The 115,438-nt window shown below is 42.6% G+C and overlaps 5 protein-coding genes across 7 annotated transcripts in view; 2 read left to right on the forward strand and 3 right to left on the reverse strand.

Annotated features, from left to right (window-relative positions):
• The first annotated feature begins 3,521 nt into the window (after positions 1 to 3,521).
• LOC103826768 (L-lactate dehydrogenase A chain) lies at positions 3,522 to 10,400 on the forward strand. 2 transcript variants are annotated; one of them, XM_009102212.4, is made up of 8 exons: positions 3,522 to 3,637; positions 5,130 to 5,261; positions 6,000 to 6,117; positions 6,845 to 7,018; positions 7,767 to 7,940; positions 8,744 to 8,861; positions 9,279 to 9,402; positions 9,578 to 10,400. In XM_009102212.4, exons 2-8 carry the CDS (start codon positions 5,139 to 5,141, stop codon positions 9,740 to 9,742), a joined length of 996 nt encoding a protein of 331 aa, XP_009100460.1. In that variant the 5' UTR covers positions 3,522 to 3,637; positions 5,130 to 5,138; the 3' UTR covers positions 9,743 to 10,400. The 2 variants fall into 2 exon arrangements, with proteins under 2 accessions (XP_009100460.1, XP_018763411.1); XM_018907866.3 differs by having other exon boundaries at positions 3,528 to 3,637; positions 5,133 to 5,261.
• A 353-nt stretch (positions 10,401 to 10,753) lies between these two features.
• Positions 10,754 to 29,920, reverse strand: TSG101 (tumor susceptibility 101). 2 transcript variants are annotated; one of them, XM_050975893.1, is made up of 10 exons: positions 29,758 to 29,920; positions 26,322 to 26,406; positions 23,879 to 23,944; positions 23,121 to 23,284; positions 21,647 to 21,773; positions 19,336 to 19,402; positions 17,656 to 17,747; positions 12,869 to 13,071; positions 11,683 to 11,922; positions 10,754 to 11,084 (listed from the first exon to the last, which is right to left on the reverse strand). In XM_050975893.1, exons 1-10 carry the CDS (start codon positions 29,797 to 29,799, stop codon positions 10,995 to 10,997), a joined length of 1,176 nt encoding a protein of 391 aa, XP_050831850.1. In that variant the 5' UTR covers positions 29,800 to 29,920; the 3' UTR covers positions 10,754 to 10,994. The 2 variants fall into 2 exon arrangements, with proteins under 2 accessions (XP_050831850.1, XP_050831849.1); XM_050975892.1 differs by having other exon boundaries at positions 17,656 to 17,750.
• Positions 29,921 to 30,131: 211 nt separating this feature from the next.
• UEVLD (UEV and lactate/malate dehyrogenase domains) lies at positions 30,132 to 38,534 on the reverse strand. Its single transcript, XM_050975894.1, is given in 8 exon segments — positions 30,132 to 31,819; positions 31,822 to 31,935; positions 34,339 to 34,512; positions 35,280 to 35,407; positions 37,087 to 37,235; positions 37,867 to 37,988; positions 38,422 to 38,444; positions 38,446 to 38,534. Coding segments are annotated over 8 exon segments (822 nt in total). The 5' UTR covers positions 38,520 to 38,534; the 3' UTR covers positions 30,132 to 31,781.
• Positions 38,535 to 46,944: 8,410 nt separating this feature from the next.
• Positions 46,945 to 65,686, reverse strand: SPTY2D1 (SPT2 chromatin protein domain containing 1). The gene is made up of 6 exons (XM_050975891.1): positions 65,538 to 65,686; positions 55,939 to 56,053; positions 52,887 to 54,509; positions 51,947 to 52,106; positions 51,742 to 51,819; positions 46,945 to 50,552 (listed from the first exon to the last, which is right to left on the reverse strand). The coding sequence occupies exons 1-6, from the start codon at positions 65,595 to 65,597 to the stop codon at positions 50,456 to 50,458; spliced, it is 2,133 nt and encodes a 710-aa protein (XP_050831848.1). The 5' UTR covers positions 65,598 to 65,686; the 3' UTR covers positions 46,945 to 50,455.
• Positions 65,687 to 96,343: 30,657 nt separating this feature from the next.
• Positions 96,344 to 115,438, forward strand: part of TMEM86A (transmembrane protein 86A) — a 26,247-nt gene continuing 7,152 nt past the window's right edge. The window contains exons 1-2 of the mRNA XM_030239906.2: positions 96,344 to 96,430; positions 112,039 to 112,303. Coding sequence (XP_030095766.1) covers positions 96,410 to 96,430; positions 112,039 to 112,303 — 286 coding nt within the window. The 5' untranslated portion in view covers positions 96,344 to 96,409. The remainder of the gene's footprint in view (positions 96,431 to 112,038; positions 112,304 to 115,438) is intronic.

The raw sequence follows: 115,438 nt of genomic DNA on the forward strand, positions 1-115,438 counted from the left end.
AATTAAATGTCACCTTGTAAACTCTCTTGTACACTAGCAAAATGGAGAGAAATTTATTAACATTTGTATTTTACTGAAAATAGAAAAATGTACACATTGAACTCACCTTGTTTAACTCTCTCTGGACTTTATTTTTGTGACAATGGTCTCATGGTATCTCATAGTTTGAAGGCAAACACGTTGTTTAATAAGAATGTGGCATTTGTTTCCATCTGTTATTACTCAGATCCTGATCAAATGCCACCCGAGGCCAGTGGAAAGGCTCTGCTTCTAAGTCCTAGAATGAAAATATTAATATTTCTACATTCAGCAACTTCCATTGCTTTATTATTCATGTTTAACCTGTGAAAACTAATAGGAAAAGGAGGGCAAGCAGGCTGAGGAAGGGTCAAGCTTCCCTGGAGAGATACTGTCACATTTCTGGCATTCCCATCACTCTATCAACACCACCTCCTGCCACCACGATAAAAGGCAGCAGTGGAGAAAGAACTGGAAGAATAAAACTTCTTATGTACACATGGGAGATAAGTCAACCCATCCCTACAATCAATCACTTACAGGAAATCAAAACAGAGCTGGCCTCCATCTTCCAAGTGCAAGAAAAATGCCTGTAATTTGCTCACCCTGTTCTGTTTGTGCAGTTCTGAGCCTTCTCTCATTGAAGCTCTCTGAGGCAGAAAATCAATGTCAATCATGCCAGATGACTGCTTTCCTCCTGAGCATCTACTGCTGATAATAAGATCACAAAGGCCACATAAAAGGGAATATTTGGCCATTGCAGCTGCCTTCTTGGTTCTGTAACTGAGATAAGTTAAAAGGTGAATGAGCGCTGGCATATTAAAAGCTGACTCTATTTCTTAATTAAAAAAAGGGTTCTAATCTGCTTATCATCATAACTGAGGACACACTGGGACCAAGATGGTCTTGAAACATCCCAGCTGGTTTTCTTTGGCCTGCTCTGCTAAAAGTAGGACCCCTGGTATCTGAATAGGCACCAAAGAGACAAGGACAACCTGATGCCTTATAGATAACAGCAATTCATTGGTTCTCTACTCAGTAACAAGCAACAGAAACACAAGCGAAGGCAAGTGAAGATATTACTGGAACTTACACCCTAAAAACCATGTCCAAGTTCATTCTGTCTGAGCCACAGCCTAAGAAGAATCTTACAATACCAATAGTCTTCTCTTGGGAGCTTTGGTCTCACTGTGAGTAGTAAAATACCACTTGCTTTACATTAGTTACCCATTTTAAAATGCTTATTATTCTATTCAGCCAGTATTGCCATAGAAGCTTCCTATCTTGCATTTAAACTCTTTAGAAGTAAAAGCTTTTCTAGGCAAAAAATATTTCTTATTGGTCTTAATTCCTGTCAAAAGTTCATTTTCTGTCCTGCCAGATGTCTGTAACTCAAACCTGGATGAGATGTTCAGTTCCATTCATATAGAGCCACTATAAATACAGATTCCTGGGATGCAGAACTAAATCTCCTAATCCATCCTTGAGGCTTCTGGCAGAACAAGATGCTCAGTGAACCCAGAATAATGCAGAATGACAGAACTATGTTTCCTTTTCACCCTGCATTCACGTGGCTTTGGGCAAACTCAGCATCTACCCACACTTCCCTTCCTCAGTGACCAGTCTTCTCTGAAATGGGACATCCCACAAGCATTGCTCCTTCCTCCAGCAGCAGCAAGGAACAGAGCACATCTAGTGCAAACAAAATATATATTTCTGTATAAATATGTATGTTTTACCTCCCTTGCTGGAAGTGGTGGTCTTTATAATAAGCAGAATTTTGTATTTTTCTGTCTTGTTTCATGCAAATCTATACAAATTCTGTGCTTCAAGATGTTTTCTCCCCAGTATTTTTTGTTTCTGTTATTTTGCCAATGAGCTGGCAAATAAATGGTGAGGCTTTGGGTTACCATTGCTGTCAGATCACCCCAGCAGAAGGGAATTATCACTGGGATGGTGTGTGACCAGGCATGCCACAGCAAGATAAGCACCTCAAAAGGAACTCAAGCACATCCTAGGAGCTTGGACAGATGTGGCCAAAAATCAGTTAGAGTCAGAATCCCAAAAGGAAACTAAACTCAAAGATTGTAAAGGTACCACAACTACAAGAATTTTTTTTAAAGGAAGAAAAAAATTGTTTACTGTAAAATTACTGTAAAAACAAGAATGAGAAAATAAAGACAACACAGCTACTCACTTGAGATTAAATTAATACTTACCTGATTTTCAGTAAGGATGAACATCATAATCCATGGGGTAAGGACAGGATGTCTAAGAGAAGAAGGAGAAAGCAGAAGTGGGTAAAAGAAAATAAATGGACACAACTCAAAGATGGTGAGCAAAACTCACTGAGTTTGCTGTTGTCCAGCTGGAGGAGCCAGGCATTCTCAATTCCAGAACCCTGGCATGCAAAAATCCAAAAGATTTTAAGTAAATTTGCCTACTTGAAGGCATTACCAGAGGACCAGAGAACAGCAGGTTCTAAGAAGTAAGCCATGGTGGAAGCAGTTTGGGCCTGTGATTTTGATGTCTGTGCAGTTCTTCAGAAAAACTTGCAAAGGAGAATCTAACTAAAAACATCTTATTCAATGAATAACGAAGGGATAAAAGGCAGCGTGGATTTACTAAAATCCAGTTTTGTAGAATGACCCACAAAATAGTATAGTATAAAATCGAAACTTCAGGCATTCAAGAAATAAACTTTCAAAAAAATAAACTTTTAAAATTGGTTTTGCTTTTTGTTGGGAGCCCGAGAAAGAAATAAGTGAATGGGAGAAGGATTTGGCTTTACTAACCAACCGCAGGGTGACAGGAAACTGACAGCCTGGTGTGACTGAAACTGACCAGCGCGAGTCCAGTCATGGAATTTCCACAATCAGGAAAACATTAGTGTTGTCTTTGAGGCATCGCCCTCTGACACTCTATGCAGCAGCCCCTCTCAGGAGAAAAAGCATTTAAATTGAGAAAGTGCCGCAGAACGTACATCCCAATGGCCAGGGAACGGCTTCTATGACCGGGAAGGGCTCAAAAGGTTTGGCTTATATAACCTAACACAACAAATGGGGGGGAATTGAATACGTAACTACAAGGAAAGGGGAAATAACCAAAAAGCACAAACATCTGTTGATTTAAATGGAAATTAGAAGCTGGTTTTCAGCCACCCGACAAGGGGCCCCATCCGGAACTATCGCCATAAACCCCTGAGGAGGAGCACAGGGCTGGCCGGCACTGCCCGGGCGGGAAACAAAGGCAGGAATGCCTTGAATTCCCACAAACTCCGCAGAGCGGGAGCGTTTGCTTTCACTCATCCCGGCTAACAGCAGAGAGAGCGACCTCTCCCCGGCCGAGGGCCCTCAGAGGAGCCCTGAGGGCACGCATAGCTCAGCTCAGCCCCGCCCCAGCTCCCCGGCGATCGCCTCCCTCCGCTTCTCCGCTCCATCTCCTTCCCGCTGCTCCTTCCCCCTCCTCCCTCTCCGTCTCTCCACCCCGACGTGTCGGCGGGCACGTCCCCACCGCCACAGCCCGCCCGCCGCACGTCAGCCGCCCGGGCCGTACTTAAGGCGGCGGCCGCCGCCTCCCCCGCCCCGCCGTCACCGCCGCGCTTGGGTGAGGACGCTCGGTAGGTGCGATCGCCGTGGAGGGCGGGGATGGGTGTGGGAGCCGGGGGTGCAGGAGCAGGGGGAGAGCGAGAAGGGGGATTGCAGGCGGTGCTGGACCTGCAAATCTCCGGGGGGACGCGGTGGAGCAAGCGGGGATAAATGGACAAAGTCCGCTCCACGCCGTCTGCTCTGCTGAGTCGCCCCGGCCGTGGTGGAATCTGCACAGCCCTGGAGTCCACTCACAACCCCCCATCGTCCCCTCCCTCCATCCTCTTGAGACTCCGTGGATTAGCTTGCTTCCCGTAATCGGTGCGTGCGGCCCCAGGGAGTGATCCTGCAAAGAGACCTGAGGATGGGCTTAGAGCTGCGTTTCAAATACAGCATTAGTGGACTACCTACCGCTCCCCTAACTTGTGTCTTTGAGGGGTATGGCACTCTTAAGAGGAAAAAAAAATAAAGTGTAACAGACGTGCCTGAGTGGGTGGCTCTGATCAGCCTTGAAGTGCTTATAGTGCCAAAGGGAGGGCTTGGCACGTGGAGAGTGCGCTGCATGGCCATGCTTCAGGAGGCTCCTGCACAGGAACACTGACTAGATTGGTTGGTTTTTCCTAAATATGGGCCCTGCTGGCTTCCTGGCCCTCCCCTCAGCCCCAAAATTTGCAGTTGTTACCCTCTTCTTGGCTTCTCATGCTCTGAACGAGTCGCTGCCTGTCCAACCATAAAGAGTCATGCGGTGTCTGTACTTGCATCCGTCTGTGCCGCTGCTCCTGCCCTGGGCTCCAGCGCAGCTCCCAGTGCAGCACCATTTCCTGGGAAAGCCTGGTGGTGGCTTCCGCGCAGAGACGGGGATGAATGCACAATCCTTCGTCATAGTTGTGCCATTTCTGCACTCCCTTGGCTCTCAGAACCCAACTAACCAGGATGCTGGGCAGCTGCAGCTAAAATGTGAGGGTGGGAGAGATAGTCTGGTAACACCAGACTCCAGCCATCTTAATTCAAAACTGCAGTTTCACTTCAAAACAAATTCATGAAGTTGACGTGGAGGCTTATGCTGCCCTAAGAAAGGGCTTGCCTAAGTGTTGCACAACTTGAGCCCTGGAAAGGCTTCAGGGCACATAATACCAGTTTTTCAGGGTGAGAGAATAGAGAGTGCCAGACTGTGCTCTGCTTAGAAGTACTAAAATGGCTTCCTGTACCTAAATGTAATATGGATGGCCATTTAGAACATTCTGCTCCTGCTGCTGGAGTGCCACCAGCTATGTAATATAATCAATGGCTCTCAGGCTGTATTTGAGGCAAAGCTAGGGTGAGCTTGAACAGAGGATTGTCACCAGTAATTCAGTTTTGCAATAATTTTGTGGCATACAGACAGTATTGCCAGACATTTTATTCATTTGTTTTGAATCCATTTTCTTATCATCCTGGAATAAAGTCAGTCTTGCTGGATATAAATATTTTGGTGTCAGTAAAAGCTCCAAAGCTTAGAGAAATTATCTGTTTCTTTGCTTTCAGCAGTACACCATGTCTCTCAAGGATCAGCTCATCCACACTGTCCACAAACAGGAGAGCCATGCTGAGAATAAGATCAGCGTGGTTGGCGTGGGTGCAGTGGGAATGGCCTGTGCCATCAGCATCCTCATGAAGGTAAGTATCAGGCTTGGGAGGAAGCACCAGAAGAACCCGAGACCTAAAAGAGAGGCAAAAAAAGTAGTCACCCTTATAAGATGAACTTCTGGTTATACAAACCTTTTTTGGGCCTGAAGTGAAGCAATAGTCTCCAAGCTATTGACAGAGAACAAATAGCTGCAGTTCTTGTAGATAAATGTTGCCTCAGGATCAGGCAGAATGTCCTTTATGTATCATTTTAAGAGCTACATTTACCTTTGTGGGACTTGCAGACTTCCTTCTAAGCAGGAATTCTCTTAACACTCTAAATACACAAAAAGATTGAGAACTGAGGATTTATTTTGAATTGAGCAGAGCAATGGAATGATTCTTTGCAGTGTGGTCTGGAAAAATTGGTCCTTGACACTCTGAATGACTTGTCTTCTGCCTTCAGTTATACTGAAAATGCTGTAGTTAACATCAGGCTTTTCTTGACTGTCAAATAGGTTGCATATGAATCCCTATTAAATTATTCTTTGTTATTGGCCTGCTTAATTGTACTCCTGTTTCATGCAGAATGTGGTTATGAAAAGTATAAAGGGAACTCAAGGAAGTGGATATCCCAGGAGACTAATTCAAGCACTCTGGGAAGAAGTGAAGTGTTAGAGACCAAAATTGTTTAAGTAGCTTTTAAAATAATTGTAACCTCATGGTTTGAAAACTGGGGGCTTTGCTGAAAGAGGCAGCAAACTCAGCACTGCTCTTGGTCTCTTGTAGGACTTGGCCGATGAACTCGCCCTTGTTGATGTCGTGGAGGACAAGCTCAGAGGAGAGATGCTGGATCTCCAGCATGGCAGCCTCTTCCTTAAAACTCCAAAGATCGTCTCTGGCAAAGGCAAGTAGCTGGCTCTCATGTGCCCATTGTTTCTAAATGGAGGTAGCCACTTCAGGTCTCACAAGGACAGCCAAATCTATCACTTAGCCTGTCACTCTTAATTGTTGGGGGAAAACCTCATGGATATAGTATTCAGCTGGCATTTTTAAATACACCTTCTTATGGCCAGTCCAGCTAAGAATTTTCTTTCATGGTTCACTACTCAGTACAGAATAATGGATTTCTTAAGTACTTGTGCACCTTTGAGAACTTTTTATTTCATGACCAATTAACCCCTGAACTCATTACTGCCTTATTCTGATAACTTTTAGTGGCAGCCTTGAGTAGGGCAAAGGCTTAACCAGCTCATACCTTAATTACAGCTCCTACAGGTAGTAAGTTATGAGGGCAGAGCCTTCTTCCTCTTCTACACAGCACTTAGTCTGAATGCTATCCCAACAGCTATCCCCAGACCCATTCGTGGCTGAGAAGCAAGGAGTATCACTGCCTGAAGCTGTGTTTTACAGTAGCATCATGCCTTAATGTTGTTGCAATGTTGTGGCAAGAGCCACTGTCATAAAATGAAATGCCATTTTCTATAGAGGCAAAGTCTACAGTAACAATTACCAGGGAATTGCTGCACCCTCAAACTTGAGAATTTGAGATCCCAGTACAGAACTGAAGTGAGAACTCCTGTTCTGAATCACGTGTAGTAGAGGTCATGTTTGACACAGCCTTTTGTCTGCAGATTACAGTGTGACTGCACACTCCAAGCTGGTCATTGTCACTGCTGGTGCCCGGCAGCAAGAAGGAGAGAGCCGCCTTAACCTGGTCCAGCGCAACGTGAATATCTTCAAATTCATCATTCCCAACGTCGTTAAATACAGTCCTGACTGCAAGCTGCTTATTGTCTCAAACCCAGGTTTGTCTTGTGCTGCCATAAGAGGATTTGGCTTAGAGAGTAGTCTTCCTTCAGTAAGGTGGCATTAGTGCACAGGCTTTTGGAAAATACCAGTACCTAAAGGGGCCTAAAAAAAAGGTGGCCTTTTTACAAGGGCATGTAGTGATAGGACATAGGGCAACTAGTCTAACTGGAAGAGGTAGCTCTAGATTAGCTATAAGGAAGAAATTCTCTATTATGAAGGTGGTGAGACATTGGAGCAGGTGGCCCAGGGAAGTTCTGCATGCCCCATTTCAGGAAATGGTCATGGCCAGGTTGGATGGAGCTTTGAGCAACCTGGTCTTGTGGAAGGTGTCCCTGTCCATGGCAGCAGGTTGGAATGAAATTATTTTAAACATTCCTTTCAACCCAAACCATTCTATGGTATCTGTATAGCAAAAAATGTCATCTTCCCTCTCCAGGCTCAGCAGTTTGGTCTTCTGAGAAATAAACTTGGGTTTTCAGACTGAGTGATCTTGAGCACAGTAGGGTCACTGATAATTGCATGCATAACAGAAAGGCAGAGCTGAGGGACTGTTCAAAATAGTCATTATGTTATATTAAACAGTCATTAGGTTAGCCCACTGCAGTGCCTGGCCATGGGCACTGCTTTGTGCTCTGTTCCTGAAACTAGCATGCAGGTAAAACACTTACAGATAAATGCAAGGTACCATCCTCATTATCAGTCTGCTCATGAGTGGCACTTGTTATGCCCCTGTTCTCCTCACAGTGGATATTTTGACCTATGTGGCCTGGAAGATCAGTGGCTTCCCCAAAAACCGTGTTATTGGGAGTGGCTGCAATCTGGACTCTGCCCGTTTCCGCCACCTCATGGGAGAAAGGCTGGGAATCCACCCCCTGAGCTGCCACGGATGGATCGTTGGAGAGCATGGAGATTCCAGTGGTAAGGGTGAAATCAGGCTGGCTGTTACACAGAACTCCCTGATGCTGTCTGCCAGGGACACCTCGAAAAGCTACAGCAAAACATTGCTGCAGAACCTTTGCACTACAGCACATTGAAAATGCAAGTTCTGATTTAAGTCATTTGCTGCACAGAGTAACCCTAGATGATCTATATTTGACCTGAATGACTGTGCTTGGAAAAGGTCGTTACTGTAACCTGAGCTGGCTCAACATTTCTAGGCTAGATTGTTCACGTAACTCCCAAAAAAGCCCAAACTGAAGCAGCAGGAGGATAAAGTTCTCTGCAAAGGCCTCTCAAAGATCTGCACCAGAACTACTGGCAGTCAGCTGCCATTCCTGGCATCTCTTAATCACTGTATATAGGAATTGCAGAGGCAAGTCTGGAGGACAGGAGAAAGCCCTTTTTCCTTATTTAACCTGTACTTTTTCAAGCAGCACTAGAGCTGTGCTGTCTGCTTCCTGACACCCACCAGAATGCACTTGGAATCAATGCACTTTGGGAAAACTTTGCAAAATGCAGTGACTGTCATTTTAGTTCATATTGCCCAGATATCTCACGTTAACAAAGGTCTATTCAAACTTTCTGACACCATATATAAATGTTGATGTGCTCCTAGGTTCTCAGGCTGCAATTTAGGTTGGCCTTATAGGTCATACTATATTTAAGATCATAGGTAAATTGTAAGTGATGTATTGCAGATTAATCCAGTTAGATCTCATGTTAACTGTTAATTGAAGAAGTACTGAAGATTGTGAGATAATTAATCTATGTGCATCTCTCAGTGCCTGTCTGGAGCGGAGTGAATGTTGCTGGTGTCTCTCTGAAGGCTCTTCATCCAGACTTGGGGACTGATGGAGACAAGGAACACTGGAAGGAAGTCCATAAGCAGGTTGTGGACAGGTAAAATACTGGTGTGGCTTTTTTACAAATTTCAACACAAGAACAAATCATGAAGAGTTGAAAAATCTCTGTTCTGCAGTAGCCGGATCTAGAATATCTCAGTAGCCCCAAATGTTAGGATGCAAACATAATGTAGCATGAAATAATATTTTAAGAAGCAAGGTAGTTAAATTTTCATGATTAGCAAACTTTAAAATAGGGAAGAGCTTAAACTTCTAGGCTCGCAGTATAATTGTGGGGACTAGTGTAAAATGCAAATAAAATTATTCACTGCTGAGTTCATTTTGGTCCTTCCAGAAAATCAGTGAAGCTTCTGATGCCTCCAAATTGATGGGAAAAATCCAAAAGCCTTTCTGACAAACTCAAAGCAGTTCAGTTGATGGTGCTTGTTCTTTAATGAGTGTTGTATCTCTGCAGTGCCTATGAAGTGATCAAACTGAAGGGGTACACATCCTGGGCTATTGGCCTTTCTGTGGGAGATCTAGCTGAAAGTATCATGAAGAATTTGAGAAGAGTGCACCCCATCTCTACCATTGTTAAGGTGAGCAGCCCCTTTTTCCTAATTTTTGTCTTATGGAGAATTATGTCTGGAATTCTGAAATACAGCAATCACCTTCTAGTTTAATTTCAATTAAATTTGGTTCCCTGATACGATATTCTATGAAACATACAGACATATATAAATTCCAGCCTAACAATCCTTATGTACCTTTCAGGGCTTGCATGGAATAAAAGAAGACGTCTTCCTAAGTGTTCCTTGTGTACTGGGCAGTAATGGCATCACTGATGTAGTAAAGATGATCCTAAAACCTGAGGAAGAGGACAAATTAAGGAAGAGTGCAGACACACTGTGGGCAATCCAGAAGGAACTACAGTTTTAAACCTGCCTGAGCAGTTTCTGGGTCTTAGCAGTTTAACGGGTTTAGTGGTTTGTCTTACGTTGCACTTTCCAAGTAAGTCAAATCTTTCAATGTATTATCTCAACTAGAACACACAGAAAGCTCAAATCTGAACAGTGGAGTTTCCTGAAGATAGCATTAGGAAACTAATCTAGGGTTTTCCCTGTTCACAGACACCCATGTTCTTAGCCAGAGCTAGATTACCTAGTCAGTCTTGTTCAGTGAAGTGGTATGACAAATCCAGCATTCAAAGCAGCACTGCCTAAAAAACCCTTTGCCTTTTCCTTATCTTGTTTCATGTTGGTTCAAAGGAATAAGGAGTAATTGCTACACAATGTGAAACCAAAGACATTTCTTGAAGTTAAAGGATTGTCAAGCCAATTGACCAACCTTCTCTGCCAGCTGAATTGCTTAAATATTTCACTGTTAATAGGTCCAAGTGTATTTTCCTAACACTGCTTTGGAAATTTTGTGGGTATTTTTTTCTTAGAGAACCTTATTTTTGTGTACTATATCAGTCTAGTTGTAAGTTCTGTCTCCAGAGCATGTTTAAAAAAATGTTAAGGTTTCTATGTGCAACAAGACAGTGACTGTCCAACTGTAGTACCAACTACAACACCAAATAAACCACAAACTGTTATTTCTGTCTCCTTGTTTTTCTTTGTCTCCACATGCAGTTCTACTTCCACACACCTAAATCAATTCTATTTTTCAAGTCACATCACCTGCATAATCATGTTATGTGTACAGCTGTGCTGGAGGCTTCAGGCAGTTATATATTTATGGTAGTCTCACACGGGTTTTTAAAATAAACTCCAACCTCTTCTGAGCCAGCAGGAACATGAAAAGCCTTAAGGCAAAGGCTCAGTCTTGAGCTATGCTGGTTATGGTGCTGAGACCAAGAACCTTTTGAGTTTTCAGTTTTTACTGGTTGTGAAAGCATGGTTAAGCTGACACTACATATTGGAAAAGAAAACGTCATACACAGCTCTGTAGAGGAAGAAAATATGCAACAAGTTTTATTCAGCGTTAAGTCCACCAGCACAAAGATTACAGGAGATAGAAAGTGCATTAATAAAAGCTAGTCTTTACCAAAAAGAAAATATATTATTGATTCAAAATATCTTACACTTGGATGATGTAATAACTTACTCTGGGCACCTACTGATTAAGAGAAAGATCAAGAGAATGGCTGCTTCACAAGGAAACCTAACTTCCCAGCTAGTCTGGGAATTCAGTAGAGATCACTGAGTCCAGCAGTCTTCCTTGCTTTCTGCATCAATGCCCTCAGCTGGAACTGCTTGCGAGACAGGAGACGTACATGCTGCAGACAGAAAAACAACAGCTGGCAATCATAAAGTTCTGATAAAAACTCAGCACTGCCATACACATGTACTCTGTGACCCAAATGGGATGTCAGGTTTTTGGAAACACTACATTCATTACTCTACTAAATGGCATTTTCTTGGCTTAAAATGACTGGCAGGTGGCTGCCAAATGCAATCTCAACAGTCTATTTGTTGCCATTTTTAATTATTAACTAATTCATTAAATTATAATACTAATAATTAATTATTAACTCCACACATATTCTTATCAAAGTAATAATATGCACTCCATAAGGTGCAATCAGACTAGTGCACTGCCTATGGGGCAGAGAATGATTCTTCTAACAGCAGATAAACAGAACTAGCAAGGTCTACACGAGAAGGAAACAACATGACTTTGTATCTATAATGCTTTCAAAATTGGTCTTTAAATTCTGAAATCACTTTCTAAAACTTATGCTTGAATGTATAAATATTCCTGTTCCTACAGGATGCTCTTCTGTGAAGAGATCATGAACATTAGTAAGCTGAACCAAAGAGTCCAAAGTAAACACATTGAAAATGCACCTCTTAAAAACATCCCAAGAAACCTACCTTTAAAAAGACATCTAAATCTATCACTCCACGTCTCAGTGCTTCCCCAAGGTAGAAAATGGTGTCTTCAATTGCATTTTCCTCTGCATATAAGTTCAGGATCTGCTTGTAAAGCGGTGCTGTAGGAATTATAACTTCATCTATGTCATTATTTTCTGACTGACTTTCCATTTTCTCTAAGGCAGAACTGAGCTCCTCATCCTTCTTTTTGAGAAGTTCAATGTTCTTGTCAACTTCAGCCTAAAAACAATTAAGATGTTTATCTTCTTGTGATACAATTGTCTAGATGAAAGACTTTGGACATACCACTTCATTCTGTACTTCTCTGCTTATCCTTACTACGATTTTTACAAAAGGAAGTTATCAATCTGTAGATTTCAGATTCTTTTAAAGAAGTAACATCTGCTTTAGATAATGTCAATCCATTATCCATTTATAACTGTAGAGAAGGCATGCCAACACTCCAAGTATTTCTAAGTTGCCTCATTAAAAAAGAAAAAATAACCATTTAAACTACCTTAAGATAGTAAAAAGAAAGCCAAAGTAATTATTTTCTTTAGAATGCAGTATTCCCCAGTACTCTAGTCCAATTAATAATTTCTAATGACTTTTTAAAACCACATCTGAACACTGAGCTGGATTCAGAAACTCTTCATCAATCACAAAATCTTTCTCCTGAGCAGTAGTGCAAGGAGCAGATGGACAAAGCAGAAGACGCCTTAAGGAAAAAATGTAGGAATTTCTGAGCATACTGTGAGTAGGAGAGACTACTGGGAAAGGAGAAGTTATACAAGGAGGCTGTGACCAGAATCAGTGTTCTCTGCACTAAGACACTGAACTGTTCTCCAGTACTGCTGTTACACATTATTATAAATAAACTGAGATGCAAATATTAAATAATCTCACACCACTAACATCTTTCACAGGAAGAATGGGGAAAAATAATACTGTTCCTCTACTACTGAGCAATGACATTTGTAAGACACATGCAGGACACTGCATCTCATGGTCACTGCTATTTCTGACTTGCTTCAGTCTGAGCACAAGCCCCCAGCTGCAAAAGAGAGAAAGCACAATGGACTGGAAGCTTTGTTTTTTTCTAGTATGATTAACAATTAATTCATTCCAAGCTTCTGTTCACTACTAGAAATACTCAGGTGGGGAGCAGAGGCTATTCTCAGCTTACCACTTCCTGATCCAGGCGAGTCACCATCTCTTCCAGTTTCTGGTGCCCCTTCTTCAGGTCCTCCTCTGTGCGTTTCAAGGCGTTGAGCTCGGCTTGTGCGCGATCCATCTCCTCCTTCATGCGCCACCTCAGCTTGTCGCTGACGGCCGAGATGAGGGAAGCGCGGATGGTGTCCTCGCTGATGGTGCCATCTCTGCTGGGTCCTGCACAAGGACGTTGTACAAGCTTAACTTTCATGCTGGGCTGCACTATAAAGCCAGCTGGGATAGCAAGTGGCCAAGCTGCTCTATGTACTTCAGCAGTGTGAGACACTAAAACAAGCTGCTCTCCATAATAATTTCCAGAAGCAGCAATGGGATCACAGTGAGACACACTAGGATGGACACAAGTATGCATCCATTCATTCACTTCACTATTCCCACATCCACACCCTTTTTGAATTTTAAAAATGAGGTGGCCATTTCCTCTGAAGTCCATAAATGTTACTAGTCCAAGACCTTTTAAAGAAGAACAAGAGTTAAGGGCAGGTTGTATTCAACCACAATTAATGTAACAGCTGGCTTGAGACAATGAATTTACCTCCTACAGGTAATAATTCAGGGTTTGTTGGTCTTTTTTGTTTTTAATTTTATTGCCTACCCTGGTAAGGAAAGTTTTAAACTAGGAAACACAAAGGGAGAGTTATAGACACCACCCATGCAGCTCAAGTGGGGATACTCCCAGGAAGGGCATGCAGCCCAGGTTCTCATGGGGAACCACCCTGACACCTGCTGGAGGGACAACAAGCCAGGAACACACAATCCAGGAGATTCCTGGAAAGCACTGACAATAACTTTCTGATACAGATGCAGCCAGGGAGGAAGGATGTGCTGCTGGACCTTGTAGAACTATCAAAGAACATCTGGTTGGAGATGTAAAGGTTGGGGTAGCCTTGGCTGCAGTGACCATGAGATCACGGAGTTCTGCATCCCACGAGTAGAAAGCAGGACAATGAATAAGATTGCAACCCTGGGCTTCATGAGAGCTAACTTTGGCCTCTTCACAGACCTTCTTGGAAGAATTCCATGGGAATTTACCATAGAGGGAAGAGAGGTCCAAGACAGCAGGTGAATATCCAAGGATCACTTCTTCCAGGCTCAAGAACAGTACATCCCTATGGGCAAGTGAGCAGAAGGGGCAGGAGACCTGAATGAGCTTTTGAAAATCAGCCTTTCAAGGATCATTTCAAGAGTCTGTCACTAACACACTTTTAAACAGAAAGGCAAGTACTTTGTGTCTGTCACAAGAAGTGCAATATGTCTCCAGACCAGGAAACTCAGAGTGCTCTAGCAAACGTGAAGTGGCTGCTGGTGATACTTATCACAAACCACTTCAGTTATTCTGTGGGAATAACTGGAGGGTCACAGTTTCCCCAGGTTTGTGCCTCACACCTTATAGATCAGTGAAATTTCAACTGCATTGTAACAACAAAGCAAGATTACAGCAGCTTTTGTGCCTAAACTTCACAACCGCTATGAATGAAACGCAGAGAGATTTGAAGCTCTGTAACTGCAAAGAAAATAAGCAAGCAGAATTTTTGCCAAAGTATCTTTTTATCCACAGACACAGCTATCAAAACCCTGAAGCTGTTACAGCATTATGCACATCACATTTACCAGTGCCCTAGATTTCAAAAAGAAAAAATATTCATCACTGCTCATGTGATTCTTATATAATTGAATACTTTTTTTTAACTTCTGCTATCAAAATAAGACTACATAAAATTGTATGTCTTCCCTATGCTTTTTACTCTGTTCCTGTCCACAAAACCTACACCAAGCCACATGGGTGGGAAAATAAAGCTATGCAAATGAATGACAGGAACTACAGGAAGAAGCACATCGTGCTAACTAATCCATCAAAGCCTTCTAAAATACAGAAAACATAAATTTTGATCATTACTAATGTCAGCACTTTGCATACCTGTAATTTGCACCAGAATATGTGTACTTTAAAAAAAAAAAAAAAAAAGGAAATTCCACTGAAAAAATAAAGAGATTGAATTATTACACAACTGGTGCAAAGAAAGCCTTAAGAAAATATAAAAGTCCCAACACATCAAACTGATTTACAGTTGTGGCCTAAAAATTCACTCTGTTGCCAGTCAACAAGATAACTTGCAAAATCTGGTGAACTCTTAGAGCCAGCAACAGAAGTTGTCAAATAGCACCATATACACAAACCCAGGAATCCATCATTGATGCTTCTTATGAAAAGGAGAAAAGAACAACAGCACTTTCTACACTGAGAAGTAAAACTTAAAACTATCTAGGACAGAGTTTATTCACTGTATAGGACTTCCTGGTTAAGGTAAGGCCTGATTTCCCTTCAAAAAACAGCATTAGCATGATCTTAGTTACTGTTTACTTTAAATAATTAATTACTCTAACACAAAGTCAGAATCAGCCAGAACCAGTATCAGTAAAACTTATGCTTACTTTCTTTTCCCCTGACATCCCTCACTCTGGGAGTTTTTATGCAAGGCTCACTTTAACAGTAAAGTAGGACAGAGGAAAAAAAAATATAAAATCACAATACACCTAACACAATACAAGTTCCCACAGAAATGCCACCAGGTAGGGTAGAGGTCTTTGAACATAAAAAGCATCATTTTAATACAGCTCAATCAATGTATCTTCTTACAGAGCATGAACCCATAGCATCTTCTGTCACTTCCATAATTAGCCCAGCTTGGAGAAGATTTCATGGCACATGGTCTTTAAATCAACAGAACTCTGAAACCTTTAACCTTTACTAGCAGAGTCTGGTTTCAGAAGTGACCTTACAGAATCATCAAACCAGTAACTGCACCAAAAAAGTAATTAATGGCAGATGACTGAACAGAAAGAAAAACTCTAAAGGATTTATTTGTAAAACCAGTGACGGTGAAAAACTTGAGCTACTTTGCATGAACATTTTCATTCTATTCAAACTAGGTTTGAACTAGGTTCACTACAGGAAACACCACCACCCACACAAAACTCTGCAGCTGTAACAACTGATATGCTCTTAAATAAACTATCCCAATAAACCACAGCCAAACAAACAAACTGTACAGAAAAGAAACATTTTCAGTTCAAAAGAAAAAAACAATACTGGACTGTAAAAAAACACCCAACAAAACAAACACAACAAAACCACCTCACAGTATTTTAAGTGTAGTGGATGATCAAAAAAGATTTGTTTGCATTTCATCTGGCACAAGAGATAAGCCATGTAAACCAGGTGTAAGGTTTTTACCTAGCTGCAGCAAATGAGTCAGTGTAATGTTAAATTGTCACTATGAAACCTGCATTACAACTTGGTATCACACATGATCTAACTCAGGGCTGGAAGAGTCTTCTATCTTTGCAGATACTGCACCTCTATTGATCTTCAGTGGGGTTGAAAAGAAGGGAAAAAATTAAATAGAATATATTTCTATTTTAAATTAACACTTGGATTTGTTTGAGAAGGACACTGCAGAAAGCCAAGTTTGCCCAGAAATGTTATCAGCTCCCTACAGGAGAGCCAGTGGAAACCATGAATTCTCCTGGACAGAAGTGCAGCCCCACAACACCAAGCACTGTTTGAGGTACTTGAGTGGGACAGCAGCTTCCTTGCACTGTGCATGGCAGACTCACATCATCTCAGACTGCAGGGCACCACTGAAGCAGCCAAGAACTTCCAGAAAATACTTTCTTAACTGAAAAGGCTGAAAGAAGCTGGACACAAAGGACAGGATCAGGCACAAGAAAAATACAACATACAACTTACTGCTGCTTTCAAATTCTGTAGTAACAGAACTCCTCAGATATTTTAGTAAGAGTAAAGTAGAAGCATCTCTCTTCCCTTGCCTTGTCCCCATGTATGTGAAGAAAAACCACAAAATACACACAGTTCTGGAAAGAAAAGACATTCTATGACTCTAACCCAGGCCATTCCATAAATAACTGAGTTCACACATTAGATGAAGAACCCATGGATGCACTTCTAAATTACAGGGCTTAAGAGTCTACAGTGGATTGCTAATGAACAACATCACAGCAGAATCTACACCCTCGCCATGAAACTGTGCCAAAGGGAGTATCAGCCAGCTGGAATCAGCCAGCTGCACCAGCTTCCCACTACACTAGGTGACATCTATCACTGGCTCCCAGTCTTCTACACATACACTGGCAGTGAGGGGCAGGGTGGAAAGCAGGGGCCAGAGAGCAGCAGACTGGGAAAAGACACAGGTCAACACCCTAAATGCTGATGCTGAAGGGAACAAAGGAGGAAGTGACAAGTAGAGATCAGTAAGAAGCAAAAGGGAAGAGGCTGGAGAAGAAACTCACTAACAATGAAGCTCATTCCAAACTGCTACTTTAGCAAGTTACTATTTTGGGAGGAAAGAAAGCATAAATAGAGTCCATTTGATGTTTAAATGATGATAAAGGTATTTTTCTAAACCATGAACAGAGCAATGCAGACAATCAAAAGTCACCTACAATTAAAAGGTAAGGAAAATCCCATGTAGTTACATGCAGTGCTCTTCAAAATATTCACAAAGCACACACAAAATATTGCATAAACCCAAAAATTTATCAAATTCCTGACTGAAGGTGAATAAAATGTATTTTTTTCTTCCTTTGAATAAATTTTAATTAAAGATCATTGCTTTGGAACTTCAGAGTAAGAGCAACATGTTCTTTTTTCCATTTCATTTATTTACATATCAGTTACAGAGAGAAGCTTTCCTTGAGAGAAGCCCTTTCCAAGGTACTCACCAACAGTGGTGACAGGAGGCTGAGAAGGGTAGTACTGCACACTAGTGGTTGCTGGAAAGGGAACACCACCTGGGTAAGGATAGTTTGGGAAGCTGCTTTGACAAAGAAAGATATGCTAATGTTATGCAACTATTAGGAAAATATCATCCATCTAGATTATCTTTCTTGCCACCATGTTAAACAGTCATTTGCATAATAAAAATGTTAAAATTGCAGGCATTTTTCCTGTTCACATTAACATCTTTCACAACTGGTATTTCTGGTATTAAGGTACCATTTTATCTGAAACCTTATCTAGTTATTGCCTGGTCAATATTTGGATAACAAATTCTCCTGAATCTCCTTGTTTTGCTATATGAAATGCCACAAGCATCCAAAACAAATTATTCTAGCTACAAACTCCCACACAACAATTTCAAACTAATATTTTTAATATGAGCACAGTTAAGAAGATGACTGATTAGGTGCTTTATGTAAACCTAAAAATGCTGTGCAAAATATGGTTGCAAGGTGAAAACTACTCCCCCAGAATTTTCAGTCCTGCTCTGATGTATAAAGAAAGCAAAAGTATTCATTTGCTCACTGAAACAATAATGAGATGACATGTGACAGTCTACACCACCTTTCTAAAATACAATTGCTGTCACCTAAAACAAGGACACAAATTAGTCAGCACTCGACTGACAAACACCAGCATGTAGCAGAGTATTAATTATAGTAATAATTAAACAAAGCATTCCAAAAAAAGCCACAAAATATAAAATAAACATGTTCTGTCTCTCTTCAGGTAACTGCAAATTTAATAGTTCTTAAAACCTTCCCATTAATTCATAAATTATAAATTTTAAAACAGTTCTTCTATTACTTTTGTACAACCATGAGGAGCACTTTAAACAAACACATTTAGGAGGAAAAAACATGTTGTAAGAACTTAAAAAAAATACACTCCACCCCCCACCAATCCTCACAAGTTTTGCCATTTAAAATTTTTTAAAAAATAAACATGCTTCATAGGCTCCTTCATATTACACCAAAATCTCATATGCTCCTACCACAAAATCAGGACATGAGGATATCACTAATAAAAACAATAATTATGATATAAAAAATATAAATACACACTAGGAGGCAGTAGTCAACATCTCACTATTTACTAACACAGATCTGCAAGTCTTCTGGAAATGCTTTATTCCTAACTATTATAAAGAAAGAAATCCTGGTTAATATTAATAAAAAGCTTTTGAAGTAACTTTGTGTTCTTCAAATCCCCTTAGATTACTCCAAGTCCACATTTATGCTGGAGTCAAAGTTTGTATTAACTCAGCAAAATGTTTTTCAATTTTTGAGATGCTAATAAAATCCTGACTTTTAGGGGCACATTTCTTTCTATGTCACATAATATATAAATATATAAAAATATATGAGTGAAGAAAGATAACAGCTGGGAGTCAGGTAATTTCAAAATCTATTTATCACACCCATATATATTTTATTTGAAGCAACTAAGAATGCTAGACCTTCCTCCAATTTTGGCTACTGACAAGAATTCAGCCCTCACTTTTAACAAACCCTGCTAACATGAATACAACAGATACACCATAAGAAAATACAATTATGATTAGACACTATTCAGTGAAATTCTCCATCAGAAAAATGATGATAGTTTAAAGGGGTTCTTACCTTGGGTTTGGAGTGCTTGATGCTGGATAGGGAGATATTCCACCTGGAATTCCTGGCACATAGGAAGCTAAATAAAACAAGAATTTTGTTTACATTTTTTACATTACATTTTGTTTACATTTGTTTACATTTTTTACATTTCAGAAGTTAAAATCCTCAATGTAAAGAAGTTCTTCCTCATATATAAAAATAATCTTATTGTTATATGGATTTTTTTTTCTTAATAATTTCTTTAAACTAACTACTGCATGGATAAAAGTAGGTATTGATTTAAAAATGCACAACAAATAGGTGTACTAAGAAAAAAAAAAAGAATCTGCAGCTAGGGTACCCTAAAACATGGTATTTAAGATGACCCACCTGAAGAGCTGTCTCCATTTTTTATGTAATAGCTGAAAAAAGAATTTAACCTTTCTAGCCAATGATGTCTTCCCACTCAATAACAAGTGCATAATTTAAGTAGCTTCAAAGTAGTTGATTGGCTGTTTCATGATTCAACCATGTCTTTAGTGAGTAATTTCTGCTGTTTAGAAGTTGTATTTAATTTTTTTAAAATAATTTAAAAATTTTAAAATATTTATAAATATAAATGTCTAAATAGTCTTAGCAAGTTTAAGATTTTTCTTGAGAAGCTGACACAATTATGTTTTGGACATACTTATCCCACATTTCTAGCAATTTTAGAAATATTTCCTCAAATAACTCTTTTTTTTTTTTAAAGAGCTATTAAGAGTGGAGATATTCCCACTCTTTAATGCTTTCAAATGATTAAAATTTTTGTCAAAGGACTTTATTTCTTCTTAAACAATGTATATATAATGTGAAGAAACCCAAACCCTAAATGTCTGTAAAATAAGCAAAGTCTGATGACACTAGTAAAACTAAGTAGCTATTAGTAATTTCAAAACCCTGAAGCACTTTCACTAGAATTACTTCAGCTCTGAAGTAATTCACAGTACTTCAGCTCAATTGAATTGAAAACAGTAATTCAAAGCACTTCAGCTTTGAGTGACTACAAGAGCAATCAAATGTGGCTCATTGCAGGTTTGTCCTTAAGGCACAAGTCACAACCTGCTAAAACTACACTTACACTGACCCCCACTGTTCCTGGAAAATCAGGACAACCCAACCCTCTGCTGCTTTCACAAGCAGGGTAGCCACAGACAAGCTGGAAAGTCCCAAAGACCTGCTTTTAGTCAATTATTCCTAATGGTCCCAGTTATGTTTGCTACACATTTTCCCACAGGTTCAGAGCCTAAAACCTTGCTGAAAATGGGTTCTGCTGGAAATGGCAATGAACAGCACTTCAGCTTTTCAAAAATAACACTGTGATCAAGCAAAAGCCATATTTCAATAGAAAATGGACACAGCCTTAAAAATCTGGCAAAAATAAATAACCCTAAATAAAGCTACTGTACCATTAAATTCATGTGGCACTGTTATAACCTTATTAAATAAACAATCTCCAGCTAAACTGCTCCCCCTTCCCTACTGTCCCAGTCTTTGACTTGAGGTCTATGCTACTATTTTTTTGGCTTTTTCCCACCTAATACAGAATCTCCTCCTGGAAGAATTTCTAGGATTTTCTGCTTCCCACTTCTTCTTTTTCCCCCACCTACCCATCCTCAGTCTTTAAAATAAGATGCCTCCAGAGGTTCAAATAAATAAATAATTTTCAAAGTCTTGAGGATTTTTGCAAGAAAATAAGAATGGGTACCAAGTTGGAACACCAGCTTAACAGAGAACAAAGAATAAAACAATCACAAGGTAGTTTTTTTTTAATAGTCAGCCAGCAATTTGTAAAAAAAAGAAAAACAAACCTGACACACAGGAGTGTAGGCATATGAAACAAGCTGTGGGTATGCTTGTGCTTATGAAATCAATGGTTGCAGGATACTTACAAGATGGGCTTGTATCCTTAGAATGAAAATAACTGAGATACAAAGCTATTTGAATAATCACTTTATAAGTCTGTCTTGAAATGTTGAAAGGACACTGGTTGTTTTGAGGGTGTTTGAGAGTGTTCTGGTTTTGTCTGGGTTTTGCTGTGGTTATAATACAAACTTGATTTTTCCCTTCTAAAACCCAAAGGCTCACATGAATTCTTAGACTCACAGAACCTTTTTACTTGGAAAAGACCTTTAAGATCATTGAGTCCAACAAGGTAAAGTGAAGTAACTTCACAGCCCAGGTGAATTCATTAGTCAGCAATATAAAAAGTAAAATGCATTATTTGTAGGCAAACTGTGAAGGGCAACAATCCCTTTGAAATATGAAGATGATTATTAAAGGAGTAGTGATGAGCACTTACTGGTTGGTGGGCCTGTTGCCTGGTAAGGGGGGTAGCTGGAGGAAGCAGTAGGACGAGAAAACACTGGAGGTTCCTCTCCAAACACAACAATCATGACCTGGATCAGCTCCAACAAGTCTGACTGGGGCTGGGAGGGAAAGCAAATCACAAGTTGTTCATTTTGCTAAAAGACAGTTTAACTGACTGTAGCAGCAATAGGATGCCATTCCATCAGCTCTCAAAGGCATTCCTTTTATTTGTGGGTTTAAATGTTCTTAAAATGTGTATCTCTCATATGTATATATATGTGCATAATTAACTTCCTTTCTGGATTCTATTACACATACCAAACCCAGTCAGCTTGTACTCAAAACCATACAGCAAAACACAGCCAGAAAAAACTGGGTAATACAAGGTTCCACATCAACTGCAGGACAAGAAATGACTGGGTATAAATATCCAATGATGAATTATAATAATATTTTAAAAATTAAATCCATGACCCAACATGAAAAATATAGAGATCCCAAGTTTTTTAGACATTTCAATTTCATACATCACAGCTTTTGCACTGATTCAGAATGTGTCAACAGAAAAAATATTCTAACTCACTAAGGAGTGGCACAAACCTCCTTGAAATACAGTTAAAACAGGCCTCTCTGTTTATAACTACTCAATATAGGCATGATTTCATTTTGCCAAAATAAGAACAAGCATCATGAATGCAGCACCAGATAAAATACCCCAATACAGAGTTTACTTAGCTCTATAATCCACTTACTTATTTTTTACCAGCCTCTCAAACTGAAAGAGTTCTGTATCAGCTGTACCTTAGACGATCCTCTTGCTGTGTTCAACACCTGACCTGGGCAGTCTTTTTCCACTATTACTGTGCAAGCACTGAACTACCACACACCCAGTCTTAGTAAATGCAGTCCTGTTAATCACTTTATACAGAACCATGCATCTTGTATCATTTTTCTAGTCTTGTCAACACAGTTCAGCTTCTTTACAAGTCCATGTTTTGGCTAAAACTGCTATGAGGCCTGCACTGCTCAATGCCTCTATTTACTGGTAAAGCAAATATATCCATTTACATGAGGCTCCAGGAATGTCTGCATAAAGAAGCCCAAGCCAAGACTTGTAAAAGTCCATTTTAGTCACAGAGATGTTTTAAGTAAATTTATAATTTCCCTGCTGTAAATATTCTTATCTCACAAATCTTCACATCACTCTCTTGCCAGGGGAGAGGACACCTTGTGCTGCATTGTTTAATCAGGCAAGCTATAACTGAAGATACAATTAATTACATTAAATAACCAGAACACAGAATGCAACATCCTGAACTTTAGGACATTCCACAAAATACAGTTGACTTAATTTTAAAAATGGTTTAAGATCTCTAACAAAGACTATGGTTTTTATTAAAAATGATAGAACTTTCTTGAGGAATGCAGAATGAGCAGTTTGAGAACTTTAAGTTCCCTATACTTACATATTTCCACTCATGCAGGTAGGGAAGGTATATCTTTCCATTTGCATCAACATGCTTCCCAGTTTTTATTGTCATGGAGCTAGTGGGTTTAACAAAACAAATTGGGGGGTTGAAAGGGTAGGTGTCCAGCAGCCACAAGCAAATTGGGATATTGTATGTGTTACCTAGAAAAGATATTTTGAAAGATTTTAGAAGCTGTCTCAATTCTTCAACTGTCCTCCTGTATTCAGATTTATTAAAAACTCCTAAACCCAGTAAATTCAACTTCTAACAAAGTTAGAAGCCGAGACAAAATTTACTAATAACATTCAATGAACAGGTAACACTATGGCCACAAACTCAACATTTTCAGAACAATTTACAGAATTTGATTGACAATCATCATTCACCACTAATACACAGCCTCCTTAGTTCTATAATGCAACATTATAAGACTCTAAATTTGAATTATCATTAGCTGCAGCAATAAATGGTTTGTAACCCTCAATTCAACTGACAAGCCTGAAAAAACGTGCAGTGCTGAAAGAAAAAAGATGCTACAAAGCTGTAAATGACTGAAGAAGCAATGGTCAGCATTCCAATTTTATCCTGCAGCAAAAATGGAGAGCAATTTCTTTGAAATATTTTACTTTGGACAAGTAAAGGATTTCAAGAAAAGAATGATCAAAGAAGTAGTGAAGTTGAATTAGGACAAATCCAAGTTTTTAATGCAATTTGGGAAAATAATGGGGATGATAATAATTATAATACATGCATACCTCTGTAAGGCACAGGAATGGTTCCACTAAGGCTCATCAACTCCCTGGATGAACCATCATTAAAAACTGAAAGAGAACAAACAGTATTTTTAAAACAAACATACTGGTTATGTTAATCTCAGTTCAGGTTATTCCCCATCTATCTATTGGCATAAGTTTTCACAAGTTAGACACATATAAACTCAGCCTGAAAGGTTCAGCTCTTGCTTTATGGATTAGCAGATGACTGTTTACAGTCAGGCAACTCTTTATGAATAACACACTTCTGAGAAATGAATGATTAATCATTGTCAAACGACCTTCTCTACAAATAAAACTCTTTCCTCATTCAGTGACCAAATAAAATGATGGAACCTTGCAAAATCCAAGCAATGCAAATTGCTGCAAAGATAATCTGAACTAAAACTTGATTTAAAAAACAACTGTTATCTGAGGTTTATTAAAGAATTCCCTATGCCAAAAAACAGGTCAGCAAGAATACTGAAAATTCCTGGGCCACAGGCATCTATTACAAAATCAGTAAAGGTAATTTAACCAAACAGTAACACACTGAAGAGGAAGAAAAAGTGCTTGAGTCTGACAAATATTAGTCACAAACTGCACAAGAACTCTGACCTAAATTTACTGAGTTGCTGTATTTAGTTTCCTCATACTTTTAATCCAGTTATTCTCAGCTGAATGAATCAGCTTCTGTTGAAGAAGCTTTTATCTTCTGAATTCCTACTGATAGTTTCTAGACATAATTCAAATGTAGGTTACTGTGCACAGTTATTGTGGTGCTGATGTTCTGCAAAGGCAGGTAGAACATATTGGGATGTCAGTGGGGGTATGTATTTCATTAATAATATGAACTTGAAAACTGTCTCATCAGCATGTAATTGTCAGATTATGCTCTTCTCTGACTTAGAGATGGGGCACCTGAGAGGCATTTTAAAATCTTTTATTCCATTTTTAGTCTCATGAGAAGGGTGAGACAATACAGATGTTATAATTTTCACCATCACAATTAGAAGGTAACTATTTCCTAATTACATTACACTATAAGTGTTTCTTGTCCTATCAGCTTTTGCTATACCATGCTGTAAATGTCTTAAACCAATCATCTAAAATTACCCCTCCTGGGTCCTACTACAATGTATCTTGCATAGTTCTATTTCCTCAAAAGTATCTAGTCTTATTTGCAAGGCCATCCTTTGAAACTTATTTCTAGTTCCATGCATTTCTAAGTCAGCAGTTCTTATCTCAAAGTTTGCATACAGATGCATACTATCTGAGCCTTCTGTCAGGCTTTGAGAATGCTCTACAAATCCATTTCCCACATTTCCCCCTCTCCTTTGAATGGAAAAAAATTTCTTTGATGGCTTTGTTCATTGTTTGTCATGTAGAGTGAAGGACACAAGAACTCTCCCCAAATCCCTTTCCCACATGTAATCACTTTCTTGCAGCTGATGTCACTGCTACAAATAATATCGATTATCTGTAAGTGATTCTGTGCTTAGCCTCTTCCAGGCAGCTTAAAGAGCATTAGGGAACACAAATGGCTACAGCTCAAGGATAACTGGAATTGTGATCACCATCTTATGCAAACATGTGCAGCTATTCCAGCCACAGTCCTTTCACTCCTGCTTTGTTTTTTCAGTCACTGCATGAATTTTTATTTCTGTGACAGCTGCTGGCTTGCAGCTACTCAAGTTAAAACTAATTCACCTTTTACCTGTCCATGTCCCTTCTTAATATTTCTCAATTCAGATACACAACTTAAAAAGCAGAAGACTTTAAAATTTTTGATGATGTATTAATAATATAAATTAGATCACAAAGGAATCCCACAGGTAACAGTTAAAAAAAGGTGACCATAAGGCTGACCTCAGCACCTATGCTGGCTCACTGTATGCTGTGAAACCCTAGATATCATCTTCCTTTGACACACTTAACTTAGATACTTTAAAACAGCTAACAAACAGTGATTATCATTGATAATTTACATTATAAAACTCTCATGCCAATTTTCTGTATACTTGGCTCTGTTTTCTTCATACCCTTAAGGACTACCACAGTGATTTTAAATGAAGCATTTCTTCATTGATTTCCAGTTCTTCCTACACAGAATTTTAAAAATGTCTTTATATGGCAGCAAAGCTGAATTTGTAAGATACCAGCAATCTCAGGACACCAACTGATGACATCAGTGAGTGATTAACTAAAAGTTAAGCTGTGAAAAACGTGACACTTCTTGGCACATTAAATAGTTATTTTCTAAAGTAATCCTACTATATTACTGAGTCTGTGCTTTTAAAAAGTGTTGATGTCAGAGACAAAAAAGAGAAACTCAAGTTATGTTTTCTGGTGTTAATCTTCTTCCCCCTCCCCCCCAAAAAAACTACCAAAGACACCTAACACATCAACAATTCACCAGAAAAAAATTTCTCATGCACAGACTAACCATATGAATCCATGACAGGTTTGAGGTCCTTGTACTGAGTAATAACACTGGTTGTCTCCTGTATGGTCAGGTCTCTATACTTGTACTGGAAAACAAAAGAGAAAGAAAATACTTCAGAAGCTAAATTTTTAGTATAATTTAATTCATTTTTTTTATTTTACCCAACAGACAGCATTTATGAGAGTTTACATCTATACATGGACATTCTTCTTCACTCTTAGTTTGGAATAACAATTTATTTGTCCACACTCCTTAACCACTGCCTGTATAACCCACTGAACTTTAACAAGATGTTAAGTCTTAACAAGGGTGTAAGCATCAACTGATTTGGGAAAGAGCTATTGCATTTCTTTCATGTTCTACCACAACCAAGTGTATCTGAGAAATATGAATGAATCTTTAAAAAAAAGAAAAATCATCTCCAAATGAATACAGTGATGTTTTGAACATTCCTGACAAACAGCTATTGAGGATATGAACCACACAGATCTATTTCATAGCACTTTTCAAAGCAACACCATATTTATCAATCAGTGATTAGCATTTACATGTATTTTGTCAGCTAGAAAGCAGATATATCAAGGCACAATATTGCCAGCAATAATACTGGTTTTGCCACTGTCTTTTTATCAGGAGCAGGGAGTAACAGCATGGATGCCCTGTAAACCACAGATACACCACTGCAGAATTCACCAGTCTCAGAGCCATAACCCACAGACAGCAGAGAGGCTCCTGGGCAACAGAGAGCTGGTTCACCACACAGTGCAGCCCTTTAGCCTTGCTGTCATTTCTCCTGATAATTACTATTGAAAAGAAAAGCCAGCAATGTGATCCCCTGACAATTTTTTCATTCTAATACAATTTTAAAAAATTTCAATCTTCGGATGTCTTCAGGAACACAGCCAGCAACCTTTCACTGAACCATGGTAGGAAGACAGAGGGCCCAGCACAATGAAATGTCTGACATCCAAAGCACACAAATGTTAACAACATCTGAACAAATTAATTCAGACATCATCCAAGAGCAAACTGTGGTGCCACAGCTAAAGGTCACCTTGGCCCTGACAAACACTCATGAGTTGTGAAGCTTAGAAATTAACTCTTCTTCCTGTCACCTCCAGAGACTGACAAGGATGCTCCTCTGGGGCATGACAACTTGGATTTACTGAGCAGAGATGAACCCACCATGCCACCTCAGTCTAGAGGAAGCACCAGCACCTCGGGTGATGCTGTGACTGCTCTACCTCAAATGACCAAGGACAAAACAGCCACACGTCTGTCTGCAAAGTGCTGGTCTGTGGGACAGAAAGCAACCCCTCCAGCAGGGATTCCTGTGTGCAGCACCAGCACAGAGGTCAGTCAGCCCCTGGATGCTGTTTTGGTGGGAGTGCTGCAGCAAAGCATCTCAGCCTCCTATGTAAAACTGGTGCAGGATTGGGAGTGTGCAGCAGGGCTTGACAGAGCAACAACTTTGTTAATATTTGAATACATTCCTCCATCCCTCCCTCTCTCCCCAGCACCTGGCAGAAGCAGGAACAGGCATTGCCTGGACATGGAGGAATTTTCACATACACCAGCCAGAGACTGGCAGCACATACCCACACCACTGCAGGTGCCACTACAGGACAAATGACAGCTGGTCATCAGCTACTTTTAAAAGGCAGGGCCTTCTCATAGGAACAAACCTTATGGTTCAGGATAGAGCCTCAACAAGATTGGCATAATCACTGTTAAAAAGAGAGCAGGATTCTGCTAACAGAAGCTCCAAAAAAGCACAAGGATTATAGAATGGTATGGGTTGGAAGCAACCTCAAAGATGATCTTGTTCCCAGCCCAAGGCGGGGAACCTTCCACTATCCCAGGCTGCTCAGAGCCCCTTCCAGCCTGGCCTTGAACACTGCCAGGGATGGGACATCACAGCTTCTCCAGGCAGCCTGTGACAGTGCCTAGCCACCCTGGCAGTAAAGAAGTAAGCAGAGTCAGGCTTTACTTCCACTTTTGGCACAAGCATCTCAAGTGAGTTGAGTCAAGAACTGATAAAACAGTGTCTGCCTGCTCAGCAGGCACTCTGTGAATCTGGCACACCATGGGGCTGATGAACCACAAATTTGGTTATTGGGGGCGCTTTCAAAAATTAGGCACAACACCTGAACATTAAGCAAGCATTTTCATATCCCTATTAAAACAAAGAAAGATAATAGTCTTACAAACTGTTTTTACACTGAGTGATGATTACTTAGTACAGTTGTATAATTCCAGCTACTGGCACAAGCAAAATTAAATGTTAATTTCAGCTGTTAATTTCCGTACTTAGATTGATTTCCAATAAATGTCAAAATCTCTTTGGAAAATATAAGATCCTAGTGGTTTCTACAAAGGTAACTAAAACTGATTGATTTGAATTCTTAATTTCTGGACTCCTTTTTCCTCCTCCATTCTCAGATTGCAAATACATTCCCCTCATTTTACATACCAGGAAAGAGATCACAGAAAGATGAAGCTTTTCAAGATCTGGCAGCAGGTAAATACATGAAGTTAAATTAAGTGCTTAGGTTCCCCCAAAGTAGGATCAAGCTTTTGTTATCTCACACACTGAACTATCCAATATGTGAAATACCACTAAACTTCCTTGTCTAGAACAGAAAGTGCAACTATTTTTTAAAAACAAATATAATGAAATAGCATCTTCATTTTCATCACCTACAGAAAGTCAGACAGGAGTATAAATTTTACAAGTGTGGGGGAACAAGGACAATGGACTACCTTAAATTCTATTTCTTCTATGGAATTGCAGTAATTAACTTAGCAAAGACAGGTGTGTACAAATACACAAACGATCTCATTTGCTGACACTGACTAGGTATTCAACACTCATTTTCAGACGGATAAAAAAATCTGCTTACGACTCCATGCAGATGAACGTGCCTTTGGTTTTGATCGGATTCTCAACCATTGTACTTCAGTCCAAAACGCTACACCTATGATTAAATGCTGCCAAAAATTTTCCAAAATCCCCCCAACAAAGCCGTAACTCGCCCTACGTGCCAGCCTTAGGGGTTTTCATTCCGAGCAGCTGGACAAAGCCCAGTTTGCAGTGAGGAGTGGCTCGGCATGATTCAGTGGTTAATGATTTGCCTTCCAGGAGATTTCCCCGTTGCCTTACACAGGGGCAATCACCAAACCCACCCCAGCCCATCCGTGATGCTGAGCTCGCCTCGCCCCTCCCTCACCGGGGAGCTCAAGCGCCGTGTGCCCCGCACGGCCCCGCCGGTGCCTGGCACTGGCCCTGGCCCTGTCCCAGCCCAGCCCCGCAGCTGGGCACGACCATTTTAGCCTCGCTGCCGTTCCTCCCTTCCCGACCCAACTCCCCGGAGCCTCCCGGGCGCTGGGCCCCGCTGCCGCCCGCGGGCCGAGCCCTGCTGGGCCGCGCCTGTACCTTGGTGAGCATCTTCTTGAGCTGGCTCTCGGACACCGCCATGGCGGCCGCCCCTCGCTGCCGGTGTCGGTGCCGCGCTGGTCCCGGTGCCGCCGGCCCGGCCCTACATAAACACAGGAAGCGGCCGCGCGCCCGCTTCCGGCGGCGGCGCCGCTGCCGCGCGTCAGGGGGCGGGCACCGAGCGGGCCCGGGCCGGGCGGGGCCGAGCCGAGCGGGGCCGGGCGGGCACCGAGCGGGGCCGAGCCGAGCTGGCACCGAGCGGGCACCGAGCGGGGTCTCGGGGCAACGGGGCCGGAGCGGCGCCGAGCACGGCGGGCGGAATCATCGCGGAATACGACACCCATAACATCAGATTAATGCCCAAAACACGCCTGTAGGAGCTGTCAGCATTTTAATATTAAAGTTATTACATGAGCACCAAGCTAAATAAACAATAGCTTGAGTATTCGCGTGAAAAGGAACGCTCAACAGATGAGAAACACCACCATGAAAAAGAATGTAAAACCTTAAATTCTCAGGTTTTTTTTTTTTTTTTTTTTTTTTTTTTCAAAGTAAGGGAAAAAACCAAACCCTAAAGTGCGGATTTTAAAAAATATAGCAGCAAAGTTGGTTACCTGCAGCCATCACTAATTTTGCCCCGTCATTTGCCACTACAGTGGACATTTGGGTATTAAAAAAAAATAAAGGTCTGAATTACTGAAAGTTTTTTTTTTTTTCTATGTTCAATCCAGTTCTGAGATCAATATATACTCTGAGCTCCCTGCATGTATGGCTCTTTGTGAGATGGAACTGGAAGGCACAAAGGATCAGCTCTTTTGCTCTGCCACACATACTACTTTTGCTCAGAAATTTCCAGCAATATTTGGAAAATTTCCAACAATATCTGGTAAATTTCCAAGCAGCCACCCCTCAAAGTGTAAACGTGGAATGACATTCCTAAGCTGCACACAGCAGGAGTGGAGCCCAAGTCCCCTGTGCCTGCCCCGTGATGCTGAGGTATAACCAGGAGTAACACAGTCTTTCACCAGCAGTAAATAAAGAGGTTAGAACCTAAAACCCCTTCAATCTCAAAACAATCTGGTTTTTACCTAAAAATCCATATCCTTCTTTTTGTTCCCATCCTTGGTCTCCAGGGAAGAGGGTTACAGGTTCTGTTGCCTTCTCCTGAGGCTGATGTAAAGCTCCCAGCCAGCTTTGGTTTGACATCTGAATGTACAGATACCTCTGAGCTGTTTAACTGCTGGGTTTTATCTTTTATTTTTGTTTGAAGCCCAGCTCCTGCTCCTCCCATTCAGGAAGAGCCCCTGTTCCAGTGCTGCATGTGTGTCCTGAGAACTGCAGGTGCCTCAGTGCTCTGAATGTCCTCACAAAACAAAAGCGAGTCACAATTGGAGTATTTCAGACATGATAAAGTGTGAACAGAAACCCATAGCTAATAGTTCAGGTTTAAAGGATACTGTGAACACCATATTCCCCTTAGGAAATAGGAAAATACCAGGAGTCTTCTTGACATAAGAAGATCTACAGCCACAGAAGATGGAGCTATGGAATTGCATCCCCAGTGCCTGTGGAGCTGGAGTGTGACTGTGCCCTAAACAAGCCTCAGACACAGCATTTAAAAGCCATGAGGGTGGGTTCAAGTGGGCTGTGCTTGATGGAGCTTCTGCAGAGCTGGGTAAGCCCCTCTCTTTTGCCTCCTAAAGAGGTGCAAAAAGCTAAGAATAATCCAAAATCAGGCTATAAATGGCAGCCAAAACCCACAGGCAAGTGCCACTTGAATTTAGGTAAAATATTCTTGTGTGTTACCTGCCTCATTTTGGCTACCAAAAGTGCCCTATACAAATTAAAAATTGCCATCCAGTGCAGTATTAAATTATTTAAACCTGAACTGAGAAAGCACTTTTGGAAAGTAAAGTAACAAAGCTTCCTGTTTTTTACAGAAATCCATCTGTATGAAGCAGCCTCTTCTGCCTTGCAGATCTCCAGCTTCAGTGAGCAGACACAGAGGCTTCCCTTGTGCTTCCTTAGAGTTTCAGCTGCTGCTGAAGGTCATCAATTGAGCCTGCAGTTTCTCTTGCACCAGTGGGTCTTCCTCCAGTCTGACCATTTCAATCACTCCACTGGTTCCAAGAATGCATGGGAGGCTTAAGAACACTTCACTGTTTATATTGAACACCCCTGAAGCAGCACACAAAGAATGCTGTCACACACACAGTTACTTATTTCTGCTGCAACTACACAAAAACGTACAATTACACCAAATGACTTGATTATTTTAGTTAAGCAAGGATATTCCAACATGTGGCATGTTTGGATAGATCAAATTCTATTAATTTTAGATACTGTACAGTGGGTTACTGTATAGAAACTGTAAAATATTACCATGCAGATAAAAATTTGGGAAGCATGCCACTATTGGAGAATTTTTCCAAGACAGGTAGATAGATGTTTATAATGCAGACAAAGTTTATTCCACTGAACACCATTTCTTAGCTAGAACAAGCAGGGACACTTCATAGTACAGTGTCAGTTATTTTAGGACTGAACAAAATAAATTAAATAATGCAGTCTAAGAACAGTGAAACATTTCTCAAATATTGATCCCATACAGATTCTGCAAAAGAATTTATCAAACTTATATCCCTATAATTCAGGTTTACATTGTAGATTGTGTTTATTTTTGTAATCTGGGACATTTTACATTCTATAGATACTTTAGGAGACATGTGACTCCTCTGTATCTATATTTAGTTCAGGGATGATTAAAAACTTCACTTGAAACATACTGATTTAATTGGGTATGTGCTTGTACTCAATAAAATACGCAACCAGCTCAACTTCCCTGCACAGGAACATGCAAATTGTCCTTCTGAAGGCTCTAAATTGAAGTGACAAATAAATGTTTCTTCATGGCTTTTCTCATCATATGGAATGACCTAAGGCTTTAGTGAAGCCTCAGGAGAAGCTTCAAACAAAATTCAGTCTACAATTTTAAGTTAACTATTGCATTATAATCTTCTCCTCTTAAGGGAAGTACTAAGGAGTAAAAAAGCAGCTGTTTCAAACTTCATCAAATAAAATGCTGGCAGAAAATGCAATTTATACTTTTAGAAAAGATACAAAATTCTTTTGGCTCCAAAAAAAGCCTACATTTAGTACTAAACACTTTGGAACTACAACTCACTTTTGCCAAATCCAGCTATTCCAGGGGTGCTGGGCAGCAAGCTTAAATGTATTTTCTCTTTGGACTTGTATTTTTAGAAGAATATTCCACTTTTACTATTGGTTTCAGGTTAAAACTGTAAGTGATTTTTGCTCATTTTTGGACTAGGATTGACAGCTGTTGTTGGAAGAAAGTAATGGCAGTAGCACTACCTCAGAACAATGAGGTGTCTGTGCTGCTGAAATTATTAGTCATGTCTGGTATAAATAATATAATAACAGTGCCAGCCAAAAGGTATTAATAACACATTTACCTTTGCCAGAGTGGATACAGAATGAACCTTTTTTTTATCTTTCAGAATGCTGTCAACCAAATCAGCAACTCAGAGTTCAACAGACCAAGATCTCTGACCTTTTCCCTTTAGGATTTCCATAGCTCTACACATAAACCAGGAAAAGGAGAAAAACGTGATGTTGAGATTGTAATTATTTTTATTTTGGTTTTTATGTAAAACCCAAAATACAGGTTTAAGTGTACCGTGTCAGGTAAGTGTACTATAAAAATGTGATTCTGTTTTGGAAAACAACACAATGGAATATAGAAATTCTGAAAATAATTTCTTTACAATATTTTTTCTCTACACTCATAACAATTCTCTTTTTTGTCAGGAGGTGTAACTGATAATTAAATCAGTTAAATTCATCCAAACTGGTGCTTGACTTTGAAGCAAATGCTTCCACCACGAGCTCTGAGAAAAGTGGACCATAAGACTTATCTAGTTTATGTTTTAAATACACAATCAAACAGCTCTGATATTCTGCTGTATATTGTGGTGTCTCCTTACATTGCCACAGGCACAATGTTGGCAAGAATTTCAGAAAAATAGTGGCCCTATACAGATCCATAAAAGGGAATGACAGCTTGACCTACAATTTCCTATAAACTCAATGTATGAGCATTTTAGAACAAGCTTTCCCCACTTCATAAAGAGTTGAAAAACATGTAAGTGCCTAAACATAAAGGGAAAAAAAAAGCTATAATGGTGCTTACGTGTGAGCCATCTTTTCCCTTGAGTTACTAGCAGCCATTGCTTCTGTTTGATTTGCAGCTGCATTACAGCTGGTCCATGGTGGTGCTAAATAGAAACAACCAAAAAACCAAAGAGCATTCGAGGTTGTGGGTTGTTTTGTTTTTTTCTTCCTGTGACAAATGGCAAATACTTTGGCTACTGCTCCAAGTCTACAGATTTGGTACCCCACGACTGCATTACTTAAAGCCATTATGATGAGAACTTACCACTCTTCTTATTACTTTTCTCTTCATCTTCATTACTTTTCTCAATTATTCTTTCATTATTCAGTTACTTAGGCCCTGCCAGGACATTACATGCTCATGGTCATAAAAAAGCATCACTTTACCTTTGTCTTCCCCTTGTTCACCAATAACCCAGGCATCTTTTGCCAGCACCTTTGCTTTCAAAAGGTTGTTCAGAATGTGCTGAAATCTCTCTGAATCAAGGTTGGCACCAGCTCCAATTACTCTGCTTTTGGGAAATGAGCTCAGCTTCCACGACACAAATGTCATGTCTTCAACTAAATGTAAAAGAAAAAATCATATTGTCAATGAAGGACCACTCAAAAGTCAACTCAACTGCAACTTTTGAATCATCATTATGAAAAATTCTGGACTTCTTTACTTTAGAAAAGGCATAAGCATGTGGGAACATTTTGGTAGTTTATTTCAACCTAAACCACAAAGTCAGGTGGGGAAGAAGTGAAAAAATAAGAACAATAATGGTAATAGAATAAGAAGAGCTGTCTTTAGTGCATTACAGGATTGAGGCTCACACTTTTTTCCCCTTCCTAAATAGTGATTTTGCTTTGTCTTTGTTCACAGTACCCCTAACCTGGAAATTTAAACCTTCCACCAAAATCTAGCTGCAATACTTACTATTAATGCTCTACTTTGTATCTGAGTAGCTTGTAAGTGTGATCATATGGCACATAACCCACACAGCTCTAGCCTTCCTGCAAGGAGAAGTGTGCACATAAAACTCACAATTGACAAGGCAACAGCCAGTGGATGCTAATGATGTAGACACAGCTTGAAACTATGCACAGAAACATGCAGAAATACACACCTGTTACACAAAACAAAGTACATTATTTTCTTTTATCTTGGTAACAGTAAAGAAAAAACCCTCAAAGACAGCATCCTCCTCAAAGCTGTAAAGGAAAAGATCTTTCAGAGTAGCAAGAATTTTTGACTAGCCAGGTGTATTCAGCAGTAACATATTTTTAAAAGGCCAGAGAAAAAGCCAGGTGAGGGGGACAGAACATTATGCAAAGTACCTGCACACCTGGATGAGAAGCAGCAAGGAGAGCAGCATTCTGACTGTAGTGGGATACTGCTGGAATAATTCCTCTGAACAAATCCACATTGCTTTGTATGACATCGAGGTAAGTCTGAGCATTACCCAGAGAATTACTGCAAGCACCACAACTTTGGAATCAGCTGAAGCAGAAAAATTGGAAAATATAAAGAAATTAAATTTTGACATTTATGTAATTCTACTGGGTTTTGGATGCAAAACCAAGAGCTGTTCTAAAAGCTGAACTACAGCATCCAGCTTAGTTAGGGATTCTTTGCCTCTTGTCCTCCTCAAATCCCCCAGTGTGGAATTTAGGGCAGTTCCCCAGCACCTATAAAACACAACTCTCCCACAAGCTACTTTCCTGTTTTATAGGTGTCAAAAACAAAAGGTAGACTACAATTTGTCCAAGGTTACAGAGCAGAGACCAGAAAACATCTAGACAGCTTTGACAGATATTTTTTCCAAGTTTTCTTGGCAAGAAAGAAAAAAAAAATCCATGAAAAGGCTCCTTAACTTTTATTCCAACTCTTAAAGAAGGGGAAAGACTTTTACTCCTTTATATGAGGCTTCTTTTATAATTTTTGATCTTATACCTTAATCAAGGGCATGTAGACACATGAAAAGCACTCCAAAAGTCTATTTATTAACTCAAATAAAAGACAAATTATATTTATTAGCTCAAAGAAACACACAACCACACTTGCTGCAGGAATTTATGAGTCAAAGCTGCCTTGAGCAGGTACCTCTGAATATCTGAGTGCCACACAGGTGATCAGCCTGGACCCAGAAATAAGGTGATTTGTCTGTTGCACCACTTTTGTAACCAGCTGAAGCCAAAGCAGAGGTCTAATGCACTGACCAATGAAAACCATACTAAGCAGGATATAATTAATAGCAGCTTGCCCCAAAGCTAGATAGAAACATATTAAAATAGCAGGTGACAGCATACAAGCATTTTGTAGTATTGTAACATTGCCAAGCTTCTTATATCACAGCTAAATGCAAACATGCACCAGGCAACCACAGAGGCACACACAGATTTGTGGTACAGCTGCACAACCAGGGTTCAGGCAAAAAGGTGTGCTAGCAGTAAAACCTGCAAGGTAAGATCAAAGAATGTACAGCAGGCAATGCCAGGTGCAGAATAAACCACAAAGATGCCTGGTGGAACCAGAACTAGTCCCTGTCCCCAAAATAAGATCAATTAGAAGAGAAGCACAAGAAAACCTCTCTTTTGATCTTGCAAAGGGTGCGAGGAACATGATCCCTAAGCAAGGAAGAATGTTAGTCAATTCAGCTCCAGCTTTCCCTATGGAAAAACTTCTGAGCTGCATGGCCTGAACCTCTGCAACCATCAAAGGCTGTAACCAATCACTAGTTAGAGACATGGCACTGACTCTGTTGATTTGTATGCTCACAGCTGACTGAGGACAAGGTTATTAAGAACTCATTGTTTGAGTATGAAGTGATAGAGATCAAGGAGTCACTACTGGCCATGTGCATGTTTATTAAACATCAAGCTAGAAAACCTGCACTCTGAAACACACCTTTATTTGTCAGCCTTTTGAACACTGCTTTCACAGCCTTCACTAGTTCCCATGCAGATATTTTCCCCCCTTCCCTCCCTCTCTCTGCCCATGACAAAGAAGTTCTAGCTTGGCTTCTCTGTCTTTCTGCATGAGTCCAGTTTCAGCATTGGCCTCTTACCTGCAAGTACAGATTTTAAAAAAAGCCTGTGTGCCACTGTATGTCCCCAGGTGTCCTGCTCTTGTTAAAATGAGCACAAGCACACACAGTACAGCACCCACTCCTGTTCCAGAAACAACGTCTCATACCTTTGCTGATCTCCACATTTGCCACAGCAAAAAACTCCAAATCCTTGGTCCCTCCTTTTGCTGCACCTTCAGAAAGATCAGAAAGGACCACCTTGTCTGCAACATCCTGTATGAATAAAAATAATAGAGATCAATAATCAACCAAAACAAAACTTGTTCATGTGGAAATGAGGAATAAAAAACAAATTTCATCCCATTTCATTGTTTGCTGTACTATGTACAAATCAAACAAAATTACTGGTCGAAATTACTGCCAAATCACAAGGAAAAGAACTTAGTTTAGTGAATTTTTCTGTTTGTTTTGTAATGTGTTTTTTCCACTTAGACTTCCTAAACTATCTCTGGGAATTCAAAAATTACTGTTACTTGTGCTAAAAACTACTGTTAATGTTGTATCTAACATACAGCTGTGATGAAGTACAGCCCATCTACAGACCATCCTTTTCCAGGGAACTAGGAGATCCCAGTTGTAAGAGGCTACTGCTGAGACAAGAATCCTTCAGGGATTTTCAAAGTAAGTGAATTCAATACTCAGCTCTTGGAATTAAAAAAGCTGACTGAGAAACCAGGGCAGAAAACTAACACCTCTGCATGTCCCTAAGTTAACTGAAGAGACAAATGACCTATACAGTGGGAGCTGTTAAAACTGATGAGGTATTCCTTAGTGTCAGATATTAAGAACTAGACTGGAATCCTCTCTCTTAATCAGGTCTCTTGCTGTTTCAAGAATTATGTACCTTTGCTGCAACTGCTAGTACACATGCAATGCCAAGATCTCAAGCTCCAACAACAGTAATTTTGTTAAAACATCCTTCATTTCTGCTTTCAGTTTTACTCCTTGATTTCATGTCAGTCTCTCCTGCAAGTTAAAGAAAACCACAAACTTGGGTGCTAGTCCACACTGTATCAATAGAAGTACTGCTGCTTCATAAGGGATCATAGTTCTGGCAGACTTAAATCAAGTTACATGGACTTTTTGAAAAGAGCAGTCAAGACTGACCACAGAAAATCCATCACAACTTGCAAGGTGTAAAACAAATATTCCTCTCTAGACATCTAGGATTGTTTTTTTCACTAAGTAGAAATACACAAGCATGACAACAGCAAGAAGCTAAACACTGATACCACAAAACCAGCACTCCCTTTGCTGCTGTTACAGGTGTGCATCCAGACCACAGCCATAAAATTTGCAAAATATAAACCATGTAGGTTTCTTTGTGACATCAGGTAATGACAGTAAGTGAATATATTTTATAAGAGCATTAGAAACAAGTCCATGAAAACATCCCCACCTTCAGTAACCTTTGTAATATAGAAGTTCTGATTGCCTGGCTGCATCAGAAAATGATGGTGAGTATAAAGGGAGCTCTTCCTCAAACTTTGCAATCATTTCCTTGATTAATCCAATGAGGGTTGATTTAGGCTGAAATACAGCAGACAAACAGAAGAGGAAACAGCTGAACAGCTATTTCATGTTGTGGTATCAGCTATGAACTGCTGGAGCCATACAAAATTTAATCAAATTATAAATACTGACACTCTTAACACGTACAAAAACACCTGAGGGAGAGAAAAGCATCACTTTGAGAAGATGCTTTCCAAACAGGAGTATGAGGAATTTAACAAAATGAATTCTAAAATTGAAATTACCAGTGCTAGTAGTTTTTGAAGGCATCCATTGAATATATGGAAGCCTTTGGTATAGCCACATCCAGTATTATAAAAGAGACAAATCCTAACTAAAGAGAAGTTAGTTCAGTCTTCTTAGATGAGCTCAACTGTCCAGAGTTCTGGCATCTCAGTCCTTCTCCAGGCTAAACACACTGTGAAGTCAGCAGAAGTTCCCTTAGGAACTTCTGTATCAATATGTAAAACACTGCCCATTCATTTCAAAAAGCTGGCATTCCTTAAATAATTTTTCCTGGCCTGGCAGGCATATTTAAGTGAGTAATTTAATACAGTGCATAAAATCATTTAGCAACAGCACTGACTTTTGAATCTCTGTGCTGTTTCAGAGTTCTGCCAAAAGAGACATCCCCAAAAGAAACTTACACTGAGCTTTCTTGAGAGACACTCAACTGTTCTCACTATTCACAGCAACAAAGTCTCATGAGGCTTACATTGCTGTGTAAAGAATCCGTCCCTTTTTTTTATTGGAATTACTTCCAACTGCTTTTTCCAGCCTCAGACTGCCTGAAAGCTCCACATGATACACTGCAGTATTCCCAAATGCTTCCCTCCCTGACAGCCACCTCACCTCTAACATGGCTCCAGTTCTGCAGGTAGGACAAACAAATCCTGCCCCATGCACCCACGTGTTTCCCCACTGCAATGCCAATGTTTGCAGTTGGCTTCAGGAAACAAATGGGGGGAGCACAGGGGTGAGAATCCAGGATCCACAGACAAACAGGTGTGTTATAGGAATTACCTGCTAAAATAAAAGCCATTACTAACTTCTGCACTGAGAAGAGGCACTTAAGACCAGTTGTGTGTGATGTGATTCACACTCTGTTTGTAGTAACAAAGGAAAAAAGCCTGACAGAGCACTTCCAGATTCACACTGGAAAAGATTTATATAACTTAGGCTAATTAATAAAACCAGATCAACTTGAAATGCTACTTATTGTGAATTTCTTAATATAAAGCTCTGTTGCTGTTTTGCTTCCCAGGGTCCTCTCTCAGCCACCTTGTCCCCTTTTCCCAGCAAAGAAAGGTTTCATACATGTATTTCATATTTATTTTATGACTCTTTTGCTCTAGTGCAAAAGAGCATCCGTAAAGAGCTTTGCATCAGACTTCAAAGGCTTTAAGCTGAAAATAAAAAATTGCCTACAAGTTATTTTTGGATATTGTATATACAAGTGTAGGTGTCAGAGAGTTCACACAAGCTCCATTAGCATCAAAGAATTTGCCAACACAGTCTCAAACAACACTATTTTTTAAATAGCTAATTTATTTATTTAATTAATAACACCTTATTTCAGCATCTGTGCACTTCTTTCTGCAGTAGAAGTGACTTCTTCCAAATCAAACAAAATATTTTCTAGTCCCATCTGAAGACCCTGCACAGTGAATTGTTAAGAGGCAGCACCCAACACATTCTACATTTAGATTCATAACTGCCAAGAAAATTATATTTGATTTATTTTGCCATATTTCACCAGAACATGAAATTCTACTAAAATTCAGGAGGTCCTTCTGGGATCCATCCTTAAAGCTAAAATTAAAAATGCAGTTAAAAAAACCCCAAACAACTCCTTTCAAACCAGGCATAACAATCCCATCCACAACCACAAATACCCAACAGTGATTTTTCTTTAGAAACCAAATACACTGCTCCTGAAAGAACTAAGGCAAGGATATTACTAAGGTCCCCCCTACTTTTTAAAATATTTTCTTAATGAAATTTTAACAGAAATTGCATTGGTACAACTAAGCACATCATAGTCTGAAAACCCTTTGTCCTGGGTAATGCTGATGTTGTGGGAATTTCCAGTCAGGCTGATGGATTCTGGAAGTCTCACTCTATAAGCTAAAGCCATCAAAATACTTTCAATACAGTAATGAAATATGGGAAAAAAAGTGTTACATCAAACTTCTGTAATTACTGACAAGTTGAATTAAGATGATGTAAATGAGTTGCCCAGATGTTGCAAAAGCAGGGAAAAAAACAAGGAGGAAGATACAACTTGGAGGGAAAGATGTAAGGAACATGACAAGGATGCTTAAGAGAAAAAAAAAAAAAAATCTTGGTCGAAGTGAAAGCCATCCAAAGGCATGGCTTGCTGTCAAGTGCAGGGACATGCAAAGCTTGTCCAATTGATCCTCATTGAAGGCTGAAACAGAAAAGAAGGACTTACCAACACTCTGGAATGGAGATACCACCTAGGGAAATGAAATTGAAGGAAGAAAAAAAAAAATTGGGGAAATTTAGTGACTACAAGAAAATGGATGGGGATTACATCAGGTGCAGTGCAAAGGATCAGAAGAGACCAAAACATACTTCACAGATGTTGCAAAAGCAGGGAAATAAAACAAGGAGGAAGACTCAACTTGGAGGGTAAGATATGAGGGACATGACAAGGATTCTTAAAAAAAAATAAAAATCTTGGGTATAGTGAAAGCCATTCAAAGGCATGGCATGCCATCAAGTGCAGGGACATGCACCAAAGCTTGCCCAATTGATCCTCATTGAAATCACAAGATTTCGTTTCCCTTCCCCAAAGGAAATTTCGTTTCCTTTGGGGAAGGGAAACGGGATCCTTCCAAACAGGAAATAAAGGCTCTGGAAAGGAGATATGATCAAATGAAATGCAATTGAAAAAAACCCAAACATGCGCCCCTCAGTTTCTCACCCGGAAATTAAAATGCTCAGAGCGATGCTACAAGAACGCTCCTTAGGCGTGGAGGCCCTAACGCGGGGAATGCCACCAAAAAAAATTAAACAAGTTATGGATTTCCGATGAGTGAAGAGTAAGGTTTGAGTCGTGAGGCACAGCGTGAACCAGGGGGTTAAACTTAAAGCTCGGCGGTATTAGGACAGCGCAGACATCGGGATGCGAAGGGACGGGACAGGGGGGATCGGGAGTCCCTCGGCAGCCAGGGCACCGCCGCCCTCCCGGCCCCCCGCTCCGCTCCCCCCGAGCGCCCCTTGCCCGCTTCCCGGCGGGTCCCTCCCTCCTCAGGGAAGCGGCCTGGGCTCGGCCGGGATAACGTGTGGAGGCTCGGGGGTTTTCAGTGCCCTCCTAAGGCATCTGTGAGCCGGAGGGCTCATAAACGCTTGGTGAGCATCTGGGCTAGGCGCTGTTTCCACCCGCCGTGGTGTTGCAAAATGTGGAATGTGTCGAGATTATCTTGAGCCAGGATCTTCTTTGATGTAAGATCATTGTGTAGTTTCAAGCCTAATTAGATGAAGAGGCAACAGCCAGCGTCCAACCAAGGACATCCGTGAATAAACAAGCTTTAAGGATGCAGTAAATCAGAATCAGAAACTATGGTCAGTTGGAAGAGACCCACCAGGATCATGGGGTCCAGCTCCTGGCCCTGCACAGAACACCCCAGGAGTCACACCTGAGAGCATTGTCTGAATGCTTCTTGAGCTCTGTCAGGCTGGTGCTGTGAGCACTGCCCTGGGGAGCTGTCCCAACCAGCCTCAGGGTGAAGAGCCTTTCCCTAATACCCAACCTCAACCTCCCCTGCCCACATCATGCCATTTCCTTGAGTCCTGTCACTGGCCACCACAGAAAGACATCAGTGTCTGCCCCCCTGCTTCCCCTTATGAGGAAACTGTAGACTGCAAAGACATCTCCTCTCAGTCTCCTTCAGGCTGAACAAGCCAAGTGACCTCACCCACTTCTACAGCCTCTCCTCCAGCCCCTTCCCCATCCTTGTGATCATACACAGATATTTAGGGATGCGGGGATTTCTTCCCTCTGTGTTGATGGTATCAAAACCGATTTGCAACTTTATGGAATTACAGATATGTAAATACAAACCTGACATGGATTTATTTCCATACATTAGTTTCTAATTTTTAAGCCTCCCTACATCACAGCAGAGAGACTGGAAAACTGCCTTTTGGAAGGTGGGCCATGCAAGTCTGATGGCCAATTCAGTGGAGAACACAGTAGGTCCAGCAAGGTAAATGGTGACAAATGCCAGTTCTATCCCCCTAACTTACCAGAAAACTGACAGGACAGACTAAGCCTGATAGTAGCATGTTTTTACAAGGAGCAAAATCTTGAGAAAGCTCATGTAATGTTTTTTCTCCCTCACTAGAGGCCACAGATAAGAGGCCAGAAGCAGACAGTAACTAGGAGCACAGTTGTTGATACAGCCACAGCAGAAAATAATTAGAACAACCTTCCTTAACCTTCTCCATCATACATAATGCTTAATGATGCTGATTCTGCTTCTGTGCTGAAGTTGTGTGTGATGTAATGAAGAATGTTACAGCTTCAGTGTTCAGTTTGGAAAGTAGCACAAGATCAGTCCTTCAGTCCTCAGGCACTGCAGATTCCAGCAAATGCTACACATCATTTGACCAGCAAACATAGTACATCCTCAGTTAAACTTGTACAGAATGATCAGCATGAACATTTACCTAAACCTTTTAAGTGATAATTTGAAAATAATTTTGTTTCACAAAGGTCTTAGCATAGACTAATGCTTGAGAATAAAACATTCCTTTTAAATTTTAAATCTCAAGCATCTAAATTTTTCCTATTATTTCACAACTGGGAAAGTCTGATAGATATTTACAGTTATTAGTAAGTTTGATGTTTGGAAACATTTTTCAAATCTCTATGTTCATACATAGCCAAAACAATCAGAGCAACCAGGACAGTGACCACATCCCCGTGGCAGTGACACACTGCTGCTGGTAGGAGTGGTTCTAGTTAAGGCTTAGAAGTCACCCTTGACTAAGCTTCCATCCAAACTACAGATGCAAATTTCTTAGTACTCACTGTTCCAACTCATTTCAATTCCAAGCTGGGTCTGTGCCCTCTGACTCAAAATCTTCTCTAAACATCATTTGCAATGAATAACTCTGTATTATGTCAACAGAGTTTTGCCAACTAATCTCTAGGTAATGAAACATCTTGCTAGCAGGCAAACACACAGCCTTGCTACCCCATGTATCCTCTAGTAGTTCCTCTGCCCCCATCACTGGGAATACTCTTCCAAATGAAGCTATAGAATTTCACATATATTCTTCCCAAACAGGCTGCAGAAGTTCTCCCAAACTGGAATTTATCAAGCAATACATCCAGCTCTTATATTATTACAACTCCTCACTGCATAAAAGGTTATCCTATGTATTAAAACCCAGCATTCTGCCAGCAGTATAGACATTCGTCCTGACCAAGATGTTTTCTTTGAGACTTGGTAGAAAAGTTAAAATGGTTAATGAAACAGAAAATAGACTGCAATTTCTCAAGTGCTAAGGGAGAGGGCAAATCAAAATTACAGTCTTAGGATGACATGGATCTTGTCTTGCAGCATATGACTTTGGAACTTTATTCACCTTTGAAAAGAGGAAAATGACATTTCTACAGCCTCAAACTTTCATACTCTAAATACAAGCCTTATTATTCTGCTTGCCTGTGAACATCCTGCATCTATACAGTTGCTAGCTTAGAGATAAGCCAGGGGGAATGATTCTCAACAACAGGAAACTCCTATCCAGGAAGCATTTTAAAGGATTTTCTCCAGTGGAGAAAATCATGCAATGCTATGAGTTGTCTAAATTAACTTCAGAGTAATGGAATGGAAGTTACAAGTTCAACTTGTAAATATTACATGCTAAGGGGAAAATTTGCACTTCTAAAATATACTCAAGTGATCATCCCAGATACCAAAGACTGGGTAATAACTGCAGACACACCACAACACAAGTGGCAGGAACAAGCTTCCTAACAAAACCCAAACCACTTCCAGCTCTGGGAATATCATGACTAAGAACATTATTTATCTCAATGCTCCCCTTTGTTCTGAACAACCAGCAAGTCACCCATGTGTGTGATCTACACTGGGACCATTTTGTATGTCAGAACAATCACTTACAAAGCACCAACCAACCAAGGCTGGATTTAAGCCAGCAGCCGTGAGGTACATCAGCCCTTATTGCCAACTGTAAAAACAGTGAAGAGACTTTTCACAAAAGTTTTACATTTTCCTGCCACCTTCAGCATCTCACACTGCTTGTAAACATGGCTCCCCATAGCCTGGGCCATGTCATGCACCAGGCACTGCCATTGCCACACTCCCTGTGTACACAGCTGGCACACAGAAGCCAGGCTACTAAAGGGGTTGTTGGCTCCCTCCTTTTGGTTGGGGAAGAGGGTGGTAACAGCAGCACATCGCTCTGCCTGAACTCTCAACATTCACAGGACCAGGCAGGACCAGGTGCCTGTCTACATATCATTTACAGTCACATTTGACCCTACTGTGGAGGTCTCAGAAACCCTTCCTGCACATTCTGTACAGATCAAGAACCAGATAAAGTGCCCCTCCTGTCCAAAAATAACTGTAATCAATGTTATTCATCAGCTACAGAGCAGCAGTTCAATCCACAGATGCTCTGCTCTACCATACACATTTCTTTCTTTGCCCAAATCTTGACATACTGAACGTATGTAAGGACCACAAGGCATCTATACAACACAAAAGCTGAAAGGAGGTGGCAAGGAGAATTAATGCCTTATTGTGATAGGGAGCCAAGGACAGACCCACAACAAACATCATGTACCCTTAGTTGCACCATTCAAGGAAGCTACTTACCTCTCCTGAAGAAATCCACAAGAGTTTTCATATGTGGAGAAGAGCAGGTAAGGCACTCAAACAGCCTTTTTTATTCAATGTGTTCACAGGTATGCGTTCAGTTATTCCCATGCACTACAAAACCTGCAACTCTACACTCAAGTGTTTTTCAAATCAGAATCAAGCCAACTCCTTCCACCAAAAAAACCTATTGAAGCTCTTGATTCTTTAAATTGTTGATTGCCATCAACTTTCAGACACAGAGTATGAGATGGCATCAGTTCAGAACATTTGCCTGTTCTCAAGCAAGGAATGTTGAGAAAATTACATCCAGGATACAAAACAAATAATGAATTTGCCAGTGGAGGGAGAAGGATGTAGGCAAAACCCAAGAATTCCATGAAGAACCAAAGGCAGGAACCCTCAAAGCCAATTAAGCACCAGGTGGTATAGAAAACCAGAACTATTAGATGTGGACAGGGAAGTCAGAACTAAACTCATGACACATATGATTACTTCAGGAATGATCTCTGTCCCTAATTTCATTCCACAGAGTATGGTAAGCATAGTATGCCCAGGCTTTTTACATTGCCAGACTCATGGAAAAATGAATTTTTCCATATGCAGTTCCAGGGGTAAGAAGAAGCTATCCATGGGATAAATAAATTGCAGTTCTGTCTTGGGGAACTGAAATCTTATTCCAAATAAACTACAACTAAAAGCTGTCCTCAAACAAGGGAAGCCTGTAATTACTTGTTTTTCCCAAATCTGAATAAAATAATTTTGCTTCCAGAAGTAGCTCTACTGGCTGGGTTAAGATAATGACTCAATGCAGAACCTCCTCCTGAACAGAAAATCAGTGCCTTGAAATCATGGCTGATATTGACTGGACACAGCTGTTAAGACACATTAAAAATCTAAAGGGAATTCCATATAAGGTAGTTCCAAAGAAGATATTATTTCATGCCTCCAAAACAAGGTAGTCATAGGACACATTAAATGCAGACTTGCAATATTTTAAAAGACTTTAAGCACAAGAGTGTGCAAGCATTGCTGTTCCCCATAAAGGCAGGTGGGCTCACTAATGTGCATCCCTTCATCCATTTGGAAGTGGGTCACGGCCTCAGCTGATCAGAACAGTCATTTACTTCCACCACCAAAGCAGAAAACCCTTCCAGAGGAGACAGCCATCAAGGGAGTTCAGACTCCTTCCATGGGAATATGGAAACCCAGAAGGATGCTGCTTGTGAGCACTTCAAAAGCAAAAGATTAAAGGCAACGGGCACACTTGGTTATATTTTAATTCTAAATACATGTTCCTCCAAGTACATACCATGTGACAGCCTAAACTGCAGGAGACACCAGGAACTTTCAGATCTTTTCTGAAGGGTTAAGTGGCTCCATTACATTTTTCATACCTTCTTGCTGGCTGCATGAGAACCATTCTCACAGAACATTCAGACTGTGAATGTCCATATGTGAAAGCTCAGAGGAAACAGCAGAAAGTAATTCTGATAAACCTTCCATAAAAGTAAACCAATGAGAAATAGCAGTAAAATGTTTAATGCCTGTAATTTATTGTACACATACTCTGTAAAATGTATATGCATTTGGTGTGTGCTAAAGTATACACTTCCTTAACAGCACCAGAGAGCAGGTAAGCTATGTACGAGGTTTTTAACCTGGTTTTGTCACATTGTGTAAAAAGACACTGCACACATGATATCCCCAAAGGAAAAGAAATCATTGGCTAAAACTAGAAGCACCCTTATTTACACACTAACACTTTAATATTGCATCACACCCACTCACCAAAATAAATAGAAGTACATTCATCACAATTTAAACACCAGTCTCTCCATATATTTATTTTCTGACATGTTTTGGTCTCCAGAAATATGCTATATCTAGAAATATGTATCAGCTACTATGTTACAAAATGCAAAAAAAAAATTAGAAAATTAGTTTTCCTGGACAATATTTTGGGCTTTACACAAAAATAAATCCAGATTTCCATAGAGATCTCATATACTTCTTGAAAGATTTTTATTTTAAAGCACAGCACAGAGTTGCACACTAAGGCTTCCTGTGATATGCAAAACCCTGGCCTCCAAAAGACATCGCTGTAAAGTGAAATACAGCTCAAGTGTAAATACAAGACATTTTCAAAAAGTAGTCATCAATAGAAAGTGCCCTTCATTTGATTTAGCATTAGCAGTAAAGAAGTAGCTACCTTAATTGTGCAATCAAAGCCAGACCTGGAAGGGTTTTATGAAAAGTACGTCATTTCACACTCTCAAGTTTAAGGATATAGAATCTGAGATAGCAGAAACCATCCTTTTTATCCTCCTACATTCATTATTTTTTGACACAATTTAGTAAAAAGGCACATTGTCAAACGGTGAATTAGGAATCTAAAACCAAACCAGAATTTCCTTAAATACAATTAAATCATTAGCTGAACATCCAATCCCGATAAACCAATGTAAGCATTCTTCCAGTTTTTCTTCATCTCAAACTCAGATGCACTTTGGAAGTACTGAAATACTGTCATTAGATAAATACTATTAATCTGGCAAACAGTAAACAGGTTTTTGGATACAAGGTCAGGAATTAAAAAACTAGTTTAGTTCCTTCCTAGCTGACATACAAATATGCAACAAATATGCAAGCACATTAAAAGCCAAACATTTGTACAAAATAGAAAACCCATCAGCATCCCATGCCAATTATGAGAAAGTACTTCTTGACTGTAAAATTACAAACGTGTCCTTGAATAATTTTTCATATGGAATAGACAAAACTTAAGCAATGATCACTCTGTGAAGAAAGTTTACAGTGTCTTAGGGAGGCTAGCAGAGTACATTCCAGTCACCATCTAAATGACAAAGTGCTTTACAGATTAAGAAGTTTAACTGATCTTGCATGGTTAAATAATCAAGAAAGTGGTGAAATAATCCGGTTTTACTTAACCTGTATTTGTCTGAAATGCAGATTTCTTTCCCAACTGAACTAATTTCAACTTCATATATTTCTTTTGCTTCATAAGAGACTTTTTTCTCCCCAACTAGGCAGGCAGTTGCTCACAGATGATATAGCTGTCTGGGTTGATGGACCTCAAGTTGTTCTCCAGCTAAAAAGAATAAAAAAGTACAAACCCAGAACCTGATCATGGTCCCAAAGCCCATTGTCTTCAAAGGGTAATTCTAGAAACCAGGAATCTCCAACAGGAAATTTGAGATGGTCCCAATGCAGCAGAGAATACAACACACTTCTAGACAGTGAGGCTACACTATCTTGCATAGTCTCCAGTGCATACACTGAGAAACAGTTTTTGTTAGTTAATAGAGAAACAGCTTTCCTTAGTTAATAGAGCAACAATGGTATCCTCACCTGGGCTCCATGTTAGCCAATACGGAGATAGGCCAGAGAATCTATACTATTAATTTGCATCAGTATTTTGTTGAGGCAGTGAAATGGTACACCATTGACAGAAAACATCTTAAAAAGGCAAAGCTGTTTTTTCTTACATTAAGAATCAGATGTTTAAACTTCAGCAGCTTCCAAGACTGTTCCTTACAGGTTGCTATCTGAACTGCTTCCTAGAAGCAGCACTGTTAAGAATAGCCCCAAGAGGAAAGGCTCTTTTGTTGTTTCTCCACAATGTAATTTTTCCTTTTTCCCCACTCCCAACCAACAACCCAAAGCCCTTTTTCTATTTTTTACCCTATTTCTAGCATTAAAACATAATGGCCTGAAGCAGCTGAAGGCAGATGCTACCGATGGAGTCCTGGAGCTTGAGGCAAAGCTGAGCAGTGACACTGGTGAGCTTTGAAGGGCAACTTGGGGAAATCCTAGTAGATGCAACACCAGATCTGACCTTCAGGTCTCAGTGCAACTTCTGTCAACTTACATGAACCCTGTGCTGATTGTAAACAAATTCAGTTACTGAAACAAACAGTCTTTAAATGCATAGTTAGAAATAATGTGCAAATATGGGCATTAAGGTAAGTAACTGAACTAAGGCTCCTGCTATACATATTGTTTTAGGTTTTTGGCTTGCTGAAATCAATCACAAGTATTAACTAGTTAACATGATAATACTGAAAAGCTGCAAAAGCATTCTAACAGAACTTAATTCTGATGTTCTTTCTGAACAGTAAAACTAATCAGATAAATGACTGCTTCACATTTTAAATAATTTAACCATCGGATGTTTAATGCAAGAAAAAACACAGTTTGTAAAGCAGCAGAAGCTGTTAAACAAATCTGAAAATTTACAGGGCAGGAGAAGAATTCCCCAGTATATGCTTGAGCCCAAAAGCATAGGTTGCATACAAACACTAGAAATTTCTCTTTTCAGGGTGTGTGTTTCTCATACTGAATTAGACTGGCACTGGAATTCCAGACAGCAAAAGCCAACATAATCTTTTGGCCATATCCATCACTGCATGGTTTGCAAATGACATGCACTTTTCTGTTTAGAAATAGAGGTTCAAATTATTTTTATGGGTCCTCAAATCTAAAGATCTGCAGCACTTTATTGCCTTAAACGCCTGTGGGCTGTGGTTGAATTTACACCCAAGCTACTGCTGTGCAGAAGATGACATTTTAACACTTTGAGGCTCAGGTTGGGAGATGGGGCAGGATATAGAGCAATCTCTCCAAGTCTCAAGAAATATCAGGGAACAGGAATGCTATTCCTTTCTTTCAAGTGAATGCAAAATTGGTTTACTGGTACGTGGCCCACACAGTTCCAAGTCAGTGCATAGCTAGTCAATATTTCTGCTGGCATCTTGAACTGGTTTAATCAATGGAAACATCTATTAATTTTATTCCATTTAATATGCATTAGTGCATTAATTTCTTCATTAAAAAACAACCCTGGCAAGTATTAAAAATAAATATCTTATTTAGGTCAAGCTAAAGCCTTGCTTTTCAGTACTTTAATCCCTTTAAATATTCTTTTGCCTGCTAACAAGCAAATGGAAACTGAAGTAGAACAAGAGATGTATGGAGGCAGAGGGGAGCAGAAACATGAACAAAGCCAACACCGTCAGTCAGTTAACGTGTCCTCAGCTTCTTAGACTGTCTCTTGCGTTTCAGCTCTTCTTCTTCCCGTCTCAGCTCTTCCAAGTCTTCCTGAACACCGAGTCTCAAGCTGCCAAACAAGATTAAATCCTTTACACTACAACTCAGGACACTTGAGGTTTTACTTCTACATGCCCAAAAAACAATGCTAGAAGTACTACAGCTGATTTGAAGAATAATTCCATATCAGCTCTTTAATTATAGAATGAATGCAGCTTCAAAAAAAAAAATCTTTTTTTTTAAATCATAAGATCAGAGTCAAGTATTTCAAGGGAAAAACATATTTAAAACTTCTGTCAAAAAATAAAGACTGTATAAAAAAAAAATTTAATACATAAGGTCTTTTTTTCTCCCTAAAAGCAGCTACTGAAACACATCCATTGGAAAAGTAAAATTGAATTTAACTCAAATTTCTTAACTCCACTTGTGTATGAAACACATGTAGTTAAAAGTGAGTCAGGAATTCAACTTTGCAAAACCTCACTCTAGGATGTCAACAGTTTGGTTAGCAGCAATATCACTTTAAAATTGCCTTCATTTCTCCTAACTCCACTTAACAGACTATAGTGTTCCATGGGCTGAAGATATTCCTCCAGGAGCCAGGAGGATTAAGGATACTGACTATAACTTCAAAGATGCAAGTTTCTAATGTTCAAGGCACCTTCTGAATAACCATATAGAACCAAAGAACTTGGTGACTCCATGCATTCCAATATTTGCATTTTCTATAGAAAACCCTTATAGCTCTCACAAAGCTTGTTCCATCACTCATTTAAAAACAAAGAATCAGCTTATCTCATAAGAACTCTGCAGGCCCAAAGGCCAAAAGCAACATGAAAATATCACCTTCATAATTGAAATCAGTGACTATACAAGCTTGTCAGCATACTTTTTATACTTCTATAGAAATAGACACACACACGTATAGATAAAAACAAATAAAATTTCCCAATCTCAAACTAGCAGAATATTGTAATGCTTGGGACCAATTAAAGAATTTGGAATTTCAAATAAAATGAGTAATATTAAAAATATTTTTGAAATGAAGTTTTGGTTTTTATTAGTTCTTAACAAGCAATACATGACTTCTTTAGTGCATCCACCACTGGCTGTATGAATTCCATCTTTTACTTAAGCTTTCTTATAAAAAATTGTAAGGCTTGCTGTTAAAAGCAGAGTGGATATTTGCTAGCTTAGCCTGATGACTTCAGCAATGAATAAACTATGCAATTTGTATCCAAGTTCAAATCCATTCATACCTCCTAGCTTCTTCTTTCTGTTGTTCTCTCCAGCTGCTCTCCATATAACGTAAGGCATAATCACTTTCATCTTTGTACCTGAAAATTAGATATCAGTTTGTAGCACATTAAAAAATAGGTAATGAATTAATATCCCTTCTTAGGAAGAATCATTACTTGTTCAACTGCTTGTTCTGCAGTATCTTAAAATTGTTACTTCTCTTACCTTTTCCGGTCATAACCAAATATTTCCCGAATATGTTTTGATATTTCTTCTTGAGGTTCCCCTTCATCTTCAATGAAGTCATCCATTTCAGAGTCATATTCATCATCCTCATCATCATCTTCTATTTGTCTCTTGTAACTAATAGGTGGTCTTCCAAGACCTAAATGACAGAAGAGAATGAAATCATTAACTAATAACATGAACATAATTTTAATTTAACAGTACTTCTCCTTGCTATACCTTGGGCATAGCCATTTTCTGGGCTTCACAGTGGAAAACTTCTGCCTCAAGTTAACCAGCATTTCTTAGAAATTCAGCAAGAGAAAATACTTCCTGAGTTGTGCTAGAGGAGATTACCTATCAGGATCAGCAATGGCATCCTGAGGAAAGCAGATATCTGTTCTTTGCTCAGGGCTTTCCAGGCACTTATTCACTACACTCCACACTGCTTGCTCCTGATCAGAAATAAATTTTTAGAACAGCTTGTCACTGATAAGATAAATCTGCCACAACGCTGAAATGTAAAACCTGTGAGTGATTTTCCATCTAGTACTTCAAGCATCTGTTATTTAAGACATGACAAAGTTTTATAGACCAACTATTAAGCAATGCTGGAAGCAAATCCTTCAATTCTTTTTCTTCTAAGAGCATTCATATACCAGTATCCATCACAGGCTGCTTAGTTTTCTTTTGTGTGATACTTCACACCACCTGTATTTCAAAAATTACAAGCATGGGTAAAAATAAGTAAAATATATTAAAGGCTGCTCTATTTTATTTTGTTTCAATTATTAAACTGTTCTTATCTGAGTTTCACTTGGGTTTTTTCCAATTCTTCCCCCACTGGGGGACAGGGCATGCAAGCAGCCGCACAGTACTTAGTTGCCCATTGGAGGTAAACCACAACAGTGAAAAAATTCTTTGTTCTATAAAAGCATACCTTGTGGATGAAGCACAGGTCTATGCCCTGGAAAAGGTCTCATTCCATTCATCTGTCCATTGCTAGGTCTTGTGATGAGGTTTTTAGAAGAAATGGTTTCTGACACGACAGTACACTTGGGTTTCACAGCTGTGCCCGGGCCGCTGCCTGGTCGCGCAGATCCTGCGCTTGTGCTGATGCCCGGCCTCCCTGGGCCAGTGCCAATGCCCGGCCTCCCTGGGCCAGTGCCCAAGCTGCCGCCTGGTTGCTTGGCTCCTGTGCTTGGACTGATTCCTGGCCTTCCTGGTCCTGTTCCCAGGCTGCTGCCTGGTCGCCCTGGTCCTGTATTTGTGCTGCTGCCCGGCCTTCCCGGTCCAGCGCCCAAGCTGCCGCCCGGTCGCTTAAGTCCCACGCCTGAGCTGCTGCCCGGTCGCCCAGGTCCAATGCTCGAGCTGCCCGTCGGCCTTCCCAGTCCCACGCCTGAGCCACCTCCTGGTCGCCCAGGTCCTGTGCTTGAGCTGCTGCCAGGCCTCCCAGGTCCTGTGGCTGAGCTGCTGCCAGGCCTCCCAGGTCCTGAGCTTAAACCACTTCCTGGCCTTCCCAGTCCCACACCAGAATTGCTGCTTGATCGTCCCGGTCCTGCACTTGAACCACCACCGGGATGTCCAGGTCCTCCTTTTCCTAAGCTGCTGCCGGATCGCTTTGCATTGGAGTTGATTCCATGTTGAAGAGCTGCAGGTTTTCCTGGTTTTGCATGGGCAGACTTTTTCACACTGGATTCTTTCACAGATGGCATTCTCTGAGCCCCATTGGCTGTGGGTTTTGAGGGTGGCACCTGAGAGCTTGAGCCAGACTTTCTAATACCATTGATAGGTAATTTATTATGACTGCTACCAGAAGAGCTTTTTAAGGAACCATTTTGCGATGTTTTTTCCATTTGATCAAGTTTGGAAGAGGATGACGACCGTGGGTGTTTTTCAGTCAATGCTGGTGCTTTGGATTTCTTATCAATACTACCCATAGAAAGCGACAGACTGCTTTTAGATGTGGAATGTTTATCTACGGAGCTTTTATTAAGTTTTGTGTTTACAGATGCTTTTTGAGAAGACAGGTTTTTTGAAGAACTGGATATCCCTGTAGGCTTAATCTCCTTCTCACTTTTCTTATGCATTTCTGCTTTTTTGTTTTTGCGTCCCAAAAACTCCCTCTCTCTCAGTTCTTCTGCTGTTCTGGGCCTCTCTTCTACCTTTTTCACTGGTTTTATTTCCACTGGTTCATATTGTTTCTTTTCAGCAAGCCTCAAGAGCTCTGCAAAGTTCAGAGGTGCTGGTGCACTTTTGGGAGGTGCCTTTGGTTTCACTGCAGCTTTGGGTGGTTTCTCTTCATATTCTTCTTGCTCGTGCTCAGATTCTGTCTGACTGTATTCAAGTTGCTCAGTTTCATCTTCTGTTGCATACTCAGCCTCTGGGGCCTGAGCAACATTTTCACAAGCCCTCCTCTTTTTAGGCTTCTCTTCAACAGGAACGCCATTATAACCATAAAAATTATCCTTTGTTCGTGAGGCCATAGCTCTTGCCTTTCTGTCATGTTTCAGTTCAATACGCCTCGCCAAGAGCTGCTCTTTCTTCCTTCTTTCTTCCAGTGCTGCAAGAAAACCAGGTGAAAGTTACACAAAAGGCACTACTTTTTATGCCAATATTTTCCCAACTAACAAACCACTTAGGAAAGTAACTTAAGGATGTCTGGCTAATAGCTGTCCAAAATAGATGAGAAAGTGACTCCAGGTCTGCCAACAGGACAGGCTGACTCTCCTGTGTCAGCTGCTATAACAAAGGCAAGCAATTGAGTGAAATGCTGCTCTAACAAAACCCACTAAGGCTTTCCAAGGGAAGCAGCTTTCCAGGATGCTATGAAAATTGTGGAGAACCTCTGTATAAGGAGGTACAGAAGTTATGGGATCTCTGTATAGTGGAAAGAGTTCTGAGACTGAGCAAGAGAATCTTCAGACTATACAGAATTTACAATCAAATGTTTAAAGAAAGTTGAGGAAGGGGAGAGAATAAGAGTATTGGGAGGATAATAACTGCAAAATAGCCTAAGTGTGTGGGTGTGTGTAGAAGGATATAAGGGAGACACAGAAGCAGCTGAACACAGATAAACAAGCAGCTAGTCATTATACAAGTCTGATAGGGCACAAGGCTCTATCTCCACAGTCTGTCCTATATCCTTACTGCTCTGGCTTAGCTGTTTTCTGCATAAGTATGCTCTCTATCTTGTGTCTGTGACCTGCTGACAAGAACCAGGATGAATTAGGTGGTGAATGAGACATCTACATTCCAAATACTGGACAGACCAAGGAGTTGGAGATAAATAGCAAAAAGATTAAGAAAACAAAAATTCCTAAAAAATGGATCAGGCTATTTGTACTTTGGGTGTCTATAAAGATACCATTCCTTGTCTGTGTCATTCTATTGTCAAGGGCTGTGACAGCACAGAGTGTACCAGCAGGCCCCATGAGGAATTTGTGCTTAGTCTTGCTTCTGGACCTGGCAGCAGGATTAAGGAACAGACTCATGACTGGTCCAGGAGAGGAGGAATAACCTGGGCCATCCAGTCCATCAAATTTGGTTACCTTAAACAAAACATTACCATCAGAATTCAATACTAGTTTATTCCATAGACTATTTAAAGGAAGAAATCATGTCTTGGAGACTCCTTAATCTGGTATATCAAAACAGTGATTTTTAAGACAGAGCAATGGCAACTCTTTCCATTTTTCACACAGAAACTTTTTGAAGTTAAGCTAACAAAAGTTGAGATAGTTTTTTGCTCTTCACCTTAACTGCTTTCTCAATCTCCAGCCATAAATCCTAATGTAGCTGAATAATGTTTTAACCCCTTAGGAAAGCAAGCAAACATCCCCAGCCCTTACTTAGTTCCAGCTTTCTCTCATCAGGTCTACGTATAAATTCCAGAAACAGATGTGCTGCTGTATTTGCAAGAAATTTGAATAAAGTGACAAATAGCAAAGAATAAATTAAAGTCTCCCATAGGAGATATTTTTTACTTTTACCTTTTTTTCTCTTTTCTTCTTCTTGCCGTCTGAGAAATGCTTGCACTGCTGCAGACTCTACACCTTTGACTTTGGGAACTTTTTTGGGAGGACCAACAGCCAAACTGTACCTTTTCTGCAAAGAACAAAAAAATGTCAGAAGAGTTAAGAAATGTAAAAAATCAGTCTTTAAAACTGAGGAGTTGCATAACAGTCCTGTACTTGAGTTAAGCACAGAGCTGGTACACAGTAAACAATGAATTCCCACTGAAACTGAGGGTTGTGCTGGGTACATTTGACTCACAGTTGTACTTTCAGACTGAGCAACCAGACCCAAGTCCCTGGGAGAAACTTGCAAGCTATAAAGTGCCTGGTCCAAGGAAGTAGATGTGTCTTGAATTTTTTTTTTTCTTCATAATCATCCAAAGAGCAAGATAACCCAATTCCAGAATAAGATATCAGCACTAAGATAAGGACATTTGTCTTGTCTATACCATTAGCCAGCAGCCAACTACTTCACCCTATAAATATTGTCATCAGGATGAGCTTGATTTGAGCTCTCCCTGAACTGCAGCTTAACTGGATGCCAGGTGACCCCTTGAGCAGGGATACCTCTCAGGGTTACAAATTCCTTACCTGAAACTAAGAGATCCTTCCTTACCCAAGGTGGAAGGATTCCTTACTCATGACAGATCCTCAGTGGGTGACAGAGGATGTTGCATTAGTATTATGAAACATTACTAATCCATCCACACCATATTATTACAAACACTGTATGGATAATTCCATTAGATATATACCATTGACCAAGCCTGAGACTAAGAATGGATCCAGCCACTCCAAACTGAGTTTAGAAAGCAAAGAGTCCACTCAGAACCTTGTGTCCCAACAGGACTGTGCTTCTTGCTCTTTGCATTGCCAGTCCCTGAGAATTATTCTAAATGAGCTCATAAATGAATGAATTTGAACTCTTTTTTTTATGTTTCCTCCATTAATTAAATAATAAAATGAACCTGGCATTAAACTTATTAAATCTTGTCAAACCCCTGTTGAACTTTGTTAAATTCCAGTGAATTGTCAAATCATTATTTTATCTCAAAACACATTGCTGTGTATCTTTTGAGCGAGATACATTCACATGGACACACCTACAATATGTGGATACATCCACGACAGGGCTCACTCAGCTTTTGGAAGGAATGAGCAGGAAACCAGAAGACAGGTAGGGAAACAAAATGAGTGAAATGAACTGGACTAATAAGGAATGCAATGCCTGCAATAGTAATGGAATAAAAGTATTTCGGTTCAGCCTTAGTCTTTGACCAAGAGGAACCAAAAGCAAACTACAGCCCAAGCTGCCAGAGTAAACTCAATTCCAGACTGCAGGTTTACAGCTCCATTTTTAGCTTGCTTGTAGACACTCATTTCAGTTTCAGGTTACCTAATTCAGCAAAAATAGATAAATCAACTAAAAAAATTTTATTTACTCCAAAAGCTGGAATGGACTATACCAGCATAATAAACAGGCTGACGTAAAACCAGCAATACTGATTTTAGCTCCTGCTGGCAGTGACCTTAAACACAATACTGCTGTCCATCAAGGAGTTAGTGACCCACACCGGCTGACCTGAAACTCCACTTATCACCTGAAATCAGTGTGACCTCCGCACTAACCGTGAGAGAATACACAGCCCCCACCTGGCACCTGGCAATTACAGCACTTGCACATGGTGTAATTTGCCAGGAGAAGAGAAGGCTCCAGGGAGATCTTGTTGCAGCCTTTCAGTACTGAAAGGGAGCTTATAAGAAAGATGGGGACAGTTTTTAGCAGAGACAGTAACACTAGGACAGGGGGTATTGGTTTTAAACTAAAAGGGCAGATTCTGACTAGAAGTTGTTTGAGGGGAACAGTGAAACACTGGCTCAGATTGCCAGGAGAGGCTGTAGACTCCCTGTCCCTGGAAACATTCAAGGTCAGGTTGGACAGGGCTCTGAGTGACCTGATCTGTTTAAAGATGTCCCTGCCCATTGCAGGGGAGGTGGACTAGATCACCAATAATGGTTCCTAGTCTACGATTCTATATGTCATTATATCCTGAGGTGAAGCTGCATGTTTTCATAAAACATCTTTTTCCTTGGCAGAGGAAATGATAAATTGTGCTATTAACTTCCCAGGACAACCTGCAAATGCTCTAAAGACTACAACAGTGATTACATGCACCACAGACAGGATTTGCACAGTTTACCATGCTTTAAAGTCTGTCCAGTGCTGTTCAACCTGGGGTTCTGGCAACTGAACAGATGTAAAGTTATCTATGCTACCCCCTTTTTTTGCTTCTCTTATATCGAATAAAGGTTACTTAAACCAATGTTAAGTGCCCAAGTGCCTCTTACTGGGCTCTATAACCATTTGCACCAGTGTGCTGCACCTGCTCAGACACTGCCTTTCACAAATGTACCAGGTTGTGCCTGAAAATGGGAAAAAGAAAGAAATTTTTTAAAAATTTCTTCCCACAAACAAAATACAGAAGAAAAAACAAGGCAATGAGAGAGACAGTTGTAAAGATAAATGCAATAGAAGGCAGTTAAACCCAGAAGCAGAAGGAAAGCAGAATACATTCAGGAATAAAAGAAACCCCAATCCAAAACTGAGGTTTGAGAGGGTGGGGGTTTTTTTGTTTATTTCAACAGTAAGCCAACATATTAAAATCTAAACCAAGATCTCCCACATGAGACATTAAGATTCTCAAAGAGATGTGAAAAAAGACGCAAATAAAGTAACACTAAAGAGCCACACAAGTCAGCATTTCTATAAATATCTTTCTGTCCTCATAAAGCCTTATGAAACTTAACTAAAATAACCAAAACAAAATATCTGGTAAGGAAACCTACATCCAAATGTTTCAGAAGGAATAATCAGGCAGGCTGGCAGCCTGACTCCCTAAAAACATCAATATCAGACAACAGAAGCCTTCATTCTCATTTCTGATTCATTGATCAGCAGAACATGAATAGATCTTGGATTACTTTAATTACTAACATGCAAATCCATAAGTAAGTTTGAATATACATGCACTAAGAAGCAAGGTTTGGAGGCTCATTTCTAAGCTGCATCCAAAACTGGCTCCAAGAAGGGCAGCTACAATACCAGCCACCTGTAGTCTTCTCAAGCAGTTTCTGAAATGACCAGAGCACAATTACTACAGTGCACCATTCACGTATATTGCATATTAAAACCTGACATGTCATCTCATCACATTTTAAGACCTACTACAGCCAAGCTTATTTCCTGAGCTTCACCTCTCTACGAGGAAGCTTACCACAACCTGAGAACCAATTTTCCTGTTTGCACCAAAAGCATTCCAGGACTTGACTGCTCAGGAAACCTGAACTGCCACGCAGCACTGCCTCTCAGCTTTTGCTCAAATGGGGCCCATGGCTTTATGTCCCAGAGAAATCTGGTTTACTCCATTTGAACAGGGACAGACAGAGAGGCAAAGCAACCCGCACATTATCAGTCAAAATCCTGTCAGAAACAGGCTGAAGCAAATTAGTACCTTAGAAATTACTTGCAGTACTTTGTAGCATACTCATCTTAGCATAATGATGTCTCTGTAAAATATCTTACAAAGTTAAACGCGTCATGTTTTGCCATTGGTAACCTAATTTGGCAAAGCTTCATTTAATTATTCCATTTCAACTGTGCCCTCAATTTGAAAACTGTTTCAAAAACTGTGTAGTACTCTAGCATCTTTTCCAGCCTAAATGATTTTGTGCCTAAGGAGCACCTTTGGAAACTGCTAAACAGCAGAGACAAATGTAGATTGATTTATTCTGTTGGGAAACTTCATAAAGAATTAAAGTGATGGGGAAGCAGTTTTCAGGCATTGTTTTGCTGCACTGTGACTAACAGCCCTATCCAGGAACAGGTTTGTAAAGTAGCTGGACAGACAAGCTCATTTCTGACTGCTGTTTACATGAAAAATCATGCAAAATTTTAATTAAAATTTCCAATCAGTAGCATTTCTTAATATTGACTAACAACTGAAAATACAGAAAAAAAATAGCATCAGCAATAGTACAAAAAATGGGTATGTCTTACTCACTTTCATTCAGTAATAGCATAAAATAAGCAGCTGAACTGTAGCCTTTCTAAAAGCACTGAACCATACACTTGTTCTGCAAACAAATAAAGTGTTTTATATTCAGTGCATATGAATATGCATCAGACTGCAGGTAAAGCAGGCTAAATAAGCCAGCACACATCACTATACCATCCAAACAGCAGCTGCACTATTCTGGCTTTTAATAACTATTGCTAAGTTGGTTAAATCAACAGAGGAATAGAAATGTTTAGCCTTTAGGAAAGAGCAGGTCATGCTGTTCCCAGAACACTGCACTCTTCGAGCTGTAAACCATGACTATTTGCTCTGAAGTCACTGACTTCCTTCAAATCGTGGCACATGATCCTGATAGAGTTGCAGCTATTTTGATGTCAGCATTCAAGTACCAAATCTTGGACAATAAAACAGAATTTATAAAATAATTGCAGACTTTCTGGCACCCAAATGAAGCCCCAAGGGGCCTAGACCAAACACCAGTATCAGCCAGAAGTAGCAGTAGTAGTATTGCCTTTAACAATGGTCAATATTTACACAGGTGGTAATACAAGACCAATGCAAGTGATCAATTCTGCCAAACCCAATTCTCAAGTAGAGCACCCAAGCAGCTCGGTTACTGCATTGGGCTTGCACATGCAGTGCAAAGACAATTCCATTTGTGTTATCCACCGCAGGCAACTTGCAGGGGAGATTTTTATTTGCTTGTCTTTCACTAGCATGTTACAACACTCTGCCTGTTCTTCACAGATAATTTCTTCCTTATCATTCTTTGTTCTTCCTTTTCATTTGCCAAGACATTTCCCTTCTCCAATGGGAAGTCCCCGTTTTCCCCCAAATATTCTTCAGGATTTTCATAAGTTACAATGCAAAATGTAACCAGGACTATGTACTCTATCACCACCTATTAAAGCCAGGTGGGGCAGTGCTCTTTATCTCTTCCACAACCCATCCTCCATTCAGGGAGATATCTGCTGTAAATGGGCCACTGAGTCTCACTGCATGACTGATAAAATTACATCATCTCATTGTGATATGTTCTGCCCAGAGGGAGGAACCAAGCATTCCTACCTAGATAAAAATCTGAGAATTGGAACACCAGGGGAGCCTTTTTCCACTGAATTATCAAAGGAAGACCAGGTCCATCTACAACACCACTGTACCTTCAAAGAAACACACTTCTGTAGGATCACTGCTTCAACAGAACCACATCTGTCACTGCAGGAGGGCTGCAGCCACCATTAATTCAGACTGCTACCAACACGCTGACCCACAGGGCGTCAGAGTTTATTTGTATCACTGCATTTTTATTTTAATTTTCCTAGTAAATAATTGTTATTCTTATTCCCGTACCTTTGCCTAAGAGCCCCTTAATTTCAAAATTATAATAATTCAGAGGGAGGGCTTTACATTTTCCATTTCAAGAAAGGCTCCTGCCTTCCTTAGCAGACACCTGTCTTTTAAGCCAAGACAAGGGTATCATTTTCTGAGAACATCAGGAATGGTTCATCCACCACACACATCCTTGTTTGTGTCACTCCTTTTGCAATGCCAATCCCTCAAAAGGCAGCTTTCCACATTGTAAGTGGCCATTTGTGTTCACTGCCCAGGGGCCTCTGCCCTTCATCCTGAACTGGTATTTCCAAAGCTTCTGCTACAGATTCACCACGGGGTTCACAGCAGCTGACTCGGCAGTGAGACTGTCTTAGAATACCCACACGGTGGTTTCGCAACTGCTGCTCTCAATTTCTGGTTGTGACAAAGTCAATACTAGGTAACAAGCATGTTTAAATTTGCTTCATTTCAGGTTCTAACAACTCCTACCAAGAGAAAGATAAAATGCCCAGCTTATCAGCTTGCACTGCTCTCCTCTCCCAAAACCAATTCAACAGGTTCATATATTTTATTCCTAAAAAGGCAAAAATTAGTTTCTTCCAATTTTGCAACTGCTGCTACAACACCCAAGCAGAACCCTCGGCTGGAAAAAAATTTGCAGATTTCTTCTATGAAAAGTTGCTTCACACAAGAAAAAAAAAAAAAAAAAAGGAAAAAGGACATACTTTAAGCTTTCCTTTCTGTAGTGGTATTGTGGCCCCCATTTTACTAGTCAGCATTTAAACCTCAACAGTCTGGAACTTTACTATCAGAGCAAAAGCCCTCCTCACCCCTGCCAACATTTCACACTGTGTATCTTGCAGTTCCCTCCTGTGGAGGCTGATGCAATCCAAATAATTTTAGCCCCGTTTTGAGGCCAGTTTTAAGCACACAATAAATGCACACACATCAATCGATGGGAGTCTGGTCCTACAGCAGCAATCTGCACTTCACAGCCATTCCCATTATTTCTCATGCTAAGCTTCTCCTGCCTGCGGGCAAACGCTCGATAATTTGTAGATTAGAATTCGATGGGCAAGCTCTGTAACTCAAGGTCCTCTGAACAAACTCTGGGATTCTGTTTGTGTTTCACTTCACAAGTACTGAATTCCTCCTGGCTACTTGTATCTGTCAGCTTCACTGGAAGCTGCTTTGTATCAGTCCAACCTACAGTGAGACCTCACAAGTGCTGACGTGGATGAAGAGCTCTTTCGATTTTGCATCACCTCTTTGTGGTTAAATTGTTTCAGATTTCTGTCAATTCTGTACACCAAAGTTTCACCCTCAGTTAAAAGTAATCGGGAGCAATATGAGATGTTTATACTGTCTTTAATAGTTTATTAGAAACTAAAGTGAAATAAAAGAATGACTTAATTCCAACTGTCCTCAGGGTTGTTTTTTTTTAAGCTGCAATAAAATTTCATATTTTAAAGAAGAGCTACAATAAAAATATCGGAAGTGCTTTGTCATGTCATATGAAACACATGGCATAACACAGTACACCAAATTCACCAAAAAGAGTGACACAATCTATTTAAACCTCTCTAAAGTCAACATTAAATCTCATAACTTATGATGTCTAGCCAAAGCAAGACCATACAGAAAATCTGATGGACTGCTAATATAAACACAGGTAACAAAAAACAGCAACGACACCACTATGGAATATTAGATGATAAAACCTGGGGCTCTACTCAGCAGCTGCTGTGAAGATGATCAGCAGCACATCATTAATAGCTTAGGCAGTAGTTCATATATGTACTGTTTTATTTAGAAACAAAACCTGATGCAACTAACACGGCACCAAAAGGCTGATTTCAGCAATGTTCCTTTTGAATTTGGATTTCCATAGGGAGATGAATAAGCAGATTCGTTTTTACAGGGACATGATGTAATATCTGCTTTATCCAGGCCCCTCTTTTACAATACAAGGCCACATTTTTTCTTAGAGTTTTTATGTAGTTTCCACTTTGAACTCAACACAACCTGTTCTAGTGTGTATATATACTTATATATACTTTGAATATATACTACTTGTTCATGTCACTGTCTTTCATTACAAAGGCCATGGAACATTTAGTTAGGCGCACTGTAAAGTTTAAAACAAACTTCTCAGTGAGAAATTCAGAGGATATGATTGTTAATGCAGGAACTAACATTTCTGGAAACCTGGTAATTTTATATACCAGTAAATGTGTAATTAGTCTATATGGTGTTCTTAATAAAAGTATTTTAAAATAATTATATTCTTCTTATATAAACACATTTAATATACTAGCTTTAACACAGTGGAGTTGTTTAGATGTCCAGTGATTGTAAAATCTCCATGGGCTCTCTTTTAAAGCCCAGCAGCTGCAAAAAGCTTCAAGCAGTGCCAAGTGCAGCTCTGCTTTTGCTCAGAGACTGGGGCCAACTGGAGTTAAAAGCTGCACCACTAATGTGCTAAACAAACTGTTTCAACTATGGATTCAATTGCACTCTCACTCCATGAGTTAATCAGGAATTAGCAAATTCTAATGCTGCCTTTACTAAAAAGAGTAGCTAAACCCTCATTCATTGCACAAGAAGTAGGATCCCCTCCCTCCACCATCACATCCACATTGGAGATTATGGCAGATATTTTATCAATTCATCATCATGGATTAAAACTTACGACAAAAAAGGTAGTGGCTCACACAGTAAAGCTGCTTGGGGAAACTGAGACTGTAAAGAGAAGCTTTAAACATCTAAAGCAATAATTATAATAACCCAGTGACAACTGAGTGAAACAGCTTAAGACTAATCAAAAGGGCATTTAAATATCCTAAAGTATTTCTGTATTTGTTATTTATTATTAACAATAATTATAATAACCTAGTGACAACTTAATGAAACAGCTTAAGACCAATCAAATGAGCATTTAAATTTAAATATACTTTATATAAATATAAACTATTTCTGTATTTGTTACTTTATTATTTATGTTATGAACCAGATTCCTGTGTAGGGTCAGAGACAAATTAAACATGCCTAAATATAAAAAAAGCTGACTTTATAAGATTTTAAACCCACAATGGAATCTGTGCATGACTGAATCTGATTAATTTCACATCTACCATATGGTCGGTACATATTATCAACTGGTCACACTATTAGTGAACATTACCAAAGTTTTACTAAACATAGAGACACTGATATTCACTAGTTCTGACACCACCAAAATGAAGACACTGTCCAATTGAGAGTATGGGGTTTTTTTTTTCTGGTTTTCCCGGTTTTTGCTAAAAACAACTATCCCTCACTGAGTTTAAGCAAACTAATTACAGAAACAGAACTCTGACATTCTGTTGAAAAGCAAACATAAAAGTGCCTCCCTAGATGGTGGCTACCAAGGAGAAAACATTTCTTATCCAAATAAGCACTCAAGACTTATAATTTGGGCTCTCCCAGAGGAATGAAACCCAGGATATGAATGTATGAAAAGGCCACGTGTCCTTCCTAAAGCCAGATTTCATCCAGGCAAGTCAGTGGGTTATTGCACACGGAATCCACATGTTACTGATAGCTTGAAGTAAACCACAAACTGCTGCAGCACAGACATCAGAACAATATTAACAATATACCAACAGCCTTCGGCCAGCCCTCCCCACAGCGCTGTTACGCGTTATTCCTTGGCGGAGCACACAGAGACCTCAGACAACGCAGCCCATTCACCCGAAACTTGTCACTTTGTCTCCGACTCGCACTGGAGACGTGGCAGACTCGCGTTTCCAGAGCGAACAAAAGGACTCAGCCGGCTTTTGGGCACTGCCTTCCCCCGCAGCACGGCTCCGCTCCCAGGAGGGATGTCGGCACTGCCAGACCAGGAGAGCAAGCCGCGGCTGCCCGCTCCCAGACCGGGGGCGCCGGCACCTGTTGACAGAAGGGGCCCCGCTCGCCCCCTCCCCTCACACAGACGCTTTTCCAGCCCCCAGGAGCGAGCAGCCCCGGCCGGCGAGGAGGAAGGCCCGGCAGAGACAGCGGCGGGTGCTGCCCGGGCAGGGGCCGAGCCTGGAGGGTCTCCCGCGGCCGCGGGGCCCTCCCCGGGCCCGACCGCCACCGCGCCCCGGCCCCGCGCCCCCCGGCAGCCCCAGCGGCCCCCGAGCTCACCGGCACCGCGTTCAGCCCCTGCTGCTCCGAGGCCATCACGAGAATGTTGTGGAAATCCATGGCCAGGCCGGAACACGGGGGGCTGCGGCAGCCGCCCCGCTCGCACTGCCCGCCGCCCCCCGCCCGCTCGGCCCCGCTCGCTTCCGCCCGCTGCCGCCTACCCTTTATATAAGCTCGCCTGGCGCCGGCGTCACTTCCCCTGTGGCGGAGCCTCGCCACGGGAAACGGGGCTGGACGAGGGGAGGGAACGGCGAGATGCTTCTCGGGAGCCCCGCAGCACGGCAGGGCCCGGAGTGGCGGCCGGGGCGGCCTTATGAGACCCCCGGGGCAGCACCCGCCCGGCCCCGCCCGGCGCTTCTCGCCGCCCCCCGCTCACAGCTGGCGCTGGTGCCGGGGATTGTCCCTCGCCCGCCTCGGCCTCGGCCCTGAAACGCCTTAGAGAGAGGCTGTTTGCGGGGCACGGAGTGACGGCACAAGGAGTGACGGCTCCAAACTGACAGGGAGCAGGCTTAGATTAGGTGTCGCGAAGAAATTCTTTGCTGTGAGGGTGCTGAGGCACCGGGACCGCTTGCCTAGAGAAGCTGTGGGTTCCCCATCCCAGGAAGTGGTCCAGGAGTGGTTGGATGGGGCTTGACACAACCTGGTTGAGTGAAAGGTGTCCCTGCCCACAACGGGAGGGTCAGAACTAGGTGATCTTTAAGGTCCCTTCCAACCCAATCCATTCTGTGACTCTGTGATTACCACCCCCAACCTCGGCATAGGGATGTGACAATAAAACATCAAAAACTTGTACTTTCTACTTTTTTCCAATAGCAACTCTTCATTTTTCAGTGACAGTGAGAATTGTGGTGGTTCGAAAGGAAAAAGCCTTTGGGGGCAATAGCCAGTAGCTCCAAGCACACCCTAACACCTGCCCCTGTCCCTCCTGCATTCCCAGCTGCCAGCTCGTCCCTGAGTGGACATCAGCTAGGCAGAAATCCTGTAACAAAGGAGGAATATGGATTAAGTTTCCTCAGCAATCTTGGCTTGTTGAGGCTTCAGAGGTGGTGCTTGGCTTGTAGGGATGTCACAGTTGCTTCAGCAGTGCTCTCCCAGCTGCAGGAATACTGCTGGATAAACAGGGCTCCCAGGAGCAATGCTGACCAGCAGAGTGGCCAAACAGAATGCTCTCTGTGTGTGTATGTTTAAATATTTTCTAAATCTGACAAACCAGAAAATTGTTCAAGAACACCAGCTGACTGAAGACTTCCCTTGCATTGGTTACCAGGTCATTTCCTGGATCTGTTATCTGAGATCCATCTGACGAAAACTCCTTTACTCCACATTGCTTCTCCTAGAAAGCAATGAAAGCAAGCTTTTTGGCACTGAAAGCAAGCTTTTTTTCCTTTATTACAACCTTCTTTAATGCTGCTAGTACTTGACAACTCTTCACTCTCAGTTCCTCCAGTTCCTTCCTGCCTTTTCCAGTTTCCCTTTGCCTCTCCAGTGCCCTCACTTTTTTGTTGTATCTGATACTCTCTTCTGAGCATAGCTATAAGTCACATTGAAGCCTGGTGTAAAGATGCCCAGTGGGGCCTTAGCTGATGGGAGGGACAGGACAATTTATCTGAGCCAGGCACTGCACCAGTTAATTTGCAGGGCCTTTGTAGTTCTTGAGCACAGCAGATCCAAGTTGTTCCTTTAATGCTTGCTCTGGTGTCTCTGCATGGCGTCAGTCTGTGCACGGTGGACAGTCCTCCTGACCCTCCACTGTTTTTTCTTGGGACAGTCCTGATTTAACCCCTTATCCTGTAAGAACTTAATCCCTCTCTCTTTCCCCCTTTTTATTCTCATCTCCATATACTGACTTTTTACTTCTGACTCAGAAGAAAATCACCTCTAATGGTTCCTAATCACCTTTTCTGGTTCCTGCCCTCTTTGTATTATGATTTTCTTATTTTATGACTTCCTAGTGTGGCTCTCTTCACAGGCAGTTAGTGGTTCATCAGTTTTCATCCCATTTTTAGCATTGTGTTTCCCTCTGTGCTACTCTCTATAAGGTTGTGATGCTATTTTCTGGCAGTCTTATCTGCTACCTCATCACTGCTGTGGTGCTTTCATCAGAATTTCCCTGCCCCAGCCTGAATTTCTGGTATCTCCACTGTGCCCTTCCTTGAGAGGCTTTTAGTATGACTCAGGTTCCTGTACTGACAGAGCAATGATTGCTCTTTGACTCTGGTGCATGCTCTCTTTGGTCCAAGTCAGAGTTGGCAGGAACACTTGGCTAAATGCAGACTTCATTCTGCTGACTGAGATCCTCAAGATGAGTGGAGAAAAAATCTCCCTGCATCTACAAGAGGAGTTACAAGGAGGCCAGGGAATGGCATTGCAGCTGCAGTCTGTTGCATGTCACTCTTTGGAAACCCCAAACCACAGCTGTTGCCTTTTCCTGTAAATGACAATACTGTGACATCACATCCCTCAGCAGAGGGGATTTACCTCCGTGTTTCTCCAGTGGGAGAAACAACAGCACTGTGTAAATGTGTGCTGTGGGCATTTTATGGGGCAGTACAAGCCATGCTGAGCTGTGCTGGGATTCCCAGACTGCCCCCATGGCATTTAAACCCAGCTCTAGCACAAGTTACACGTCAGCACAGTTCCTTGATGGGGCCCAGCCTCTTCTGGCATATGTCCTGCAACAAATGGGAACCTCTGTGCTGTGTGTGTCTGCACCTCTGTCCTCCCTGTGCCTTCACTCGCTTCCCAAATTATCTTCACTCTTCACAACCTCTGCACAGGTTTACAATGTGATGAACTGATCCAGACTAGGCTTGCCAGGACTCCCAAGCCCAGCTAGTTTGTTAGCAGCAAGGGAAGAAACAACTTTGTGTCATTAAGCCAAACTGATGTTTCTATAAAATACAAATCAGGATAGAAAATTCTTCCTCCCCTTTTGTAGCTCTCTGATCTGTCTGATTCGGTGCATGTTTGACATCACCCTAGCTTTGAAAGAATTGCAAAAGTCTGAGAATTTAAACCTACATCTTCCAGAAAACCAATACAACACCTCTCAGATCTCCCATCTCTCCTCTCAAACTTCTGATTTGTGCTGCTGAAAAAGTTCAGATAGACTTGTTCTTTTTGTGTGTACATTTTTTAAGCAAGAACTTGGATAAGTTTTATTTTTCTTAAATACCTTCACTTTTGGATATTATTTGTGACAAGAACTGTTTAGAAAAGACTTAGACAATATAGGACAATATTCCACCAGAAAGTCTCTGCAAGTTTTTAATCAGCTGTGCTCAACAATAGCTCCGCCCCAGCCATGCACACTTCAGGCATGTGACTAATCCTATTAACTTGAAGTGAAGTGTATTAAAGTGTTTAAAGGATTAGAATCTTAATTACAGGCCTTGTACAGAGGTCAAATATCAAAGGCTGTTCAGAGCCTGAGTTTTAGCATTTTCTGAATGAGTGAATGAGTAATATTTGTGTGAGGTCTCCTTTTCCCTTTTCACACAGCATCCTTTCTGCTGTAGAGTTAAGTAGGTGTTCCAATATGGCATTTATTAACTAGGCTGAATCATCCTGATGTCCAACAGTCAGGTCTCCAGATTATCAGCTGGTCAGACATTAGCAGGGCTGCCATATATGCTCTAAAGAAGTTTAGGACTTGGAAAACATGGATTTGAACAAATCAACTTTGCATAACGTAGTGCCAGCCTACTTTATGGCTGCTTCCAATTTGAGTTATTAATCACAAAGACTTTTTTCCTTATGATATATTAAACAGAAATGGAAAGGAAGACCCTTGGGATGATAATTAGCTGGTCTTGACAGTGTATAACTTAGGCATCTAACTTAGATGTATAAATTTATGGTCTTTGGCTCCAAACAGGAATATCAGAAAAACAGGGACAGAAATTGCCTTCTTCCTCCCACCCAAAAAGCAGGATCAGTTGCATTAGGTAATTTCTGACAGACACTTGTTCAATTTGCATTTGAAACCCAGAAACCAAGGCTGGCATTTCCTATATTATTCTCTCATTCTTTTTCCATCTACACCTTGAGAAAGCAGTTTCTTACATCTAACCCAGATCTCTGTTGCCCACTGAGCCTTTTCAGCTGATGAGAAGACTTTATTGTCCCCTCCCTTAGACATAAGCACATATATTTAGGGCTCTCCTACTGTGTCTCTCCTTTCTCTGGGATAATCCACTCCAATTCCTCCAATGCTTCATCATAAAACCTCTAACTCTTCATCCCAAGCAGAATACAATATCCCAAATGAAGGTTTTCTAGCCCCAAGCATGACACTGGAATGGCTTCATTTGCCTGGCAAACAATATTCCTTTTTATGTAGCTCCCAGTGCTGTTTGCCCTTTTTGTGGTGCCATGGCTGGTTCCTGTTGGGTTTGTGATCCATGCTAACCACTCTGACAGGTTATACAGTGATGCTATCAGAGCAGTAAGTGCATTTCTGATGGTGGTGGTTCTGCAGAGAGTGAAAGCACATCCTTTGAATTACTTCCTTTCCCCCTACTGTAACTTGGCAAGTGTGTTGAGATCCTAGCCCTGTCCTCTAACACTTCTTGCCCCTCCCAGCCAGTGGGGCTGGCCAGAACGTTGTTTGCTCTGCCATTTAAATTATTAAATAAAAATATCAGATTTGTGGTACTCCTGCAGAATTCTGCTTGATGTGTCCAGCCAAGTTAGCAACGTGGTCATTTTAAATATTTCAGTCCAGTTTACAGCTGGTTCTGTACTGGTGAGATGGATGGCCATGTGAGAGAGTGTTAGGAGTCCTTCTAAAACCAAGAGCTGGAAATGAGCCTGCTTGACATAATTTATTCTAGGCAAAGTAAACCCAGAAAATTCTTTTCTAGGTACTTAAATGTGTCAGTGGAGGCAGAGGTTTAACTCCAGCACCTCATTATTTAATGACTCAGCAGGTCACAAAACAGGTACAGCTTCTTAACACAGGAATGCAAGCAAGAGAGAACTTGAATTCCTCTGCATGGGATTGAAAATTGTTTTCATCTAAAATACATGTATTTCAAATCCAGAACAATCACAAAATATCACTTTTACATTGCTGTGCACTGAGCACAGAGACAAACTGTCAACAAACTTCCTGAGTAATTAAAAGTAAGTTTAAGTAGCTGTCTTGGGTTCTCCTAGGACAATTTTCAGCTTCATGCTTTAAACAAAGGCAATGAAACTTTTTAGTCCAGGGCTAAGTGTGAACAAACATGGTTGGCACCCCACTAATCAGTTACCTGTGTCACACCATGACTGCTGTGAGCACTCAGCATACCCCAAGGATAAACTGTGTCATGAGAGTGAAGAAACAGGCCCTGTGGACCACCCATCACATCAGGACTCTACTGATGGAAACACTGACTTCTTCATGAAAATATCCCCACATGAACAAAAAAAGTAGATCTGGCAGAAAGTGAGGATTATGATACTGAATAACACCAGCTGGTGAAATAGCTGTATTTGCAAAATATTCTCCCAATCAGAGAAGATTAAGAATGGGTAAAAACCAAACTAAAACCACCACCAACAAAAACCCTCAAAACATCAAACAAACAAACAAACAAAACACCCCAAATGAAACAAAAAAAAAAAAAACCAAAAACAAACAAAAAAAACCCAATAAAAGCCAAAACCCCAAACCAATTAATTGTTCAACTTACTCAATATTTGAGTTTACAAAAGTATCTTTAAAGTGCCTGTTGTCAAAAATCCCAAAGGATAAGGTTATGGGAAATAGACAAAAATAACCCCCCAGTAATATGTGTTCATATTGTTTTATGAGAATTAACTCCTTTCCAAAGATGCTAAAAAGAAGGCAATGGAAAAAAAAAATCACCATTTCAGTAAATGTGGAAAACACAGTATTTAAACACTGAACAGCAGGCATGTGTCCAGATATTATGGAGTTAATAAGAAAGCAAACAACTCATGTAAGGGACTGCAGAGCAGCAAGGGCTTTCCTCTGTGACAGGATTAGGCTGATTGTAGATTACGGGAGAAACATGAGACATCGGGAAGAACATCCCAGGTGCAAACAGGCTCTGAGACAGAGGCCTCAGTTCCGAAGCCGTTTCCAATAGGTCCATCCTTCAGTGTGGACAAGGGCTCTGCCCTGGAAACTGCCCTGAACCCACCCCCGTGTCTGCATTTCATCCGAGCTCCCAGCTCAGAGACCAGTCTCTGAGAAATGGGCATGGCAGGAGCACGGGAAGCCGCCGTCAGCGCTGCTGAGCAGCTGAGTGCCGCCTGTCCCGACAGAGCCGTGCGGGTAGGCTGGCTGGGCAGCTGCCTCGGCAAGGTGTCCCCCTCTGTCCCCATCTCACACGGCAGCCAGCACTGCCATAAGGATGCCGTGCAGTGTCACTGCCGGCTGCTCATCCACACGCCGGCTGGCAGAAGAGGAATAAATCAGAGATTAGAACTGAAAACAAGGCTGGAAGTGACGCAGTTGCAGCAGGGAGACGAAGGCTCCGTCCCGCGGGAGCCGCTGGTGGGCAGGGCGGGTCTGCTCCTGCCCCTCCTTGGCGCTCCCTGGCCGGGCTGGGGACAGCAGGTGGCGGTCGCGTCCTTGGTAGGGCGGCAGCAGGAGGCCAAACTCCGCGGGGATGCCGCACAAAGGCGTGTTCAGAGCAGCATCTGTGACCCTCTGCTGGTGCCAGCCGTGGCTCTTCACGGTGGCTGCTTCTCAGCCACTTCCGAACGGCGCTGAAAGGCTCCGCAGAGCCCTCCCCCGCAGCCTTCCAGGAGGAGAACTTCCCACAGAAGGCTGCCGAGAGATAAGTCAACAACAAAAAGAGCATCTCAAAGGTTTATCTATTTTATTCAAAGCTCTTCATAATCATACATGCCTGCAAAGCTGAGAAATGTGTTTGCCACGTGCAGTTGCAGATGGTTGTGGCATCTGAAGCAGATAAAATGGATGGTACATTTTCTCATATTGCTCGGAAGCCAAAATATCTTCTTTTCAAATGCACAGAGAATAATTTTGATTTATTTTCCAAATGAGAGCCTGATTTAAGGATCTACTTCATTTTTGGGGAAGGGCTATATCATTTCTGAAAGTTTGGCTCCTAGATGTTTTTAGAGATCTCTACTATATTACACATGTAAATAAAAATATAGAAAGCTGCCAAATGAAAGCAACCTAAAATAAAGCATTTCTTGAAATTGTGTTCCACTACTTATTGCACCTCTTCATCTCATCCTCTCCCTGCCTTGAAGAAATTCATGCCCTCATCACCAAATACTGCCACCCTCCAAGACTGACAAATCTGATCTCCTTCACGTATTATAATGGAATGAGCTCCAAAATCAAGGGCACAACACCCCCTGCACCTCATGTTTTTTAACACCAGATAGAAGGGGAAGTTTATTTTATTTTAATACGATTTCACACCTAACTTTCTCTCACAGACTGTTTTCACTCCTTCTTTCACATGTATGAGAATGGAGATGGTTGTGGCCGTGCATCCTCTGTGGTGAAAGTCAGAAACAGAAGAGATAGACTTACAAACACTCTGGAAAGGAGATATGATCAAATGAAATGCAATTGAAAAAAACCCAGAAAATTGGAACATTTAGTGACTACAAGAAAATGGACCAGGATTACATGAGGCGCAGTGCAAAGGACCAAAGCATGCCAAAACTAACCTCACAGATGTTGCAAAATCAGGTGAAAAAATCAAGGAGGAAGGCACAACTTAAAGGGGAATATATGAGTGACATGGCATGGATACTGAAAAAAAAGAAAAAAAAAATCTTGGCCAGAAAGCCATCAAAAGGCATGGGAAGCCATGAAGTGCAGGGATGTGGACCAAAGCTTGCCCAATTGATCCCCATTGAAATCTCAAGATTTTGTTTCCCTCTCTGGAAGGAAATGAAATCTCCTTTTCATTTCCTCAATTTGCTAAGAGAGCCCAAGCACAGGCAGTGCCTTCAGTGACTGTGTCCAGCTCCTGAACATGGCACACAGACCTGGATACTGATAACAGGGTCCACCAGCTGTCCCAAACTGGGCCAAGTTAATGAATCAGGGCCAGGAGGCATCCAGGAGCAGCAGGAGAACATCGGCACCAGTGACAAGGCTTGACACGAAGCTCCATGGTCCTCTCAGGAGATGGGGCTGAGGGCAAACCTGTGGCACAAGTCAGGGGTTCACCTGGGAGCCGTGGCTAGACACATGCTAGTGCCAGTATGGATGTAGGAGTCAGGACTGGAAAAATCTCCCTCCAGCATAGGTCTACAATCTACCCAGGAGGCAGCTCTTGGTTTCCCATCCCCTGGTGCCTTCAGAAGCTCTGCATGCCATTCCTTTGCCCCTTCATGGCGTTTCCTAACGATTTCACACTTTTACACTGCCGTTCACACCCCATTCATACCGAGCTAATGTTTGCATGTCAAATCCCCGCTGCTGTAGCCCCATGCCAGAGGAGGACTCTTTACCTGGCCAGCTTGTAAACAATTCTGTGCAAACTGCTTCAGTCGTCATCAGGAAGGTCACCATAAGCTGGTGCAGACTGAAAGCAGCAGTGTAAGATGCTACCTGTGGGAAGCAGATTTTAGCAAACAGGCTGCTGCCTCCCACGTGAGCTCTGTGCTTTGAGTGTAGTCCCCATATTGAGCATTTCACAGCAGCATAATCTCACACACAATTTTCTCAGCAAGGTTCTCTGCAGGCCTGAGCTGTATTTACCATGCAGTTAGCGTAGTCAAACATCGAGAGCTTTATATTTGAACCAATAAAATAGATTCCTGATTATTATCTCCTGGTAAGTCTGGCTTTGTGCAGTGTGCTGAGTCTCAGTGCAGGGATTGTGAACTTGGAAATAATGAACATAAGATCATTTGGAGCAAAATAGGTTCAGTTAAGCAAATACAAGGGTATTTTCATTCCAGTACACTCTCAGCAAGTAATTTGGTTTCATATATTTAAGCTTTTATGCATTTTCTTGTTAGCTAAACTTATTTAACCTCTATTCTGCAGATATATCTCAGATTTCCTAGAAGGAGGTTGTAATTTGTGGAGCATATTGTATAATTTGGTATAACTTTGAGAAATAAAAACACGTGGCATTGTAATGAATGATGTAATAATTTCTGACTTTCCTTCAAAAAACCTATCTTATTAACAGTGCTACATTGAAATAGACCACCATTTTATCCTTGGCACAAAAATATAAGGGAAAAGCATTTTGTCAGAGCATACCTTGCCAAATCTAATTCCATTCCACTAAATGAACAGTGAAAAGAAGATTGGAACTTACCAGGAAGCACTGAATGAAAGGTCAGATTTTTAGCAAGCATAAATCAACATTCTTGCATGGCTTAAGCGGATTTGTGCCCATATATACTAGTCAAGAATCTGGCTCATTAACGACTGGATGAATTATAAATAGAGCATCAAGCAGGAGTTTGAGTCTTAACACCTATTTCCTTGACTTGTTAGTTTAAATCAGCTTCTAAATATTCTGAAGACTTTTTGTTCACCTTAGCTGAGGAGCAAGCTAGTGTGGAATTTGGTTAAATTCCCTCTCTTGAAAGCCATCTTTTCAAGCAAGGTCTGTGCAGTGCTTCTAAACAGCTTCAGCACAATGAATTATTGCCAGCTTTTTCAATCCATACATTTCAGATTTTGAAATGTAGACTTTAGAACAACTTAAATAACACAAAACCAGTTGATTGACTGCCCAAGGTTGTGATGATTTGGTGATGCTCAGCAGGAGATGATTTGGTGTTGCAGACTCACTCCCTTTTGAAGCACTCTGCTCCAGGTAGTGCTCTGTGAATGTTTAAAGAGCTGCAGCACACAGGAATTGAGCAGAGGAGGAGTACAGGGAGGAGCAAGCCCATGCCAGGATTTGTGCAGAATTGCAGGGGACTGAAAAATTATCTCAGAGGGTTTTACATTTGACATGGCTGTGCCAAGCTTTTCTTGGAGCAGGCATCCCACAGGCATTTCTAGATGGCCTAAGCCAGCACAGCTGCTGGGAGAAGAAACTTCTGCTCAGCCTGTTTCTCTGGCTTATTTTTACTGGCATCAGGATTTGTAGAATTGCACAATAAAGCTGACCGGGAACCGTCCAGCTGGAAACAAACCTAACAACAAGTTTGTTCCCCCGAGGCCACGGCTTTCAGCAGTGCAGCCAGACTTGTTCATTGAGCTCTGCTCTCCCAGTGGGCTGCAGAAGGAGGTTAAGGTCACTGCTTTGCAGAAGGACACCTTCCTGCCATTTTCTCTGTCAGACAGGCTCAAGTGCAGCTGGGACAGTGCATTCCAGGCCTGGCACATTTCCTTGGCCTGCAGTAGGGTGTGAGGGAGGAGGGAGAGGGACATGCAAGAGAGAAACCTGGATCACAGGGAATGTCTCTGCTGATCAAAGATAGAGGAGAACATTGAGCACTTCACCTTTGGGATCTTTGCCAGGCCCTGGCAAAGTCAGACTTGGTTTGCGAAACCCAAAATCTGCTCACAGATTTTTTCCCCCGGGGTATCAACTGATGAATAATGAATGCTTTTATGCTGTGCCATTCTCTCAATTTCCATTGCTGTTACTAAAGTTGTCTGACTTAGACAGGTTTTGTTCTGTCACCTTGGTGTCTGTAGCCAGATCCTCTAGGAAAGTCAAACTCCTGGATATCATTCACTGCCACAGGAAGGGAAAAATCACAGTCTTTACTGCATATTGCTAAAAGTGAAGAAAACCTCTGAAAAGAGACACCATTATTGATCAAAAAGGCAACTTTTAACTCAGAAAAGTGCTTCAAAAGTGCATTTGAAAGAACATGCATATTTAGGAGCAGAATAGCTGAGTTGCAAGATTGTGCTATTTTATCTCAGAAACCTCAAGGCATGTCTGTGGCTTGAAGGGAAACTGTGTGGAGAAGCAGCAGCCACTGCAACCAGCTGTGTTGATAAGCAAGTAGGAACTCCCTCATGACACCCCTTGCCCACCTGATCTTTTAGATGAATCAGAGAGCAGAGGCCTCTTCCACTTCCAGATGTAAAATCTCTCTTTCCCACAACCATAGGAGTTTTAGTCTTCACGTGTGTCTTAGCTAAATGCTCTTACTAATTCTGTTCCACTCGTATAAATTCCCTGGTGTTTTCATTTCAGTTAGTTAAATAAACCATAGTTTCCTGCCTGAAATGTCAACTATTGTGGCCCAGCGTTCCCTAAGGGTCTTGCTGCCTTCAGATCAGCTGCTTCATAATCTGAGCACATTCACCTCCTTCTTTAAAGCATTTTCTCTGCTTGCTATTAACATGAGGACTTCCCCCACACAGGAAATCCAAGTTTTAAAAGTAAAGATAATAGAGAAGTCGTTCTCTTCAGCATCAAAGGGATTACAGGAAGCAGTGTAACTATGGCACTGAATTGTAGATCCAGCAAGATCCAGCTCATGTCACTCAAAGGAGACATCCTTTGGGATGAAGGGGGCATTTCAAATGGCTGAGGGACATTGCAAAGTTATGAGTCAAGATTTGTACACCCTCTTGGAAGTTGGAAGCCTCCACCGTGTTACGTCATCTATTTTGGCCTGTATTCCCAGGCTGCCTCCCTATATGGGTTTTTGGACTTCTGCTTTTTGGTAAACAACTCCAAAACCTTCTGAAGATCTTTGGACTTTCCTCTAGAGGTGAGGAGGTCAGGGCTCCTTTATCAGGCAAACTGCTGACCCAACAACAAGGTGCAAAGAGCTGCAGATTTTGAAGCTGTAGTTACAATTTTAACTCTTTCCTGAGAACGATCATGCTAAAGGTCAGGGTGCATACCCTCCTACCTGGTAAGGAACAGCCAAGGTAACTGACTCTCCTATTCATTGCAAATCCTACTCAGCACTCAAATAAATAAATGCAACTTTCTACCAAAGTGCTCCTGAAGCTGCTGAGCAGTGGAGCAAAGGAACTGATACCTTTTGGGTCGAGTGCTAGAGAAATGCAGTGTCTGACACAGACTTTTCCCTCTCAAAGCAGCTCCCAGCGTGGTTGCTCAGTAGCTCAGAGCTCAGCCAGGCTGCAGGTGCCCTCTCTCCCCACCTCTGTTTGGATCCACACAACCTCAGCTTGGGAGCAAAGGCCACCAGAGCTGCTGGCATTTGCCAACAGAGCTGCTGTTTTGAAATATGATACAGGCAGCAGCATTAATCCAAACACTGATGGTGGTTCTTACAGAATGCAATAGTAATGTTGCATGCCAGAAGCAACAGTACCTCCTTCTTACACAGGAGAATGAGTGACTCCTGGACATTTTTCCAAATGCTCACCTACATGAAGATTCCAGGCAATGGCTGTCCTATGGAGGGGTCTGCAAAGTGCCTGGGGCTCTGCCTTCAAAGCTGGGCAGCTCCCCAATCACCTGTGTGGTAGGATAAGAAGGTCTCACCTTCAGAGAAATCACCAGGCCTGGATGTTGCCAGAATGGCCCCGGGCTGCTCCTCACCCCCAGGTCCTTCCTTGAATGGGTTCACAACGTGTTCAGAATTAAAGGTCATGTCCCCAGGTCCTTAGTGAGGCAAAGCTCCTGGCCACGTGTGTGTTTCACAACCTAGACCACACTGGGTAACCAGTTTGGAGTGGGAGACCTCCCCAGTTTCTGCAGAGTTACCTGAACAATACCTGACTGAAATCCTGTCAGGTGCAAAAAGATTACCTTCCTGATTCCTGCTCAGTATAAACTCTTTTCACAAAGCTTTCCCAAAGCCCAACCAAAGGAGCAAGCCATTGGATCTTCTAATTTAGGCTTTTTGAATCTAAACCAGTGAGAAGCTCCTGATGTGCAGAGCAGAAGATCCTCACAGGGCTGGGGAGCTCTTGGGGCCTGGCCATGCCTTCTCCTGCACTGCTCAGGGGAAGGGAGCTGTTGCTCTTTCTTTGCTGCTTTGTAGAAGAATGCAGTTTTCTTTACCTCACCCTAGTTGTCTTCAATTTTATGCCACCTCCTGGCAATTGTGAGCTGCTGTTATATTAAAGAAAACACATTCCAGTAACAGCATCAACTTTCTTTCCAAGCTTGAGTGTTAAAGAAGCTTTCCTGCTTCTTGAATCTTCCATGTCAAAAAATTCCCACCAAAATACACTTGGAAGCCTTATCACTTTTGCTTGTAGAGAAAAAGATTTGAGGTCTTACACTGCTGTATAAATGAACATTATAGAAGACAAACTTGGTACTAGTTCTACTGGCATTGAAATTCAAGTCTCATGTGGGAGACATGGCTTGAGAAGTACTTGTAAGTACTTAGGGAAATATTTTTTTTATTGGAATAAAAGGAAAATTTTACTACCTTGCTTTGTGAGACAGAAATTTGATTCTAGAACTAAAACTGTGGTAGGGACTTGCTATTGTCATCTCTTCTCATTTGATGCCTTGAGAGGCTGATCTGGAACAGAGACTAGACAGAGCTAAATGGACAAAATAGGTATTTATTCAAAGGCCTTAAAAGAATACACCTTGGGCAGCATAAGAGCCTGGCCAGGGCTACGCCCAGGTTGAATCCAAGATGCATTCTGGTGATGAGTTTTTACACTCCTAAAAGTTTTGATTCATCTTCATATGGGGTTCAATGGTCCAATAACAGCTCCAGGTCATGAAGTCTCATCGCCCCTGGCTTGCCCCCTTCTTTTCACTTTAGTTTGTGCTTTTTGGGTGATGCTTGTCCTTGACAGTCTAGCTAGGAAGGGATTGTTTTGTTTAACTACCCTGTGAAGAGAACCTACTAACACACTTAATATGAAGTTTCAGAGTTACATACCAGGCAGCAGAGAATCTGAAAAATATAAAAGCTAAAACCCAAGGCATCACATTAATCTTTTAACCTGAAATTTGGGGAAGAAAATCACTTACAATTCAGCTGGGCTATGTTCAAGCATTTGCTGAAAATGCCTGGGGAAAATTCACAACTCTGACATTTAATGAGCACAGCTGATGGCTCTAAGAAGTTTGACTGGCTGCCAAATTGATATGTCTGTGTATCTCAATAGTGGCTGTTGTATCTCATTTGGGTTTGGGTTTTTTTTTTTCCCTCTGATCTCTGTTAATTGATTTTTAGCCAGTTTGTTTGGCAATCGTGCTGAAGCACTGCAAAGTGGGCACAAGATAGGAACAATGCTAAGCAAGCAGATGTAAAAAGACTGGAGCAACAAGAAAGCATATTTGTTTTTCACTGTTTAAACATGATTTACCAGCTGGGAAACTATCTTGCAGGATATACTGCAGTTCCATTAAACTAATCCAGAGCACAAACACATTGCCCAGTGTGGTCTTGCAAACACACCTCCTGCAAACAGCCCTGCATGCAGGAAGTGATACAGCAGGAATGGATTAGGTGACACTCACTGGAGACACAGATGGGAACCAAGGACTGTCTAAGAGGACTGGGACATTATATGGGACATAGATAATTTTTAGGTAGAGCTACCTTTCCCCACATGTAAGGGATCTCCATCTGTCTGTCAGCAGCTGCTCTGAGATCCTGTGGTATCACTGGAGCACTGGCAGACGCTGGTCAGAGCTGCATGAAAAGAGAGAAGGGAAAAATGCCAGAAAAGAGGTGCTGAAGACAGGGCTGTGGCTGATCACCTGGAGTATTGCATAAATGCCAAATTTATGCCATAAGCACAAAATTGGAGGCCCTAAATACAAAATTTGGTATAGGCAGCTAAAAAACCTAAAGCCCTGATGTGATGGATCATGACAGATACTTGCTCTCAATGGAGTTGCAGACTGTGGCTCTTCTCTGTTCTACTTTGAGCTGTCAGTGAGTTCTGCCTGGTTGATTCCCCCCAGTGATGAGGAAGATGGGGGCTGTAAGACAGCAAGAAAACACAGGCTATCCTCTGCACTGCTGTTGGTTCTGCTGAGGAAGCTACTTGGACAAGTAACTTTAGCTCAACATCACTTGAAAATAATCAGAGAAGTTCATTAATGGCAGAGGTCTCTGCTGCATCCCCTTCCTACTGCATGGCATCCTTCCAGCCTGTAAATGTGGTCTTTCCTTGCCAAATCCAAACCCTTTATGCTTTTTATATGAAAGCTTCTCCTTTTCCTGGTCTGAGAAAAAGAATGTGCTAAGCAGAACAGTATAAATTGCATCACTACGTGGGATAATGTCTCCCAGACCTGCCAGTCAGGAAACTGCTCCTAGTTACAGTATTGGAAAGCAGCTCCTGAAGCAGCAGGTCATTAACTGACCTTGCTTTGGCCTCTCCTGCATCTACTTTGACACATGTCCAAGATTAAACACCTCCACTGCCACTATGTTAGCCCTTCTCTTACTTCTCCAGCCTTATCCCCACCTCCTGAAGCTGTCCTGTCCCTCTTGGCCCAACATCCTTCCTCAGTGGCTGCTCTCCTGCCTCTTCCAAGCCTCCTCTTCAGCTCAGTTATTCAGAGGAGAGCAAGGAGGGAGTCAGGAAAACACTGTCCCTGCCCCTGCCAGCCCAACTGGAAAGATCCCTGGCTGCTCCCTGAGCTGCTCCCAGGGCAGTGCCCTCTGCTCAGGGTGCCCATTGCAGACCTCACCTGGAGCTGCCCTGACCCAGCAAGGTGGGACAAACCCTGTGCAACAGAGTCCAAGGGCTTAGGTGAGCTGACTTCCACCATCACTGAGTCAATAGATTTTCTCCAGTGCTGGTTTATACTTAATCATCAGAAAATTTTCAGGATAAAAATGGCTATTTCCCCACTCTTGGAAAGGAGAGAATCTTTATTTTGCTTTGTAGGAATTATTTCTAGGCTTGTGACTTTGCAAGAAAAAAAATCGATCAAAATCACATAGTTCTGATTCCCATCACATCCTTTTTGTTCTCTTCCCTCTTGATTTTCCAGGCTGCTATTTCAATAACTGTTTGCAGTTGAAATCAATGCCATGCCGTACTGAAAAGGCTGAAATCCTAGCTTTCCTGATGGAAAATATTTCCCCACACACCCCTATGGGAGAAATCAGAGTTCAGCCATGTTTCCAACAGCTCTGGACGATTCTTTGAGATGCTTAATCTTGTCTCCTTCCCCATGTTGCTCTGACATGGTAATTCACAACCACAGCAGGCTTTCATGCCTCCAAATACAGGAATGTGATGAAGTACAGGGGCTTCAAAGAGCTGAGGTACAGGGGAATGTGGTGGTTAAAGGCTGCTCTGTGTTTTACATTTCTGTGGTCTATTTTTAGCAGCTGTGGTTGCTGTGTATCACAACCCTAAGTCACCTCTGAACTTGGAGTCACAAATATGAAACTGAAAAACAAATTAATTGGATCCACAGACTGGCCAGAAAGGAATCCTCTCTCAATATTTATGGACCAAATAAACATGAACAACTGTAAAAATGTCATTCTGTTCTCTGTGGCTAAACACAGACCTCCTGTGCTGTTGATCCTTTGGCTGTACAGTGAAACCTCTCAGCATCTGTGCTGTGAGTAGTTGTTGCTGGGACTTTGAGGATTTTCAGGTCAGCCCCACAAAAAAACCCAGCTGTTACAAAGTGCTAGGGCAGGGCTGACTGCCAGGCTTTGCACCTCTTCTTTTATGCTTGAACCCTTTTTTCACTTAAAGCATTATTATGTCAGTGTACCTGTGCTGAAATTAGTTGCTTGAGCGTAGCTGCTCCTGATTTGCATCAGTGGAAGTCAAAAGACCAACAGTCCACTTGTGCTCTGTTTTCTTGGCCAGTCTGAAAGAGAGTCAACCCAAACCAACACACCTCTAGCTGGTGAAGCAATTCAGTATCTCATGTATTTGTTCCTTTTATTCTTTGCTGTTTGTGCATGCAGAGAGGCTTTTTCCCACGTTTGCTATTTGATTCCGTGTTTTCTTGTGCCCAGCCTGTCTGACAGCCTTTACTTTTCAGTTACTCTTCAAAAATGGCTCCAACCCCTCTCTTTTGCCATCTTAGAGAAAAGACACAACTGCCTTATTGTACTGAGTGAATGCATTTTCTCATACACGTAGCTGAATGGGAGATTATTTAAATATCTTAAATACTCTCCTAATTGGAATAATGACGTGTTAGGAATGGGAGTGCTAGGAGGATTTATATTCAGGCTCCTGAATTTTAGTGAATGAGTAATCAACACTCCATTACTTCCTACAAGGTTAAACCATTTTTTTTTTAAAGCAAATGGTTACTGTAAAACACCCTTTGACTGCACTAAAACAAACAAACAGAAAGCCAAATATGGGTTTCCATATTCCTGGTGAACTTCAGATCATATGAGAGCTTTGTGGATCCCTTTGTGGGCAAAGGAGAAACAGGCTTGAAATGCTGTTGGCTGATGCCTCAGGGCTGCCCACCAACCTCTGCTCTGTGCTTGCCCCATTGATCCTGTCATTCCTCACCTTGTGCTATCCTGGTGCTGGCAGCAACACCTGAGCTCCAAAGCCGATGGTGTGAGCCAGATCTGGGGGCAGTCTGGGTTAAAAAGTAACCCAGCAAAGTATGGGGATTTTTTGCTTGTCTGTGTGTGTGACTGTTTGAAAGGCTCCATTTCCCCATGTGATTCATGGAAAGGCTGTACCAAGGTCTGTGCTGGCAGGAGGGCAGGCAGGAGCAAGGGGAAAATGGAGCAAGCCAAGGAGCTGGGGAGGAAAGTATCTCTGACTGGTATTGCTGCCAAATGTTGTATCTTCTGAAGTCACTGCCTTAGACCAGAGCAATTGCATTGGTGCCTGTAGCCTGTACTTTAGCAAGGCTGGCCTGTCTTTACAGCTTAGCTTATTCTAATCAACAGGTTGGTCATTTTCTTGGTCACTTTATTGCTGTAAAGTCAATTATATGCAGTTACTCAGAAGTCAGTGTGTAGTGGTCCAATGTAATCTATTTTATATATGAAATCTAATCTTCCTGTCATCCTGCATGTTCACAATAATTACAAAACACTAATAATCATTTACCTAGAAGAGCCTTGAAGCTCTTCTATGTGATTAAGCATTGTTGCCACTACAGTCTTTTGCATCCTCCAGTACTCTGTTTTTCTTTTCATTGTTTCTTTCCTGCCAATTGTTTCTGTAGTTAATTTCATTTGGCTTGATCTGAAGCCCATGGACGTGAAGGCAGTCTATCATTAACTTGAACAGGCTGGTGATCAGACCTGCTGCAAATGCTTTAATAGGCACAGGTCAAGGACTTAAAGGCAGAACACCTGTTTTACTCTGTGTTCTTATTGCTATTTCAGCTTGCTCCATCAGATATTTATGCAGAAATGCAAACTCTCCTAGGCACGACACTGAGAAGTAGAGGTCTACACTACATTTATTACAGCAGTACTTAGAAATGCCAATCACAGCACAGGTTGCCCTGTGCCTCACTCAAGCACCCAGCAAGAGACAGATGGAGAGAGGCAAACAGGCAATTTGTGGCAGAACTGAGGCTTAAAACCAGGTAACATTAACTGCAAGTTTTGTGTCTGTTCTCCCTGCTCCCAGTTATGCCTCTTGTTTTGCTGAAGCACAACAGCACAGGAACCTTTGCAATATTCTCTAATCCTGTCTGCCTGATAAAGACACAGGAGGCAGAATACTAATCCAAAAAGAAGGGCTGACTCTGGGGTGTTTCTATCAGCCCTGGTGCTGTTTGCTTGCACAGCAGTAATAATGGACTCTGCCACAGACAGCATGAATGAGTCTTTCCAGTGTCTCCCTGATAAGAGATCATGGGCACGTGTCTCACAGAGCTCAAAGTTTCCTAATCCTTTTGCCTTTCCACTTTTCAGCATTATCAGGTGCACTGCAATACCCAGCCTTGGAGGAGAGGCTTGAGCTGAAGGGATGTTTCAATCCTTCTTGAAAGCAACCATCTGTGACCAAGGGAGTAAAAACATGAAAATTCCAACTCAACTGGAAGTGAATCCTTGTTCCCACTAATTACTCAAAACAAAGCACGAGCATTAGTGCACTGTCTGCTGGAACACATACCATGCTCTCATGTTATGGGAATTAACTACAAAGTTAGTTTAACTGCTAAAAGTGCTGTGTTTTTTTTCATGGCAGCATCATGAACACACATGGGTTATCATGAGGTGAAAAACAGACACTCAGCAGCAGACCCTGAAGTCAGCAGTTCTGGACAGACATCTGAGCTGATCTCAGCAAAACCACATTGTCATCTTCTGACTGTCTCCACCTCCTGAAAACAAATGAATGTTAACCCCCCAGAAGCTTTAAAAACTAAAAACTTTTTTTAAAAAAATTAAATCCTATTTTTAGAAATTAAGATGTCTCAAATATCTTCTTTAAGTTTCTTAAACATTTGCAATTCACCCTTGATCTAAATGTAGATTCAGTTATTTATGCTGGATTTATTGTGCATTATGCTCTTGCCACTTGCTGACTCTCTCTTAGAGGCTGCATGAACTCTGGTGACAGAGGGAGCTTCCTCTGTGCCAACAGGAAAAATTTAAAATTGTTTATCTGATATGACAGTATTGATAATAGTGCAGAGAAGCACTTTGGACTTCTAAAGGGTAGGATGATCTTCATTATCTTCTGTTTGCATTCGTTTTTGCTCCATGGAAGAGAGATTAGGAGTCAGCCAGTTTAGCTCTGTGTTTAGCAAGAATACAGGAGATGATAACTGCAAGGATACATTATTTACTTGATCAATAAGAGTGACTTTGGAATGCAGTCTAACTTGCTTTCTGAGTAATTGTATTAGACTTCAGTTCCCAAATGCTGCCTAAGCCCCAGCTGCCAAAATAGAGATTTTTAAATTACTTGCTTCCTCCAGCTGGTTAGTAATAGGGACAGAAATTTGTAGGCACCATCCAGATCTTTCTTTGTAAAAGATTTTTCCTTCTTTGGCTAAAAATCTTCAATAGTCTCAATAAAAATCCCAGTGTAACCACCTCTGTCTTACAGAAGGTGAGGCACAGGATGAACAGAAGGATGATGGAGATCACACAGATTGTGCAAGGTACAACTGTTGTATTTTTTCCCAAAATGAAAACTGCTTGCTAAAAAGCAATCCTCTAGTAAGGCAGTCAGTCACCCCAAGAAGGGAGCCACCAGTAACCAGATTTTTATGTTTCTCAGAGCCTGAAATTGTTTTCCAAAGACATCAGTTAATGACAGCTTTGCCCACTTCTGATCTTGTTTCTAATGTTCCTTCGTATTTCGCCCACAGACAAATGTTTGAAGCTTGGACATTTTTAAGGGATAGCTGGAAAAAATCCCAAATGACTTTAAAGTATTTCCATACTTGAAATAACAAAAAATAATGATTGAATTACATGCTCAAGTTCCTAGAACAGAGTCTTTACAGGGCAAATGTGACCTTGCTGTCCTTCCTCTGCCTGCTGCTGCTGTGGGAGCGTGAGGTGGGTTGGGATGCAGCCCAATAACCTGGTGCCAGCCTGGGGCTACCACACTGCTGCTCAGCCTAAAACCTCTTCTTGCCTTCTCTCTCCGCTCTTGGCACCTGTGCTAAAGCCCTGGTGCAGGTGGAAAAGACAAATGCCAGAACCAGCATCTCCCCTTCCCATCAGGGCACTCATGCCCTCTGTTTGCAGCACTTGTCCTTCCTGTGCAGATGTGGGAGCCACAAACCAGAAAGTGCTTTGAAATCTAATGGCTTGGTAGCACAGTGAAATGTTAAAAAGACCACTAAGTCTGTCAGGGGAAAATCTTTATCTTTGAGGCTGCTATCACAGGTATTTATGGTAAAGAAATGCTGGCCCAAATTCAAGGCTATGCCTTCCAAATTGGCAGCTTAAAACAGGTAAAGCACAGGGGGCAGCATGGCTGACTAAGGAACTCCTCACAAGTTTGTCTATGTCAGCACCCAGGACATTCACAGACAGAAAAAGATGCTATTCCAGGTCAGGGGGAAATGCTAATAAATACCTAAGCACCTCCTAAGTCTCTCCTTTCCTTGTGTGTTGGCATACTGGGAGTGTCTGAAAGGAATAAAACATGGATACTGCCTCACTTCTCTTTTCTGAAAGTCCTCCTGATCAGAATGAGCAATGAGTGTCACCCCAGGTGGCTGGATGGGTGCATGTCTGCCTGTCCTCACCTGTTGAAAACTGCCACCATGCAGTTCTGGCTGGAGGAGATGGCAGTCACCATGCTGGGAGCAGGAGTTCCCAGGCTGGGGCATGGTGTGACCAGCAGTGTTGGCAAAGTGCACAGGGCCTGACAGCCCAGGAGAAGAGCAAACCCCGGGGGAAAGAAAGCAAAACAGACCAAAAATAACTGCAAGTGGAAGGGGAATGCAAAGGCTCCCTTACATGGGCTGGCAGCTGCTGGCTCATGCCTTCATCCAAGGGCACCTGGGGCTCACCAGGTCCTTTCCACCAGTGATTTTGTCCTCTCCAGCAGCCCCTGGCTGTGTCATACAGGTTCCTGCCTGCCATGGAGACAGTGTGTTGGTCTTGGACAAGGGACAGCCTCTGACATTTGGGCTGAGGGTCGTCCCTGTGCTCCAGAGCAGGGTCTGCACCATAATTCTGCACATGAACAGGCACCTCCTCACTGCAATGGCACCTTCCCATGTGGACTCACAGTTCTCCCTGGGCTTCTTGTAGGTTCCTAGCAGAGCTGGGGGATCCAGGCAAGATGCTGACACAGCAAGTGGAAGGGATGGTGGAAAGGCTTGAGAGGTGCAAGGAACCCAGCATGGCCACATGATAACAGACTAGCAGTAAATTTGTTGGAAAAATCAGGTCCAGCTGCTTGCTTCTACTGGTTTTACTGGGTCCGATCTGGATGCAGTTGTAACATTCTGCTCCTCCATTTCCTTGTCTTAAACATGAACATTTTGTTTCAGGACATGAAAAGGGAATGGGGTTTGGGTGCTGAAATTTCAGAAAGAAGGAAACACTGTGCCTTGTCTTTCAGTTCTTTGTAATTACCTGGCTTTCTGGGTCTTCCCTAGGGAACTCTTCACTTCCTTCTGCCCATTGTATACAGAAATTATTTACTCTGATTCATATCCTGGACCCTGGCACCTGCTAATTAGGTGTCCATAAGGGCTGCAAGTGAGTATGTCTTATGTAAGGCTTCCAGAATTTATCCCAGAAATGTAGTTAAGTGAGGATTTCCTTTAGTGCCAAAGTTCACTCAAAACCCTCCCTCCTTCATTTGTCTACCTCAGCCTACTCATTGCCCTGCTCTTGGACTTCTCCATCCCCCAAGCTTTTCTTTTCAGTACAGCAGAGCTCCACAGAGACTTACATGGGCAGAATCATGAAATCAAGGAAAGAAGCAGGAACAGCAAGGAGATGAGTGTCTGCCCTCACTGAGTCTCTGCAAAGGACTTTGAGGTTCCATTGATGTCTCCTGGGCTCCTGTACCTAAGCTTTGACAAGACTGTAGAGAACAAAGCAATTTAGAGAATGTCTCTTTAGTGTTTAATGCTCCCAGAAGAACCTGTCTGAGCCACACACAATTTTATTGTACACCCTGTGCCTGTCCCCAGTGGGCCATGTGTGTGTGTGTGTGGGGGGGGGGGGTCAGACCATTCTGTGTTGCTTTGACACTGGGTTTTGTTCCTCTCAAGTTATTTCCTGCTGACTTAACAGCTCTCGTGATTCCTGCCTGTATCTGTGGAAAAAACAGCCGCTGATTCAGCTGTGGCTCTCTCAGGAAGAGGAACCTGAGTTTGGGTTTTGAGGAGGCAGGCCAGCATCCAGGAGCCTTTGCCTGTTCCCAGGGGAACCCCAGAGCCAGGAATGAAAATGAAGCACAAATTTTGGTTTCAATTCACTTTTTAAAACTAGTGCCTTTTCAAAAACCAGTTTCCATAGTGACAGGGAACTGTAGCACCATTGTGAAGGTCCAAAAAGCCCCGGCTGAGTATTAGCCAGAAATTCAGCAGTGTGACCAGCTCCTGAGCAGCCTTCCCCAGTCCCTGCTATGCTCACAGCAGGGCTCTGCTTCAAACACCTTCCTGCCCACCAGCCACACTTTTAGCTGCCTGTGGGCTGTGCTACTCCTGAGCACTAGGGCTTAATCACAGGTAAAATGATGTTTGTCCAAAAAAGGAATATACTTTGGCTGCATTTAGCCCTTTCATATAAAGGGAAAAGCTGGATTTGAAGACAGCTTTCACCCATTGTTCCTTTTGCAGAATGGTGCAGAAACCATGAAATGTGCTCACGATCATCCATCGAGTCAGCAGAGGAGCCCAGCTGGAAGCCCAGGTCCTATTTCATTCTTATTCATTAGAACGTGCTGCCTCTCACCTTCCCTTTTGCTGTCTGTCTGTGAGGGTATTTCTATCCATGCTATAATCCAGACCTCCCAAAAGGGCCTAGGAGCTCTCACACAGTCACATTGCTGTCCTGGTCCCCAGCACAACACACAAGAAGCATGCCAGAGAGACCATTCTCCTTGCTGGGCTCAGTGCCAGGTGGAGGTGATGGACACCACCACTTCCTCACGGAGCTCCTTTGCCCTCATCCTTCGTTATCTGCTGGATTATGTTGCAGTCTGTATGCAAGGCAATACAACCACAGCACTTCCAAGTGAAGTCTCAGGTAAAGTTACAGGCACCTGTCCAGTGGTTGTGTTACCTGTGGCTTTTGGATGATGTGTGTAATGTGTGTGCAGGAGGCAGAGAAAAATGTGGTTCTGCTATTTGTACAAATCTCAGGAAGCCTTTCAGCAGGTCCTGACTTAACACCTTTCCTCAGGAATAGCTGGGACTGTGGGCTTCAGTGAGGGTGTCTGTGGCCTGTGTGCCATGCAGAGTGCAGAGCCAGCCTGCCAGGCAGGATGAAGATGCCAGCCCAAGGGCCACAGGGATGTAACAGCCCCAGCAGGGACCTCTGTGCATGTGGCAATTCCAAAACAGAACCCGGGCACTGAAGGCAGGGCACCAGCCTGACTCAAAGCATGCACCAGACACCTCCTCCCTTTATCCACTATTATCCCTTTCAGTTTTATGATAAACTATCATTTTTCTCAAACATTTAACAATCATTATTCCCTTCCTACTCCTCCTATTTTTGTCTGTGTATCCATGCGACACTTTTGGAGCTGAGATCACAGACAAGAAAACAGAGTGAAAATGGCAACTAACATAGCTTTTGTGAGAGAAGAATGTTTTGCATGTTGCTTCCTGTTAAACCATTGGAAATGGCATACCCAAACAAGAAATTGTCCTTCTGGTGCAAGACCTTAACTCAGATGAAAAAGGCCAAGTTCTGCAGGAAAGAAAAAATAAAGAGAGGCATATTTGGACCAGTTTTTATGCCAGTATTTTCCATATGAGGGTAGATGCACCAAGCAAAAGGTTTGTCCATGCTAAGACTGCCAGTGGACCCCCAGAAGAGGCAAGAGGCCAGACATATTTGCTTTTTATTTCCCAGCTTCCAGCAACCAGCAGCTCAGGGAATTCATCAGACAGAGGTGAAACCATGTCTATATTGCCAGGACAAGCTGAATAAAATAAGAACTATGCATGTCTTGCAAATTAATCATCAGGATTCACCAAAACTTGAGAAGTGCACCACTCTGTCTTGTGATTGCAAGTGAAGGCACTGTTTTAGGGAGGTACTTCCTACAGGATACAAATTTTTCCCTTGCTTCCTCAAGACCTTCAAGTGACCCCACTAAATTGCTAAAGTTCCATTAGAAAGTGGCTGCTGGGAACGTGTGAAATAAATAGCTGCTAAGATCAATGGCAGTCTTACTGATTTAAAATCAATGTATTGCTTGCTGACAGGGCTGGCAGTGTTTTCCTCTGGGAAATGTAACAGTGATTTGCTTTAAACAAACACAGTGGTTAAAAACTGTATCTGAACTGATTAGTGACTCAGACTAATTTTAGAGTAACCCAGAAAATGCCTGTTGCCCACAGACAAGACTGGAAGTGATCATTGACTTTGGATACTGTCATTTACAGTGGGACACTGGAAAGCATCCTGGAAAAGAGCAGAACAACTGAAAATGCCCTCTGAAAATTAGATATTTAGGGTACCTAGGCCATGGTCTGAAAGCCACCAGTCACTTTTGAAAACATGACATGAACAGCATTAGGTTACTATGGCTCTAATGACCACCACCCACCCTTTCCAGGCCAACTCCTTGTTCCCCTCCCAGCTTCTGGCTGGCCTTCATCCCACATGACACTACGCATTCATGATGGAAATAAGCCCACCAAAACGTAAAGTGTCACCACAAGTTGGTTTCATCCACCAGCAAACAGCTTTGGGCTGAGTTGGGATCCTCTCCCTCTTTTTCTTTAAAGCCTCTCTCCCACCATGAGTAGTTTTTCCTCAGAGTCTCAGCTAGATTGCTTTAATGAAAATAGACATGAAAGCATTTGCCCTACCTACATTCTGTTTTGTAACCTAACCATTTAATTGCATCATGCTTTTCCCTACAAATCATCTGATGATGATTCCCAGGACAAGCCTTTACCTCTTTTCCTGCATGTTTTAATACTTCAGCTATTACCACATCCTGCTTGTAGATATCAATAAATCACGAGGGGATTGGTCACTAGATAAATCAGAGCTCTTTTTGATGGTTTTCTAACCTGGGAAATAGGACACTTGAGTGAGAAACAGCTCTGATAGCTCTGCAGTCCATGCCTACAGACTGCCCAAAAGGGACAGGCAAGGACAGAGGGCGGGGTGTTTGCCCTACATGTGAAAAAATAGATTGAATGCACAGAACTGTCTTTGAAAACCACTGATCAAGAGGTTGATGGCTTAGAAGTAAAATCTAGGGGCAAGCCAACAAAGGAAAACTCAAGTTTGGTCTTCCTGCAGAGCACCAGAGCAAGGGAAGCTGTTGATGAAATTTCTTACTTTGACTACAGGAAACATTGTGCTCCTATGCTCTGATCCTGCTGGGGCACTCCTTGATATCTCTTGGAAAAGCAGCACAGTAAACTGTAAGTAATCCAGAGACTCTTGGAGGATGTTGAGGATGATTTCTTAATCCAGGTGACAAAGAGCTTGATCAGAGGAGAAGCATTACCAGTCCTGTTGTTTATCAACAGGGATGAACTATTAGGGATGACAAAACTGGTGATAGCTCAGACTGCAGCCACCCTGCCCTGGTGGAATTCAGTCCTGAACACCTCTCCAGTGAAGAAAGACTGAGACAGTTGGGATTCTTCAGTCTGGAGAAGAGAAGGCTTCAGGGAGACCTTATTGCTGTCCTTTAGTTTATAAGAAATATGGAGAAAGACTTTTTACTGAGGCCTGTAGTGATAACAGAAAGGGCAGTGGTTTTAAACCAAAAGAGGGTGAACTTAAATTGATATACAGAGGGTTTTTTTTTAATTATTAGAATGGTTATGAACAGGTCCAGAGAAGTTGTGGATGCCCCATGATGGAAGTGAATGAAGCCAGGAAAGATGGGGCTTTGAGCAACCTCATGTAGTGGAAAATTCCCTTCCCACAGCAGGGACTTTGGACTGGATGATCTTTAAAGGTCTCTCCCAACCCAATTAATTCTGTGGTTCTATGATAAACTGTAAACATTTTAGATTTCGTGATTTACTTCCATGATGAATGGATTTTTTTTTTTTTAATGGGGACTATTTTTCCTTCCCTAATTATGTTTTTTTATAAGATTATAATGTTTGATTATGAGATGGTGGTTTTTCACTTGCTTTGATGATGGTTAGGGTATAAACCAATAAAAACCAGGAAAATCCCATGATGGACCTGCACTCTGGATCCTCCATAGCTCATCCCCAGAAATACTAACTTTTCCATAAACATGGACACACACACACACACAGAGACACACACAGAGCATTTATGAAGCCCAAACAGCCAACTGGTTTTATGCCTGAGAAGAAAACTTTCAAATCCATAGCCTATAAATAGATTATATGCTGCCTTTCTGGTTCAGTAAATAGCCTGAAAAAGTGCTCTCAGGAGACATGAATTTGCAGTGTCCCCCCTTTATTTTACTGAGAGGTTAATTCTGCTGTCTAAATTTAATACTTCATTGTCAGTACAGAAATTGCCATCATGAGGGAAGCAATTGCACTTTCTGCATTTCTTTAGGGATCAGGAAGTCAATCTGTGCAGAAAGAAAACAGCCCTGTATCTTCTCATGTGCAGAAGGAAGCACCATGTTACTTGACATTAAAAGCACAGGGAACTTGTGCAATGGCCAGTACACAAACCACCAACAAGCCTAGACAAGCTGGATATGACAAAACAGAAAGCCACACTGGATCCATCCTGCAGACACTGCTGCCCCTGGAACTGGGACACTGTGCTTGGAGCAGCCAGCAAGAAAATGGCTCAAGAGAATCTCACGGAGATGAATTCAAATAAAACTTTTCCAGCCCTCAATGGTACACTTGTTTCTGGCTCTTGAGTTGTTTAATTCCCAGTCACTTTTGTATTGATAGTAAATCTGAAAGTGCAAACCAAAAAGTGGCTCCATGACCCACTGGCAGAGCCCTTTCCATCAGACCCCTCATTCCAGAGGCACCTGCACGTAAGAAACATTTTTCAGCTTTTCCAGCCATTGCTGGAGGTAGGACAACCTCCTCCCTGTGTAATAAACAGATTTCTCTTGCTGTCTTTCCCCCACCCTGCACACCACAAACATGGCCCAGCAGAAGTATTTTCAAGCACAAACATGCACAGAAGGACTTAATGCTTTGTGTTGTTATACCCAACCCCCATAAATTTATGCTCATGTAATTACTGCTCTCTGTTTGCCTACTGATAGTGAGTTAAAAATACCACACACCCCCCAAATTAGAACTGGTTTCTATTTTTTGTTAAATTCCTGCAGTTGATATAGAAGAAAATGTTGTGAAGAACCACATGAGATCCCTCTTGCCTGCACTAGTCAGGACAGGAGACTGCAACACTACCAACAAAAAAACCCCACCAAAAGCATGGCATGCACAGACCAAGACAAATTTGACTGTGTTATGATGGCATCAGTTTTTTATCCCTTTTCCTTTCTTCATCTGATGCTTGGTGTTTCTACAGGGGATTTGAGCTGGGATCTTTTCTATCAGAGCTTGCATTTAAATGGAATGTAAAATCTTTTTGCAATATCCAGATTCCTAGTTTATATTCCAAGGTACTCCTAACTTAGACTAAACATAAAATATTTCTTTTATTTAAATAAAATGTAAAATGATATGCAAGCCATTTCTGGTTTATCCAAATTCCTAATTTATGCTCCGAGGTGTCTCTCACTGATATGGAACTACTTACCATTGATGAAACACTTATTTTTGAAGTCTTTGAAAAAACATAAAATTTATCAAATATTAAATAAAAAACAACTTTCCAACTTTTTATATTCAGTTTTTAAAATTTTTGTCATATGAGTCATCTTTTATTACAAGATGGCTCAATATACAAGTACCATATTTGCCATTTAAGCTTCTGAGTCTCTATTTTTAAAAGCTTTGTGGAAGGAGCTGTCTGGAAATCCCATAAGGTCAACGCCTTTCCAAGCAAAACTAGTGAGACTGAGTTTCCCAGTCCCTGTTTGAGGTGGGGAAGTCAGGACATGCACACAGTTTCCCTTTCACTTCTGATAGGCTTCTTTGAGAAAATAACATTGCATGAAAACACTCCCTGAGCTGTATTTTGAATTTTGCATCAATAACACTGAGAAATAGTTTATATGTGAGACCAGGCAAAGCTTCAGCTGGCAGCCACTGGAGACAGAAACTGCATTAGAAAAAAAGAACTAATCTAATGCTGCATTCTTGTCAATATCCTCTCACACTTTTGCAGCAGCAGAGACAATACCAAATGCAAACATGCCCTTGCCCACTGCACAGGCCTGGATCATCACAGAGAGGCTGGGATAAGCAGATGAATATTTGGCTAAGGACCAAGGAGCAGATTTTTCTTTTTTTTTTTAGATATTGAAAAGCCAAGACTCAATCAAGGTCCCAGAAGGATTTCCAAAAGCAATTAGGAGCCCGAGTTCTGTGAGTCCATTGGTGCTTCTGAAAATCCTGTATAGTAGTAAATGAACTGCATCACTGAACATCAAAATACCTCTGTGCTCATGCTGCTTCTGCTAGGGACCTTGATTTCAGAAGGGTAAAGCCTTTACCACGAAAAGGTTAGAAATTTCTTCCCCTTCTTTATTTCACCTACCTTCTCCTAAAATGGGAAAGCTTATTCTCTTCTTGCTTAATAAAATTGTTACTGCCCTACGAACTATTTTAACTGAAATTCTAAGATCAGAACTCATTCCCCTGGCTGTGGCCACACAGAACTTTGCTTTACAGAGAGCAATTTGCTTTCATTTGACTGAGGTTTACCTAGCACAGATTTCACTGCAATGCCTCTCTGATCTGATAGTGCAGAGTTGCAGGGTCTTTTTTTTGGGCAGAAGTCCTTCTTGGATTGGTAAGTGATGCAAAGGTTGCAGTGTCCATCCTGGTGCCTTCAGATGGTGGTGGGCCAAACACTGCCCTCTCTATTTACACATTTCTACTGACAGGAATTGTGCTGCCCAGGTGGGACCTTGGGACTGCTGTTCATACACATTTTGTCCTCAGAAATGTGATACCAATCTATTGCACAAAGACTGCAAAAGAATTGCTCTCTTTTTTTTTCTTTTTGCTTTATAGAAGAAAGTGTTCCCTCAATGTGATAGATACTGAACACGACTTTTGCTCAGGCTGCAAATAGCAAATTACTTAATCATCAACTATTTAAGTACCTGTTTGTTTTGTCATGAAGTGAAACTTGCGAGCAAGATCGTATTACACGTGAAGTGGCTTCTTGCATCCTAAATACTAATCCTCAAAAAAAAAAGAAAACAAATTAAAGATAGTCCCAGGGTCACTTTAGTAAGTCTGAGCTGATGCATCCCACTCTCTCGTATCCCACATTAAATGTTCTTTGCCTTGTCTTTGTGCCAACACCAACATTTTTGCAGCCTCTGAATGACCTTGGCAGAAGGATGGGGATGTAAGCTGGGAGGGACCCAGTCCTGGGAGGGCACAGGAGCCACTGGCAGGAGGAACAGGGCTGGAAGGTACAGCGAGCCCTGCAAGGGAGAGGGGTTTGCTAAGGACCTGTGGTCTTAAGATAAAAATGATGGGAAATGTTAAGGGGGCAATTGTGAAACGGGAGAAGTCCCTGAAAAGGAAAAAGCATGGAAACATAGGGTGGTGGAGACTCAAGGTGAAGAAAGAGTGGAACTCCGCAGGGGACTATGCAAGAAACACGGCTGTGAAAGGAAGGGCAGGAGCAGGAGCGGCAGGCGGGATGCCACACGAAGGGAAGGGGAGAGGCCGGGGCTGAGGTGTGCGGGCACAGGCAGGGGACCGGGTGTGTGCAGCGGGGAGCCGAGACGGGATGGGCCTGGGAGAGAGCGAGGGCTAAAGGGTGCGCTGCTCCCGCCCAGCGCCTGGTACGGCCGGTGCCGGCGCGGCTGAGTGCGGGAGCGAAGCGAAGGACGCGGTCCCGCCCTGTGTGCCCGGCCCGGGGCTCCGCACCCGCGAGGCGCTGCCGGCCGGGAGCCCCCGGGGAGCGGGCGCTGGGCCGGCCCTGGCGCCCCTCGGCCTCCGGGGAACCCGCCCGCTACGGCCGCCCCCGGGGAGGGGCAGCGGCCCGGCCCGGCCTCTGCCGGCTGCGAAGGGCGCCCGGCCGGGAGGCGGGGGGGGACCGCCGACGCCGCCGTGGCCGTGGCCGGGGCCGAGCGAGGCGCTCGCCCGCCCGGCAGCGGGCCGGGGGCTGGGGCCGTCCGCTCCGATCGGCGCCGCCCGCCCGGGCGGGTCCGGGGCCGCCCCCTCCTTGTGCCCGCAGCGCATTCGCCGCGGGGGCCCCTCTCCTGTGACGTCAGCGCCGCCTAAAAAAGCGCCCCGGCAGGCAGGCAGGGCACGGGCTGGGCAGCGGCCGCAGCGGCGACAGCGACAGCGGCGACAGCAGCAGCGCGCCCCGCCGCCGCCGACATGGTGTCCCCCGTCACCGTGGTGAGTGCGGGCCGCGCGGCGGGCGGGCGGCGGGGCCCGCGCTCCCTCCCACGAACTCCCGGCCGCTGTCCCCGCTCCCGGCCGGTGCCCTCCCACCCGCTCCCGGGCGCTGTCCCCGAGCGCGGCGGGCGCTCCTCTCCTCCCGCCGCCGGGAGCCCCACCACTGGCGGCCACCCCCGCCCCCCGCGATGCTCACCCCGGCCTCCCGCAGCAGCTGTTGCTCCAGCGGTGCGCCTGCCCGGGCGGCTCTTCGCCGCGTCCTCCTCTTGTCATGTGTGTTTTTAAAAACATCCACTGCTCATCTGCTCTAGTGCACCGCATCTGCTCAGAGCGGCGCTGCCCCGGCTGCCCTGGGCTCGCGTCGCGGCAGTGCCCGGCAGCATCATTCTGTCCCCGCGGCCTCCCTTGCCCTCGCAGGCACCTCTGCCTCGCCATCTGGAGGTGCTTTGCTGTCCAGGTCCTGGTTTGGGCTGAGGCGTGTGTTGACCCCCGTGTGGGGCAGACCTTTCCATGGGTTGGGTGACCTCTCGCTGAGACCGTCTCGTCTGCAAGTCAGTCTGGCAGTTCCACCACCTAAGGACATGAGACTCGGACTGGTGTCACCTGCCTGTCTCATGGGGTGTCACGATGCTTAATTAATGTAACCAGCAATAAGACAGCAACTTGCTGCTGTCCTGTCGGTAGGTGATGCGTGCAGCAGAATTCTTGGATTGATGGAACCAAGCTGGTAACTGAAGGAGCTGTGGCTTGTGCCAGCAATACGAGAAACTGCCCCTGCAGGTGAACAGGGGCTGTTTCAATGCTGAAAGAACTGCTGGAACAGCAGAGAAGCTGCACTGTTAGACATGCTGCTTTGCATGTTTGCCTTTCTAGAAAGTGAGGGATTTGTTGGAATACCCCAGCAGACTTAACACATGCTGTAAGGATAACTGTTGGTGGGAAAGTTTCCTGATGCTTCGCTGCAGCATTGAACACCTACTGCTGGTATCCTTGTTCTCTGTAGATCCATTCTCATCTTGTTTTGAAATACTTTGGTTAAGGGCCAGGCTATTGCAAACTCTCTGGCAGGTAGAAATCTTGTCCCGATCTTAACTCACAAAGCTGGCGTTCAAAACTTTTAAATAGCTTTCCCTGTTCTGCACTGGAGGCTGTATTTTCTGTTTGGATGAATTTCCCCCCAGTTATTAACATGTACCTGGTAAGTTCATCAGCAGCCTGGGGATGACTTTTATCTCTAGAGACAGAGGGAAGTAGCTTGGAAATTATAACATCGTACTGCCAAACTTTTTTTTTGTGTTTTTCCAAAACAGTTTAGAAGGGTTGGTATCTTTGTGCTTTTGTGCCATAAGCTAAATTTCTCCTTCAGCAATGCTTTTGGTTATAGTGAACTGTGTATGTGTATCTTGGAAGTAAAATCTCATGTTGGGACAGTACTGGAATGGCTCAGAAACTGACAGGATTTGTTTCACAGTTTGCAGAAGGCAGTACTTGGTTGTTGTGATAGTGCATCCAGGGTGGTCTTGCAGAGTGTTATTTCAACCGAGTTTTGAGGCAGATGACTAAAGCACAAGTACGTGTTGGGAAGGCTGTACAGAGTTCAGACCGGAAGGCTTTAGGAAGGTAAACCGGGGCGGGGGGAAATGAAAAAAGCCTTATTTTCTCACGTGCCCTTTTGACATGTAACAAAGCACATTTCTGCTCTGGCTGTATCCCTGACATGTGAACAATTTACTTCTCCAAAGGCAACTAAAGCAGGTGTGAAACTTTGGGGAGCTGCAGGGATGATAAGACTGGGAGCTGTGACCAGAGCTGCAGCTATTTGCCATGCCTGTGGAGGTGAGAGGGGAGGGCGACTGATCCTCCAGACAGCTCACAAAAGAAGAGCTGCAAGCCTTCAGTGTTCTGAGGAGCAATTTTTTGCACCTCTCTGTCAGTTGTTGTCATGTTGCTGTTCCTCTGAAGGAGGGCATGATGCTGCTCCATGCCAGCTGTGCCACAGCTGGGAAGGGCGGCTGGAATCGGTGTCACACAGCAGTGTGTGCTGCCCAGGAGTGTGGTGTGGCCCTTGCACAGCTGGGGGTGAGGAGCAGGATGGCTCTCCAGCTGCTGGGCTCCCCCCTGCAAGTCTCTTGCTGAAGGGAAGGGCAGTGGCCATCGGTCTGGCCACAGCTGGATGCTCACCTCGGGGCCCAGCCCTTATCTCTGTACCACACTGCCTTTGCTCCGGATCTTTGGAGCCAGCATGGATATTGCTGCCATGATATGATGGGGATATTCTCTGGAGGGGCAGCACCTGAGGCATAATCAAATTAGCCAGAGGAATTGATTTGTCTGTAGTGTATGTCCTCTCCCAGCAAACTGCAGCGTCAGCCTCAATGGGAAGAACACCAGAAGAGCACATCTGAGAGTGACAGGATTTTTCTTGCTGCTCTCAAAGTGATGGCCTTTGTACAGTACTGCAGCAGGTGGCTCTGGCTGCTTACACACAACCTGCTCTCCTGCAGGTTGTGTGTAAGTCTCCCCTTCTTTTCTTCCTTAGGACACTCTTTTAAAAAGAGTCAAAACCCGTGAGGTCTGTGTGCTGTGCAACCGATAGCAGGAAGGAACCACGCAGGGAGGCATGGTTCATGGAGAAGACCAAGCCAGGACTTCTTGTTTGTGCTGGCTGCCAGGCGTGCATCCTTGCCTGGAGGGCTTGGAATGTCCACCCAGTGCACACAGAGAGACCACAGCATTGTGCAGAGCTTTTCAAGCTGTGGTCTCTGATGCTGCAGAATTCATATGTGCTCAATGGAGAGCATGTCCACAAATAAACAAATCTGGTGCCAAAGTACCTTTTAACATATTGTGCCAGGTCCTCAGTTGGGATAAAGCTGAGGAGTCCTGCTGATGTTAGTCTAGACTGCATGGCACTGGGCTGTGGCAGGGAAGATGCATTTGTCTGCCATCCTGTTCCATCTGGTGAGTGATGCTCATCCTGGGTGGAAGTCACCTTGGAGGGAAGCTTTCACTGCTTACTCTGCTAGGCAGGCAGGAGCGTCCTGCTTTAAAATTGTTATTCTTGATACTGCTCTGATTAAGAGCTGTTTTTTCTGCATAAAGCCAGCTGAGAGCCTGCAGATGGAGCACAGTATTGATAAACAGCATGTTTGCTTTGTGGATATGTGAGGTTCAATTCCATTTTTGTTCGGTCATCACTGGTCCTACCTTAATAAAAGAGCACTCATTAGTGATTTTTGTCCAGCTCTCCCCACACCCAACACTGTTGTCTAAGTAGTTTTTAGTGTGAGCTTGTGGGAGATAGCTCTTGCCCTAAGGACCTTTCTGCACAGCAGGCACCATGACTGCAGCAGCCACAAGTGTGCAGGAGATGAGCCTGGAGACATGCAGTCATTCTGGCATTTACATAATGCTCCTTGCTCAAAGGGACCCTATTTTGTCCCTGAAGTTTGGACTAAACTTAGTGTAGAGCTTCACAGCATTTTGAGGAAAACAGGGCATGGGAAATAGAGATATTAGATGGCTGAGGGTAGATCTCTTTGGGGGTGAGTTATAGATGATATTGGGTGTGTCTTTTAGAGCAAGATAAACAAGGGCTCTCATCCCTACAACATTCCCTCCATGCCTGACTTGTACTCGACCTAGCATAGCCCTTTGTTTGGGAGACAGGTGAAACACACTTTGGGACAGATTATTGCCCAGAATCCATATCTTAACAATCCCCATCCCATCCCTTTTGTCCTCTGGTCTGTTTGCATCTTTTAACAGAGATAGCTGAGTTGGGAAAGGATATGTTGTTTTGACTGCACAAAGGCAGTGGAGCCCGCAGCCCCATCCCTTCTGAGTGGGAAGCAGCAGCACCCTCCTGAGAGCAGCCCTTGTCAGCCTCAGGAAAGATGAAGGATGTCACTGGGACAGAGTATAAAAGTGACTTGCAAAAACTGGGCAAAATACCTGAAAGGTACAGTCTGGAAAGATAATCACCAGCAAGAAATATGGAATTTGGCAGGAGGACTGGGTGGGTATCATTTGTGTTTCTGAGCATTGGCCAAACCACATTGATCCAGATGGGTATGGAAACCTGATGTAAATCATGTTGCTTAGGTACTCTGCACTGTGGGCAACTGTAGCAGTAGTAGGTCAAAGCATAGCTTTAAAGGTTTATTATTAGGAAGGGTGCTCTGTAATCCTCAAAGTTCTGCTGAAAACAAGAAAGCCAGATCACACTGGAACTATTTCAGCCTTTGCTTCTTACAGAGAGGATGTGTTGTTTCTGCATGAATGAATGAAATGTTAGCAATCATCTAAGTTAGAAGTAACTCTTATGGTTAATTTTGCTTGTTCTCTGTTTCTGTACAACATTGATGATTTCATTGTAATTTCCCCCATTACTTAAATGCATCATAAATTGGGATTTTATTATGCAGGAGCTTGTAGACATGCACATTTATATACTGCATAGACAATTATGGAAATATGACACTACAATAAAAACCAAGTCAATGTAAATGAAAGACAGAAAATATTTCTAAGCATCTGAGCTTAGAAAAAAAGGGAGAAAATAATCACCTTGGGAAAGCTTAGCTGGGTCTTAGTAACATTTATGTCAGTCCCACCTTTTGGGAGAAGCCTAAAAACTTTGGTCCTATTGAGCGAAAAGCTGTGCTGATTTATACCAGCTAAAGCCCAGGCATAGTGTTACATGCCACGATTTATTTTTTCAGACTGAACTTGTGCATTCTTGCTGTGACATTGACATTCTTTGCTGGAGCTGTTGCTAGGGGAGGGTGGGCTAGTGGAGCCTGCAAAGTGCAGGCTTCTCTCACGCTCTCTCCAGTGCCAGGGAGGGAGCATTAAGCAGGCAGTGCTGATCACTGCTGCAGGCAGGGCAGTGGATTGAAGGCTTCATTAACCCAAGTGTATCGCTCAAGGCGTGCGCGTCTGTTGTTCCAAGTGTGCTCTGAGCACTCAGAGAGTGGGTGCAGCTCAGAAGTCTGTACTTACACATAATTCCTCTGAAAGGACAGAGGTGCATTTGTTCCGTTCTCTTCTCCTGTCCAAGTCTGTCTATCCAAAATACGCTGCGTGCGGCAGAAGAGCCAAAGTTATCTTCTCTGTGGGTAACTTCATAGTGCTGAGGAAATAATAACTCCAGTGAAATTAGACTCTTAGAAAAAGATGGCATCAGGAACCCATCTTCTGCTAGCATGTGGAAACTCTTGGACAGCAAGAAGACTATTAGTTACATAACTCCCTTCCCTCCTGGAGGCCCAAGTAGTTATTATATGACCACTTAATTTTTCTACTGTCCTTCATGTCACACAATGCCCAGTAGACTTGTCCATTACACTAGAGATGCAGATTTTGCTTACTGCAATATACACAAAATGAGGGTGATGGTTATTACTTCTGCTAGCCTGCTTGTGCCCTTCCCATACCCATTTCTTACACTGCCATGATCTAAATAGCATTTCAGCTAATGACAGGTTTGTGTGTGACAAATGTGTCAGTCTAGAGCATCCCTCCATATAATGCTGGACGTGAGCAAGTATCCAGGTGACACAGCACAGAAAACTGTGTCTAGGTGTTTACATACCACCAGAGCTGAAAAGCAGTAGATGGGCTGGGCAAGAGCTTTCCTGAAGATTTCAGGTGTGCTGGGCTGTGAAGGATTTCAGACACCAGCAGGGCCCAGGGGCTCACACTGCAGCCTCTGACTCAAGAGTTGCACAGATGCAGTTTCTCTCTATTATTTCTCAGTAAACACAACTTGTGTCTCTTGCGTTAAGTCAGTTTTGCAAGGCTGACTCTTGTATTGCAAATCTGCCTGTTAGTGAGAATAGTGGCTCTTTTGATTCACCTTGCTGCAATCCTATGGAAATGCCTTGTTTCTACCAGCAGGCTAATCTTCTCCCAAAAACTAATTCCTGTAGACTGCTGCAAGATGTGTTCTTGCCAAAACTGAGAAAAGATGAGACAACCCTTGTTACCAAACTGGCCTTGAGACTTTGGTCAAGTTGAATGAATGGTAAAGTTTAATGTTTTGCTTCTCCCCAGACAGCAGCTTCGGAGGCAGATATGGCATCAGTTGGCTCCAGGCATTAAATTTCCTGTTATATATCAAAATGAGTGCCTTTCTGCTGGTCACAAGTAGCCTCTGATTGAATCATTGCTTGAGACTGAGAGAAGTTTGACCTTAAGCCAGTTGCTCATTTTTTAGCACACTCTAGGCACACCAGGCAGATCTTCAGATTTACGTATCTCCCATAGCTTCAGCAGAACTGGACTGAGGCCATGGCTTGGCTACTGTATCCCTATTTACCTGTGTCTTTGATTTTGTTAGGGTATGGACAGCAGTGCTGACTTGCTCTCCATTGCAGGAGGAATTAAGCAAGTTTTGTGGCTTTTCCCTACAACCCTGATATAAAAGGAGTGTGATGACAAAGTTATCACTTAATTGACGCTTTAATTGAAGTTTCCACTTTGCTTGGTTGCATCTCTGGATTTGCACCCTGAATATAAAGGGCATAATCCTGGTAAGCAGCTGCACACTCATTTGTGAGTGTGGTCTGCATTTGTTTATGCAGCTGGATTACAGCAGGGGTTTTGCAAGTAAAAGCCCTGGTGTATCAGTGCGAGTCCTGGGAGTGTGTGGGTTAGTGTTTGTGCAGGTTAGTGTCTGCACCTGCCCACTCCACATCTGTTGAGACTGCCTGGGAAGATCCAACTTGTCTTCAGGTGAGTTGCATCTGATACTGACTTATCCGGGTCACAGCATCTTGACACAAGAATAGATATTGGAAATAAAATCTGTGGCTCAGCTGTGATCCTTTGATCTTAACACCCTCCTGTCTCTTAAGCATATTGATCCCATGATAACATGAGGAGGGCTGCTGCTTTTTTGTAAGGTATCACAGCAGCATCTCTCTAAATACACATCTTTATTGGGATTCATTGCTACTTTTCCCTTCTGATTTTCGTTAATATCAGTATTTCACAACCTTTTAACCTGCAGGACATGGTACACAGGTAAAGCTTTTCATTCAGCTTCCTAATAGGCATGAGCCAAGCTGAGGAGTCTCTCTTGGGTTTCCCAGCACAGCCCTATTTGGTATTATTGCAGCCCCTTGTGAGGATTCAAACAGCAAAAGTCTGTTGTGCAGAGCCGCCAGCTTTCCCAGACACTGGCAGCCGCCCTCCCCTCCTGTTACAGTTCTTCCTTCCTGTTCCTTTTGCAAAAGCCTCACCTCTGCCAAGCGTGCACCAGTCTGTTGTGTGAGCCAGAAGTGCCTTTTGAATGCCTGAGGCGGTTTCACCCTCGGCATGTCTTTGGCAATGGCTGGTGGGCTGGTACAGCCTGTTGGGTGCCACCTGCCTTCTGGGCTGCACTACTGGCTCTTTGGCTGCTCCTGCAAAGGGCACCAGTGCCTGCAATGCCCTTGCTTTAGACCCACATTATTCCCCACAGATTGAGGGTAAAATGACATTTCTCTGCTGAAGAGGTTCCTTCTGGATGGAAGGGTCTCCCTTCCCTCACAAATACCAATCCCTGGTGGCAAAGCAGCACGGGGCAGGGTAGAGCTTTGCCAAGTGCCCATTTTCCCCAAGTACACATTCTTCCATGCATCCCCACTGCCACAGCGAAATGACAGAGTGGCAGGGGCCCTCCAACGAGTACATAAATGTTGCAGTGGGTTGTGGGGTGCAAATAATGCTGGAGATGGGAGAGTGCAGGCTGAAGATGGATTTCAGCCCCGGGAACAAAGCATTCTCTCTGTAGATCCCTTTCTGCTATTACCTGGAGATTCAGCCTGCCCTTGGTGCTGACAAGGAAAGAACTGACAGCTCTCCCTGGGCTATTTTGTTTTGGGTCTGCACCAGAGACTGGAGAGAGGCTCCAGTTTTGTCACGTAGCTCTGGGGGCAGATGACAGTGGGTGGCACTTGTCTGTAGCAATGGGCCTTGCAAGGGGATGCTGCTTTTTGCTGTGGCTCTGTGCCTTGCAGCTCGCATGTTGGGCTTGCCTAAAACTGCTTCTTCGTGGGTAACAGAAGTCTGAACTCCCTGTCACAGAGAAGTGTGATATAAATAATGATGAGTCTGCTGAGAACAAGTGCTTGCAGTCTGGAAGCCCTCCCCATGATAAGCTGGGGACACTTTTCTGTAAGCAGTAGAAATTTTTAATCTGGATTCTAGTATAGACAGGCCAAATAATTGCCCCTCCCCATCCTGAGAGGAATTGCCTGGGACAGGTACCAGCTGTGCATTTCAGGGTGCTGGCTATCTGGCTCCTGAAATTCCCTGTGGCTTCACAGCCTCCTCCTGATATCCAGAGTAGCAGTAGGGATATGGCCCCGCCTGACCTCACTCAAGAGGAAAGGTGTGTGCCCTTGCTGTGGTCGCACTGCATCTCTGATAGGCAAAATGAAGAGACAGACCCATTGTGGTTCAGGTTTTTAAGCAACTGCAAGGGGTTCTTTTGTGAGTGTTACAGCAAAGGAAATGTTTGGAGAGGCTTGCTTTCTGCTACATAAAGAGGAAGATCTGGAATCCCAGAGAGGAAAAGCAATCTTTGCTCTGAGATAAGATGCTTTCAGGCAAATACTATATTTTTGCTTTCATTTCTGAGAGCCACTGAACTATCCTGAAAGCACTAGTCTATGATAGCCCCTGCAGGCCTGAAGACACTTTTGAATTCTTGTCTAGTTTAGTATTGTTAGTGCTTGGCAGTTCACATTATTGACCATACTCTCCAAAACTGCTGACAGCTATAGCATTGCTACAGATGTGGAGTCAATCATTACTACTGCAGGTTAAGAAGAGGTTTTTAAAATAGCCCTGCTTGTGGTCCTGTGCCAGTCTGGTAGACAGGACAGATGATTGGTAATGGGAAAAAAAGCAAAATCACCCCCAAAAACAAGGCCTAGCAAAAATATGTAATTCCAGGCTGTATCTTCAGTGTGAAATGTATTTTTTTGTAATTTTTTTATGAGTTAACATCTACTAAAGAAAGGCTTCACCACCTTGAAGGCTTCCCTGCAGTGCCAGAAAGCCAAGGGCAGGTACTCCAGTGACTTTGTAAGGTACTGGTGGGTGTAGCAGTACCTGACTTTGCCTGGCCTTTTAGCAGTGCACAAGGTCCCAGAGACACTGTTGTGTAGCTCATTACCAAGCTAACAGGATTTCGTCTTCTATTCAGTACTACAGGAGATAACTTTTATGGATACTGTAGCTTCCTTAACTGCTGGAGGGAACACCATGGTCCAGTGTCTCAAGACAGCTCTGGGCAATGTCACGGTTTAAAAGGCAAGAAGTAGGAGTGAGCTCCTCTTGCAATCCGTGCCACAAGCAGTGCCCTGAGCTGTGGGGTGATTTCCTTGGCTCCAGAGCCTTCTCCATCTACTTTAGGCTCCAAAGGGACTGTTCCCTCACATTTCTAGAGCCTCCTACAAGGAGTCTTTTGAGGGCAAGACTCCAGTTTCCCATTTGTGACTTTTTAACACACTGGCTGTCTGCAGATGCATATTTTTTATCTCATGGGTGTAGCAGCAGAGAGCTGCCATGTCCAAGAGCTCCCAGGTCACAGTGGCTGCTGAGCCAGCCTGTTCTCATCAGCAGCCCTGTGAGTGTGGTCAGGCTGACTGCTCAGCTCCCAGCGTGTTTTACATTCTTCTTCCTTAAGCACCTGATGACAAGATGAGGCTGCTGTTTTACTTACACTGCAGAAGTGGTGTCTGCAGCCTCATGTCACTGCCACAGGCACAGCTTGAAGAGCTTCTGAACAAGTGCTGTCCAGCTCTCCTGGCACAAACCAGCCCATTTTTAACACTCAGCTGGGTGGCTGTCCCGTGCCCTGCGGTGCCCGGGCATGCTGCCTCGCTGTGGGGGCTCAAGCTGCCATTCCACCTGGGAGAGGCTGGCACTGGCAAACATTGCCCTGCTGCCAGGCATCTGCAGGGAGCCTTGTGCTGCAAATTTCCTCCCTTCTCTGCACCTGAGGGGCAGTCACTCATCTGGAAGCACCCTCGGTGCTGACAGGTTTTCATCCCCTCTATGGTTAATCCAGAGATTCGGTTGAGTGTTAATGTGACTGCAAGTTGGGTAGCACTTTGACTTGGTGGCGAAAATAAGTTTTGGTGTGGTTCCTTTTCCTGCATGCAGCTGTGTCTGGAGCAGCTCAGCCATGCACAGGGGCCCTTGTTAGATGCCAGTTTGATTGATCCTCACCCTCTGCCTGCTCCTCTGTGCCTCCACCAAAGGGCAACTTTTCTGGTGCCAAGGATTTGTGAAGCAATATAGCTGACCTCACCACCCAAGAACTGTGAGGGCCTGTGCCAATTTTTTAATTGTATTTTTCTGGCAAATAGCCATAGCTTGGTCTTAAGAAAAAGAAGTCAAGTATTTCTAACTCCAACCCTGTGTTGGTCTGTTGTGGAGCAAAGCTTGGAGGTACAGCTGGATCTTAGAGATGGGGAAGAGAATACCCAGACTGCTGGGGTAGAGGGAGGGATGATGGAAGCCAACAAATCGGCCCTATTTTGCAGGAGTTAAAGAGACCCTGGGGGTGGAAGAGCTGCCTTGGACATTCATGTGTCTGAGCTGGGAGGATGGTCCTTTTGCAGGCTGGAAGTGTTCAGGCAGAGTCCTTTTACTTTTGGCTTGTGCTGAACGACAGAGGCTCCTGTCAGACAAATCCAATTATTTTTTTGACCCCTTGCAAACAGGTCTGACTGAACAGCTGAGCATGAGCTGAGTTTCACTGCATTACCCTTGTGGGAGAAACAGAGGCCGTGAGTTATGCTGGGGAGTGCCAGAAGCTGCAATAAACTCATTGCATGGCATAAGCATGATGGAGATGGGATTATAAGCATGCAGATTCTCCCACATGCAAAGCACATGGCATCTTCTGGGTGATTTATTTGCTATTTCACAAGACTGTTTTAAATGCAGCCTCTACAGTCTTGTCTCCACTTGAGGGGAGGAGGGTTTATCTATCACCCTGAATTTCCTGCAGCATGTGGAGCCTGTTCAGGAGCCATCTGCTTTGGATGCTTGGCCCTTGGCATCTCCAACACAAACAAAAACCCTCCTATTAATTGCAAAAATATGTTGCATCAACACAATATTTCAGGCAGGTTGACTGGCTATTTCAGCAACTCTTCACCACCTTCTGTAACAAGCACTTATTTTCAGAGTTTTATTCAGGAGCAGCTTGGGACATGTACAAGTCAGTACCTTCCTTGACAAATGGCAATAGGCAATCAGTTGTTCCCCAGGCACGTGTTCGTTCCTGCAGGAGAGCAGAGCTGGAGAGCCTTGCAGAGAGCCACATATTCTGGGCAGTGGGAAACAAGGGCCATGGGCCTGCAGTGGAGCAAACATGGCAACAAAACCAAATAAATATTTATTGGCACACAACTGGGGGTGAGAGTTGTTGTCACGGTAGGGGAGAACCAAGGCAGGATCCACAATGCTGGATGCCAAAAGCCAGGAGGAGCAGCTCAGACACAAAATGGTATGAGGCTGATGGGAGGAGAACGACAGCCCAGCTTTTTTTGGCCAGCGCACACAGTTGTACTCAAGTGTTGCTCAGTGGAATGGCTGGGGTATTGTTTTTACAGCACTTTTCCTGGAAAGCTGCACTTTGCAGCCCAGAGCAAAGTGGGTGTGAGCCATATCCCCACAGCAGGCTGACACTCAGCTGGTGTGTGTATACTCATTTTTATTGCATGCTGATTTAGGGTGCTTTGCAGAGAGAAGAGCATTAGTTGATACTCCACATTGTTTCCTGGGACCAGTGCAAGGCTTAGAACAGTGAACTCTGTCCAACTTTAGCATTTCAATGCAACAAGCTTCTTCTGTACCTCAGGAGGAAGATGTCTCCCTCCCTGTAGCACCTGGATTTGCTTTCCCACTTGTGATAAAGATACAATTGACTCCAAAATGTTAAAGAAAATTGAGGCACTGTCTTACGAGTGTAGCTGTTCTTCTGTGGATGGGGCTTATTCTGTAGAAGAGGAGCCAGGTGTAGATTTTTTGGCTTGGCTATGTGCCTGCAGCAGTCAGAACAGGCCATATACAACAGTATTTCAAACTGGAGCAGAATAGGTACAGGCAAAACAAGAAGGGATCCTGTAAACCTGTGAGCACATAGAGAGGTGGATATTCAAGCCCCAAGCCTCCAGAAAAGCTGCAAGTGCCAGTACCATGTTCTGTTTGAACAGAATCACAGAATGTTTGGGATTGGAAGGGACCTCTGGAGATTATCTGGCACAAATTTCTTGGTGAGAGCCAAGACACAACTTCCTCCTAGTCTGGCCAAGTCTTGGAGAGTTTCACTGGATTTGGTTGGATACAGATAATTTAATAAATAATATTTCTAGGGTAATTCTATAAATACAGAGATAGTGGCTTTATAGCAGTTTAAACTAGTTTTTAAAGACTGAGTAACTTAGTAGCCATAGCAGTTGAGAAAAAGCCCTAAATTATGCTCAGTTTAGAAATTAAAATGTTGGAAATACTGCCTTGTTTTTGCATTCAAGATATTTTCTGTACTGCATTTCAGCACAGAGTAAATTAGCAGTGTCAGGAGAAAAGATTTGGGAAGAAAAATGCAATAGAATTTGTAACAAAATGGCAAAACCCAGATAAAATCCATGACAATCACACACATTAGCAAAAAAGATCTTGTCACCTCTATCCAATGCTTCCTTTTCCAGCCCCATGGTGCAGCCCCATCTCACATTCTGTCTCTGAGACACAGGGACAAAGGAGATGGATGGGTGGTTTAATCCAATTTATCCACACAGACAAGAAATAATGTTCTCCTTCCCTGTGGTACAGCAACTCCCATCATGGATTATATGCTTGGCTTTCCTCAAACCACAACTTCCAGTCATGTTGGTGCATGGTTTTCCAATACCAGTCTTGACTTGTCCTTCAGGTGGCAAATTGCCCATCACCCCTTTCCAAGCCTGAGCCACATGGCCAAACAGAGGATAATCACCAGCCTCACCCTCTGGTCGCCTCAGTTTTTCTTGGAGAAGTTTTCCAAAGTATTTCCAGTGCCACTCATGGGGCTCTCATCTTGGTCAGAGCCATAAAAGGGGCTCCAGTGAGCTGCAGCATTCCATGATGGGCAAGGGCAGGGTTGGAACTAACTCATCTGAAGTATACTTGGAGAAGAAGTGTTAAGAAATGAAGTGTCAATGATGAGAAGCCTGTAGCCCTTCTAGAAGTATGAGATCATTCTTACATGAGAGTGCTGTAACTCTTATGCATGAAAAATTCCTCAATTATTATTAGGATGGAAATAATACAAACCATTATTCTAAAATAAAGCTGTCTGGGCTTGCAAAATTCACATTCAGATAATGAGAAAAGGTAATTTTAAGCTTACCAAGTAAACATAATTGTTCTGTACAAGTTCTTATCTTAGCTTCAGTAAGGCAAGGTTCCTGGGGAAATGACAAATGTAATTAAAACCTGTCTCATAGTGTGTGCACACAGGGGAGGGCAAGCTGTGATGGTAATTGTAACTGCTCCTAGCAGGTGTTTTTCTTTTAATATGAGGTATTAAATAAAACCTACCATGTTTACTAACCCAAATACTCTCCTGTATGCTTCTATGCTCTCTTTCCCCTACAATACTTGATAGTTCCCAGGCAACCCCAGTACTGTGAGGAGACTATATGGGTTTTTATGACTTTTATTTCAAGTTAATTTGCTATTTGCTGCCAGAATTTTGCCAGGGAATGCAGACAAGGAGTGGTAAATGGTGATTAATTTAGACAGCCTAAGCAGAGGGCTCACGACAGCTCCCCATGTAATACAAGAAAGTTAACGGCTTGCTGATGTCCTTTTGTTAGGGAATTGTGTAGCCTGGTTGTTTAATGGAGTGTTTAAAAATTGTGTTGGCAATAGCCTATGAATAATGTATGATGAAATACCTTGCTGCCAAGAAACTGCTGATATGCTGGGGAAATTTCCATCAGATGTGGGTAAAATTTTGAAGGCACTGTCTTCTTGGGATGCCCTTTATTTATAGCCTCACTGCTTTAGAGATTGCATTCCCTTTTTAGATACTGCATGTGAAGATGCCCTCCACTGCCTCTGCCTCTGTCTTCCAGCTCCACCTGACTCCATTTTCTTGTGCCCGTAAAAGATCCTGAATTTTTATGAGCTTAGGCTTTATCACATGAGCGCTGTAAGCATGGATTATTTCCTGTGCAATCTTCACCTGTTCTAGGTATCTACACCAAGGCATCCTGCATCAAAGGAAGATGGACACTGGTCATGACAATGTCCCATGATGCAGGAAGCAAAAAAAGGGTCAAGTTATTTGGAAGTGTGAAATCTGTTTGGATGCCTCTAAATTTTCCCCCATGTCCTCGTCCAGTGCAGGAGGCCTCTGTGTGCTTTGGCCATGAGTACTGGGAAGTCATAGTGATATGCAGGAAATCAATTTTGCTTGACTAAAGAAATGAGAAGACTGAGGGTGGACCCCTGCATGCAGGGGAGCTCAGGGGGTTGCACTGCCTTAGGTGCAGGAGGAAACAGGCCTCCTGTAAGACTCTGGGACATAGCTCAGGCAGGCATGGAAGCAGTTAAAGTCCTTTCCTTTGCTCCTTGTTTTGGGCCTCAGCTCTTCTCCAGGAGAAAATAAAACCATAGCTTTGTTTCTCACATGGAGTTTTACCCACCTGCACTGAAATGCAGAAATGTGGCAGGAGGGCAGGTGACCACAATGCATATCACTGTGCAGAGTGATCTCAGCTAAGTGTTTGTCAAGAGCAGACCCAGCTTGTGGAGCCGTAGCTCTGTGCCCTGTCCCTGCTGTGGTTTTGTTATGAGTAGCCAAGTGCTCGTGCTGCATTTTTGTGTCTGTATTTACACAGGAGAGCCCTGAGTCAAAACATATCCTGCAATTACTGTATTATTAGAATATTGCTAGAACAAAGCCACACGAGGTTGATGTTGTGTTAGTCAGCTGAGGAGGTGACATCCTCACCTGGGAGGTTGATGTGTTGGGTTTTGACACTTGTGATGCCAACAGCAAGCTCCAGGCATGAGGCTACAGGGTAGGGGAAAGAATGGGTTAGGTGAGAGGTTGTATCCTCAGGGTGATCTGCAACTGGCTAAGCAGGAGGGTTTGTGAAGATGGGAGAGATTTGTGCCTTTCCTGGCTTGTTTGCTGCTGGGATAAATCTGGGCATGCAGTATTTTCACGGCTCCTGGAAAGGTATATTAAAGGGGTTGGCCTAAACACGACATAGGTGACAAGGAGCACCAGAGGAGTTTGTCTAATGGCCTAAATATTTTCAGTGGAACAAGTAAAGAGAAAAGGTTCTAAAACTTCCTACAAATCCACCACCCACAGCCTATCCTGCCAACTGAGAAGTGTTTTCAGCAGAGAGGGTCACAAAGATCTAGGCAGAGGACCGTGGTCAAGTTCAACCAGCATTTCTTGGGGTAGGAATGCTGCCAGCTGACAGCATATGGAAGAGCAACTTTCAAAGGGAAGGAGCCAGTTGTGTTATGAAGTTTATTTCACTAATGCTTCTGATGATCTTAATAATTTCTTGGTTTTTAATGTTTGTTTTCTTTAGGTGAAGAGTGAAGGCCCCAAACTGGTCCCCTTCTTTAAAGCCACTTGTGTCTACTTTGTCCTCTGGCTGCCAACTTCCAGCCCCTCCTGGTTCAGTGCCCTCATTAAATGTCTGCCCATCTTTTGCCTGTGGGTTTTCCTTCTGGCTCATGGGATTAACTTCTTAGTGTCACACCGGAGTGCCAGCCGCATCCTAGCGGGACTCATATTCTCGGCAGTGGGAGACGCCTTTCTCATCTGGCAGGAGCAAGGCTACTTCATTCATGGTGAGTACAGTGTCAGTCCTGAAGGGATGCCACAGTGCCCAGCTGTTACCCTCTTCATTTAGTAATGACTTGCTGGGCCACATGTTCTGTTTATTCATGTGCAGCTTAAGCCCCGGGCGCTGGGAAGCACTCATCCCTTGACTAAAATCCATCATGGTTTGAGGAAGCACATCATGGATGAGTCTTTCTCTTGAGCTTCTCTTGAGGTTAGAGAGAGAATTGGGTCAGGTTAGGTTTCCTGGTGTGTGTCACAGCATCTGGGATGGCAGGAGTTGAGAAGGTGGCATGCCAGATTCCCTGGGGAAGAGAAGGAAATGCTTGTGGCACTCGTCAGTTCCCATGAAGCTACGGGAAGTATTTACCTCCTATCTCTCTGCAGGGAAATCTGTCAGCCAATTGCTGTGAGGATTTGGGAACATATTGTGCACAGCTCCTTGGTGGAGAACAGGTGGAGAGGACATTTATGTTTTGATAGACAAGCCCATAGCCTGGGGGAGGCATTAAGCAGATGATAGAAACCAAAGTAGCAGCAGTCTTGTCCTACTTGCAGGTTCATCAGTGTGAATCATGCAGCCTGTTGTACAAGACATGTCTGTTTTGTAAAACATTTAAATGTTGGTCAATCAAGGACAAACTTACCGCAGTGGTTGGTCTTCTCTACAGAAAGATCCACATCTCTCAGAGCAAAATGAGCTTGGTTTATTTTGCTAGTTTGCAGACTGGAACATAACGATTCAGATTAATCATTTAAAGCCACGTTGAACCTGCCTGCAGCAGCTCTCTCTCTGGCCTTGGACTGTCAAAAGAAATCAGCAGCAGTTGAGTTCTTCACTGAACTGACTGGTAGGGTTTCAGAAGTTAATTTAAGCAGCACAGGGATTGCACATAACACCCACCATTAACTAGCTGCTGTAACTGTCCCACTGGAAAATGTGATGAGAAGAAGGAACTTTCCTGACTTTTGCTGCTGCCAGATCTGAAAGTCAAAGGATTATTTTTTGCCCTGTCTCATGAGGTTAGTATCTAGTTTTATTCTGAGATTCCCACAAGCTCTTTCTTTTTGAGAAGGAAGTGTGTGCAGTGCCAGATATGAAAGGCCAAATGCTCTGAATCTGGTTTTAATCCTGCTTCCCAAGGGCTTATCCCCATCCCATTAAAAGTTCATGTAAAAATGTTTACTGATTTTGTTGGAGTTTGGATTAGGCCCTGAGAATTGGATCTATCTGGCTGAACACGGGCACGCTGTGAGGAGCTCCAGCTCTCTTGAGGTGCCATCCCTTCTGTGTTGAGTGATGGCATTCCCACTGGTGGGCTTCCTCCCAACAGAAGTACCTGACTCAGTTGCCTCAGCCCAACTGGTTTTGCCTCCTGGAGTTGCTCCTTGAGCTATGGCTTGGGAAACATTCAAGGCCCAGTTCTCTCCATGATTATTTTTGTGTACAGACTCTCGTGCACGTCTCCATTCCCATGTAACTGGTATATCTCTGAGTTTCCTCTCCAAGTTAGTTCTAGAGGAAGGTTAGCCAGTCACAGCAATTCAGCATCTGGTTGATGTGCTTTAATCTGCAAATGAGTCGGGTTTTCAACCCTAGTCTCAAAACTGAGAGGTTTTGCTTTGCGGGTTTAGGCACATTTTTTCTTCTTAAGGAGAAGAAAAGCTCTGTTGGAGCATTTTGAAAATCTCAGCCCACTGAGCTACTACCTTCTCTAGGGAAGTGTTAATACTTACATTTCAGATATAAGCATATAAAGTGCACTGCTCTATTTCATCTTTCACTTTGCCTGCAAAATGTATTTTCTCCTATTTAAAATTCATCAGGTTGCTGTTGCTGAAAACTGACAATATTTTTGACGCCATCAGTTGTGGGACTTTGAAGTTTGAGAAGAGGACATACTGGATAAAAATGTACATTCTCTTCAATTTCTGCATTTTTGGACTGAAAATGGTTGGAAACTGGGCTCATTTGAAAAGCTTTTGAGACAATGAGTTTATAAAAGGACATTTGTTCGTTACTTTATAGGGAAGTGAGAGCCTGGGAATCTACTCCTGGCACACTTGGCTTTTTTTCATTTTTGCTGTTTCAGTCCACTAATAACACGCTATTTTCTAACTACTCTTACTGCATGTAGAAGATATTTTACAGTGTTAATATCCACCTCCTTTGACACTGCCTCCTTTGCAGGCACTTAAAAACAATTTATGCATTTGGTGAAGAAGACAGAGGAAACCCACGGGAAGAAAGTGGGAGAAAAGGGCTGATCTCCCTGATGTGGTTGAGAGGACCAAGCTAAAGGCTGAGAAATACAAGAGAAGTGCACCCCCTTCCCTGTGCAGCCATCACAGGTTTCTCTAGTTCCTGGCTTGATTTGTGGGTGTTGAATGAGTAAACCTGGGAGCTGACTCCCTTGTTTGTGACCAGCCTCACCACCTATCATGAAACTCCTCCTGCCTTTCCAGGCTCTTTGCCTGCTGCATCCTGTCCTCTCCTCCTCCTCCTCCTCCTCCTCGCTGCCAGATGCTTGCATGAAGGACAACACATTCTTCAGTTCCCTGTTGCAGAATGCTCCAAATAATGCCACTGAAGGAAAAAACATTGCTCACTGCTAGGATGAAATATCCTTCTTCTTCATACCACCTCCCTGGGCTTTAACCTTTCCTGCACTATAACCCTATAAAAAGCTCTTGTCCTAAATTCCTTCTCAGTTCCTTCAGTTTCACAGAGCTATTGCACCTGGGGTGCTGCGATAGCTCTGTGAAACATCAGCTTCTCATTCTCCTCTTTTGTGCTTCTCTTCTTTCCCCTTCACACTGTCCATTTTTTCTAGCCCCACCCTGCAAAACAGATCCCACCAGCCCACTCCCTCCTGTGGATTTCCTTCTCATCCCACCATGTCTGGGCTCTCAATGGGTGTCTGATCTGGTCTTCCCCAAAGGCAGGGAGATGCTTCCACTTCTTCCTTGACTGCCTCAACACAAGAGTAGTGGGATAAAGCAATGTCTGCCAGCTGCAGGTTTTTGTGACTGCTGTTTACAACAGAGCATCACATGTTAAATATGAACAAGTGCCTGCTGGAGAATTCAGCTTCCCAGATCCTTCTCTCCATTTCATGCTTTAGAGTTGCATGAAATCTCCC

This window comes from Serinus canaria, chromosome 5, assembly GCF_022539315.1.
Source record: "Serinus canaria isolate serCan28SL12 chromosome 5, serCan2020, whole genome shotgun sequence".
Classification (NCBI taxonomy): domain Eukaryota; kingdom Metazoa; phylum Chordata; class Aves; order Passeriformes; family Fringillidae; genus Serinus; species Serinus canaria.

Bases quoted from the DNA above. Each gene is read 5' to 3' on its own strand.
- LOC103826768 (XM_009102212.4), top strand. From the start codon at position 5,139: ATGTCTCTCAAGGATCAGCTCATCCACACTGTCCACAAACAGGAGAGC. The intron at 6,118-6,844 runs GCAAGTAGCTGG...TTTTGTCTGCAG, and splicing joins AAAGATCGTCTCTGGCAAAG to ATTACAGTGTGACTGCACAC. The intron at 9,403-9,577 runs GTGAGCAGCCCC...TGTACCTTTCAG, and splicing joins CCATCTCTACCATTGTTAAG to GGCTTGCATGGAATAAAAGA.
- TSG101 (XM_050975892.1), bottom strand. From the start codon at position 29,799: ATGGCGGTGTCCGAGAGCCAGCTCAAGAAGATGCTCACCAAG. The intron at 11,923-12,868 runs GTAAGCTGAGAA...AATTGTTTTTAG, and splicing joins CTCGCCTGGATCAGGAAGTG to GCTGAAGTTGACAAGAACAT. The intron at 11,085-11,682 runs GTAGGTTTCTTG...TTCTGTCTGCAG, and splicing joins ATTTAGATGTCTTTTTAAAG to CATGTACGTCTCCTGTCTCG.
- SPTY2D1 (XM_050975891.1), bottom strand. From the start codon at position 65,597: ATGGATTTCCACAACATTCTCGTGATGGCCTCGGAGCAGCAGGGGCTG. The intron at 56,054-65,537 runs GTGAGCTCGGGG...TGTTCTTTGCAG, and splicing joins AGGGGCTGAACGCGGTGCCG to AAAAGGTACAGTTTGGCTGT. The intron at 52,107-52,886 runs GTATGCTTTTAT...TCTGTCATTTAG, and splicing joins ACCTGTGCTTCATCCACAAG to GTCTTGGAAGACCACCTATT.